Source organism: Mytilus trossulus, chromosome 1 (genome assembly GCF_036588685.1).
Source record: "Mytilus trossulus isolate FHL-02 chromosome 1, PNRI_Mtr1.1.1.hap1, whole genome shotgun sequence".
Taxonomy (NCBI): domain Eukaryota; kingdom Metazoa; phylum Mollusca; class Bivalvia; order Mytilida; family Mytilidae; genus Mytilus; species Mytilus trossulus.
In genome coordinates, this window is record NC_086373.1 from 13,687,042 (window position 1) to 13,816,757 (window position 129,716).

A 129,716-nucleotide genomic window follows, 5' to 3' on the forward strand; every position below is an offset into this window, starting at 1 on the left:
TATATAAATAAGGAGACTCCGAGAGTGGGATGATCAACCAGAGACCAAAGTGTCAGGACGTTTTGTGGAGTGAACATCTCTATGACAATGTAAGCTTTCTTGATATATAATGTTTTAAATTTTATTTTTTATGATAAACGACCTGACTTTGCAGCTGACAACTAAATAGTTATATTTCAAGAGCAGCTTGTCGACGACAAAACTAAAACAACAGATCATAGCCAAAACAAAAATGGCGTTAAGCCAAAACAACACTAAAATATACACATAAAACTAACGGTTGAACAACACAAAATCCCCCCAAAATTAGAGTAAACTCTGATGATTCGTAAGGTACGCAGTTCCAGCTCCACCAGTAACACAAATCGTTTTAATCATGGCAGTTAAACATTCAGTCACCACTGCCACTGTAAAAAAAGAAGATTTTTGGCTACGATAAGAAGAAACTATCTGGTCATCTGATTTTATTCTTCTATAGAGAAGATGTGGTATGATTGCCGATGAGACAACTCTGCACAAGAGACCAAATAACATAGAAATGTTAAAAGAACTATAGATTACCATACGGCTATATAAAGTATTTGTTCACACATGAGACAGTAGTTTCAGTTCATACGAATAAAAAAAAGTTGACTAAAAGAGGCAATTTTATTGCCATATGAATGTCGACTGTCTTTAGAAAAACACGCTACTGATTCCAAACATAACATGTATATGTTGTCATTAAAATTCATTTGGGAATACAATGATGTCAGTTATAGAAAACTTTGTGTTTAAGTGCCAGTCTTTGTAAGAATCAGGCAATTTAGGTAAAAATCAAAACATGATTAGAAAAAACCCACCAAGCTAATCATTCTATTTATTACTAACCATCATCCTGAGTAAAAAAATATTAGTCTTTCGTTTGTGTGTGTCTGGTAATATCAAATAACTCGGTTAGAATATTGGTTAGAATGATAGCAAATCACAGAGTTATCTCCCCTTATTTGTTAATTTCTAGTGCATTTCAACCAAATTGTATCTTCTATTACCAGAACAGAAAACAGAAATGAATGTTATTTTTGTGCATAACTACATATTATGAACTGAAATCAATGTCAAACTGGGTGGGTTTTTTTGTCATGTTTTCAACACTGCCTGATTCTTAGGCAGACTGGCACTTAATTATGAATTCATTTTTCATACTTGACGAATTCATTGATCAAGCTATTTATATATTGTGATTTGCATACAAAAATGATGTTGTTTTGGTGCTTTGTCTGCTGGGACAACACACATTTTATATGCAGGAAGTTCGAGTATTTCAGAAGTCATGTTTGGGTCTATGAAGACGTACGTACCATTGTGCTTATTGGTTAATCAAGATTTTCGGTTCTGATGTGTACACCTCACAGTCTATTACCTGATCGGAAAGGCTATCGATGTCTTTTTATTGGGCATACTTCTATTATTATGTTGTTTGTGTTTTATCTTTTGCTTTTGTACAATACGTGTTCATTTGCTACACGTAAAGCTGCTTATCAACGGCCTGATTAATGCGAAATGCAACAAATGAAAAACAAATATGATACTTAGTAAACAGTAACAAACCGCTACCATTGAATTACAACCAGGGTCCTGATTTAGGACAGATACTTAAAGAATCGACCGGGTTAAACATGTTCTCGATTGCCCTGCCCTCCGGAGGCCTTATCCGACCAGTGGGGTTATAGTACCGTGACCTTTAGAACAAAAAAAAACTAGGTGAAAATGGCTTGACTTATCAGATGCAAAGCAAAACAAACAACTAACAAATAACCCAAAGACTCAAAGGTATATACTATAGGATAAAAAAAAATCTGACACGAGTTCACGTGTGCCGCTGAAATCCAATCACTGCTTTAGTTTAAACATATTTATTTACAGTGGTCTGGGAAACAAGTTTTGCAACTTATATTGATCCCTTTCCACTTTGCGGGTGCGAGTGCTGCCTTGTAGCGGCATTAGCCTGCTCTTTTTCGAAATCTACAAGGGTGTCTTTTAACGTGTAAGAGATATGACTGCTTTAAGAAATAAGTAATGTTTTCCCAGAATAAAATATCAATCTGTACATATCTAATCAGGTTGAGAAAAGCACGATCGTGTGCAATGCTAGAATATTGGTATGTACATGGTGGGGGATAGGACCTTTATCGGGACTCCCGGATCGGGTGTTTTAATGCTCGGGATTTCGGGATTGATCCTTTCGGGATCCGGGAATTCTTTTTTTTTCGAATTCGGGATGTCGGGATTTTAATTTCTTAAATTCGGGACCTCGGGATTTCATGTTTTTAAACCCGGGATTTCGACATCAGGATCCTCCTACCCCTCTCATTGTTGACTTTTAGCAATATAAACTTTAAAGGTTATCTTATATTTCATTTAAATAAAAAAAAAATGAATAATTTACCAGTATTAAACAAACTTATTATGGAGATGTTCCGGAACAGATACAAATTTCGCCAGTGACAATTTTGTACGCCCGATCCACGACTCGTCCATAAAAGACTCATCAGTGACGCTAGAACACATTTTTTAAAGACAAAATAAATTGTTGAAAAGCATTGAGGACCCAATGAGTTTAGTGATCCGTGAATACAGCTACGCCATAACTAACATTCTATTCCGGGGTAGATAGATATAGGAAGATGTGGTGTGAGAAAAAGAAAAATTGTAAAAATGGAAAAATACGAAAATAAGTGACCTAAAACAACAACTTTGAACAAGAAATATTTGTTAATTTATGTTTTGACAAAAATTATTCACATAAATTTATTTTGCAAACATTAACCAGGCATGCGCCGGAAATTAAACATCAGTACGTTGATGGTTTTCTGTAACAAAAAGAAGACTGAGAGACAGAGTGCCAATGAGACAACTCTCCATCCAAATAACAATTTTAAAAAGTAAACCATTATAGGTCAATGTACGGCATTCAACACGGAGCCTTGGCTCACACTGAAAAACAAGCTATAAAGGGCCCCAAATTACAAGTGTAAAACCATTCAAACGGGGAAAACAACGGTCTAATCTATATAAAAAAAATGAGAAACGAGAAACACGTATAAATTACATAAACAAACGACAACTACTGTACATCAGATTCCTGACTTAGGATCGGTGCAAACATTTGCAGCGGGATTAAAAGTTTCTTTTGATGTAAAACGCTGTTTCTTTCCTATCATTTTTTTTAATTATATTTTCATTTTAAAAAAAATAAAAGGTCGGTTATACAAGAGCTCCATGTCTGGTGTACAGGTACATTGGCGGATCTAGGGGGTCAGGGGTTGGAACCCCCCTTTTTTGGCCGATCAATGCATTTGAATGAGAGTACATGTATATAGTTGAAACCCCCCTTTTTCAAATGGCTGGATCCGCCCTGAGTTATATGAATGATATTATATAAAAATACGGTTAATAAAGACGCGAAATCGAGATGACCGACCAATTTTTGTCGTTTTCTGATTTTTATCCCCAGGCCAGTGTCTGCTGTCATTTTTTGTAAGGTAAATCTAAGACACAACAATTTAAGATAGAACGAGTTCATTAATGTTTATATCAAATTTCAATACGACAATAAAGATCAATAAACAATAAATAATATTACACGGTGAGGTAATTCATAATTACCGCAAATATTTACTTTGGAAATATAATGAAATCCCTACACAAATTTGATAAAAATCGCCAGGTGTGTTTCAAGAAGCGTCTATTTACTCAGTGATACTATGTGAACAGAGATCTTACTGTAGTTATTAATACATTTCCTTTTTCTTTGAACTACTCAACCAAAACGTTACGAACTATTTTACTGTGGATGTAGCGCACTGTGTTTGTGAGAGGTAACACAACGTGCACCAAGTTAATGTCAACATTACCTCACCTGTATTTTGGTACAAACACAGGAAATTAATACTAGCTACTATGTCGACGTACCTAACAAATGTGATAATTTTCTTAACTTGTTTTATGTGTGTTGATTTACAACAAAGTGACTGTCCTCACAAATGTGTTTGTTTTAGATCTACCGTTAGATGCATGTTTGCCCAGCTGGATGCAGTTCCATCACAAATTCCTAAGGATACAACGGTGTTGTGAGTATTTAAACTTTTACAACTATTTTGTTTACTTTTAAACTATTCATAAATGAATATACCGAATTATTAAATGACTTTCCACCGTGTAAAGCAAATATACCTGTTCCATTAAGTTTGAAAATTAAGTTTCATATTAGTAATTTAGTTACAAAGTTGAAACAATGTAGAATATATGTGCAGATATACATTACCCCGTCATTAGATAAGAAAAAAAAATCAATTTAGTATTTGATACTAGTTGTTAGAACATTTGCTATGAAAGAGACCTGACTTTAGCAGATGTATCTCTGACATTATAAAGATAATAAACTGTTATAGCTGTTGATTTTAGATACTTAATCTTTTATTAATCTTAAATTGTTTACTTTTCCCCTTGCCAATTACTTGCGATGATGGGTTGGAAATTTAAAGTATGGGAACATTATCTTAATTTAATTTGAATGTTAAAGTTAAATACCATTTCCTAGATTACATTGTAGATATACAAAGTTTGATGAAAAGAAATTTTGTCCTAGACTGGAAAATTTAATCATTGTGGTTCATCTTTCAAATCAAGAGAAAGACAGAAGCTCAGCCATTTTTCAATGTGCCATGAATTTATAATAATTTTTAATAAAAGACACTTGTGTTATTTGACCAGTTTAATCTCTTGTATGACTGGACATCGTTTATCAAGGTGTTTTACAAACAGTAGGGGTTTTATTATTAGACACCTCCTTATCACCTTAGGCCCTTTCATCTTTACTTGATATAACTATGTTTAAGGTCAGAGTAAACTGATCATGAAGTGACTATGTGAATTTTGTTTCAAAATCTTTTTTAAACTTTTTTCATTCAACTTTTTGTTAGAATATTGATTTTGAAGTTTTTATAAGGTCAATTAAACAAAAGTACCTGCAGGTCAAGATGATTAATTGGTCAAGTACCTATAGCTAGTTTATTACACCTATTTTTACAACAAAGGTTATGATCCCTTTTAAGCACAAAGAAATTATTAAAAATCAAAGTGTATGCAGTCAAGTTAGGTGTTAACATTCTTTAGTACATGAACTTTCTTTGTTTGAAATTGGACAAAAATATGAAAGTGTGTATTGATTGAGGTTTGTACATAAAATGTTTATTAATGAGTTCAATGATCATGAATAGATACAGACATGCTATTATACAATCAAACATTCACAGCTATTTAAATATTAGTTATTTTGCACCTGAAGATTTTGAATAGATGTAAATACTTTGTTAGTGAGGTTACAGGAAACTTAACATTCTTCTTGAAACACTCCCACAATAACATTACAATATAATAATAAATATATAGTGAAATGTGTGGAATTGAAAAATATTCCATTTTCAGCTCACCTGGTCCAAAGGGTTATATAATGAGCTTCACATCTGTGACTGTCATAAACATAGTCCAAATATGTTTCCTCTTAAACCACAGGTTAAACTTTTAGAAAAGTTTGGTCTACATGTACATCATTTTAAGGGGTGAGAGTTTAAAGCAACACTTATAACCAATTAGTAAACATTGAAAAAAATATTTAGAAATTCTTAATTGAATAGAAATACACACATATTTTCATTGCAAGAAACAAAAATCTCCCAAACCTTTTAATACATGTGTATGAAAGTTATTGTGTTAAAACAATGCTTCAGACAAAAAATGTACAAAATCATCATGTACATTAAAGCTGAGCAAATGCTTGTTATTGTATCATCAAAAAGATATTTGTTTTTATAAATATATCAACACGATTGTAATGTGCATGACTGATAAATCTGATGCCAACTACCAAGTATTTCTGGCGCTTACCTCATTTAAGCAATTTGGAAACATGGTAAAATAGATTTTTTTAGCATTGTGGGAATTTAGTAACCACACTGGGATTTTGTGCTATTATTTGTGAATTTGTGTCGTAATTTTATTAGGGATTTTAGAACATATGTACTCATGACATCTCAAGTTTATTTTGATTGTTGATAAATAAGAATGATGATTTTTTTAGAAATTGTTAAGAGTTCTATTTCATTTCTATGGTTTTATGCTGAAAAAAAGATAACAGTTGGATGCAGCTTATTGCATGTATTGTCTGCATTTCAAACAATAAACAGGCAAATAATCATTTTATGGGGTCAGAATGAATGAAATAAAAATAAAAGTCAGGTCAAATTAAACTAGCTATTTCATATGGACGAGAATAGCAGGATATATGATCTTTGTCAGGTGTATAGGCAATTAAATTTAAAATGTTGCCATGCAAGCAATTTATCATTAGTAAAAAATATTCCAGTATTATACATTTTATGTTTTTTCTTTATTAATGCAATAAAACTCCTTACATGCACACAACTGATTCAATACAGACAAAAGAAATCACTATAGAGTATTACAAACATCTACCATATATACAAAGCGAAATTATTAAATCTTTTGTCCATTTATTAAATCTTTTGATGGACAATTATTTTGTAACTAGACAGTTCTTTTATATTATATCCCAAATGAACATCTAGGGTATATTCAGTACTACTACACAAATATCCCATGTTAGGGGAGGGTTGAAACCTTACAAACATGTTTTACTCTGCCATCTTCTTCATACATGTACGTGATGTGTCTGTCCCAAGTCCAATATTACCCTGTAACTTAGTCAGGTTGCTGTCTGTCATAATTGTATATATTTGTTTTTCATTTGTTGTTATTAGCATATATGTGTTGTTGGTTTTAATATTCTCTTTTGAATTGGTTCACATTTTGTCATGTATTTTATAGCTTTCTGCTATATACAGTGTGGGTTTTGCTTATTATGGAAGACTGTATTCATAATGGTGACTTATGTATAATTTGTTTACATTCGTGCCCGGCCCCTTTGGTTGCTGGTTGATACTTTTTGGTAGTTTAAATTTTAACTTAATTTCTATATGACTTGAAATCATTATATAACTCAAAGTCAATTTATTTATATTAAAAGTTCATGTGTCAAGGAGTTACAAAGTGTGCTCTAAAAAACTTATCTAATTATTTAAATATCAAAGCTACATTTTATCAAAACTACAAAAAATGTATACTTAAAAAGATAGGAGTTTTTATAAATAAATGAACAAAATTATGATGTGCATGACTTGTAAAACTTATACATAACTTCAGTTAGTATGACTGATTATATTAACTCATGAAAGGGCTCAAAGAAACTGTGATTCAGTTTATAACAGGGGAGATAATCTTGTAAAGATGTCAATTATTCAGGGGAAATAACTAGAGTTCACTGAACATATTTTGCATATCAGGTGAATTGTTTGTATGAAATATCAGGAAAAACAAACGATTCACACACATATTTGGCTCAGACTTTCACAGATTAGTCTTACACTTTTAATTACAAAGCGGCAACAATTTTACATTAGGATAAAAAAGGTTAGAGACATTTTAATCCAGCTAGACTATCTTTTTCTGGCAGATTTAGGGGTGATGTATATAGCAATGTCATTTTCCTATTAAAATGGCATACAAAAAAACTAAGAGGATTTAGGTGATGGCTATACAGGTGTATAATTAAACTTAAGGTCAGATATAACAGCACACAGCGAGGGCTCATACAATTTTTAAGCTGCTTTGAATCACTTTAAATATCAAATGCAGCATGAATACACCTTAAGCATGACATGCCGATACAGTTTTACAACCTGACAGGAGAAAAAAAGTTGACATATTATTAAGATTAGATTTCAATAATTTATGATGCTTAGAACTGAATATATACATTCATGATGTTTAATATTAAAAGTGGATTTCAATGATAAATAATGATGTTATTCATAGTTTCTGATTCATGACATAATGTAAACATTGTTTGTAAATATTTAAAGATGATCCTCCTTTCTCCTAAGGAACAAAGTGCACTTTTTTATAAAGTTGAGTAGTGATATAAGATGACACCCTGCATTCATAGACTTATTGCTTAGGTCGATGTCTATCAGATGAAGATTGTTATAGATAAAAAGACAAATAAACATGGCAATTCTTACTTGACTTGTGTGTCACCATATAAAAATATGCTACAAAAGGCATAGACTTATTGCTTAGGTCGATGTCTATCAGATGAAGATTGTTAAAAAAAGACAAATAAACATGGCTTACTTGACCTGTGTGTCACCATATAAAAATGTGCTGTAAAAGGCATAGAATTATTTTATCATGATAAAGATATGGCAATTAATTTACTGGTTTATGATCTTGACAAGAGTATGGCAATCATATTTGTTTTAAATTTTTCTCTCATAAATCTATGAATTTGCCTTTAAAGATGTACTTTCATTTTTTATTCACAGTTCAGTGAAATTCTTGTTGTCATTTCCTATTGCCTATGGCATTTACATATTTTAATTGATATATATATATATATATATAAAAGAGTCTATCTAAAAATGAGGGTACATTTTAAATGGCCTTCCAAATACCGTTTCGATCCCTAACATCACTGAAGAAACATTTATTGTTGAAATCCGGATCTGGTGTATAAAAAAAATATTGACACCGTATGTTTGTGGCATAACATCGTGGCCACAAGTTAATTGTTTTCTGTTTAGTATTAGATTTATTTTAAGATCCATTTTGTTACATCTTGTAATCAATTTTATTTGGCAATCACCAATGGCAGTCAGCAGGGTTACAGAACATCAGTTTTTTTACCTGTTAATCTTGCGTTTTGTTTAAATATACTTTTTCACTTTTTTGTTTTTTTGGAAAATGTTGTTTGTGCTGTATTTAGACCCTTCTACAACGAAATTTGTTTTACATGCACACATGTAAAAATTGCGGTTTTTATCCAAAGCAATCATAGGTGTTGAAGTAGTTTTCAATTTAGACTCTTATATATATGTATATATTACACACTTGCATGTTCACACTATATAAGACTTTATTAGCAGGGGTGTGCCCCTTTATGAATAAAAAGTGCTCGACAGAGCTATAAGCAAGAATAACTGAAAGTTACACTCCTTAAGTTTTTATAGTCCTCATTAGAAATTGATTGACCAATTGATATGTCTGTGTCTCAACTCATCCAAACTTCTGTTTGTTTTTACTATCATTGGGTTATAGACATTAGGGATACAGTTAACTTCAGATGAAATCTGGCCTGTGCAGTGTGCATTATGGGAGTTTTCTCATCTTGCTCTGGATATTCTCAGAAATAGTAATAATAATATAACATGCACTTTATTCACCATCAGGTAATGTGTTTGTCGCTCAATGATGAAATGGCAATATATTTTACCAAGGACCTTCTCAGTGAATGCCCTTTTTCCTTTATTGGGTTAATTTGTACATGCACATGCAGAATTGCAGATGGATGCAAAAAAGCACCACCAATATATCATTTGGTTGGTCAATATTGTCTTTTTATGTGGATAAGATTATTCACAGACATGCGATAGCTTTTGTCACTCAATGATAAAATGGCAATAGTTAACCTAGAACCCTCCAAAGTGAATGCCCTTCTTCCTCCAATGAGTTATTTTGTACATACACATGCAGAATTATCCCATCAAACTATCATTTGGTTGTTCAATACCGTAATTTTATGTAAGTAAACAACATTAGTTAAGAAAACAAACAATATTAGCGACAACACTTTTGTATCCTGCAGCATTGAACTGAAGTAGAAACCTTAAAACAGATCAAAAATCACTTTTCTTACATATAGGTAAACTTTATACTTGAAAAGCAGTAAAGGTATATAATTTTGATATAATGGGTTTATATGTAATGATAGAATGAGAGTAGGGGATGATTGCTTTACTTTGATGACATCATAATAGGCAACCATGTCCCCGTCTTTTGATGTTACGAAAAGTGACAATTAAATTACTAGCGATTGTAACAAGATTCTTCATGGTTACAAGTCAGTAATTATACTGTTCAAGATATATTGTTCACTTACGTTTTTTCATTGAAATAGTATTCTGTTACTTTTAATAGTCCAGTAGTCGGTGAAGAAAAGAAATTTTTAATATAAATTTAAATCAGCAAAAATTTGCATGTAGAAAATGTATACATTTTGCATCTGGGATGATAGTTTTATACATAAAATAACCCTTAAAACTACTAGTTTAATAGAAATTATTTTATTCTGCATTTTCTTTATGAAGGGAAAACATTAAGACTATTTGTAAACTTGACAAGTATAACCTCTGTGGTTTGAGGGAATGGCAATACTTCAAGAAGCATTTATATCATCTTCACTTTCCTTTGCTGAGAGACTTCACAACCCTTGTTTAAGGAATCATAAAGGACTGAACATTTTATCATAATAAACTCAGATGTAGGCTATAGATTGAAAGATCAACCACCCAATAACAAAAATACCAAAAATATATCAAGAAGGCAATATACAATGAACAGCATTAGACTGTAGTCATACCCGTAGCCACGGGGGGTTCGGAAGAACCCCTCCTTGAAAACTAATAAGCACTGTTAAAGTCGATGTTCTGTTCGAATTGTGACTGTTAAAGTCGAGTTTGTGAGTCAAACGAACCCCCCTTTGGAAATTCCTGGCTACGGGCCTGGTAGTGTACATGTTGTTTTTCAAGTATCTATTTATAAGGCACATTGTTGCAAAATATAAAATTCATTTGCACTGCTATAAAACTTTAAAAAACTCAGCAAGATTTCATAATGCTTGTTTTTCAACATTGCACCTGTATTTTTATTCTCATCAATCTCATTATACATGTACCTTCACAGTTTGTTATGAAATATTTACACACTGTTTAATAGACATGTGTTACAAATTTGTTTCTTACCACAATAGTTTTTCTAGTTTTAAGTTTGGTTTCAAATATTCTAAAAACAAATTATGTTTCTATTTAAAGCATCTAAAGCAATTGATTAAAGATGTTCCCTGAGTTTTTAAGATACTAGGGGGTGTTTAAACACCTTGACTACCCATGAGGGTCTCGCAAGGTCGGCTTAGATTACTTTTAAGATGCCAAATAAGTGTACCTTTTATTCCATGTTGAAAATACCAATGGAAGTCAACATTAAGATGAGGGTATAAGCTTAGTTGAGTATGAACATTTGAAATAGCTAATCATGACACTTATCAAGTTCTGGAATGAGATATAAATAATGTTAATACTGATGAATTTTATCTGTAAGCATTAGTTTGTCAGTTCTGATATCTTGTTTAAAATAAATTTACAAAAACTGAAGTATGTAATTTCACTACTTTTTTTGAATTTTCTATGTTTGTGATTTAAGAATCAGTTTATTTGGGCTGTAATATCAGTGACTTTTTCAATAACAGGATGTTTGTATTTTACTATGGTTACCAAACGTATTGCATCATGCATGTTGACATTTTCAATATTTCATATTAGGTTTTTGAATATTGACACTTTTGTTGACCAATTTTGGATTCATTTTATATGTGAGGTACTTATTTTTGCTGATTTTATAGTGTACCGTGAACCACAAATTTAAGAGTATTTAAATCTAATTAAACACAAAATATTCTGATGTATTGCATGCAGAATTTGACAAAATCACATTCAAATATTAAGGAAAGTGGTTTGATTGATTAAGCTAGCCTATGTGTTACATGAATGATAAATATAAACTGTATGTAAGCTTTTACTGGTTAAGCTAGCCTATAATGTATGAATGATTAGTATGACCATGACCTTAGATTTCCTTGATTAAGCTAGCCTATGTAATGCATAAATGATAAGTATGACCATGACCTTAGATTTCCTTGATTAAGCTAGCCTATGTTATGTATGAATGATAAGTATGACCATGACCTTAGATTTCCTTGATTAAGCTAGCCTATGTTATGTATGAATGATAAGTATGACCATGACCTTAGATTTCCTTGATTAAGCTAGCCTATGTAATGTATGAATGATAAGTATGACCATGACCTTAGATTTCCTTGATTAAGCTAGCCTATGTAATGTATGTATTATAAGTATTACCATGACCTTAGATTTCCTTGATTAAGCTAGCCTATTAATGTATGAATGATAAGTATGACCATGACCTTAGATTTCCTTGATTAAGCTAGCCTATGTAATGTATGTATTATAAGTATTACCATGACCTTAGATTTCCTTGATTAAGCTAGCCTATGTAATGTATGAATGATAAGTATTACCATGACCTTAGATTTCCTTGATTAAGCTAGCCTATGTAAAGTATGAATGATAAGTATGACCATGACCTTGGCTTTCACTTGTAAAGATAGCCTATGTATAACATGAATGATAAGTATGAACATGACCTTAACTTTCACTGGTAAAGCTAGCCTATGTAATGTATGAATGATAAGTATGACCATGACCTTGGCTTTCACTTGTAAAAATAGCCTATGTATAACATGAATGATAAATATAACCTTTATGTAAGCTTTTACTGGTTAAGCTAGCCTATGTAATGTATGAATAATAAGTATGACCATGACCTTAGATTTCCTTGATTAAGCTAGCCTATGTAATGTATGAATGATAAGTATGACCATGACCTTGGCTTTCACTTGTAAAGATAGCCTATGTATAACATGAATGATAAGTATGACCATGACCTTAACTTTCACTGGTAAAGCTAACCTATGTAATGTATGTATGACTGATTGTATTGACTTTATTGTGTTGTTGGTTTGCTTGGCATGTGTGTATAACTGCTTCTGTTTCTTTGCAGAGATCTAAGATTTAACAGTTTATCACAATTGAACAGAGGATCATTTATAGGATTACATAAAATAGATACTTTGTAAGTATAACTTTATATATATATATATATATATAGTAAGAGATATCTGATAAAGGTTCACAACCTTGCATTTATATAGCATGGATGACCAGATCATTCCCCTCAATGATACTCTGAGGTTGTAAGTTCAAACCCCGATAGACGTGCTCATTTTTAGCTCACCTGGCCCGAAGGGCCAAGTGAGCTTTTCTCATCACTTGGCGTCCGTCGTCCGTCGTCGTCGTCGTCGTCGTCCGTCATCGTTAACTTTTACAAAAATCTTCTCCTCTGAAACTACTGGGCCAAATCAAACCAAACTTGGCCACAATCATCATTGGGGTATCTAGTTTAAAAAATGTGTGGCGTGACCCGGTCAACCAACCAAGATGGCCGCCACGGCTAAAAATAGAACATAGGGGTAAAATGCAAAATGCAGTTTTTGGCTTATAACTCAAAAACGAAAGCATTTAGAGCAAATCTGACATGCGGTAAAAATGTTTATCAGGTCAAGATCTATCTGCCCTGAAATTTTCAGATGAATCGGTCAATTGGTTGTTGGGTTGCTGCCCCTGAATTGGTAATTTTGAAGAAATTTTGCTGTTTTTGGTTATTATCTTGAATATTATTATAGTTAGAGATAAACTGTAAACAGCAATAATGTTCAGCAAAGTAAGATCTACAAATAAGTCAACATGACCAAAATGGTCAGTTGACCCGTTTAGGAGTTATTGCCCTTTATAGTCAATTTTTAACCATTTTTCGTTAATTAAAGTAATCTTTTACAAAAATCTTCTCCTCTGAAACTACTTGGCCACAATCATCTTTGGGGTATCTAGTTTAAAAAATGTGTGGCGTGACCTGGTCAACCAACCAAGATGGCCGCCACGGCTAAATATAGAACAAAGGGGTAAAATGCAGTTTTTGGCTTATAACTCAAAAACCAAAGCATTTTGAGGAAATCTGACAAGGGATAAAAATGTTTATCAGGTCAAGATCTATCTGCCCTAAAATTTTCAGATGAATCGGTCAATCGGTTGTTGGGTTGCTGCCCTTGAATTGGTAATTTTGAGGAAATTTTGCTGTTTTTGGTTATTATCTTAAATATTATTATAGATAGAGATAACCTGTAAACAGCAATAATGTTCAGCAAAGTAAGATCTACAAATAAGTCAACATGATCAAAATGGTCAGTTGACCCGTTTAGGAGTTATTGCCCTTTATAGTCAATTTTTAACCATTTTTCGTTAATTAAAGTAATCTTTTACAAAAATCTTCTCCTCTGAAACTACTTGGCCAAATTAATCCAAACTTGGCCACAATCATCTTTGGGGTATCTAGTTTAAAAAATGTGTGGCGTGACCTGGTCAACCAACCAAGATGGCCGCCACCGCTAAAAATAGAACATAGGGGTAAAATGCAGTTTTTGGCTTATAACTCAAAAACCAAAGCATTTTGAGGAATCTGACATGGGATAAAAATGTTTATCAGGTCAAGATCTATCTGCCCTAAAATTTTCAGATGAATCGGTCAATTGGTTGTTGGGTTGCTGCCCTTGAATTGGTAATTTTGAGGAAATTTTGCTGTTTTTGGTTATTATCTTAAATATTATTATAGATAGAGATAACCTGTAAACAGCAATAATGTTCAGCAAAGTAAGATCTACAAATAAGTCAACATGACCAAAATGGTCAGTTGACCTGTTTAGGAGTTATTGCCCTTTATAGTCAATTTTTAACCATTTTTTGTTAATTAAAGTAATCTTTTACAAAAATCTTCTCCTCTGAAACTACTTGGCCAAATTAATCCAAACTTGGCCACAATCATCTTTGGGGTATCTAGTTTAAAAAATGTGTGGCGTGACCTGGTCAACCAACCAAGATGGCCGCCATCGCTAAAAATAGAACAAAGGGGTAAAATGCAGTTTTTGGCTTATAACTCAAAAACCAAAGCATTTTTAACCCGAATAATTCAGTCGTTATATTCCGCTGATCTACGAAGGCTACATTAACGCCTGAACGTCTTCCTCGTTCAAAACCGTCAACCGGAAAATTCACACCGCTTTGCAATATGGGAATTTCGATTTAAATTGGCAGCTAAGGAAGGAGGAGTTCCAGATGTTTATTGATGTTAAATGATGTTAACTGATGTTAATTGGTGTTAATTAATTATTATCGGATTTGTGTTAATTGAACACACGTGCTTGGTAAGACAATTACAAGACAGTTGCGCAGACTCATTATCCTGATCGCCGCCGATTGGCTCTCTCTCACAGAGAGCAGACGACGCGGCCAATGATCATAAAGAGTTCAAGCCCTCGTGTGGGAGAAAATCGGACACGGAAAGGGCTTGAATTATTCGAGTTAAAGCATTTTGAGGAAATCTGACATGGGATAAAAATGTTTATCAGGTCAAGAACTATCTGCCCTGAAATTTTCAGATGAATCGGTCAATCGGTTGTTGGGTTGCTGCACCTGAATTGGTAATTTTGAGGAAATTTTGCTGTTTTTGGTTATTATCTTGAATATTATTATAGATAGAGATAAATTGTAAACAGCAATAATGTTCAGCAAAGTAAGATCTACAAATAAGTCAACATGACCAAAATGGTCAGTTGACCCCTTTAGGAGTTATTGCCCTTTATAGTCAATCTTTAACCATTTTTCATAAATCTAAGTAGTCTTTTACAAAATCTCCACTGAAACTACTAGGCCACAATCATCTTTGGGGTATCTAGTTTGAAAAATGTGTCCGATGACCTGGCCATTCAACCAAGATGGCCGCCACAGCTAAAAATAGAACATAGGGGTAAAATGCAGTTTTTTGCTTATAACTATGAAACCAAAGCATCTAGAGCAAATCTGACAAGAAGTTAAATTGTTAATCAAGTCAATATCTATCTGCCCTGAATTTTTCAGATGAATTGGACAACTGGTTGTTGGGTTGCTGCCCTCCAATTGGTAATTTTTAAAGAAATTTTGCCGTTTTTGGTTATCTTGAATACTATTATAGATAGCGATAAACTGTAAACAGCAATAATGTTCAGCAAAGTAAGATCTACAAATAAGTCAACATGACCTAAATGGTCAATTGACCCCTTAAGGAGTTATTGCCCTTTATAGTCAATTTTTAACAATTTTTCGTTAATTAAAGTAATCTTTTACAAAAATCTTCTCCTCTGAAACTACTTGGCCACAATCATCTTTGGGGTATCTAGTTTAAAAAATGTGTGGCGTGACCTGGTCAACCAACCAAGATGGCCGCCACGGCTAAATATAGAACAAAGGGGTAAAATGCAGTTTTTGGCTTATAACTCAAAAACCAAAGCATTTTGAGGAAATCTGACAAGGGATAAAAATGTTTATCAGGTCAAGATCTATCTGCCCTAAAATTTTCAGATGAATCGGTCAATCGGTTGTTGGGTTGCTGCCCTTGAATTGGTAATTTTGAGGAAATTTTGCTGTTTTTGGTTATTATCTCAAATATTATTATAGATAGAGATAACCTGTAAACAGCAATAATGTTCAGCAAAGTAAGATCTACAAATAAGTCAACATGACCAAAATGGTCAGTTGACCCGTTTAGGAGTTATTGCCCTTTATAGTCAATTTTTAACCATTTTTTTTTAATTAAAGTAATCTTTTACAAAAATCTTCTCCTCTGAAACTACTTGGCCAAATTAATCCAAACTTGGCCACAATCATCTTTGGGGTATCTAGTTTAAAAAATGTGTGGCGTGACCTGGTCAACCAACCAAGATGGCCGCCACCGCTAAAAATAGAACATAGGGGTAAAATGCAGTTTTTGGCTTATAACTCAAAAACCAAAGCATTTTGAGGAAATCTGACATGGGATAAAAATGTTTATCAGGTCAAGATCTATCTGCACTAAAATTTTCAGATGAATCGGTCAATTGGTTGTTGGGTTGCTGCCCTTGCATTGGTAATTTTGAGGAAATTTTGCTGTTTTTGGTTATTATCTTAAATATTATTATAGATAGAGATAACCTGTAAACAGCAATAATGTTCAGCAAAGTAAGATCTACAAATAAGTCAACATGACCAAAATGGTCAGTTGACCCGTTTAGGAGTTATTGCCCTTTATAGTCAATTTTTAACCATTTTTCGTTAATTAAAGTAATCTTTTACAAAAATCTTCTCCTCTGAAACTACTTGGCCAAATTAATCCAAACTTGGCCACAATCATCTTTGGGGTATCTAGTTTAAAAAATGTGTGGCGTGACCTGGTCAACCAACCAAGATGGCCGCCACCGCTAAAAATAGAACATAGGGGTAAAATGCAGTTTTTGGCTTATAACTCAAAAACCAAAGCATTTTGAGGAAATCTGACATGGGATAAAAATGTTTATCAGGTCAAGAACTATCTGCCCTGAAATTTTCAGATGAATCGGTCAATCGGTTGTTGGGTTGCTGCACCTGAATTGGTAATTTTGAGGAAATTTTGCTGTTTTTGGTTATTATCTTGAATATTATTATAGATAGAGATAAATTGTAAACAGCAATAATGTTCAGCAAAGTAAGATCTACAAATAAGTCAACATGACCAAAATGGTCAGTTGACCCCTTTAGGAGTTATTGCCCTTTATAGTCAATCTTTAACCATTTTTCATAAATCTAAGTAGTCTTTTACAAAATCTCCACTGAAACTACTAGGCCACAATCATCTTTGGGGTATCTAGTTTGAAAAATGTGTCCGATGACCTGGCCATTCAACCAAGATGGCCGCCACGGCTAAAAATAGAACATAGGGGTAAAATGCAGTTTTTTGCTTATAACTATGAAACCAAAGCATCTAGAGCAAATCTGACAAGAAGTTAAATTGTTAATCAAGTCAATATCTATCTGCCCTGAATTTTTCAGATGAATTGGACAACTGGTTGTTGGGTTGCTGCCCTCCAATTGGTAATTTTTAAAGAAATTTTGCCGTTTTTGGTTATCTTGAATACTATTATAGATAGCGATAAACTGTAAACAGCAATAATGTTCAGCAAAGTAAGATCTACAAATAAGTCAACATGACCTAAATGGTCAATTGACCCCTTAAGGAGTTATTGCCCTTTATAGTCAATTTTTAACAATTTTCATTAATTTGGTAAATTTATGTAAATTTTTACCAAATATAGTTCTCTGTTACTAATGGGCAAAGTTCATGATAGATATAATTGTAAGAAGCAAAATCGTTCAGTAAAGTAAGAACTTCAAACACATCACCATCACCAAAATACAATTTTGTCATGAATCCATTTGTGTCCTTTATTTAATATGCACATAGACCAAGGTGAGCGACACAGGCTCTTTAGAGCCTCTAGTCTATCTTATTTCAATAGGATTTCCAGTTTTCTTGCCTAATATCTGGGCTTTCTCTTGGGACTCCAGCGTTCCGCCAGTAATAAATACCCTCAGTAAAACTGACTGCTACGAAACAGCCAGTAGTATTGAAAGTGGTGTTAAATCACACTCACAATAAACCAATCAACTAATCAACAATACCCATAATGCCCTTAGAATTTTAACCCCCTTTCCATAACAAAAAAAAATAAATACAAATAGGAGTAGATATATGATGATTTGGCCTTGGATAACCCAGATTTCAGACTTAGTTAAGAATTTATTTTATTTAGAATGGAAGGGACAAAAGTCTTTTAGTATTGACTTCAATTGAAATAACAATTAGAATAGTAAGTTTACTAAGAGAACAAATTACAGGGGAAACAACTGTGTAACTAGAAATCAAATTAAATGCTGAAATCTTGAAATAAAATACAAGAAGATATCTCTTATTAAAATAATTTCAGACTTTAAAAAGATAACTAGGAGTCTCTGACTATATCTGTAATTATTTTATTGCTACATAGCAAATCAAGATACATATCACATTGCAATCTAAAATTGAAATTAATTGAGTTATCTCCTCTTACCAATAAATGTCTCGATAAATATATAATAAATGATTATTATTAATACAAATGTCAGTTCTGTATTTGTAAAACAAAATTATAGCCAGTAGATAAAATAAGATAATATTCTTCATATAATTAAAAATCTTACTAATGTATGATCATATTTTCTCTTCTATAACTCTAAAAAGTACTTAAATATAATTTATCTTTTTCAAAATATTCAAATTTATTTTCGCCAACCTCAAAAATATATTTATTTTAAAATAGTTTTATTTTTTTTATTTTGTGCTAGTTTTTGTGCTAAATAACTCTCTGTACATCCTTCATGAAATGTATTTTGAACACCACATAAATAAAGGAGGAGAACATAGTTTTTTTGCTACATCATCAAAAGTTGTATTATTAGTCTAGTTACATAACCTTTGGTGATCTGTATATTGTTTGGCAGATACATACAGTTTTATGTGTAACAATGAATCAGGTAGTCTATATTCATTGTTAGACAATTAATACAATCACCAGACAAGCAGGTGCTTCCATCTGGCAGCCTCAAACGATTGTATGCTTCATGTGATATACCCATTATACATACATCTAAATTGTGGAATATTGTTTGATTGCTGTGCTTTTAAAGATGTACATGTATTTGAATGCCACATGCCATTTTATCATGTTATACAATGATTGCATCTTGTTTTTATACAGCACTTTTTGTTGTTTTATAATGATAATTATATAGAGTTTATTTGTTTTATATGTTCAACTGGTAATATAATGTAAAATTCAGCAAGATTGCCTTCAGAAATATCCTGTTAGACTTGAGTGAATGATATGATTGTGCTTATATTTATTTCATGACCTGGTCAAAGTCAGGGATATTTGTTCAAACACATTACGTGTATAACCAGGCCCGTAGCCAGGAATTTCCAAAGGGGGGTTCGTTTGACTCACAAACTCGACTTTAACAGTCACAATTCGAACAGAACATCGACTTTAACAGTGCTTATTTGTTTTAAAGGGGGGGTTCGTCCGAACCCCCCCTGGCTACGGGTATGATAACATAGAAAGGAGGGGATATCATCCTAAATTCCTGAGAAAATAAATGCCATATCTTGAATATCTATGAAAAGAATATGTTAGTTCACTTATAGCATAATATACTGGGTAATTTAATCCATAATTCCAAAATTCCAATCAAAATAGCTTTCCCTGAATTCCCACAAATGAAAGGGCTGAATCTTAAATTCCAATAAAAACATCCTTCCGATACTCATACAACAAAACAGCATGCTTAAGAGAACGTCTAGAGAAAATGCAGTGCTTTAAATTTTGAAAATCTTAGTGATCTTCAATGAAAGTAAGATTGTCCTAAGCATTCATTAGATATTTGCCACTGGACATTAAGATTGGTATCTAGTGTTACTTTTGTTTGTCTATCTACTACATGTATCTATATAAAACAAGTGTTATAGTACTGATGTTTCACAAATATATTCCTGGTATAAAATTCACATGATCTCTCCTCCTACACTCTACATTAAATCTAACAATAGAATTACATAGCAGGAATTTCCATTTAGTAGCAATTTATAGCATACTTAATTCTTCATGTCATGTCATGTACTGATGCAGTGAGGATTCCATAAGAGTGTCAGTTAACAGCAGTATCTGATAAACATGGTAAAAAAAATGAGAATGGGAATGGGGAATGTGTCAAAGACACAACAACCTGACCTAAGGGCAGAAAACAACTGATAGCCACCAATGGGTCTTCAACACACAGAGAAAAAACTGCACTTGAGGCTTGTTTCAGGTGACTCTTAACAAAATTTGTACTAGTTCAGTGAAAATGTTAACACACTGTTGGCAGTACAGCATTACTAAGGTTATTCCAGTCTTTTAAACCTACATTTAAGAAATGAGCGGGTGTTTAGTGATATATAAAAAAAATTGACAAGATTTTATTAAAAGACTAAAATCCACAAATTAAAAAACCCACAAACATGTAAATGTTGCTCAAACCACAAAAAATTGATACCTTTGAATTAAAGTACTTTCACAGTATTGAAGATGATCAGTCGATTTAATTTTTTTCATGACATTTCAGTAGACCATATCATACCATACATTTTTATTTGTATTCTTGTGTAAATACATATTTCTGTAAAGGCAGAGGAATTCTTTCGTATATGTATTAGGGAGAGAATGCACAGTTATTGAACATTGTTGAAATTTTTGTTTGATAGGACATGTATGAAATTAATTTCATAGTCCAAAAGTAAACGTTTTAAACAGATAAATAAGTAAATGATTACATCATATTTTGAAAACCTAGGACAAAAAATATTGACTTAGAAATCCAAGGTATGCCAAATATCTAAGAGCCTACTTATGAAAGTTTTATCAGAATGCTTGTCATATGTGGTAATAATTTTCATATGATTTGATAATGTGTTTACTATGAATGCATGGTTTACATTTGAATTAAATTACATCTGCTCTTAGTTTCGTTGTGTGATCAAGACTGTTGACAAATAGTTTTTGTCCCTAAAGACTTGTTATGTGTATGGGTGGGAATATTTGTGCAATTAATAATCTGCATGTTGTTAGTGTTAGGTCAATGACGTTTACTTGCGTAATAAATTCTTATCACTGGAGGTTTAATTTTTTATGAGTTTTCCAGATTTTCAGAGAATATTTCCATTCTCAGAATCAGGAAATATTTGAGTTTCCTGTATTACACATTGACATATAGCATCTTTTATTGTGTGCTTGATAGTCCTTCATTAAAATGAATTTTTCAGTTTTTTAAAGTTCTCTTTCACCATATTTCTTTTCAATATAGTTTACAGTTCTTCTATGAGGATTAGAGGGAACTGAAGACTATCACTGAACTAGTATATATATTTGTTTAAGGGACAGCTAAAGGACGACTCTCAGCCAGGGTGCAAGAACTTCTTGCTGCATTGAAGACCTGTTGTGACCTTCTGCTGTTGTCTGCTCTATGGTTCAAGAATTTCTTGCTGCATTGAAGACCTGTTGGTGACCTTCTGCTGTTGTCTGCTCTATGGTCGAGTTGTTGTCTCTTTGACACATTCCCCATTTCCATTCTCAATTTTAATTTTGACAACCTAGTTTTTTCTTTCATCAGTTTCAATCTCTCAAGCAAGAAAAATCTTTAATGTACAAGTTCTTATGGAAAAGATGAAGAAACCCTTTATATTTCATATCATATTTGTCATTTTTATTGCTACAACTTGCATATTTACCCCCTAAAAAATTGGCTATGCATTTATAGTCAAATATATTATACTCAAAAGGGAAAAAAGAGCTGTATCTCTGTCAACAAAGATTGTTACAGTGTTCTTTTTATATTTCTTCCAATCTTTGTCTCAATAACCAGTTTTGACAGATTATTTCTGTTTAATAGACATATGTCTGTCATGGACTGTTTAATGATTTTCAAGATTTTATTTTGCTTGATGCCTTTTCTCCTATTTGTTTTTTTTGTTTTGAATTTTTATCTTGCAGCTTGATAAGTAATATACCTTTGATCATGTCAAAACATGCATCACATGGATGAGCAATCTTTTTTCCGTTTCTTTTTTTTGACATTGCAGAGCTGTCTTGCTTCGGAATTCGGAAGTAGCAATCCTCTGAAAGATATTTACTACAGAGATTGTTTACAAGATTGTCTGGTATAACGTATGAATCAGATGTTTTGGTGATTTATTCCCTACTAAAACATCGCTGATGTAATAATGTGTTAATCACTGAATGAAGATAGTACAAGGAGATAAATATTTTGATAGTTTGTTAACCCTCCGAGGATCATCTTTTTACATTAATTATTATACAATCATTTCTCATGTGTAAAACTGAGAAATGTATATTTTATTTATATTAGTTATTTTATTACAATTTATGTGAAAATTATGTTTCTACATATTTCATTCTATTATTATATTCTTAAATACCATAAGCAAAGAATTCACCCAACAATATAAGCTCACTTAAACATTCTATATGATGTAATGTTTGTTTTATGCCTTTAGCTGTTAATAATGCAGTAATATTTTGTTGTGATGCAAAAAATGTACTTTTGATTGTAGATGTGTTGCTTTATTGATTCAAGACTTGTAATATATATAGTCAAAATTTGATTTAATCTGCTTATTCAGTAACCTTTGGGGTATCACAATAACTTTGGTCAAACAGTTTATCAAATGCAGTTTGAATTCTTCTCCAACAAATGGATCAACTGGTAAAATATTTGAACAAGTAGCTTCAATGAAAGGTTGTTAGTATGATATGTCAGTGCAGTGATATTAAAAGTAACTCTAGTTCATTATTATCTTTGTCATGAAGTTCAAATAAAAGGATGACTTGACTTACTATTACAAGAGGTTTTTAACCAGTGACTCATTTTATAGTAAGTCATTATTTTATTTTTGTATGAAGCACATTTTCCTAATTGATCAGTTTGCCAGAGAAGAATTCAAACTGCAATTTGATAAACTGTTTGTGCAATTATTATTGTGACACCCCAAAGCCTACATAAAAAGCACAGTAACAAAATTTATTTGACCACAAGACCAGGCCTCACAGTCATAAAACTTTAGAGCATGATTTTTGTACTCAGACTCGAAAATCAACCAATCAAATTGCTGGATTTCATGTTTTTGAGCTTGATTTTTGTGCTCAGAGCACTGAGCAAAGTTTTATGCCTTCGAGGCCTGGGCCTTTAATTTTACTTATCAACATTGAAGCTTAAAGCCAGAAGAGACATATCATATAAGTAAGTAAGTAAGTAATTTTTATTGGTTTAAAATCCAAAATTACAGGATTTTTACCAAGACAATACAAATTTGTTATACACATCAATACAAACATATATATATATGATACCAAATTTATAAACATTATATGCGGAGGTGGTACCACAAAGTTATTTAGTTCTTAATAGAGCATTTCTAGAAATGTACATGTCGCTTATATATATATCGAGGGATCACTAATCTGTCATCTTCAGTTGGTATCAATATCATGCTTTACATTAACCTGCAACTAGAAAATCATGTTTTAGAATCAACCAATATTGTACAAATTCCTCTACAATTACCTCAAGTTGTGCACCTGCTATTTTGATTTTGATTTTATGTATTTTAAAGAGTTATAGAGATTGCTCACTCATTTCTACAATCAGAATTGATAGAAACATAACTGCTAGAATCTTCAAAATGTTTTTGATTCATATACTCTGATACTCTTAAAAGCAAGAAGAATTCACCAAGACCACTATTTCTTATTGAGATTTTTACACCATATTAGTTACACATAGTAACTGCCATTGATTAATGGTCAGTATGACAGGCAAAGCATGCAAAACAGGAGGTGCTTGCGTAACCTTCAAAGCGACAAAAATCATCACTCATTTTTATCAAAGTTTAAGTTGTTCAAGCACTATTTAAAGTGATGCTTCTTTGTGTATTACTTTTTTATGGGTCTGTAGTATGAATAAAATGATGTGTTTTAAATTCTAATGAGACAGCAATATTATATTAAATGCAATTTATCCTTTAAAAGACATTTTGTATAGGTCAACAAAAGGTCTTAAACATAAACATATTTTGAAACACTCTTATTCAAATTACACATGCTGTAAATAGATTTGACTAAGACTTCCAAACAGCAATAAAAACAAATCTCTTTCTCATTTCAATTTTCTTACATTTGACTATATAAAAAAGAAGATGTGCTATGATTGCCAATGAGACAACTATCCACAAAAGACCAAAATGACACAAACATTAACAATTATAGGTCACTGTACGGCCTTCAACAATGAGCAAAGCCCATACCACATAGTCAGCTATAAAAGGCCCCTATAAGACAATGTAAAACAACTCAAACGAGAATACTAACAGCCTTATTTATGTAAAAAAAATGAATGAAAAACAAATATGGAACAAACGACAACCACTGAATTACAGTTTTTAAGAAAAAGAGCATAATTTAAAAAAGGATATTGATGTAGACACCCCTTGACAAGGTGTTTGATTTGAGACAAATTAACTTCAATACAAAGTTGCTATTTTTTTTCAGTGTTAAAATATTGCTATCGGGTATGTGTTTTGTTCTCTGTGAAGGTTGTAGAGTGATCAATAGATGTTTACTTTTACATCATTTGGTCTCTGTAGCAGATTCTTTCCATTTGCAATCATACCAGATCTTATTATTTTCACACTAAGATATTGATGTAGACACCCCTTGACAAGGTGTTTGATTTGAGACAAATTAACTTCAATACAAAGTTGCTATTTTTTTCAATATGTTCAATCTAGCTATCCTATCCAGGATGTTTCGGCTAAAATTTCTTTGAATTGAAGGCTTCATTTGCCAAAGGTTTTGTTCAAGCGTAGGTTAATAAATTAATAAGAAAACGTCATTCTGAAATAACTTACATAAAATTATCTCAAAACCAAATTATATTAAAAGCCAAATACGTTTAACTATCTTGCAAAAAAAACCATGAAAGCACATTAGGACCAAAATTATTTTATTACCAACTTTGAATGACAGTTGCAATCTACTAATAGAAATTATTTTTTTAAGAAAAAGAGCATAATTTAAAAAAGGACAATAGATATTTAAAATATAATATTTTAATCGTGGCACTTCAAAGGTACAATGGAACCTATGATATTAAGCAAAATAATAAGTGGCAATATTACTTTTCATGTTCATGGCCAACAATATCAAGTTTAAATCCCCATATGGATCAGAACAAAGTGGTGTCCGAATCTTTTGATTGTCTTGAAGGATATTAATGATATTTGATGTTTATCATTATGATTATTGTTGTAATGTCTCTTGAATAAGATTGGAATATTTTCTCACTAAGTCAAGGTCAAAATTGAGTTATTTGATCATTTAAAGACTCAGAACTTTTAAATGGCATGGAATATTAATGGTACACATGTACTTGATATTACTGTTGAACCCCATCGCAGAGTACAAAATGTATGTCACAAAGGATATTAATGGTACTTGATATTATTGAGGCAACCACAAGATAGTGTTGCAAATTAAGGTTTAAATGTCAGTCTACAAGGTCAAGGGTAAATACTTTGTACATGAAGATGAATTCAAGGAGTACTTTAGGAGTATACTTTTGTAAGATTTGTTTACAGTTCCTTTGATTTTTTAAAACTGAAATGTCCACTTTTGGGATATTGATATTCCTTCCTGCTTATGAAGGTCTGTAATATTAAAAAAAAAAAAAAAAAAGAGATGAAAGAAGGGGTATTACAACAACTAGAACACATCTATTTTCACATTCTGCAACGGCCAACCAATTTGTGACAGTGTCTTAAAAATTTCAAAGGGATGAGTTCAACCTCACCACTAGGAACTATTGATTGAATAGATTCCTTGTAAGAAAATTTGGAACTTGAATTTAAGAGTATCAAATAAAACATTGTTTATATAACTTGTTTTCTTTAAAACTGGCAAATGTATTATTAGTATAAATTGAATTTGAAAGTGTTGTTAAAGTTTATTGCTGAAATTGCAATAAATGAAACAGGAAATTAATTTTGATGTTCAGGAAGTACTGTAGAAGAGAAAGCATATATCTTTTACAATGAATCTCCCCACTCATCAACATTCTATGTAAGATTAATATCAACAAATGTATTGGCTTTAAGTAGAAAACAATTTACAGTAATTGAAATAATGAGGGCATCTGGTTATGTTACTGTGTGATAAATAGGTAGTTCTTATCATATCTTACACAAGATAGAGTCTTAATGCCACTATAGACTGGCTGATAGTGCCACATTACACTTCAACACATGTTAAAGAGAACAATTCTTTTCTCAAATTGAAAACGAAAAACTTTGAAAACAATAAAATGCCATAGAATAATAGGTATTCAAATAAAATGGTGCTTTAAACAGTTGTATGGTTGAAATCATGTCAAGAATGAAATAGCTTTTCAACTACAAATGCTATTACAGATTACCAAATTATAACTGCTATTATGACTGCTTATTAAGGACTACCTAATGTTTCCTAATTGGTGTCAAGATACCACCCAAAAACATAATCAACAGTAGACAAATATGAAATGTTTCAATCATCAGAAACTTATTGTTTATGATTTCTTGAGTTCCTTATTGACTGATATCGGGTTCATCAAGGAAGATTTTACCACCTTCAGATATTATCCATCAGTAAGATTATGTAGTGTTTTGGTAATAAGCCATCTGCAGGAATCATGTAAGTTCATAAACGCAACAGAAATAGCCATTGTTGTTTTTTGTTGTTTTAAAAGTAGTACCTCTACCACATATTTAGAAGGAGATCCCCACTCGTTCACTTCGCCTTTAGTTATTGTTTTATAAGTAGTAACTAGATCTCCCCCTCTCATTAGAGACCCCCACTGATTAACTTTCCTCAATGCTTACTATTATTGGTTCTAATGGAGGTCTGGACAAATTTGAAATGTCGATTGTTACAGCTTTAATATATACTTAGAAGATACAAGCTTATCAATTTGGTATGAACTTTGTTCTTGCATCCAACTCTTTTCAAACTTGACCATTGAGAATTCTTGTGAAACTATTTGATATAAAGGGTCTAGGTCACAAATTTTGAGATTCATCTTTAAGACACAGTATATCTTTATGTATAGCATTATATAATCTCAGGGGCCTGACCAGCCATTTTTAAATGGGGGTCTTACCCACACCCCCCTTGGGATCCGCCACTGAATCTCCATCAAATATGATCAAATGTCAAGTTAAACATTATTTAAATCAAAGATGAAAGATCAGGGTTATGTATTGAAAGAAGAACAGATTGAATGCAATGGTATGGCTCTACTTTGTGGTGCCCTTAACCTTGTTTAGATTTATAGATACACTTGATGTAGATGATGATGAGTTAATAAAATCTAAATTACAAAACTTTTTTTTACTGAAACAAAGATTATTGGTACCCATATTGTCATTGAATGCACTAAGTAGATATTTAAAGCCATCTATATATTGATTTGAAAGATTCCTACTGAGGAAGATACATTCTCATTTTTAGATTAATATTAAAAAATTATTTTGAAGAATTATCTAGAACATTTGATAGTTATATGAACAAAAAAAATCAAATGTTATGTGGCCTAAGCTTTCATAATTATGTAAATATTGCCTGCTTTTAAATGGTACGTATTACTGGTATATTGTATTTTTAAAAAAGCATAACTTTAAGAACAGAGTCATAATGCGTCCTTTCAAAAGACTGTGTTTAACAAGACACTTCACAGTATTATTAGTTTCCAATATGCTGTGTCATTAGTACATGTATTTAAAGAAAAGCAAAACTTTAATTTTACCCATAGGTTATTGTATTGAAAAAAGAATTATATTTGCTTTATATTTTCAGATTATTAAATAACAATAAGCTAAGAAGACTGACAAATGGTGTATTTGAAGGTCTTACAAATTTACGTTTTTTGTAAGTATAATAATTTCACTGGTATAAAAAATAAACCTAAACAAACACACATTATTTGTCAAGAAATAAGAAGAAAATCTCATATTAAGTTCAGTTTTGTTACTGAACATGCAAATATGATTTTCCTTTTAGATACAAACTGACTTTTGAAGTTAAATAGATATAAGAAGATATTTAGTGCCAATGAGACAGACAACCCTCCATCCAAGTCACAATTTGTAAATGGGAACCATTATAGGTCAAAGTACAGTCTTCAACATAGATCCTTGGCACACACTGAACAGCAAGCTATAAAGGGCCCCAAAATGACTAGTGTAAAACCAATCAAACAGGAAAACTAACAGTCTAACAGTATAAAAAAACAACAAAGAAGAAACATGTATGAACCACATCAACAAACAACAACCACTGAAAATCAAGTTCTATGTTGATTTGTTATTTGAGTCAATCACAAATCATCCAGCAAACAAAAAAAGTGATATATTATTGCAGTGCAATTTTAAATTCTGAAGACATTTCTGATAAAAAAGGGGGAAAACCTACATGGATATGCTTCTGTATACAAATATGAAGATGTAGTATATAATAACCAATTAGACAACGCTCCCCCAGAGGGGAAATGACATCATTGTATTTATTTTTTTTAGGTTTTTGATCATTTAACCAATCTCATAATATTACATTCATTAGCTTAAATTATGTGAGAATAATATGTTTAACTTATATTTATTATAAAAGCAAGTTTCTTATTTTATATGCTTTGTTGTAGATATTTATATCAGAATGAATTAGAAGAAATTGAAAGAGATGTTTTTGCAGATACTCAAAATTTAGAACAGTTGTAAGTATATAACTTTTATCAAGTTTATGTACCACATTTAGAAAATTAAGGACAACAAAATAACATGGTAAAACTTTTTTGAGAAAAAAATGTGAAATTCCTAAATTAAAAGTTGAGACATGTTGCTGCTTCTCAGCAAGACACGTATCTGTTGAGCAGTAATAAATACACTATCTGCTCCAGTCTCAGTGGGGAAATATTTGATCTTGTATTAAATGTAAATGTTCCCAATATGGTATGCATTATATGCTGTTACCAACGATAAACATACATTGATAGATGATTTTAAGAGCTAATCAGGGGCAGATCCAGGATTTCTATTTAGGGGGGTGCAATATTTATAAATTTTTGGAGGTTTTTTTTGGTAAAAATATTTAAATATTTTTCTAAAGGGGTGAAATGTAGATATCTCGACGTATAATGTGGTAAAATTAGTAAAAAAGTTAAAGTTTTAAGCTGAAACCGCCATAGTCCGCACATGACAACATTCTACAGATAGACCGGTGGACAGACGGACGTGAAGCGAGACGAGACAGATCACAATTGCTCACCTGACCAAAATATTTTTCAAACGAAAATTTCTACTTTTACCAGCAATTTTTAATTGTCCTTTCATACTATCTGTTTTTCACTTTTTTGACTATCGGAGGTCGTGTCACAAACATCTGACATCAGAATAAGATGCATTTATATTTATTTTCTTGGGATCTCAAGCATACAGTAATGCGGTACATAATTCGGATAACATTTAGGTTGCAAGTGAGAAATAAGTATAGACACAGAGATACAAATTAATACACTAATCTTTCGCTTGAAACAGTTTTTCATTACAGATAGTATAGAAGAATCTCACCTGCCGACTGTTTTCTTGACCGTGGCATGATGAAATTGTGAAAGTGTGTAAGGGATGTTTTGGAACTTCGATTATCAAACAAATTGAATATAAAAACCGCAAATACAATGTAACATTTGTTTTTGCTTTGACTGCTTAAAACCTATTATATTTGTCATCAAACTCAGCTCCGCGTTTGACACCTTCCTTTGAAATTATTTATAGAACTTTTAATAATAAAGCGTAGATAGTCAGTTGATTAGTAATCACGTTGATTCTGTTAAACTAACTGTTTTATATACTCATGATACTTTGAATGTTAAAAAGTTTGTCTGAATGGTCTTTTCTGATTCTTAAATATGTTGAAGTCAACCCATGCTTTGCAAATTTTAGGGGGGGCGCACGCCCGCCACGCCCCTGCCTAAATCCGCCCCTGCTAATCTCCTATTGCTTGTAGACTTTGTTTGACTTGCTTGCTTTTGTTGTACATGTATTAAGATTGGCTCAAGCATTGCAATTTATAAGATTAAATTTGCAAACATCATAAACCTATAATTAAGAATGGAGATAGGGAATGTGTCACAGAGACAACTAACAGACCAAAGAACAGAAAACAGCCAATGGCCACAATGGGTCTTCGACACGATAAAGAAATAATGCACCTGGAGGCTGGCTACAGCCGGTCCTTAAACACAAATGTGTACTAGTTCAATGATAATGGACATTACACTAAATTCTGAAACATGTTACTGATAGAACTTAAATTGAAAAAAACATACAAGGCTTACAAAGGCTAGAGGCTGCTGACTTGTAGCAGGCTAGCTGCTGAACAGTAGCTCATGGGTCCTGATGTTATGTTTTGACTATTTGCAGACAATAGTAAAAAAAATCACACAAGGACCTATGAGCTACAGTTCTGTTGCTAGGAGCAGGCTCAAAAATGCAGTGGGGTCAACAAGCATTAGGAAATTAACTATAAGAAAGTTATGTAGTATGGACATTTCAGATTGCTGGAAAAAAATAATGTAAACGTGCTTAAAATTTATAAATTATCAAAGTTAATCAAAAACTCATGCAAATATATCTGTTGGTTCAATATTATTTTACAGAAGAAATTTAATTTTTGGTAGAGTTGACATGTACTGTTATTCCACTTTTTTATCTGAATATTCTGCTTGAATGATTATTTTTTCTGTGTTACACAAGAACAGACTTTTGTGTTTTCATGATATATTTCTAGCATATGTAATACAAAGCTCATTTAAATCTTTTGCAGATTTTTACATAGTAATAAAATCAAACATTTACCAGATGGATTATTTTCACAGACAAATAATCTACAAAGATTGTAAGTATTTTTACACTTCTCTGTTAGAAAAATATTGATGTTGATTAATTTAAAATACAATGACTTTTAGATTATCAAATCTGTTTGGTGCCATAGGTATGCTTCTGCAGTCAATTGTAAATTTCAAGCATTTTTTTTATTTTGTACCTTTGAATGGAATAAAATTTTGACCTGTGTAAGACTCTTTTGGACACTGTGCTATTTTTATGCCCCATATATTGTCATTATTTTCTTTGGTCTGTGCACCCATCCGTTTCTGACCGTTTATTGTCCGTCATTTGCTTCAGGTTAAAGTTTTTGGTCATGGTAGTTTTTGATGAAGTGCATGACGTCCAATAAACTATTAAAACTTAGTACACATGTTCCCTATGAGATGATCTTTCTTATTTTAATGCCAAATTAGAGTTTTGACCCCATTTTCAAGATCAACTGAACATAGAAAATGATAGTGCGGATGGGGCATCCATGTACTGTGGACACATTCTTGTTTATTACTATTTAAAAAAAATCACATATTTATAAATACCAGAACTCAAAATGGAGACTTCATTTGTATGGCCAGTACTTTCCAATCAAATAAATTGCATCACAAGTCTAGCTTTCTAATTAACCAATATCTACAAATGTTTTAGAAATATTGCTGCAGCTGTGATTTTTTCTGAGATATCAAATTATGTGTCAATACACTAATTTGTCAGTTACAATATTATACTATGTTCACATATGAATGGATAAACAAGCACTTGTTGACATCCAAGGGTCATATCATGCCTTGACTGGTGACACCCTTTTTCAACTTAATGACATAACCTTTAAATAGCAAATGGAAATTGGGAATTGTGTCAAAGAGGCAACAACCCTATCAAAGAGTTAAAAAAAAACCGCCACAAATTGGTCTTCAACACAGTGAGAATTCCCACACATGGCAGGTGGGCCTCAGCTGTCCCCTGAATTAAAATGTGTACTTGTTTAAAGAAAAGTTGACATCTAAAAAGAAAGCAAAATTCAGGCTGGCTTATGATTTAAGAATAGGTTCACTGTAAGCTACATGCCGGGGTAGTTCCTTTAAGAATTAAAGTTGAGTTTATGTCCATATTGGAAAAATCCAGCATGTTTTTATTCATAGTTTGTATTATTCTATCCAATCCTCTTTATAAAGTACATGTAGTTGTTTTGTATTTATATCATGGCCATCATTACATTATTGTACATTAAGATGTTTATCTGGGAATCTAGAAGTGCATTCACAACAATTTAATAACAATAGTTGTAAGTTTTTATATTTTGTGTATAATTTCCCATAGTTATTATTATTTCTTCTGTATTTCAGACGACTGGACGATAACCCAGTTGATTGTGGATGTAAAATGCATTGGTTATACCAATTGTTACACGACAGAAATAGAAACGTTCAAGGTGCCGTAACATGTAAAGGACCCCCAACCTTTGCAGGGAGAGCACTAAATACTCTGGATGAAAATGATTTTCAGTGTGGTACATATCAGTTATATTTTTAATGGATGTCTCTAGAAACATTCATTTATTGGCAAAACATACATTTAATTTCACACAGCAGTTACAGCGGAATCCATTGAGTGTGTAGCCGAAGATAATATCTTTGGTTAGCTTGCTTGTTAGCTGAACCGTGAAGTCATTGTTAGGTTAGGTAAACTATCCTACTTTAAGAATAGACTAGTACAATAGAAAACTAATTGATCTGTCTGTTGGACCATGCTTCTTCGAAAGGAGGATAGTATACCTGACCTTATAATGACTTTACAGTTAAGCTAACAAGAAAACTTACTAAAGATATTACCTTTCGCTACACACTCAATAGGAGCTGCTGTAAAAAAATATGACAGGGTGAATTAATTGTGGGTACTAACATTCTATATATAATGGACATTAAATTTCAATATGTGTACATACAAGAAAGGACATTGTTGTAAAAATTACATGAAAACCAAAAGTTACTACAGCAATTATGATAACCTGCAAGGAACACTATTACTCAAATTTAAATGAAATAACACTTTTATGATATAGTACCAAATATTTCAGTGGCATTGATGATACTTTGTACAATACCTGCAGCTCTATTGCCTGCTGCAAGGATAAAATGTACAGTTCACAATCTTTTTTTTAGAATTCATCTGATTGCATTCAAAAACATTTACCTTCAAATATACTCTAAGAAGTTGCCTAAATTGTTATATAGGTAGAACTTTTATTTGAAACATAAAGAAACATGGTTTTCAACTATGTTTATTTATTTTTTTAGATGAGCGGACATTAATAATAGAAGACAACCGTAGCAGCAATAGTAAGTCTTTGATATTTATCTTTGGATATTTTCAAGTACCTTAATTATACAAAACACTTGTAAGGCAAGACAACTTGGTATTCAATAGTCATGATAAATCAACAAGGACTTAGTTTTATGTGTGGCAATTTTTGTCATGGTTTTATTTTGACATTAAAATATGGATAAACCATTAATCAAATATGCATTCATCTGCAATATGAACACATTGAAGGGTAACCAGCAGACATCAACTTTAAAATTAATAAATTCAGCCATTCAGCAAAAAAGGAAATTACATATAGCATCTTGTGTTCATTCCATAATGTTTCTATTCTCAATATCTTAAAATATATAACAAGCGGTCAAAGTCAAATATGTTCTTCAAAATTGATAAAGGTTGGTTTTGTGTTTTTCTTTCATATCATTCAATGAGCAAATTGTAAAAAGCAAGCAATTTGATATTTAAAACAAGTGGAAACATTGCTTATCAACTAGAAAAATATGAGTAATGCATAAGAAACATGTTTAATCATATTAAATTCCCTCCAAAAGATAACTCTTGTTAAGCAGGTGATTATCGCAATATGATAAATTGATTGAATGTTTAAAATGATTATATCTTATCACTATTTTAAAATATACTATTCCTTCTTTTAACCTTGAAATTATTTTGCTTATTTGAAAAGATTATTAAACTTTTAAAGTATAACTTTTTATACTGAAACATTGACTTATTCTTGAAAATATGTATGAAAAAATCCAAAGAATTTGTGTCAAACATTTGCAGGTGAGATGCTTTTATAGTTATTAGAAATCTACCAGTTCAGATAAACACTAAGGTCAATTTCTAATTGCACTCTGGTCTTTTGTGAAACTGACAAATTACACTTGGTTTATAGATTTGTTATATTAAGTCATTTGTAAGTTTGTCAGTTATAAACTGTAGATTTTCCTTCAGGTACTCCTTTTTCTGAATCACTTAAAAAATGAGTGTCACATTATATTGTACAATTATGTTGAAAGTGCAGTTAATTTTCTAAAACTAATATTAAGTCATTTTTTGCAGCACGACCTCAAATAATAACAGAGCCATCAGCTGTGAATGTCACGTTTGGTAACACAGCTTATTTCGTATGCCGAGCTGAAGGTACCCCAAGACCAGAGATTACCTGGCTACATAATGAGTAGGTAAAAGTCTTATATCAATTTGTTTTAAATAATCTGAGAATTTGATTTCTAAACATCTGATTGTGTTAAAGGAAGTAACAATGTCTGCATTTTAAAAACCTTTTTTTTTCTTCGAAAATCTATGAAGAAAGCTAAAGGTTCTAAACATGAATTCAAAAATCATTTTTGGGAAACTTATAATTAGGGAACTATAGCAGTTGTAGCAAAATGTTCCTTAATCCAAGCATATCTTGGATGTGCAGGATGAAGGTCATTCTTAGAATATGAGCCTGAGGCTCGAAAGTAATGAATTAGCTTAACTTCTCTTTGAGGGGTGAAGCTTACATATAATATCTCTGTTTAAAGAAACAAACTATACCTGACCAGACCATAACTGGCCAGTGACCTTGACCCTAGTATATGAGCACCTGTTCCATAATAACTTGTCATAATTTAAAGCAAGTTTGTGTCGACCAAATATAAAACCCAGTGGAAAAGGGTGGGTCTGACTGATAATCCCTAGGGTGGGAATTAATTTCTTTCGAGCCTCAGGCTCATATTCTAAGAATGACCTTCATCCTGCACATCCAAGATATGCTTGGATGAAGGAACATTCTTATTCATATTTCGCCTTCGGTCTCAAGTAATGAATTAGCTTGTTTAAAGTGTAGACACAAACTAAAAACAATTTTTATATAAATGCCAACATTTAATAAAGGATTAAAATCACAAGATCATTCAGTAACTACAACTGAAGAAAAGTGTTTTAGTACTGATATTATTTACTTTCCTGTTATAGAACTTGAAAAAGTTTTACCATATGTCCAGACAAAACTGTTGCCATAATGTCCTTAATAGAACATCCTGAAGCTAAATGCACTTAAGAAGAGGTTCCTCTAAATGAGTTAACCTTAAAACCTCGGATTTAGATGAATTCTCTCACCTATTATGTACACAAAACATGATAAATCATTGTCTTAACAACACAAAGTTTTGGTTTATCAAAACCTTTGATCACCTCATTAGGTAAACTAACTAACAGATCTAGTATTTTTCAAAAACTCATGTATATGAAAAAATAAAGTGCCATGTCTCTGAATGAAAGACATAGAATGTAAATCTACAGCTGATAAAGATAGTACTTTAAGGCAGATGTAGTCAAGGCAAATAAAGACACAAGTATAAAAGACAGTCTTCAATGTTAAATACTCCAATGAATATTAAGAACCTAAAAAAGATAGCACTAAATTCATCTCCCAAGTGAAAGAGTATCTAACTCTTCAATTGCAGATTCAGGTTTAAGCAACCTTACACAAATACATGTAGTAAACAAACAAATTAGGTAACATCTTTTTCTTAAAGGATAAAGTCTGTTTCAACATAGAACAAGGAAAATTCACATTAAACATGCTGAATATGAAAAGCTTGTGTTTTACAAAAATTTCAATAATCAATAACATCCTTTTTAGATGGTGATAAGGAATTGATCACACCAAATAATGAAATTTCTCAAAAAATATTGATAATGCTTGATTATAGATGCAAGGTCTCCAAGATGAAGTGTAAATATATTTTACAAATGATTCTGAAATCTCCTGTTTATATTAAAGTGATTTCTGAGTATAATACACACGTTTTTACCCTACTGCACAATCAACCCTTCAGGTGTTGGTTCACTTTAATTTTTTACAATATACAGTTAAATTAAGTCTCTTCCTGACGGAAAGACATTATCTTCAGTATACAACATTGTTACTAATTTTTATGCTTAGCAGTTTAACTGGCAAATAAATTAAAATGGTCTTAGCAAAGAAAACCAACTCTGAGCAAGCCAAAAAGGATAACCAAAAGAGCCTTCTGAACTTTATCACTAATAATTTTCTTTATAATTATCCCCAACAATGAAAAAGATGGGAAAATATAAGGTCTTAATTCTGATCATGAAAAATACAAACATCTCTAAAAGGAGCTTGTTGGTCTAAAGACAATGAAGTATTTATCTACAGATTTGAAAATGAAAATGTAATAACAACAAAACAAATACATCTTCTTTCAATTGCCATCCTTTTGAATCTGTAAATTGTTTAGACATATGATAAGCATCAACATTTTCTTACCAGGAATATAAAGAGCTGTGATAAAAATGTTCTTTCTTGAACACCAAGCCCAAATAATGAAATATTTGTAGTAAGTATGTTAAGTGACAAAGAGGTTATACATTTGTACCTCCTATTGCATAATAAAAGCTACTGAAATAGTATTTTCTGATTGTATAACTCTCTGTGACTAAAACTTTTTCTCCAAAAAAAAAATATAGCCAACAATACTATGAAATCTATATTAAATGAGTGCATACTCTTAAAGAAGCTCCAATAAATTCTACCAACAGAAACATTTTCTTCAAATTTGGATCCCAAATCCTTCTTTTGTCAGAGGAATCTGGTTCAATCCAAAAACTTATTTGGATGGGTCTATAAATCAAATTTTTAATTTCTGATTTTAAATTGTTAAAAAAATTCACCTATCATGCCTATTGATGATAATAAACACTGTAACAACTATACAGTGTTTCAACATTATTTCTCGCCATGTTTCTGCAATGTAACATTCCCACAGATACTGCATTAAAAGCATTCGTCACAAGACCAATATATGATGTAAATCATCTAAAATACAGTTACACAATTCTATTTAAGAAGAATTTCCCAAGGGAGATAATTTTACCATTTCTCATCTGTCAGAAAAAACTTAAATAGCTCAGTATCAATAATGAGACAAAGGAAAACAATGTGCTTCCAAGGAATGAGTACCAACTTCTCAATTTATTCCGAAGCACAGCTTATCAAGCATTTGCACCACTTCTTCTGTATTCACAATACAATCATCTAAACTCTGATCCATAATAAAAGAATCATCAATGTATAAACTATAGCATGTATATACTTCAAGTGACATTATTTCATAAACACATAAGACAGGTTTTAAAACCTTAGTAAAAACTCTTGATGCAGAGGCCAATCCAAAACAAAAAACATAAATATCATATCAATGTCTTTTCCACATGAATCAGGAAATTGTGATATAATCATAAATGATACTTAAATATGCATCTGTGAGATCTATAGATGTTAGCTCTCTCTCTCTATATATTTAGATAATTATTCTAAAAAGAATTACATCTAAACAAAAGATAAATGGTCCTGCTCCAAATGCTGATTAGCCACAAACTAAGTTTGTTTGAATTTTTCAAATAGATACAGGCCTTGAAGACCAATCTTTCTTAGGAACTAAGAAAATATAGGAAATAAACTGATTTTCCATTGATCGATCAACCTCTTAAATAGCTCCCTTAGCTATCAATTTTTGGACTTATGAAAATAATTCATCCTTATGAAAGGTGAAATGTATTTAATTCAAAAATGATAAACCTTGTGGTACATCATTAAAAATAATTTTATAACCATTTCTTAATATATCTAATATCAATAGATCATTAGAAACATTTACCAAATCATAATATTTAAGTTATCTACTGTATATAAAGCAACTGGTTGAGAAAAGTGACCTCTTCGAAATTCTCTGTTCCCTTTTTGGAAACATCTCCCTCTCAATGAAGGGAATTGCCTATTAGTATAGTACACTCGTTGACCAACAGAGCATCTGCAGTTAAAAAACTGATATTGCCTTTCCCATAACAGCTGGGAGTAAATTAATTGCTAGTCCTGGAACCTCTTCCAAAGAATCTATAATTTGCTTTAGAATCTTTGTATAAACACAAGTTTGCTTTTTGCAATCATAACTAGAAATGTGATAAAGCAACTATCACAACAGAATTACAAAAAAGTTTTATCATCTAAATATTTCTGAGCATCTCCTATGGGTTTAACCAGAAACCCATGGTCAAACAAACAAATAGAATTTTACCATAAAATCCTTGTATTATCAAGATCCAATGGCTCATTCTTACAACAAGAAATAGCCAACTCAACAATAGGGGTGATGATCAACCCCTTAAGAAAGCATCTCTGGGTTTCCTGCATCTTTGAAACCACAGAGTGGGCCTGTCTAGGCAGTGCCATTTCGATTTTTTATTTATCCTAGACACACTAGGATTGTCACAGTTCTCAGTGTGATAGTATTATTTCCTCTATGAACTTTATATTTTCCTGATTTTATCAAAATCATGATTAAACTGTTCAACAAACAGGATGAGATAATGGACCATTAATCTCACTAAAAGAAGCCTTAAAGGCTTCTGAAAACCTTAATGCAGGATCAAAAGACGTATCAAATTCAACTCCGGCTGGACTATCATCAGCCATGGCACAAACTCCAAAAAGAGGTACATACACCGTATCATTTCAGTAGATCAGATCAAAAATTAGAACTAAATCTTCATAAAAGTAAGCCTCTAATGGCAAAATTCAAATAAAGCAGCAGGTTTCTCTACAAACTCTGCTAGAGTTGAAGGCAGTGAAACTGTCTCAAACCTCATGATTCATACAGGTTCTTTACTTCATTAATAATAATGAGTAAATGTATCAATATACATTTGTACATGCCTATCTTAAATCTCAACAGCACTTTCGTGAGAAACATTCACAAATCAAGTAGATTTTGAAGTTATACAAGTAGCACTAGATTTTAAAACTTACTTTTTACAGGTTCTGTTGCTTTGTCAATTATTTCCAATTGCCATGCCATTATGACCTATTATAAAACTACTAGGTTTTATAACTGTTTAAGAAGAGGATTTATTCAAAATACCTCTTGATTTCCTATTAAATTTATCATCTTTAATTTCTAAAACATTCCAGAGGTGATGAAAATCATAACCATCACCCTAGTAAGTGTAAACATCATTCTAAACAACTTGCAAATACAATACATTTGCATAAACAAATTCAGCCATTGTAATACAAAAATGTGTACCTGTGCAGGTAAAACACGTGTAAATTGTGAAGAGTACTCACAACCTTCAGGTGAATAGAAATACTTTTAGATATCTACCTGTTTAACAAACAGGAGTATGAATTTTAAGTAACACATGTGCCGTACATCGTACTAATGCAAAAACTTAATGAATATATAAAATTGTCATACATCGTAGACAATAAAATATTTAATTAATTTCAATGAACACTTGTCATACATCGTAGACAAGAAATTTTTAAATTCATTTCCATCAACACTTGTCATACATCGTAGACAATTGAGGAATTATTATTTGTAAATAACAAAATAACATTAGAACTTGTCGTACTTCGTAGACAAGTTTATGTAACTTTAATAACTTTCTCCCAAATTTAAGATAAAAATAAAATAACTAAAAAGAACTCACGTGAAGTGTCCACTTCACCCTCAAGAAAAATAATGACAAGTTATTATGGAACAGGTGCTTATATACTAGGGTCAAGGTCACTGGCCAGTTATGGTCTGGTCAGGTATAGTTTGTTTCTTTAAACAGAGATATTATATGTAAGCTTCACCCCTCAAAGAGAAGTTAAGCTAATTCATTACTTGAGACCGAAGGCGAAATATGAATAAGAATAACTATGTGTAAATATATTGAAATATCAAAAGATTTCAGTTTGCAAAATCTGACCTCTTGGTTTAGGGGTGTGCAAAATGAAAACAAGTTAAACTTAACAACTTTTAATTCTGTTTTATATTGACATGCTTTTTAAAGTTACATAGTTTTAAATCTGGAGAAAAGTTAATAATAATCTATTCGATCAGAAAGTAAATATATTTATTTGATTTTTTTTTTTTTCATTTTGAAACCTCATGCTTATATTTTAGATACCAATTAGACTTCAGTGACCCACGGATTAATCAATTAGAAGATGGAACACTCATGATATACAACACCAAGAAATCAGACAGGGGAGACTATCAATGTATGGCTAGAAACCCATCAGGAGAAGTCAAAGCTAAAAAGGTCCAGTTAAGATATTCTGAGGCTGAAGGTATGGCTTACATAGTGATTAGGCTAATTACTAACAAAAAAGGAGATTATTCAAAAGCATTGTATTTTGGGTGGTTGCTGTTGTCGTCAGTTGTCTATAAAATCAAGCTATTATCTGTTTATCCCTTGAATATTAAAAATCTTAACACTCATAAAAAGAAAAGACTACGAACCTACCATCAGGTTTCATGTCAGCATATACTTTACATTAGGCAGCAGGTTCAGATTAATAGCTCATCAACTGGGTCAAGTATGAAATTGTCCTTGAATTTTTAACAGACTACAAATAAGAGCTTAGGCAAATGTGTTTTCCAACATCATGTGAACATGCCTTACTATGTAATTCATTTTAAAATAAAAGTTTTTTTTTAAATCCCTCTCTTACAGTTTACGACATACCTAAAGCAGGGTTATCATTAGTTATCAATAGCTCACAGTTTTACTGGTTAATTATTCAGTATTAATTTTGAAAATTTTCTGATTGGTTTAAACCACAAAATTTATACTCAACAAATAAGTCTTCCGTTGATTCGTTTTATAACATTATAATGTTGCTTTAAAAAAACAGGCATTTGTCTAAAATCCATGAAAATTGGCCTTCTCAAAATATTAACTTTTACATAAAGATACAGTATAGTATTTAAAATGCCAGTATTAGTTTTGATTTTATTATTTTTTTTCTCCCTTATTTAGTTGCACCACGGTTCATTGCTACTCCCCAGGATGTAACAACATCAGTGGGTAATTCAGTACAATTAACCTGCCAAGCTACAGGTCACCCTGAACCACAGATACAATGGACCAAGAATGGTAACCAGTTATCTCCCTCTAATAGAATCAGTGTCATGTCCAATGGAGACCTACACGTAAATAATGTACACACAGAGGACCAAGGATTATACAGATGTACTGGTGTCAGTAGTGCAGGCTCTATAGGAGCTGCTGCTAGGATTGCAGTACATCGTAAGTTAACAATTTTTATTTTTACAAACCCTTACATAATAGATTGTACAGTATCATTCATCTATTTGTGAATAAATGTATATCAGAGACATTTGATTTGAATAAAAAAAAAGTCTTTAAGGTGGTATGTAACACTACAGGGAGATAACTCTGTAAAGTCAGCTAAACGTTTTAATTACGTTGGGTTGTAAAAGGAATATTAAGCTCCTCAGTGATCAAAATTGGACTTTGTCAAATTGCTATATAACCAGTGTAATTTTTCTAAGTAAACGGTTGGTTAAAATTTTTAAAAAATTTAAAACTTTTGTTAAAATGTCAAAGTAAATACTTTGACAAAATTTTATAAAAATAAAACGAGCCAAATTAATTTTAGTGAAAGTGTTGGGTACCACCTTAACACACAGTAAAAGGTATGTTTAAACTTGTCTACCTTGGTTCTAAGTAGATTATGAGAGATTTTGTTGAATGTTGGTAAAAAAAAAGGTTGATACACATTTAAAACAGATTTCTCATCTGCTTACCATCAATTCTCAAACTTGATAGCTAGTTGACCAATACTTTTTGCAAATTCAAATCAAAAAGGTATTTGGATGTACACCAACCAAGCAAAGTACAGTAAGTATGTCGAGGTCAATTCATTAATTTTGTGATTATTCAATTTTCAGAGCCACCAAAATTCCTAACAGAACCATCTGACGTACAAGTAACTGGAGGAAGCACAGCCACATTTAGATGTGAAGTTTCAGGAACTCCAACTCCACGTATCCTTTGGATTCAAGGAGGTTTGTCAAACATATGGATTGATAGATCTGCACTTTTTAATCTGAAAATTACAGAATCTAAGGGTACAGTTTATATAATGGATTCTAATGAAAAGATGATTTCATGTTACTGGTCAAACAGGTGTTCAGTCACACTTTTAAGAACTGCCCAATGATTTGATTGGCTCTCTGACTATTGTCACTGTTTCAATATATAGGTTCAGTAAAAGAGGGGTAAAAGATACCAAACTCATAGATCGAAAATAAATTGACAACGCCATGGCTAAAAATGAAAAAAGACAAACAGACAAATAACAGTACACAAGACACACCATAGAAAACTAAAGACTTAGCAACACGAACCCCACCAAAAACTGGGTGTGATCTCAGGTTCTTGGAAAGGGTAAGCATTTCCACAGGTACCACTCTTTGACTTAGGTCAGTAGTAACCCAAATAAATAGAATTTAAGAAAACATAAGCAAAAAGGTATAATATAGACTTATTTTTAGGCTTAACTTTTAATTTTTCAAAGGAAATACGAAATAACAAAAATTCATTTTTCAAAAAAAGAAAATTTTGACTAGGGTCAAAGAGCTTATAATATTTAACACTTATTGATTTTTTCCTCCAGTTGGTAGCCCTTTACCTCGAGAAGAAAGATTTGACGTACAGAATGATGGTCGTTTACTACAGATCAGATATGTTGAAGAGAAAGATAAAGGACTGTATACCTGCAGAGCCATTAATGATGTAGCTACTGTAGAGGTTTCAGCAGAACTAACCATACTTCAACAGTGTAAGTTCATCTGTAAAATTAATAAGCAGTAGTTCCCTCATTGTTTCAGTAGCAACCTTTTTAAGTTGAAAAGATAAAGTAATAAGTATGCAGTAAATTTTTTAAAGTTTGACTTAAACAAAGAGACAATAATTGGTTGATTGCGGTTTAATGCATTGTAAGTACACATGAGCTATGTGGCAGTGAGAACAAATATTGTCAAAATAGTGCAATTAGAATTGAGGATAAAATCTCCATCACATAGTACTGAATTAATTTTATAAAAAATTAAAAAAATTAAAAATATATATTTATCAACATGATTTCAGTATGAATTAATTGTCTGTATGAGTAAAATTATCAGACTGCATTAGAACTGAATACCATTGTACTAGCTGTTTTCATACCTTAAGATTTATTTTACTCCATTTAGCTATGATTTTACTATGTTTTCTGTTACAGCCACTCCAATAGCAGCCAGTAGAGAATCCACAGTGGACACTTATGCTGGAGCAGATATAATCCTCCACTGTACATCTGATGGAGAACCTACTCCACAGTTCCGGTGGATAAAAGATGGGACGTTTATACAGAACTCCCACAAGTTCTCCTTACAAGGGAATCGTATGATAATAAGGAATGTTTTACAGAGTGATCAAGGCAGTTATGAATGTTATGCTGAGAACACAGTTGGATTTGCTAGAAATACAGTGGCACTCAGAGTGTTTGGTAGGTTTTCTAGTGAACAATTTCAGTATTTGTATCGTTTATTTACTTAATTTTTTTACTTTTTATATGTCTAATAAAAAGAATGGTTTTGCCAAGCCGTTTTAAAAGATTATTCCCTACAATTATTATACCCCCTCTCAACAAAGCTAGGTGTATTTTATAATTATCATGTTTGTTTGTCTGTCACCCTTTTCAAATGTGATTTTTTGATATTAGCTTTTAAAAGTATCTCTTGGCCAAATAATTAGAATGTTTATAAAATGTCACAGACCCTTATGTCCATTAACCTTATTTTGTTGATTTTTAGGTGAGGAGAAAACTTACCCAGGAAATAGGTTTGTTGACCAGGCAATAGAGCAAGCCACACAAAGAGTGGACACAGCTATTAATCAAACTAGAGCTCAGTATTTTAACAAAGACAAAAAGCACTCAGTACAAGATATGTTGGCAATTTTCAGATATCCATCTGCTGATGCCTTGGGAATTGCTAGAGCAGAAGAAATTTTTGAACAGACCCTACAAATTATTCATGACCAAGTGAAAGAAGGACATCAGTATGACTTAAAAGATACTGGTAAGGATTATTCTAATGCATCATCGTTTGCAACATTCATTTTGATTGGATAACATCACCAATTATCATGGCATCAATTTATGATTTACAATTGATTCTAGGAAAATGATCGCACAGACGATGTATGACAATTTTTTTTAAATCTGTGATTTGACATTGTTTTCTATCAGTTTCAATAGAATGGAGTAACTTTTTTGTATTTTAAGCTCCGACGGTATCAATTGGTGATTTGATGGTCAGAAATTAAGTTTACTGGCAACACATTACAGTTATCTCCTAACTATTCAATAAGCAAAGTATATATTAGTCCAAAAGTTATTTGATCAAATTAGATATTATTTGAACTAGATCTGATTATCCTTGCAAAGCACATTAGCTCACTCCAGTTTTTGATGGGTTTTGTGTTGGTCAGTCTTAAGTTTTCTTAGTTGCGGTATCGTAGCTCTTAGGTTCTTATGTTATTTTTTGACTATTTGCGGACTGCAAATAGTCAAAAAATAACATAAGGACCTAAGAGCTACGATACCGCAGCTAAAGTTTTCTATGCATTGTTTTGGATTGTTTGTCTGTTTTTTCCATATTGCATTATCAGTTGATTTTCAACTTTTAATATGAGTTTTGATTGTCCCTTTGGTATCTTTCACCTCGTCTATACAACTTATAAATTAAAATCAGAAAAGAACGGTTTTCCAGATCTATATATATTTTGTTCAAAATAGATTTATTTGAGGGGCATAAAGAGGGGGGTTTCTGCTAGGAAGAATGCAAAATAAAATTGCCATTTCACGATGAACGAACAATAAAAAATTTCCTGCACATTGATCTTTTTACAGATTTCACAAAACACTGTGAATAACAAACCTTTTTCACAGCTGCACATGAAATAAAATGGTAAAATACTTTGCATGAAAATAATCCTTTACCACCCTCTTTATTGAAAGTGATGGAGCAAATAAATACAAATTTTGAACTTATATTGATTATATATTTGTTACAGCTGCAGAATCCTATACAGACATTATTTCCCCTGGCCATCTGATGCTGATAGCCAACATGTCTGGATGTTTGTCTGTACCGCGGGATATTCTTAACTGTAACAACATGTGTTATCACCGCAAATATCGTACATTAGATGGAACATGTAATAATTTACAGAACCCAACCTGGGGATCTTCTGTGACTGGATTTAAAAGATTGTTACCGCCCATTTATGAAAATGGATTCAATACACCTGTAGGTACGTGCACACTTATGTATATTTCCATTCTCAATTTTAGATTTTACACTTACGTGAAAATTTATATTTCATCAAGGTATGTCCTTAAATACTATCTGTTTATATTGGATTCTCTTACGGATTGGTTTTTGTTAAAACTTGTATGGATATTTGTCTATCAACTGTAAAATTAAACTATTAGTTTTTCATGTTCTAAAACCCAAATTGGGGTCTGGGGCAGAAATGTAGATTCATGTTTAAATAATACTTTTTCAATAAGTAAGTTTTACACATAAACATAGTATTGTGAGAGTTATATGAACAGAAATTTAATGTCCTACGGATCTTTTTATTTGATACATGGTAATAGGTACATTTGCATTCTATAAGAAGTTTATAAGTGTTTTTCTTTACTTTTATTGGTTATAATTCCTAAGTTAAGAAACTTTATCTTGTAGACTAAATATTTAATAAAAAAAAATATGTCGATTTTCTTATTCAGGTTGGACACAATCAAAGCTGTACAATGGGATACATTTACCAAGCCCTCGTCTTGTGTCGTCACTACTAATGTCGACTGATCATGTGACAGAAGATGAGAAATATACACACATGTTAATGCAGTGGGGTCAGTTTGCTGACCATGACATGGACTTAACTCCTCAGTCCATCAGTTATGCACAGTTTAGTGATGGTCGTAGGTGTAATGAGACATGTGATAAATCCTACCCTTGTTATCCCATCCCTGTTCCAAGAAGTGATAACAGAATAACCTCCCATGCCTGTTTGGGATTTACAAGAAGTAGTGCCTTGTGTAATTCTGGTTCTACATCTATTTTTTATAAGACTTTTGCTCCTAGAGAACAATTGAATGTGATCACAGCATTTATTGATGGAAGCAGTGTTTATGGTAGCAGTGACTTTGAAGCACAGAGATTACGTGAATCAACCGGATTAATGAGAGTTGGAGTTCTCTCAACTGGTGGGAAGCGATTACTTCCCTTTGATAATTCTGGTTTCTTACACCACCTTGATTGTCAGGTGGAGCCAAACAAGAAAAGGGTTCCTTGTTTTAGAGCTGGTGATCCTCGTGCTAATGAACAAATTGCTTTAACAGCAATGCATACTTTATTCATGCGATACCATAATCATCTAGTTTCAAGATTTTCCTTACTGAATCCACACTGGGACGGCAACATGTTATATCATGAAACTAGAAAAGTAATGGGTGCTATAATGCAGCATATCACATACCATCAATGGTTGCCAAAGATAATAGGTGAAAGTGGAATGAAGAAATTAGGACTTTACAGACTTTATGACCCAAATGTTAATCCATCAATTGCCAATGAATTTGCCACAGCTGCATTTAGATTTGGACATTCTTTGATTCAACCAATCATTTTAAGGCTGAACGAAAGTTTCCAGCCAATCCCTGAAGGCAATTTACCATTACACCAAGCCTTCTTTTCACCACATAGAATAATTGAAGAAGGTGGAATCGATCCAATTTTACGGGGACTTGTTGCATTCTCCGCTAAAAAGAGAATGCCAGATGAGATGATGAATTCTGAGTTGACGGAAAAGTTATTCTCACTGGCTAATGTAGTTGGCCAGGATTTAGCCTCACTGAATATACAGAGGGGTAGAGATCATGCCCTTCCATTTTATAATGAGTATAGAAAACTATGTGGATTACCAGAAGCTAATGTATTTAGTGATTTACGAAATGAAATATCACCAAGAGTTTTATCAAAACTTCAGGATCTATACAATCATCCAGGTAAGGAATTTATTCTCGTTAAAGTATACATGATAGATCATTGATAAAAAAATCAGTTGTCAAAAAGTTATTACAAAAAAATAATCCGATAACGTTACATTAATTATGTGTAAGGAAACTTATTCTGAATCAGATTCAGCTGTATTGTTAACATTGTTCTAAATGACTGCTAAATGAGTTTAAAAAATCAAAAGTTTCCATATAAAGGCAATTTTCTTCAAAACAAAGTATAAACTGATTATTACTTTTGTTGAATATATATAATAAAATTAAGTTTATAAACAGCAGAAATGAGGCTTCATATAATTCCTCCATACTTTATATTTTAGGAAATATTGATTTATTTGTTGGTGGAATGGCAGAAACTCCATTAGAAGGAGCTAAAGTTGGACCAACTTTTATGTGTATTATTGTGGATCAGTTCAAAAGACTTAGAGATGGGGATAGGTATAATTTAATATCAGTTTTCTTTTTTATGACATCTGCATAGTCGACCAAACTTGAACAGTGCATAAAATGTTTTCATATTTTGCCATTTATGATAAATTTTTGGATTTTCCCAGAAGATCCTATTTAACCATCATTATTGTGCATACTAACTTTTAAAAGAACAAAGTGAAAAATATACAAAAAAATCTTCAAAAACTTTAGATGAATTCAAGAGTTACAAATTGTGCATGTTGTTAGTAAGTCTTGTAATTTTTTGTAGTGGTAAGCAACTATTCTTTTACCATGTTCTGTACAAGTATGTCACAGTATTTCTTTTGTCAATGTAGATTTTGGTATGAGAATCCTGGTGTGTTCACTGTAGATCAGTTAAGTGCCATAAAACAGATGACATTATCTAGTGTAATGTGTGATGGTGGTGACAACATCAACAAAGTACAGAAAGACGTGTTTCTCCGAGTCCATGACAAGTCAGAATACCTAAGCTGTGACAAAATACCCAAACTTAATGTCAATATGTGGTCAGACTGCTGTGCAGGTTTGATAATTTCTATTTTTTTTTGTCATTGTCTCATTCTTCTGTGATGCTTATTTTTTAATAGAGTATTTTTAAGCATTATTTATCAGATAAAATATATCAATGTGTTAATTATAAAAAAAAAGAAGATATTGATTTTTTTTTTGACAAACTCTCAACCAGAGACCAATAAAAGATGTAGACAGCCCTCTCACATACATATAAAAAAGAAGAAAATATTGTGTGATTGATACAGTAAGAACTCATTGTTCAATGATGTTTTTTTTATGCCAATTGACCTTTGTTCAACTGGTGTATCGCATTCCAAAAAATGAATTCAAAAGATTGGTGTTTAGATGTGAATAAAAGGAGGTGTGTAGTATTAGTCAATAAGACAGCAACCCAATTACACAAACAATAAAAATCTCTATAGTGTGATATGAAAAATATCTTTTAAGGTTGTACCTAATTCTACAGGGAGATAACTCAGTAAAATCAGCAAAATATTTAATCAAATTGTATTGTTAAGGAAATATTAAGCTTCTCGAAGATCAAAATTAGTGTTAAACAAACTGCTATATATCCAATGAAATTTTCAGAGTAAGTGATTGCTTCACGTTTTTTGGAAATTTTATATTTTTGTCAAATAAAATGTTATGCCAAAATTTTATAAAAATTAAATGAACAACATTAATTTTAGTCAAAGTGTTTGGTACCACCTTAGAGAGAAATTGATTACAGATCATTTCCATGGATTGAACTTTCTAAATCAAGAATAATACCACCTCCAAATTTACCAGTGACATTACCATATTATTATACCCCACGCAACAAATTGTGGAGGGTATAATGTTTTTGACCCGTCCGTCCGTCAGTCCGTCCTTCTGTCAGTCCGTCCGTCTGTCAGTCCGTCCGTCCGTCCGTTAGTCCTGTTTCTTGTCATCGCAACTCCTCTCAAACCACTCAACAGAATTTCATGAAACCTTTTCAGATAATAAGGGCATACTATGTAGTTGTGCATATCGACGGGAAATTGCGATTCAATTTTTTTTCTAGGAGTTGCGCCCCTTTGAACTTATTTACTTTAGTGTACTACTGCAACAGTTTGTCATCGCAACTCCTCTCAAACCACAAAACAGAATTTCACAAAACATTCAGTTAATAAGGACATACTATGAAGTTGTGCATATCGACGGGAAATTGCGATTCAATTTTTTTTCTAGGAGTTACGCCCCTTTGAACTTATTTACTTTAACGTGCTACTGCAACAGTTTGTCATCGCAACTCCTCTCAAACCACACAACAGAATTTCACGAAACCTTTTCAGTAAATAAGGACATACTATGTAGTTGTGCATATCGACGGGAAATTGCGATTTAATTTTTTTTCTAGGAGTTACTCCCCTTTGAACTTATTTACTTTAGTGTACTACTGCAACAGTTTGTCATTGCAACTCCTCTCAAACCACTCAACAGAATTTCATGAAACCTTTTCAGATAATAAGGACATACTATGTAGTTGTGCATATTGACGGGAAATTTTGATTCAATTTTTTTTTCTAGGAGTTGCGCCCCTTTGAACTTATTTACTTTAGTGTACTACTGCAACAGTTTGTCATCGCAACTCCTCTCAAACCACAAAACAGAATGTCACAAAACCTTTTCAGTTAATAAGGACATACTATGTAGTTGTGCATATCGACGGGAAATTTTGATTCAATTTTTTTTCTAGGAGTTACGCCCCTTTGAACTTATTTGCTTCAATGTACTTCTGCAACAGTTTGTCATCTCAACTCCTCTGAAACCACACAACAGAATTTCATGAAATTTTGTAGATAATAAGGACATAATATGCATGTAGATGTGCATATTGACAGGAAATTATTATTCAATATTTTTTCTTATACTATTTTTTTCCTTACACTTATTTGATTTCTCTAATGACAATGTGGGGACGTTGGGTATGTGAGCGTGCTCACTAAGGTTCTTTAATTTAAAAAGTTTTTATTACATATATAATATTTGATTTGAACAGATTGTAGTAAAGCCGGTGATTTCCAGTCCATAACAAGTCAGTACTCCCGTAGCAGACAATCTCGACAATTCTCATTCAGAAATGATTTTACACAACTACAAAATGATGGACCAAGACAACCAGTTAGACATGAGTTTGATAGAACTGTCTATGATGATCAAATTAAAGTGTTTAACAACCATATCCACCAGTTTGAGACTAGAATTGATAATATGGAGACCACAATAAGTGATCTGACAGATTCTATGACATTCATGGAGAAAAAGGTATGTGCATGTACTAGTGCTGTCAGATAAAAGGGGGATACATGTAGTTGGAAAGGCCACTATATCTTTTTCACAATATTTTCATTTCCAATAAATAGCAAAAAACTGTAATATATTTGTGAGCAGATTGAAGGTCACAACATGTCTTGTTATACTGGGTTTATCATAGGTTATTATTAAATTTGTGTTTGTGGACTTTATTAAAGCTGACCTTTTTTGCGCTAATTGACCTTCTGGTAAAAGAATTTGCAAAACATACACTTTTGGTGTGAGACATCAAATATTTCCTGTTGGAATGTAGAGAAAAATGAATGTTTTTAACCTCTCTATTAGTGGGAAACTCATGGTTGGGGTATTGAACTTTAACAGTTAGTATGATAACTTAATATTTACAAATGAAATAAATGTAGGTAAATACATTTATATGAATTGTATGCCAAACTGTAATAGCTATAACTTAAGATTGAATGGTATCATAGAAATAAAAATGTCTTTCCTATTACAGATGAAAAAGATGCATAGACAGATGAAACATCAGAAGAAATTTTGTAAAGATGAAACTGGAAGAAAGAGGAGAGACCAAGATACCTGGAAAGTTGATGATTGTAAAACATGTTTATGCAAGGTAAATATAGTCTGTGTGTTACATTATTACAGATATGAATTTACTGTATATTCTATAGTCTATACTATACTTCTCAAAAACAAAGTCATAAGTCCTGTTCCAATAATCATTATACTGTTAATTCAGAAATTATTGCAATTTGTGAAGAATAGACAAAAAAGCCAGTTAATTAATGTGATTCCAGGAAATTCTGCATACAGATAATCAGATAACAGAATGCAGGTTCTTATTATTGCAATTTTCATCCAATTGGGTTATTTGAATAAGTTTAACCATGCAATAGTTTCTGATTTTTTTTGCTCCATTTATGGTCAGTATGTTTTCTGGTCTGTGAATCCGTATGTTCACTCGTGCATCTGTCCTGCTTCAATTTAAAGTTTTCGGTCAAGGTAGTTTTTGATGAAGTTGAAGTACAATCAACTTGAAACTTAGTACACATGTTCCCTATGATATGATATTTCTAATTTTATTGCCAAATTAGTTTTTACCCCATTTTCACGGTCCACTGAACATAGAAAATGATAGTGCGGATGGGGCATCTTGTACTATGGACACATTCTTGTTTTTTTTTCTTTGATCTTTACAATTTTCGCCAAATCTCACGCATTAGCTGCATTAAACATAATGCAATACTAAAATTTGTAATCTGTCAGTGAAGTGAAGATGTTTATTGGGGATTTGCTATAAAAAAAAAAAGAATTGCATATTTCAAAAGCATATTAAAGCTGAGAGTTTATACAAGAACTGATATGTTGGTAAAAAGTCTATAGCTTAGAAATCGGCTATTGGTACTTTACGGAACGGAACGGAACGGAACGGAACGGAACAGAATTTCATTTAAGGTATCCAAAGGGGGCATTTATCAAAATTTCGAAAAATCTTTAAAACAAAACAAACTTTAAAATTTCTGTGTTTTACGGTTTTCCATATACAAATAACACAAATGTATACTTAATCTCATCTTCACAGGTGAAATGTGCAATAATGTATAACATCGGGAACTATTCTGTAAATGAATATGTCGGATTGTCCTGATAAATTATCATGAAATTAACGCATTTGCAAGTCATGCATTATGATATCTAGACTGACCTCACGTCGTCCTTTCCCACGATGATTAGAAACATTGGTTCTGATTTTAACTTTTTAAATTTATTATTCCGTTCCGTTCCGTTCCGCAAAGTACCAATTGCTCTGAGGAATTGGTATTTAACGGAATCGAACGGAAACAGACATCTTTAATGTAATTAAAGCAGTATGATAAAAAAATTGTCTGACACCTCTTTTTGCATAAGTGGTATGTGTTTTAGATAGCATTTTCGACTTGATCAATAAAAAAAATTTTAACACAAAGGCAGGTTACACAAAAAGTCTTTCTCCTTCCATCGGTAATTATATTTAAAAAAAGAGGCCTACAACAGCCCGTTCCGACGATGATTAGAGACAGTGATCAAGTTGAATCTGATTTAAACTTTTTAATTTATTATTCCGTTCCGTTCCGTTCCGTTCCGCAAAGTACCAATTGCTCTGAGGAATTGGTATTTAACGGAATCGAACGGAAACAGACATTTATAAAGTAATAAAAGCAGTATGATGGAAAAAAAAATGTGTCTGACACCCCTTTTTGCACGAGAAATAAGTGTTTTAGATAGCATTCCCGACCAGATAAATAATTAAGAATTTAACACAAAGACCGGATAGACAAAAAGTCTTATTTCTTCCATTGGTAATTATATTTTTTAAAAGAGGCCTTCCACCTTTCGTTCCGACGAGGATTAGAAACAGTGATCAAGTTGAATATGATTTAAACTTTTTAATTTATTATTCCGTTCCGTTCCGTTCCGCAAAGTACCAATTGCTCTGAGGAATTGGTATTTAACGGAATCGAACGGAACCAGACATTTATAATGTAATAAAAGCAGTATGATAAAAAAAAATGTGTCTGACACCCCTTTTTGCAGAAGAAATAAGTGTTTTAGATAGCATTCCCGACCAGATAAATAATTAAGAATTTAAAACAAAGGCAGCTTAGACAAAAACAAAAAATCTTACGCCTTCCATTGGTTATTATATTTTTTAAAAGAGGCCTTCCACCTCTCGTGCCGACGAGAATTAGAAACAGTAATCAAGTTGAATCTGATTTAAACTTTTTAATTTATTATTCCGTTCCGTTCCGTTCCGCAAAGTACCAATTGCTCTGAGGAATTGGTATTTAACGGAATCGAACGGAACCAGACATTTATAATGTAATAAAAGCAGTATGATGAAAAAAATGTGTCTGACACCCCTTTTTGCAGAAGAAATAAGTGTTTTAGATAGCATTCCCGACCAGATAAATAATTAAGAATTTAAAACAAAGGCAGCTTAGACAAAAAAAAATCTTACTCCTTCCATTGGTAATTATATTTTTCAAAAGAGGCCTTCCACCTCTCGTGCCGACGAGGATTAGAAACAGTAATCAAGTTGAATCTGATTTAAACTTTTTAATTTATTATTCCGTTCCGTTCCGTTCCGCAAAGTACCAATTGCTCTGAGGAATTGGTATTTAACGGAATCGAACGGAACCAGACATTTATAATGTAATAAAAGCAGTATGATAAAAAAATTGTCTGACACCTCTTTTTGCATGAGTGGTATGTGTTTTAGATAGCATTTTCGACTTGATCAATAATAAAAAATTTAACACAAAGGCAGGTTACACAAAAAGTCTTTCTCCTTCCATCGGTAATTATATTTTTTTAAAGAGGCCTTCCACCTCTCGTTCCGACGATGATTAGAAACAGTAATCAAGTTGAATCTGATTTAAACTTTTTAATTTATTATTCCGTTCCGTTCCGTTCCGCAAAGTACCAATTGCTCTGAGGAATTGGTATTTAACGAAATCGAACGGAAACAGACATCTATAATGTAATAAAAGCAGTATGATAAAAAAATTGTCTGACACCTCTTTTTGCATGAGTGGTATGTGTTTTAGATAGCATTTTCGACTTGATCAATAATAAAAAATTTAACACAAAGGCAGGTTACACAAAAAGTCTTTCTCCTTCCATCGGTAATTATATTTTAAAAAAGAGGCCTTCAACAGCCCGTTCCGACGATGATTAGAGACAGTGATCAAGTTGAATCTGATTTAAACTTTTTAATTTATTATTCCGTTCCGTTCCGTTCCGCAAAGTACCAATTGCTCTGAGGAATTGGTATTTAACGGAATCGAACGGAAACCGACATCTATAATGTAATAAAAGCAGTATGATAAAAACAAGTCAGACCCTTCTTTTTTGAATGAGTGGTAAGTGTTTTAGATAGCATTTCGACTTGATCAATATTTAAATAAACAGCTGCGCCATGAGCGCATGATACGCCCGTCGTCTTGTGAAAAAACATAAATCTTTTTTGAATAACACAGGGTTGTACAGGATGTCATGCTTAGTATATCCTGACTCCTTCCTTATTCCCGCTCAATAGGAAGATTCATCATTGTACAAGATGTATTTGGAAACCCGACGCAACATTAGCCTGTTAAGTTTTAAGCAACATGTGAAAAAAAATCTCTTTTTTTACAAAAACTCAATAACTCGAAAATATAAAAATGAATCATCACCAAAAAGTATACAGATCTTTAGATTAATATAAAGAAGTGTGTAAAGTTTTAAGCAATAATCATAAATCGTTTTTGAGATATGGTGCGACATGTAAACCCCCCCTTTTTTTTTTTACAAAATACTCAATAACTCAAAAATGAAATTTTGAATCATCACCAAAACGTATACAGATCTTAAGATTAATATAACAAAGACATGTGTAAAGTTTTAAGCAATAATCATAAATCGTTTTTTTGATATGGTGCGACATGTAAACCCCCCTTTTTTTTTTTACAAAATACTCAATAACTCAAAAATGAAATTTTGAATCATCACCAAAACGTATACAGATCTTAAGATTAATATAACAAAGACATGTGTAAAGTTTTAAGTAATAATCATAAATCGTTTTTGAGATATGGTGCGACATGTGAAAAAAACACACCCCTGTTTTAGTTACAAAGTGCCGTAACTCAAAAAGTTGTAATCTTATTTTCACAAAAAAAACTCCCCCTTTTTTACAAAATACTCAATAACTCAAAAATTAAATTTTGAATCATCACCAAAAAGTATACAGATATTAAGATTAATATAACTAAGAAGTATTTAAAGTTTAAAGCCATAATCAAGAATCGTTTTTGAGATACGGTGCGACATGTGAAAAACACACACCCCTGTTTTAGTTACAAAGTGCCGTAACTCAAAAAGTTGTAATCTTATTTTCACAAAAGAGTATACAGATCATTTGACCATCATAAGAAACAACTATGTTAAGTTTCATGAAATTTGGATAAGTCGTTCTCAAGTTACGGTGCGACATGTTTACACCGGACAGACGGACAGACGGGCGGACGGACGGACACTGGACATTTGTATACCATAATACGTCCCGTCAAAATTGACGGACGTATAAAAAATAACACAAAGACAGGTTAGACAAAAGGTCTTTCTTCTTCCATTGGTAATTATAAATTAAAAAAGGGGCCTTCCGAAGATGATTAGAAACAGTGATCAAAACTTGACAGACAAAAGATTGACGTGCGAGTTTAACACAATGTTATGTGATGCCTGAAACACTTCTCAAGCAACGTGGGTCCTATTTGGCACCACAAATAGCAGAGATCTACAAAAAGCTTGGCTGTGACAAAGAGACGTCTGCAGTACTCAAACTTTATTTATAGAACGAACAACATAAAAACAAGTACACAATCCCGAACCTAATAACCGTTACACTATCCCCCCTTTTCTTTATAAACAGACAGTTCTCAATAAGAATATCTCTTATTTTTTGGCACAAATGTTTTTGTCAATCTTTGAAACGTAAGGGTTGGTTTATTTTGCGTCCATATCGACTGATTTTAGGTGGGTGCTTTACTTTTGTCATCTGATGATTCCCAGGTAAGTCTGGAGCCTGTGTCCTCGACTCACTGGAATCTGAACTGTCATCCATCTTGGGTGAAATCTTTGGATTTAAGGCATCATTGAGAGACCCTATCTTCTTGGTTACGTTTGCATGGGTTTTACTACCACTTGAGACTGGACTCAGTGTCCCCGAATCACGTGATATAATCTCCTTCTGTTCTGATTCATCATCTTGTTTGGTTGAATTCTTGCCCGAATCTAAACTTTGTATCGTCTGTTCTAATGAACATATGATATAGTCTTCAAATAGTGAATTCTCTTTCTTTGAACTATCAGATTTATCGTCGTTAGCCGCATCATAAGCATCTGAAATTTCGACAACAAATTCTTGCGATAGCTTAATATTCTTGTTCTCAAACCCACCTGAGTCTGGAGCCTGTGTCCTCGGCTCATGTGGCACATTTGAACCAATCGCACTTACCTCGTCCATGTCTGAAACATTATCTTTTTCAAGATTATCCTGTAGGCGAGTTTCCACTAAAACCGACCCAGTGTTGTTATTGTCTTGTAAGGAAGCTGGGTCTAAAACATCAACAATACTTTCTTTTAGACTTTCAACTCCTCCATATACATCTGTCTCGTCCATGGGCTTTAAAGTATCTAAAGTGGGTTACATTTCAGCCGTCACTCTTGATATTTGGCAATCATTTTCTGTTCGATACCGTCCTGGTATCAGCTCATTATTTATCAGCAGATCACCTTATTTGGCCATTATGATACCATCTACTTCTTTCAGTAAGTCTATTCCAATCAAAATATCATCTCTTATGGGGGCAATGCATACTTTCCAAATTATCTCCTTTTTACCCAGTTGAAGCTTTGCAACAATATTTATGTCAGCCTCCATTTCTTTCCCATTTTCTGCATTCAATAAGCAAGCTTTTATACCGGTAGTACCGCTCAAACCAATACAATTTGCAAAGGATCTTGAAAGTACCGTTACATCTGCTCCTGTATCAACAATAGCATCGACCTTATTGCCATTGACTTGAATTGGAATGAGTAAATCTTGTCCTCTGCCAATTTGATAATATATCTCCTTTCACAATCAGCACCAGTATCTTGTCTTCTCATAGGGCTGGGGGATCGTGATCTTTTTGGACAATCACGTTTGAAATGGCTTTTATCGCCACAAAAATAACATCCCGTTGACTGTGCTGTCAAGGTAGCTGGTTTTGAATCATGCAGCATGGCCCTTTCTAAAAGATCTCTTAGTGCTTTGATTTCATTCTGTAATGTTTGATTATCTGGTTTCCGAAATGAATTTACCAACTGTCTAACGCTGTCCATCCCTTCATATTGGTCAGTACTCTTTTCCTCTTCATCTTTCCACGTAACGCGTCTGGTCCTTTGTTTTGTATTATAATCAACATCCCTGCCCAACGTAGCATGATAATTGTGTTGCTGTTGTACAACAATATCTAGTGCTGAAGATACAGTCTTAGGTTGGTGGTTTAAAGCTTCATATGCTATTTTGGCGTTCTTGTGGCCCTTCAAAAAGTGTTCCGCTGCAAGTTCCTCTTGTAACTCGATACTACTTGTTGGGTATGCTCTTGAGACTAATCGTCTTACTTCTTCAGCAAACTCTTCATTCTTTTCATTGTGTTGTCTTAAATCAGATAGTTTTTTTCGTGCAGTGGATGGGGGCTCTTTTCGGTTGAACCTGTTTTCCATGTGACGCGAATTGGATTCAAAAGTATCTCTTTCCTGTCGAGGAATTGCGGTCATAAATTTACTCGCCTGTCCTCGCAGGCATTCAATGAACCTATCTAAATTTTCCTCCTCTTTCCATTCGTTTCTCCTAGCTTCCCTGTTGAATGGGATAATAAACCCCTCATAATCATCCTTACCGTCGAATGTTGGAAGTTTTTGGTGGGGAACGTCACTATTTGGTACTTTTTGTCTTGTCTGCTGTGTATTGTTACTACTGTGCATAGCTTCAATATCACTAGAAAACGAAGGTTGTATGTTTCTTATCAAATCTTGTCTATTATTTGTGTTCATAGAACTCGACCTAGACTCCCATCTTTCTATAGTGCTTAACAACGGTTTAAAAGGGGGGAGTGTTGTGGTATCCCTTGGTGTTGATGACAATGGTGTGTGTGAATTAGCATTTAGTCTGGGACTGTTCCCGCGACCAAACTGCAAACTCCCGTTCTGTCTGTCATCATCTAAATTCTGTGTTGTTGTATCCCTTTGTGTTGATGACAATGGTGTGTGTGAATTTGCATTTGGTCTGGGACTGTTCCCGCGACCAAACTGCAAACTTCCGGTCTGTATGTCATCATCTGTATTCTGGGACGATGGCCTGGGACTGTTCCCTCGACCGAACTGCAAATATCCTATTGGTTGATTATCTAAACTAAATGAAGGTGGTCTGGGACTGTTCCCACGACCGAACTGTAAAACCGATTTCGGCTTGCTATCTTGACCGAACAGAGATTGTCTGTGACTGTTCTCTTGGCCAACCTGAAAACTGTCAACTGGTTTGTTTTCACCTAACTTAGGGTCTAGGTGTTCATTATTTCCATCATATAATCCATATTTTGGACAAATAGAAGACCCAGAAAAATCGTCAACTTGTGTAACCGGAAGTATTAGTTCCTGTGCTCTTAATGTCGGATTTCGATGTCTCCCGGTTCTGCAAAAACGTATTGTTCAATTCTTCTATACTTCTACTTTGTTGGTAGAGTAGCTGCATTGTATTGGCAGAAACCTCATCATGTTTTCTAAACATATGTTATGGTGTCAGCCAAGGTTCCCATGCCGTTCCCCATTCTTTCTAACACGTTAAGCATTTTTATGCCCAACTGATCACCATTTGGCGGGGAATCTTCGCTGACTTTTCGATCAGAACCCGTCTCTACTACTGTATCGTCATTCATGTTTATTATTAAATTGCAATTTATAAAAGATTGTTATTTTCAATCCTGTGGATCGACGTGTACTGAAAATGATTCCCTATCTAACCAATACTATCGGCATATGTCAAGTGGTAATCTTCTAAACCACTTTTGTGCCCATATTCTTTTAGGATGAAGCCCGTCTCTTAGCAGGTGAAAATTAATATTTTGTCTGTTGTGTGATTACGAGTGGAATAGACCTGAGATAGTTGTGTAGAACAGTTTCACTCATAAGTCCTTTATTTTCTAAATTCGATCTGTAATACTTAAAAAACACGTATTACATGAAACAGTCTAAAAATATGCAAATTATTATGATACAAAATGCAAATCTTGACTAAAATAAAATAAAAATTAAAAAATAAAAATGTTTTTGTATGTCCGGTAATTTGGTGACGACGTCGGAGCCACCGGAATTATTTTTTTTCAAATGCAAATTTTCGTCAGCTAAATTTTTTGTAAAATTAAAACAATTTTCAGTATTTAAAGTATAAAAATCATACGATCTCACCGGAATAATTATGTTTGGGTTGTGATTGACGGGGATCCGCTTCTGGATCGCCCATCGTCGACTCACGTGGTTTTCAAAACTGGCAACTTTCCGATGAATTTCCAAACTTCTCAGTCGAATAAATTCACAATAGTCGACACTTCTGACACCAGTGTGATGCCTGAAACATTTCTCAAGCAACGTGGCTCCTATTTGGCACCACAAATAGCAGAGATCTACAAAAAGCTTGGCTGTGACAAAAAGACGTCTGCAGTACTCAAACTTTATTTATAGAACGAACAACATAAAAACAAGTACACAATCCCGAACCCAATAACCGTTACAGTAATTAAAAAATTGACACTGTCATAGTTTAAGTACACTTGTATTTCTACATCAAAAGCTTATGTCATTCGCACTGTATATTGTCAAAGTTGCGGACTTCTAATTTAATAAAAGGTTGATTTTGATATTTTCATTTGTAACCACTGTAATGACGCCGGGTATAATTGACGAGAGCTTTGTTTTTATTCAAGACATTTTTTTTTATTTTTTTTTTAACTTAAATACACATGCATGATATTCATTAGCACAATTTAAAACTTACATTCAAATGAATTCCAAGATGATCAACATTACTTTAGACATACAAATGTAGCAACTCATTCCGAAATTTAATAATTAACGACAACATTTTTTTGCCCATTTCATCATTTTTTTTCCCGAAAATTTTAAAATATAATAAGGAATGGATGGATTTTGGGTAACCTGCATTTGTGTTAAATTATTTATTAATGATCAGGTCGAGAATGCTATATAAAACAGTTACCACTCATTCAAAAAAAGAAGTGTCAGCCTTTTTTTTATCATACTGATTTTATTACATTTGTAGATGTCTGTTTCCGTTCGATTCCGTTAAATACCAATTCCTCAGAGCAATTGGTACTTTGCGGAACGGAACGGAACGGAATAATAAATTAAAAAGTTTAAATCAGATTCAACTTGATTAAGTTTTCTAATTCTCGTCGGCACGAGAGGTGGAAGGCCTCTTTTAAAAAATATAATAACCAATGGAAGGCGTAAGATTTTTTGTGTAACCTGCCTTTGTGTTAAATTCTTAATTATTTATCAGGTCGGGAATGCTATCTAAAACACTTATTTCTCGTGCAAAAAGGGGTGTCAGACACATTTTTTTTTCCATCATACTGCTTTTATTACTTTATAAATGTCTGTTTCCGTTCGATTCCGTTAAATACCAATTCCTCAGAGCAATTGGTACTTTGCGGAACGGAACGGAACGGAACGGAATAATAAATTAAAAAGTTTAAATCAGATTCAACTTGATCACTGTCTCTAATCATCGTCGGAACGGGCTGTTGTAGGCCTCTTTTTTAAAATATAATTACCGATGGAAGGAGAAAGACTTTTTGTGTAACCTGCCTTTGTGTTAAAAATTTTTTTATTGATCAAGTCGAAAATGCTATCTAAAACACATACCACTTATGCAAAAAGAGGTGTCAGACAATTTTTTTTTATCATACTGCTTTAATTACATTAAAGATGTCTGTTTCCGTTCGATTCCGTTAAATACCAATTCCTCAGAGCAATTGGTACTTTGCGGAACGGAACGGAACGGAATAATAAATTTAAAAAGTTAAAATCAAAACCAATGTTTCTAATCATCGTGGGAAAGGACGACGTGAGGTCAGTCTAGATATCATAATGCATGACTTGCAAATGCGTTAATTTCATGATAATTTATCAGGACAATCCGACATATTCATTTACAGAATAGTTCCCGATGTTATACATTATTGCACATTTCACCTGTGAAGATGAGATTAAGTATACATTTGTGTTATTTGTATATGGAAAACCGTAAAACACAGAAATTTTAAAGTTTGTTTTGTTTTAAAGATTTTTCGAAATTTTGATAAATGCCCCCTTTGGATACCTTAAATGAAATTCTGTTCCGTTCCGTTCCGTTCCGTTCGGTTCCGTTCCGTTCCGTAAAGTACCAATAGCCTAGAAATCCTCAAATAAAAATTATGATATCTTTTGGTTCATGTGTTTAATTTGGATAAGTCTTTTATTTGACCTTCTGCTATTTGTCTTTTCAGAAAGGAACAATTGAATGTGAAAAAGAGGTTTGTGAGATGACCCATAACTGTGAAAGACCCACTCAAGTTCCTGGAGAGTGTTGTCCTAGATGCTGACCTTTGACCTTTTAACTGTTTCATTGAAGACAAATGGCTACGCCATGTAAAGAATGTATATCTCACTGCCATAATGTGATATTTTTATGTAAGGTCTGACTTTGCGAGATCTCATCCTTTTTATTTTAAAAGAGTTTTTTATAACATTATCATGAAATGATATCAGGCATTTAAATGTTAGGGTAGATGGGGTTTTTGTTATATAGGTTTTTGCCTATATATATGATATTTTTGAGGACATTTAAAAAAACTAGTAGACTGTCAATTGTTGATTGAAGAATACAATAGTGCATTGATCTAATACTGATTTAAAAGAGAAAAGAATGAAAATAACAAGACTCTGGTTTGCTCTGGTCACTCCAGTTGACCAATGTTATTGTGATGTAAGAATGATTGTTTTGTATACAGCAGTGATCCTAATTATTGTCAGATATTACATGTACATACCGGTAGTAAGTTTTTGGTAAGAGTAAAAATGTGCTTCATAAATAAGCAAATACAGTTTTCCTATATACAAAGGTGATAAGGACGTCACCCCCTATCAATAAAGTATTGAAGTTGACCCCCACGAATAGAGTTGACTTTAGCACAGTAGGTTTGACTGTACTTGAACAATGATGGACAGTCTAAAATCCTCATATTCCTGCCACAATGCATGAAATTGTAAATCTTATGTTACACTTTAAATTGTGAAACCTCATTGGCATGACAATATCAAAATTTGTGATGTCGTCTTCCATTTTGATAAAATATAAATCTCTCTCAGGTTTATTTTTTTCTTACGATTTTCTATATCATATTGATTCAGATTTTGCTACTTCAAGATTTTGGGGACTTGGTGAGTCACATTTATAAAAAACAAAACATTTTAATTAAAGTAAATTTTCTATGTTTTTTTATAACAGCTTTTGCTCTTTGATATATTCCCCATTTCTATTCTCATTTTTCAACTTAATATTTGAATTTTTTTGATACAAACAAAAATGCTTATCTTTTTTCACAATGAGAATACTATTCAAAGATATAGCCAATATATTGCATGTACTCGTTTACAAGTATTTGATTGTATGAGTTAGTTTTTGGTGAAAGAAAAAACATATGTAAAAGAGAAATGAAGTTTTCTGTAAAAGGTAGTGTAGATTTGTATCGACACTAATACCATGGTGCTATTTTATATATATAATGACAAGCCATAGAGGGTAACCATTGTCATAAATATCTCATTTAAATATATACAGCTCATAATGCTTTTTAGATTATTTACATTATATTGTTTTTTTACATCTGCCAGTGCTTTTATATGTAATTATTATTTTTGCACTTGATTTAATATTTGTTTTTTATTTAAAAATAAAAAAGCATTTTTATGGTAGTTTTATTTTATCGTAGTTAGCAACTATTTTGTTCATTTTGTATCATTACGCACATCAAAAATGCATTATATGTATTATGACTTGTTTTTGTAAGAACATTCATATCATTGTTAAAAAAATCTTCATACTGTCATAATTCTTACTTCTAAAATGAATAACTTTAATTATACAATGTACTTACTAATAATAGGAATCAGGCAATGCAAGCTTCACTAGGTTAAAAAGCTTCAAGGTGCTCTAGTTCTTCATGTTAAATTCATATAAATTATGAAATTTCTTGTTAAACATAACATAAATAATTAGAAAATATGCATCAAGAGTTATGTTCCCTTACTCTATCTTGAAAAGTTTTCGTTTGATACCATATCATTAATTGCAGTATATCTGCAAAACTATTTTCAACAAAATTGACAGTCATTTCCCCTTATACTTAACATACACATTATTTAAAAGTAACATGCAAGTTTAAATAAAATTTTAAATAGGTGTCCATGTATGATGTATTTTTATAGCACATGTCGAAACAAATATCTGCCAGTCAACTTTAAATGATTTGCTTTTAGTATTTGTTTTGGGTTTACTTGTAAGTGAATATGTTTAAGACATTTTTTTTTAATCTCAGGGTTTTACAATCTTATAACTTTATTTTGAAGTGAAGATTCTTGCACATGTTTGGTACTGATTTCTGAAGTGAAGATTCTTGCACATGTTTGGTACTGATTTCTGAAGTGAAGATTCTTGCACATGTTTGGTACTGATTTCTGAGGTGAAGATTCTTGCACATGTACTGATTTCTGAAGTGAAGATTCTTGTACATGTTTGGTACTGATTTCTGAAGTGAAGATTCTTGCACATGTTTGGTACTGATTTCTGAAGTGAAGATTCTTGCACATGTTTGGTACTGATTTTAAGTACTTTCACCTGTGTAATTGTTAAATCAATGTACTATAAATCTGACACAATAAAAATCTTTGAGGCAAGGTTTGTTGCCTACTATTATTTTTTAAATTTTATGCACAGCTATCAGGGTAACAGAGAATGAAGCTTTTTTGGTTCTTACAAAAAAATATATATCATGTAAAGAAATCCCAACACAGTTGATATTAACATTTTTGAAATAAAACTGAAAAGTTCATTCAATAATTTGACTTTGTTTTTCATTTTGTGAAGTTACAAACATGTTTTTGAGCTTCTTCAAAGTATACATGAGGGACGTTATAATAATGATAAATTCTGTCCATCTTACTCATAGTTATAGTTTCCACTGAAGGTCAGGGTATACTTGGTTTTCCTCTATGCTTCCCAACTTAATTCTTTGCCTTTCTGCTCAAGCGCTATGAATCTGTGGTTCCTGAATCTTTGTCATGTTTTCATGAGTTTCATGTGAGCATGTTAGAAATTGTGCAATATACCTTCATATCCAATGCTCAACATGTCTGCCTAATATTTTAAGCCAGGGTGTCAGTAGAGAGTGAAAGCTCACAGTATATCTTGTGTTTAACTTAAAGAAGATATAGAGCATACATCAATGAGATAAGCCATGGTGTAGTGGATAGAGCATTGGACAACAAACACAAGGGTTCCTGGTTATCCCCATTCTAGGGAAAAAATTTCAGAAACTTAATTTTCGTCTTTCTCCCGTAACCATTTGCGAGTATGGTCTTAAAAAACGATGCTAGCCCTTTGGAAGGGGACAATAAATGACTGGTCTGTGTTAACAGAGAGCAATATCTCCACGTAAAGGACACCAATTTCGATTTTAAAAAAGAGCATGCTAACGCAGCTTTAAGGCAGCACTCGTACCCTCAAAGTAGAAAGGGATTAATACAAATCGAAATAACTTGTTTCCCTATCCACTTTAAATAAACATGTTTTATCTAAAACAACCCAACAACATAAAAAAGACAAAAAAATCAACCTACAGACTTCAACATCAGTTGAATGACAATACAATATATCTATCACTAGAAAGAATGATTGCAGTAACCAAAAGCCAGCTAGAAGTAGGGTTGAGAAATTGAGATCTCAATGAATGTTTAACCATGCCACATTTTGAACCTGTCCCAAGTCATGAACCTCTGGCCTATGTTAGTCTTGTATGATTTTTAATTTTAGACCATTTACATATTTGGTGTTTAGTATGGCGCCCATATTCACTAAACTAGTACAAATTTTTGTTTGGGGGCCTGCAGTATTTATCGCTGTGTTGAAGAATTGTTGATGGCCTTCAGCTGTTTTGTTCAGGTTGTCTCTTTGCCACATTCCTTATTTCCATTCTCAATTTTATGTAGATGCTTTTCTATAATTAATATCAGTGATACTGTATAGTTTGATATGATCTTGTGTTATGCCCAACATACACAACATAAAGTATCTCCTCAGACTACACTGTTCATCCAAAAAACATAACACACCATGTTTGAACAATAAAAAGAAAGATTTGAAGGACAATTCCTAAGTTTATTAACTTTATAAATGGTATTACTTTGAGAACAATACTTTTACCTTTGTTGATGAGGTGCTAAAGAGACAAGAGTGACAGTCAAACTCATAGATCGAAAAATAAATTGACAACACCATGGCTAAATGTTTGAAGGGAAGACCTAAATTCAATGAGAAGAAACTTACATTCGTTTGTTTTATAATGGTAGTCCATTGGTGGCTGTTGTTGAGTATCATAATAACTGTAGAATTGTAAACCTGGTACATTTAAAGAATAACACAAAATACATAAAATATAACTTGCTTTATTGTGAAAATTTGTCTTCAGTTGTGTCAAAACCTCATTTGATATTTTTGTCAAATCTCTGACATTTTGACAAAGGTTTAGAAAACAAGGTAGAAAAATCCCTTAAAATGATAAAAACTATAGGCTCTAAAGAGCCAATGTCACTCACCTCGATATAGACAAAAAAAATACCCAATGATGGTTTGGTTGTAATTTGCCATTAAGTTTCAGAAGAAAAGATTTTTGTAAAAGTTAAAAGGATGAAAGATACAAAGTGACAACAAAAGCTCACACTAACCCTTTTGGCCAGATGAGCTTAAAAGTGAATAAACAGAAGAAAAAAAACATTCTTGTTCTGTTGTTTAACTTCTATAAAACTGTATATAAAGTGCATGAACACATCTTTTGATGCAAAAAATACAAAACAAAAAACATGATTATTATCATTATAGATATGCATAAAGAAAATTATACATACAAACAAGACAACTATCTAAAGTGTAAAAAAAACATAAACAATATTCTGTTTAACTTCTTATGCAAACAAAAATATACATGTATAATCTAACTTACACCAGTTATATACAAGATGGTATAGATGTATAAAAAAATTAAACAACTATTGAAAGTAAAGTTTAATTGAAGAAATAATTAAATGTTGCATGGTCCTGAATTATACAGGCACCGAGTAAAAAAGAATTGAATCAATATCTGTATCAATATTTATATTCGTGTCAAATTAAAGATTAAGGTACTCGTATTCAAACTAATGTTTTAAATGAAGCACCAAAAGTCATTATGCAGTCTGCCATGCCAAAGAATGGGCCAAAGGTTCTTTATATTCATATTGAATGGATACTAATACTACAAGTTAACATAAAGGAACTAGTATTTAGACTTATGTGTTAAATGAAGGACCATGGCTTCATTATTTAGACTGCCCTATAAAATTTAGCACCAAAAAAATAGTTATTCCAGACTGACCTTTCATATAAAGCATCATATGTACATAAAAAGTAAAAAACTGACACTATCAACTAATGCTTTGTGAAATGAAAATTTATTGAGAGAAAGCAATTTTCTTTTAAGGGTTAAAAATACATGTATAACAATGTAATATTATGCAAATGTTTCACCTAAACAATTGTGTATATATGTACATTTCAAAGTGGTCAAAGTGAGATACCATCTTTAAAAAAAATGATTACGTAGCAACCTTGACCTTAAATCTATTAACATAAAAATCAATAGAATTTTCCCAATATCCTATCAACTATCTGTTAAAGTTTCATTCCTATGAAACAAGAGAAATTAAGGGTACTTTCAGAAATTTCTTTCAAATTTTAGTAACAGTAACCTTGACCTTGAGTTTAAACCTATTAACCCCCAAAAAATAGGCCTGATGTTCAGCTTGAATTTCAATGAGATTCATAATACAGATCTAAACAAAAAAACTATAACTTGATGAGTCTGTAAATCTTGTAATATCTTTTACAAACTGTACAGCTTTCTGAGTTGTTTTTATTTTAGAACAGCACTTTCTTCATATATATTCATTGTTTTTTACCATTAAATCCACAGTATTTCTGTCTAATTATTCAATGATGTAACAATATAAATGCTGTCACAGAAAGGTTGGTAATATAATTTTCCAAAAGTTCTCTATTCTTATTTAGACTCACAAATGTTTATTGTTAATTACACATGAATATAAATATAAAATTTGTGCATAAAAATGTCAGACGCAGCAGTATAAGTGCCATAAAACTTGAAAGAACCCCACACATTGTCTGCCATAAGGGTAAATTGGAGCCACCCTACTGAATCTACTCCTTCAAAATCTTATAAAATCAACATATTTCAAAAAATCAAAAAAATAATCTTGCATAAAAATTGTAATAACAATGAAAAGTAATGATCAGAATAATATAAATCTGTAGATTTATGTACATAGTTCTTGTGTTGGTTTTATAATAAGCAGGTAACCTGCAATACTGGATTATTAAAATTGATGCCACAAAATGTCCTGTCAATTTTGAAATCATTGCATATTCTAAATTTTCAAATAGCTGAGACAAACAATGAAACATAAGCTCTCAGTATGGATTACTGATTCTATCAATCTTATATTCATTTTTAACACTAAGTTAATAATTCCCACAAACATATCTGATTATCAAAACCACCGGACTTGACAGTTATATGATGAGCTAATACAGAAATGGTGCTGCACGGGAAAATCACTGCTTTTAATATTATTTTTTCATTGTCCATTTATGTCATCTGAAAGTCAAATATCTATTTTGGTCCAATCAAATATTTCAAAACAAAAATTATAAAAAATAGATAAAAATGCCAGTTAAAGTAACAAGAATTATAAAAATAGAAAAAGGGTAGTTTTATTGCAGCAAGTCTTATTGTATTGCACTCTTACAAAATTAAAAAATTAAAAACTTATTTTTTCAGAATTAACATTCTTATCACAGGTATACACATATAGTACAAAAGATAATGCTGATATGAGATATTGATTATGTGTATTTACAATCATTCTAAATACAAGATTACCAAATAAAAAAACATAGTGCACTATATACAGTATTTTATATGTACAAGTAAAAACATAGTGAACTATGTTAAGTGGTTGTATGTACATGTTAATATAGAGTATTATATGTTGAGTATATTTATGTACAACTTTTGATCATTATGAACTTATAAACACACAAGGTTAGTAATTCCCTTTTCCTCCTCAAGTTTTAACATCTTTTCTATAACATGGTAGAATATATTGATATTATTTAATATACCATACGATCTTATTCAGTTTGATAAATTATCATGATGACATACAATGTCTTAATTTTGTTTAGTGATGTTTTGTGAAGTTTTGAATGCCATATATGATGCTGCAAACTTTTTCTCCACATAACTCATCCCTTTGAGACTATCATAACAACAATACCAGATTTAAAATTCAATGATTACTGGGATAAAATTATCATTGATTTAGACTTTTAAAATTGAATGACATCTTTGTAAAAAAGAATAAATTTTTGTAACAGATATCAGCTTGCATGACAATTTTGTTGATATTTACAATGAAAATAAATCTCATAGATACAAGTCTTGAAAGTATGCAATCTACTCTACTTGTTGGTCAAAAGAAAGAGAAAGGAACAAAGCCTTTTCTTGATCATGCCATAAAAAGTCTTGCTTGTTTCTAGTGAAAAGAAACTTCCAAACTAATATGACAAATAATAAATCTGATGACTCATTTGATCACTTCCTGCTACAGTTTCAATATTTTGGTCACATCTATAAAAGAAGTGTTGGAGATTACCGATTTTCAATTGCTAATAAACAGATTCATCATGTTAAGGAGGGATATTTGCGAAAAATACTAGTCGAGAGAATGTTAAATTTCGCCAGCTGTAAGGCGAGGGAAATTCATTCTCAAGACTGTTTATTTTTCGCAAAATACCCCTCAATAACATGCTATATCTGGTTAATTACACCGAATGTTAATGTTCAAAAACACATTGATGATCGTGACGTTACAAGCGTCCAGTCGAATAGAGTATTTTTTGGCAAATGCCACGGCAGAGAGGGTAAAAAATGCATATTCGTTTTGCAAATACCCCGGTGGCGTTGAAAAATGGACAATATTCATTTTATAACAGTAAATAGGTGAAAAATACACTGGCTTTCAACCAATCAAAATCCAGATTCTTACATAATGTGTAATTACAATATCAAATCCCTGCAAGTTTTTCCAAAACTATTCTGCCTGTAGAGCTGACACCTTTGATCATTAAGCCTAAAGTTGACACTTTTAATCATTAAAGCTTTATTTTACATTCTGGCAAAGAAACCATTGAAAATACTGAAAAAAATTCTTTACATAATGGTTGTGCATTTCTTTTCTTTTTTCTTCTTCTAATAATTCAATCTTTGAATAAACATAGTGAAAGAAAAAACTTATATTATAAAAACAGCAGCATTTTCAGAGTTATATTTCATACACATTCTGTATTTTGAGTACTTTTGATCATAGCTGCCTCCTCAGATGTTTTGATTGCTGTCTTAACTGTGTCTTTTTGATGTGTAGTTAGTGAAGAATCTTGTTGACTGTCTTTTGCAGTAGATTGCTTGCTTGATGTTTCTGTAGTGTTTGATGATGTTATTTCAGATGAGTTTTCTCCGTCCTGCTGAACATAACTCTTCACTGACGAATCATCCTCTGTAATATAAAAAAAAATACAACACAACTCTAATTATCCATCAAGCTGGACTTGTACCCCCAACCCCAACAATGTAATAATGAATAAGCTAGTGACCTAAATACTACAAATCAATGAAGTTTATAACATAAACTTGAACTTTTATATTTGATGCACATGCACATGCACATATGTATAACAGATCAACCACAATAGCCTACCAACATACACATATGTATATCAAGATCAATCACTGTACTTGCAATGCCAAGGTCTGGATTGATCGGATGTCATCAATGGACCACAATAGCCTACCAACATGCACATATGTATATCAAGATCAACCACTGTACTGATTGGATGTCATCAATGGACCACAATAGCCTACCAACATGCACATATGTATATCAAGATCAACCACATTGAATAGCCTACCAACATGCACATATGTATATCAAGATCAACCACAATAGCCTACCAACATGCACATATGTATATCAAGATCAATCACTGTACTTGCAATGCCAAGGTCTATATTGATTGGATGTCATCAATGGACCACAATAGCCTACCAACATGCACATATGTATATCAAGATCAACCACTGTACTGATTGGATGTCATCAATGGACCACAATAGCCTACCAACATGCACATATGTATATCAAGATCAACCACTGTACTGATTGGATGTCATCAATGGACCACAATAGCCTACCAACATGCACATATGTATATCAAGATCAACCACAATAGCCTACCAACATGCACATATGTATATCAAGATCAACCACAATAGCCTACCAACATGCACATATGTATATCAAGATCAACCACAATAGCCTACCAACATGCACATATGTATATCAAGATCAACCACAATAGCCTACCAACATGCACATATGTATATCAAGATCAACCACAATAGCCTACCAACATGCACATATGTATATCAAGATCAACCACAATAGCCTACCAACATGCACATATGTATATCAAGATCAACCACAATAGCCTACCAACATGCACCTATGTATATCAAGATCAACCACAATAGTCTACCAACCTGCACCTATGTATATCAAGATCAACCACTGTACTGATTGGATGTCATCAATGGACCACAATAGTCTACCAACATGCACATATGTATATCAAGATCAACCACAATAGCCTACCAACATGCACATATGTATATCAAGATCAACCACTGTACTAAGATTAACCATGGAGGAGATGTTGTAATGACAAGGTTCCTTCTGCTAAGGTTTCTAATTTCAAAGGGGTATTATTTAACATTTAACAAATACAAAAAAAAACTTAATAGAACAGAAAATTCCTACTGACATGCACTTCTTGTAGAAAAGATGAAAACCATGTTGTTAAATTGTTCATTGTATTCTTTATCTTACCTTCTTGCCCTCGATAGCCATCATCATCCTCTTCACTGTTCAATAACATCCTACCACTGGAGTATGACTCATAGGAGCAACCTGAGGACTGAGGGGTATCCTCACTGCTGTTTATATCTGAGAAGGATTCACAGATAGATTGAGAGCTTCCATCTTTACCAGAGCCTTTTTGTAGAAAGTGGTCTTCATTCTGTGACCCTACTGAGCTATAACCGGCATTACTGTAGACTGCAGAATATTGGCTGTCTTTTTCACTAATACTATTAGCATGTGTAGACTTGAATGTGGATTTAGAATCTGTCTCATGTCCACTGTCTTTATTATGCTCCTTAAATAGAATATGTACTGATATATGATTACATAACATGTACCTTGACCTATAATGATTTACTTTTACAAATCATGACTTGGATGGAGAGTTGTCTCATTGGCACTCATACCATATCTTCCTAAGTTCCTATATCTATCGTTCATCAAAATCCATACTTTTGATTGGTTGACAATAATCATGGGGCATTCCAATACTTTATACAAAATGAGCTTTGGTTTACACTTTTACACATCAATAAAATTATACAAAGGCACATTCAATTCAAATTTCCATTGATAAACACACATTTCAAAAAGATTTATGGCTAGTTGTATCCAGATACCTTAAATGTAACTGTAATAACTGAACCATGCTATTTTACATTGACAAATTATATGTTGTATTTTGTCAATACTAATAGTAATATACTTAGAAAGGGTACTCCGTTTTAAAACTGTTTACACTATTAGACTTGAAAGCAGAGAAGCAATTATAGTCACAAGGGAGGATGAAACCAATAAATTTTCGTTCCTTTCATGTGTTTGAGCTTTTGATTTGCCATTTGATGAGGGACTTTACCTTTTGAACTTTCATTGCAGTTCAGTATTATTGTTATTTCACTTTTGACAAACTGCAATGTTAGCCATTTTACATACAAAGATCTGGATTAACTATGAAACAGGAAAGTTTACGATGAACAAACTAACTCCTTTGCCTGTTCTAGGTTAAACACCACATTTATGTTTGTCTTTTGTTATTTATAGGACTTGGTGTTGATGGGTGCTCTTTGATATTCTCTGACTTATTTGTCCAATATTTTTCTAGACAACCCATGATTTATAGGGCAACAAATTTTATTGACACCTGTGGGTGTTGACTTCTTGATGTCTTTTTAAGGGATGCTCATTCTGACATTGATGTGTTAGCCACATTTCTTTTTATCCCTCAAAATAACAATACATTTATTATAAATGAAGCTAGTGATTTTTCACCATCATAGCCTAAATCTAGTTCAGGTGTCTTGCAAATGATGACTGCTGTACCCCTACTTTTTAAATATTTTTACCTGTTATTTATGTTTGGTTTATTCACACATCGTTCTCAATATAATGGAATTTTATGCAACTGTAGTAAAAGTCAGAGGTTTAGCTAGCTATAAATCAAGGTCTAATCCACCACGGTCTACACAGAAATGTATTTACCAAGTCAGGAATATCACAGTTGATATCCATTCATTTGATGTGTTTGGTCATTTTATTTTGCCATTTGCTTAGAAACTTTCCGTTTATTTTTTTTTCTCCAAATTTGGTATTTTTGCTATTTTACTTTTTGCATGATAATAAAGTCAATTTACATGCCATATTTTACTCACCATGTAATGTATTTTGACCTTAGGTAACACTATCTCAGGTGATTTGAAAATCTCCTTAATTTTTCCACAACAATTCATCCTACAAAACAACATGAATCAGGTTTCATTATGGTATTTGGATAAAGATACATAGAAATATTCTTTAAAAAGCACAAAAATGTCAGTATTCACCACAGAAACTAACAAAACCTTTAAATAGACTATTTTAAGAAGGGATATAGTTACGATACTGTTGTCAAGCCATTAAAGATTGCATATATTGGCGTTAATATTGATTCACTTATAGGGTCTTTGCAACGGAACTAAACACATTTATTCCAAAAACATTTGTTGGCATGACACAGGTTATGTTCTTCTCATATATGTTATGATGGTATGATACTAAACCCCTAACGGGAAGGATTGTGCCTGATATTCATATGATGAAATCATAATCTTTCAATCAGTTTAATTGAAGTCTGGAGCTGGCATGTCAGTTAACTGCTAGTAGTTTGTTGTTATTTATGTATAATTGTCATTTTGTTTATTTTCTTTGGTTTCATCTTCTGACATCAGACTCGGACTTCTCTTGAATTGAATTTTAAATGTACGTATTGTTATGCGTTTACTTTTCTACATTGACTAGAGGTATAGGGGGAGGGTTGAGATCTCATAAACATGTTTAACCCGGCCGCATTTTTGCGCCTGTCCCAAGTCAGAAGCCTCTGGTCTTTGTTAGTCTTGTATTATTTTAATTTTAGTTTCTTGTGTACAATTTGGAAATTAGTATGGCGTTCATTACCACTGAACTAGTATATATTTGTTTAGGGGCCAGCTGAAGGACGCCCCTGGGTGCGAGAGTTTCTCGTTATTGTTATTTATGTATTATTGTCATTTTGTTTATTTTCTTTGGTTACATCTTCTGACATCAGACTCGGACTTCTCTTGAACTGAATTTTAATGTGCGTATTGTTATGCTTTTACTTTTCTACACTGGTAAGAGGTATAGGGGGAGGGTTGAGATCTCACAAACATGTTTAACCCCGCCGCATTTTTGCGCCTGTCCCAAGTCAGGAGCCTCTGGCCTTTGTTAGTCTTGTATTTTTTAAATTTTAGTTTCTTGTGTACAATTTGGAAATTAGTATGGCGTTCATTGTCACTGAACTAGTATATATTTGTTTAGGGGCCAGCTGAAGGACGCCTCTGGGTGCGGGAATTTCTCGCTACATTGAAGACCTGTTGGTGACCTTCTGCTGTTGTGTTTTTTTATTTTGGTCGGGTTGTTGTCTCTTTGACACATTCCCCATTTCCATTCTCAATTTTATTTGTATACAGAGATTGGCAAAACCATGAAATCAAATATCCATGAATATGAAAGTTTTCGGAAATCCATGAAAATTGATACCCATGAAAATAAACGAATCCACAGTAGTTTCCTCAAGGGTACTGAAAGCCATTCTATATACATGTACAAGTTAAGTTTACATATTTTGTCCAATGCAGTTATGTTTTATTGCTATACCTCCTAAGTTTAAAACTCACCTAACAAGACAAACTACTAAAGTGATGAAAATAACCACAAATGTAACCACACCAATTACGATACCTGCTATTTCTGATTGTGATAAGTCTAAAATAAATACAATATTTATACATCATATTATATGGTACTGAAAACATTTTTTTTTATTAAATATTTACATGCTCACCAATAATCACAAGTGAGTGAGTTATTCCGTATTAATTATAACCCAATTCAATGCTGTTGACTAATGACAAGAACAGGGTATTTCATTTATTTGAATGGCATTCCATAACCTAAGTTTTGGCAAACAATAAGTAGAACACTTAAATAACTGAAAAACATGTCACGTTACATAGAATAGCTGGAGGAAGCTTGTGTCATATATCCAGAAGCTTATGAGCTGTTGTTTTTTGGACAAATAGTGGAATTTTGCTATGGGTAGAGTGATGCAAAGACAGAATTAAACTAGTTTTCCCCTCCTTTGGCAGCAGGAATATACAAATTTGCTTCATTTAAGGCAATGTTTGACAGCAAAAACCATTTTTTTTTATTTGTGAAGAAATAACATTTTTGTCTGTAATGAAAGTTTGAATGGTAAATTTCGAATGTAACCAGAATAAATTATCAACTCTAAAAAATAGTTTTGTTCAAACAGTACTTTGCTTCACTTTCTTTGAGACAATCAAACTTTTATTTTCCCTAATACACATGTATAACAACACCTAATACAGCATTGAACTAAACAACATGATGGCAATGTTAACACCACTGGTTCCACTATTAAGAACCTTTCTAAAGCTCCTAACTTACCCTGCTGATTAATCTTTAGCCGGCCTAACAGTTAAGTGTAAATTGTTTTAGAGCAGATTTTAGTCAGTATGTAGCTAACAGTAATATCTTTGGTTAGCTTGCTTGTTAGCTGAACCGTGAAGTCATTGTTAGGTTAGGTAAACTACCCTCCTTTAATAGTAGACTAGCCCAACAAATAACCAATATATCTCTCTGTAGGACTAAGCTACTTTAAAAGGAGGGTAGTATACCTTACCTAACAATGACTTCACGGTTCAGCTAACAAGCAAGCTAACCAAAGATATTACCATTAGCTACATACTGACTGAAATCGGCTGTAGTTGTGCAATTTTTTGTTTGTTTGTTTTGTTTGTCTTTCTTTAAGTTATAGTATTTAATTTCCTCATTGGTATATTCTTCCTTTAAAGTGTGGTAGGCAGACAAAAACAAATTTCACAAAAAAAGTTCTCCTCACATGAACAAACAGGAATGTGTCCACAGTACACGGATCCGATGCCCCACTCGCACTATCATTTTCTATGTTTAGTGGATCGTGAAATTGGAATAAATTCTCTAATTTGGCATTAAAATTAGAATGATGTTATCAAAGGGAACATGTACACTAAGTTTCAAGTTGATTGGACTTCTACTTTATCAAAAACTACCTTGACCAAAAACTTTAACCTGAAATTTGCACTATCATTTTATATGTTCAGTGAACCGTAAAATTGGGGTCAAAACTCTAATTTGGCATTTCAATAAGAAAGATCATATCATAGGGCACAAGTATACTAAGTTTCAAGTTGATTGGACTTCAACTTCATCAAAAACTACCTTGATCAAAAACTTTAACCAGAAGCGGGACAGACGGACGGATTCACAGACGGACGGACGAACGAAGGCACAGACCAGAAAACATAATGCCCCTCTACTATCGTAGGTGGTGCCTAAAAATTTTTTATTGTAAAACTGATTGATTGGTGTTAAACAGTCTTCAACACTATTGAGTATTTTAAGGCATTCATTTTTTGTTTTGGTTGGGAAAGCTGGGGTGTTGAGAAGAAAAAAGAATGCTCTCAATTAAGATAAGAGTCAATGACACCTGCCAACTGCTGATTATAGTGATACACTGCTGATACACTAGTTGAACTATTAGTTGAACTACTTAAGACTACTTGACCACTGAAGCTTCAAGATCAATTGATAAAAACATTAAAGAAAAAATATAGAAAACAAATATTTTCAAACAATTTCCTATGTCCCTTGGTCACAATTTATAAACAATAGCTCAATTTGAACAAAACTGAAACTAAATGTGTAGCTATTCATATGTCTATACGCCATATATCTTATCAACAGGGGCCTTGGTGTCTTAGTGGTCTAAGTAGTCCTACTACTGTAATCACTAGCCAGTCAGCACTGAGGTTATTTGTTTGAATCCCACCTGTTTGTGTGTCCTCCACTCCAAACTAAGAGTGACTATCTATGTTCACAAGCTATTGTGCATGCAAGGATATGATAGCAACAATATTTCTCCTCTTGGGATGGGTGACAGAAATATTAAAAAATAATTAAACTGGTCATGAAAGAATGCAAGAACAAACTGTTTTCAATAATATAAACTATAAAATTTTCTTCATTTATTTATTATTTTATTGATTGGAATTCAGAGCGATATTTATGAAAAAGCAAAGCGATAAAAAAAATCACAATATATACAAAGATTGTCATTCAAAACAATTGTCCAAGCACAGCATAATCATCAAGTTACATAAAAAATGTCACACTATTAACTGTCTAATAAAAAGTTCACAGAAGAAGCAAACACAGAAGGCTTTAATATACAGGGAATTCCATAAGATGTCACCCCAGATCTTTTGAGTGTGCAAGGAAGAACATTTAAAGTTGTCCTGTAACAGTAAAATTTATTATAATATAAATGCAGAAATCAGAATAATTAAGTTTATTTAATTCACATTACAGCTAATGCTAACAAGTTAAAAGTTTGGTTTGCTGGCTTTCTTTGTTGGTATTAATGCTTGCTGAGCATTTTCAATAAGATAAAACATATGAAAACAATGAAAAAGTTAAACTTGTATACATAATATTTAAATTTGATTGGACATTATCAAATTTACCTATATACAAGTTTAACTCGTCCTACTGATATTGTTGGCTGATGTTAATCTAATTGCAATGCTTGAGCAAACACTAATACAAACAAAGCAAATCAGCCAACCAAACCTTTAACCTCCTAGCATTAGAATAACAGCTGTAATAATACATCAGATATTTGATTTTTTTGTCAGAAAGAAGAAAAAAATTCACATGCAAATTTTAAATTACTTTAAATTTTACTATATATAGTACTGAAGAATGTGACATTACTTTTAGTTAAAATTTGCTTAAATTTTGTAAAATGAAAGTGATCAGGGTAACATCTAGACAGGCAATAAAGAAGAACTATTAATACTAAAAGAAAGGAGACCTTGAGGGTGGAATATATACCAAAATTGCTTCTGAGCCAAGATCTTCCATCTGGTATTATTTTGCTACATTGACCTGTTATCTTTTAAATCAGTAGTAGTCATATTTTATTACTATTATAGATTTCATTACCGGTTCTTATTTATAGCTAGGTGTTAAACACCAATTTCAGCCCTGTTGTGCTTTTGCATGGCTTTCAGTTTCTATTCATAGAAAAAGCCAGATTGCCAAAAGGAACCACCAACCTTCCATGGTAAAAATGACAATCCTTTTCAATTAAGATTGGAGTAGACAACACATGTCACTGGTGGGATTTGACCTCTCAACTTAAATGTTGACAGGCTATAGGAGTTTGACTACTAAGGCAGTAAGGCTTGTCTGACACTGAGGCCCCCAGTTCATAAACTTTACTGATAAGTTGAGAGAAATATGGGAATCACATGTATGCTTTTAGTAAAATTAACTTAATACTGCTGATTAAAACTATGACTACTTACAGTTAGCCTTTGGTATGATGATGGTTGATGTATTAGAATATCCTGCCTTTCCCAATGCTTTTATGGTAATAGTTATTGGTTGGTCACAAGGAATATCCATTGAATGCTGCTGGTTGTCTGAACTGGTACTATTCACTTGATAGTCTTTCAATAGAACATCATTAGGACTAGAGGCTGATATGTAATAACCAATAAAAGGACCATTCCTATACTCTTCATCTATAGCCTAAAAAATCAAATATATTTTATATACACTCAGTAATATAATGTTCTATAGTATATAATACGGTGTAAATAAATAATCAGTTCAAAGTCAAAATGAGTTTCCTTGGTGGCAGCTATATTTCATTTCAGATATCAACAGGATTGCTAGTGAGGTCTTTTAGTTAGGTGGTTTCTGAGAAGAAGATCCTAAGATATGAAGCTAGTGACAACTGTGAGTGAACTCACTAAACTATACTTAGTATTATCATGATTATTATACTGAGAAGTAAATTTAATTATCTCCCCTTAACCATGTTGGACAGGGATCATATTCCTTAAAGAAAAATCCTAATGTTTTACAACAATGTAAAGTTTCATTAATATCTGGCTAAAATAAAGAATCTACCTACCTTCCAAAGAAGTGTTATCCTGCGGGCATTATTGATGCAATCTTCATCAATCAATTGATAGCCCTTGTTCACGAATTCAGGTGCTCCGGATGGTTCTAAAATAATACAGATATCATAGTAATTTAAAGACTTGTCTCACTAACCTGTATATTTTTTCATTATTCCTCTTGTTTTCACATAATTTCCATAATTCATACTTGAAATCTTCATGATATACTCGCTCATTTTAAACAATATTTGTTTTCATTTTTGTGCTAGGGTGATTAAAGTTATGATATGTAATATGTAACTGGCACCCTGCCTGCTCCTCTGTTATACTACTACCATAAGCTAGTTGGGAGTTTGTCCAACCAATGGTCAGCATTGAATAGTTAAAAAGTATGAATAAATATTATAATTACTGGAATAAAGTACTCAGGGAAAAAACTTAAAGTGAGCCCAGTCGCCCATGGCTCCTAGATTTTGAGCTGGGCCCCTAAACTTGCAGATAAAGTTAAGTTGAACATATAGAAAATAATTATGAAATATCTGGTCTGGGCTCCCAGTTTGAAATTCCCAAGTTTAGTCCCTGGACTACTGTACATTTATAAATTATTGCAAGCTCTTTAATTATGCGAATGATGCCACTGAGTAAGTATCGCAATAATAAGAACTTGCATTCTTATATCTAATAGATGTATTTTTATTCAGCATTTCCAGAAATTGTTACAAAGAATCTCATATTTCTGTAGATTCTTCAAAAATTTGTAAGGGTTGCACGGAAACCATTGTCTCAACTTATTTTGCTCTAAATCACAGACTCAACACAAAAATGAGAAAAAAATCATTAAAATTATTCCTCTTGATGCTATCTTTTGATTGTAAGAAGCTTTTCTGTACAAGTTTGGTAAAAATCCAGGATAGTTTATGAATCTTATAAATTTTTTAAAAACTTTAACTGCAGACTGTATGTTATGTTCACTGGAAGAAAAACTAAGTCCATTTATAAGTAAAATTTCCTTTTAGATACTTTTGATCATAAACAAGCTTCTGTCCAAGTTTGGTACAAATTAAAAATTAAATAAGAAAGTCATAAAAATTTTAAAAACTTTAACCACAGAGTGAATGTGTTGTTTCCTGGCAGAAAATCTACGTCCATTTAAAAGTAAAAGATGGAAAAAATGAATTATTTGTTTTACAAAATTTACTTCTGGATACTATCTTATGTTTATAAACAAGCTTCTGTTCAAGTTTGGTACAAACCCAGGATAGTTTAAGAAAATGGCTAACATTTTAAAAATTTTAACCACAGTGAGAACGTAATATTTCCCCGCAGAAAATCTAAGTCCATTTATAAGTAAAATACAGAAAAATGGAATTTTTTTTTTACAAAATTTACCTCTTGATTCTATCTTATGAACATAAACAAACTTCGGTCCAAGTCTGGTAGAAATCCAGTATAGTTTGAGAAAGTTATCAAAATTTCAAAAACTTTAACCACAGAGTGAATATTTGTGGCGCTGCCGCCGACAGAATGTAGGATTACTTAGTCACACTTTTTCGACTAAAGTCAAAGGCTTGACATAAATTGCAATAATAATTGGACAACTTTGAATTGGTAGTAGTACGAATGTACTTCTGTTTTCAAATGGTTTTGGTTAAAAAGTCCTAGTGTAATATACTAGATACTTTTTGTAGGAATTCACTAACAGTTGGTTTCTAAATCATTATCCCCCATTCGCCAAAAAATGTTTCAAATGAGTGGAGGATGCTGCTATGAATTTTATACACATTATCTTAAAATGTATCTTATAATCTATATCTGTATTGACTGAGATATAAACAAGATCACTTGGATAGCCTTACATCTTTCCCTGGTCTTGTTTCAATGGAGAAGTTGTATCTACTTACTTTCTATATCTGTATTGACTGAGATATAAACAAGATCACTTGGATAGCCTACATCTTTCCCTGGTCTTGTTTCAATGGAGAAGTTGTATCTACTTACTATCTATATCTGTATTGACTGAGATATAAACAAGATCACTTAGATAGCCTACATCTTTCCCTGGTCTTGTTTCAATGGAGAAGTTGTATCTACTTACTATCTATATCTGTATTGACTGAGATATAAACAAGATCACTTGGATAGCCTACATCTTTCCCTGGTCTTGTTTCAATGGAGAAGTTGTATCTACTTACTATCTATATCTGTAATGGCTGAGATATAAACAAGATCACTTGGATAGCCTACATCTTTCCCTGGTCTTGTTTCAATGGAGAAGTTGTATCTACTTACTATCTATATCTGTATTGGCTGAGATATAAACAAGATCACTTGGATAGCCTACATCTTTCCCTGGTCTTGTTTCAATGGAGAAGTTATATCTACTTACTATCTATATCTGTATTGACTGAGATATAAACAAGATCACTTGGATAGCCTTACATCTTTCCCTGGTCTTGTTTCAATGGAGAAGTTGTATCTACTTACTTTCTATATCTGTATTGACTGAGATATAAACAAGATCACTTGGATAGCCTACATCTTTCCCTGGTCTTGTTTCAATGGAGAAGTTGTATCTACTTACTATCTATATCTGTATTGACTGAGATATAAACAAGATCACTTAGATAGCCTACATCTTTCCCTGGTCTTGTTTCAATGGAGAAGTTGTATCTACTTACTATCTATATCTGTATTGACTGAGATATAAACAAGATCACTTGGATAGCCTACATCTTTCCCTGGTCTTGTTTCAATGGAGAAGTTGTATCTACTTACTATCTATATCTGTAATGGCTGAGATATAAACAAGATCACTTGGATAGCCTACATCTTTCCCTGGTCTTGTTTCAATGGAGAAGTTGTATCTACTTACTATCTATATCTGTATTGGCTGAGATATAAACAAGATCACTTGGATAGCCTACATCTTTCCCTGGTCTAGTTTCAATGGAGAAGTTGTATCTACTTACTATCTATATCTGTATTGACTGAGATATAAACAAGATCACTTGGATAGCCTACATCTTTCCCTGGTCTTGTTTCAATGGAGAAGTTGTATCTACTTACTATCTATATCTGTATTGGCTGAGATATAAACAAGATCACTTGGATAGCCTACATCTTTCCCTGGTCTTGTTTCAATGGAGAAGTTGTATCTACTTACTATCTATATCTGTATTGGCTGAGATATAAACAAGATCACTTGGATAGCCTACATCTTTCCCTGATCTTGTTTCAATGGAGAAGTTGTATCTACTTACTATCTATATCTGTATTGGCTGAGATATAAACAAGATCACTTGGATAGCCTACATCTTTCCCTGGTCTTGTTTCAATGGAGAAGTTATATCTACTTACTATCTATATCTGTATTGGCTGAGATATAAACAAGATCACTTGGATAGCCTACATCTTTCCCTGGTCTTGTTTCAATGGAGAAGTTGTATCTACTTACTATCTATATCTGTATTGGCTGAGATATAAACAAGATCACTTGGATAGCCTACATCTTTCCCTGATCTTGTTTCAATGGAGAAGTTGTATCTACTTACTATCTATATCTGTATTGGCTGAGATATAAACAAGATCACTTGGATAGCCTACATCTTTCCCTGGTCTTGTTTCAATGGAGAAGTTATATCTACTTACTATCTATATCTGTATTGGCTGAGATATAAACAAGATCACTTGGATAGTCACATCTTTCCCTGGTCTTGTTTCAATGGAGAAGTTGTATATACTTGCTATCTATATCTGTATTGACTGAGATATCAACAAGATCACTTGGATAGCCTACATCTTTCCCTGGTCTTGTTTCAATGGAGAAGTTGTATCTACTTACTATCTATATCTGTATTGACTGAGATATAAACAAGATCACTTGGATAGCCTACATCTTTCCCTGGTCTTGTTTCAATGGAGAAGTTGTATCTACTTGCTATCTATATCTGTATTGGCTGAGATATAAACAAGATCACTTGGATAGCCTACATCTTTGTCTGGTCTTGTTTCAATGGAGAAGTTATATCTACTTACTATCTATATCTGTATTGACTGAGATATAAACAAGATCACTTGGATAGCCTACATCTTTCCCTGGTCTAGTTTCAATGGAGAAGTTGTATATACTTGCTATCTATATCTGTATTGACTGAGATATAAACAAGATCACTTGGATAGCCTACATCTTTCCCTGGTCTTGTTTCAATGGAGAAGTTGTATCTACTTACTATCTATATCTGTATTGGCTGAGATATAAACAAGATCACTTGGATAGCCTACATCTTTCCCTGGTCTTGTTTCAATGGAGCAGTTGTATCTACTTACTATCTATATCTGTATTGACTGAGATATAAACAAGATCACTTGGATAGCCTACATCTTTCCCTGGTCTTGTTTCAATGGAGAAGTTGTATCTACTTACTATCTATATCTGTATTGACTGAGATATAAACAAGATCACTTGGATAGACTACATTTTTCCCTGGTCTTGTTTCAATGGAGAAGTTGTATCTACTTACTATCTATATCTGTATTGACTGAGATATAAACAAGATCACTTGGATAGCCTTACATCTTTCCCTGGTCTTGTTTCAATGCAGAAGTTGTATCTACTTACTATCTATATCTGTATTGACTGAGATATAAACAAGATCACTTGGATAGCCTACATCTTTCCCTGGTCTTGTTTCAATGGAGAAGTTGTATCTACCGTACTTACTATCTATATCTGTATTGACTGAGATATAAACAAGATCACTTGGATAGCCTACATCTTTCCCTGGTCTTGTTTCAATGGAGAAGTTGTATCTACTTACTATCTATATCTGTATTGGCTGAGATATAAACAAGATCACTTGGATAGCCTACATCTTTCCCTGGTCTAGTTTCAATGGAGAAGTTGTATCTACTTACTATCTATATCTGTATTGGCTGAGACATAAACAAGATCACTTGGATAGCCTACATCTTTCCCTGGTCTTGTTTCAATGGAGAAGTTGTATCTACTTACTATCTATATCTGTATTGGCTGAGATATAAACAATATCACTTGGATAGCCTACATTTTTCCATGGTCTTGTTTCAATGGAGAAGTTGTATCTACTTACTATCTATATCTGTAATGGCTGAGATATAAACAAGATCACTTGGATAGCCTACATCTTTCCCTGGTCTTGTTTCAATGGAGAAGTTGTATCTACTTACTATCTATATCTGTATTGGCTGAGATATAAACAAGATCACTTGGATAGCCTACATCTTTCCCTGGTCTTGTTTCAATGGAGAAGTTGTATCTACTTACTATCTATATCTGTATTGGCTGAGATATAAACAAGATCACTTGGATAGCCTACATCTTTCCCTGGTCTTGTTTCAATGGAGAAGTTGTATCTACTTACTATCTATATCTGTATTGGCTGAGATATAAACAAGATCACTTGGATAGCCTACATCTTTCCCTGATCTTGTTTCAATGGAGAAGTTGTATCTACTTACTATCTATATCTGTATTGGCTGAGATATAAACAAGATCAATTGGATAGCCTACATCTTTCCCTGGTCTTGTTTCAATGGAGAAGTTATATCTACTTACTATCTATATCTGTATTGGCTGAGATATAAACAAGATCACTTGGATAGTCACATCTTTCCCTGGTCTTGTTTCAATGGAGAAGTTGTATATACTTGCTATCTATATCTGTATTGACTGAGATATAAACAAGATCACTTGGATAGCCTACATCTTTCCCTGGTCTTGTTTCAATGGAGAAGTTGTATCTACTTACTATCTATATCTGTATTGACTGAGATATAAACAAGATCACTTGGATAGCCTACATCTTTCCCTGGTCTTGTTTCAATGGAGAAGTTGTATCTACTTGCTATCTATATCTGTATTGGCTGAGATATAAACAAGATCACTTGGATAGCCTACATCTTTGTCTGGTCTTGTTTCAATGGAGAAGTTATATCTACTTACTATCTATATCTGTATTGACTGAGATATAAACAAGATCACTTGGATAGCCTACATCTTTCCCTGGTCTAGTTTCAATGGAGAAGTTGTATATACTTGCTATCTATATCTGTATTGACTGAGATATAAACAAGATCACTTGGATAGCCTACATCTTTCCCTGGTCTTGTTTCAATGGAGAAGTTGTATCTACTTACTATCTATATCTGTATTGGCTGAGATATAAACAAGATCACTTGGATAGCCTACATCTTTCCCTGGTCTTGTTTCAATGGAAAAGTTGTATCTACTTACTATCTATATCTGTATTGACTGAGATATAAACAAGATCACTTGGATAGCCTACATCTTTCCCTGGTCTTGTTTCAATGGAGAAGTTGTATCTACTTACTATCTATATCTGTATTGACTGAGATATAAACAAGATCACTTGGATAGACTACATTTTTCCCTGGTCTTGTTTCAATGGAGAAGTTGTATCTACTTACTATCTATATCTGTATTGACTGAGATATAAACAAGATCACTTGGATAGCCTTACATCTTTCCCTGGTCTTGTTTCAATGGAGAAGTTGTATCTACTTACTATCTATATCTGTATTGACTGAGATATAAACAAGATCACTTGGATAGCCTACATCTTTCCCTGGTCTTGTTTCAATGGAGAAGTTGTATCTACCGTACTTACTATCTATATCTGTATTGACTGAGATATAAACAAGATCACTTGGATAGCCTACATCTTTCCCTGGTCTTGTTTCAATGGAGAAGTTGTATCTACTTACTATCTATATCTGTATTGGCTGAGATATAAACAAGATCACTTGGATAGCCTACATCTTTCCCTGGTCTAGTTTCAATGAAGAAGTTGTATCTACTTACTATCTATATCTGTATTGGCTGAGATATAAACAAGATCACTTGGATAGCCTACATCTTTCCCTGGTCTAGTTTCAATGAAGAAGTTGTATCTACTTACTATCTATATCTGTATTGGCTGAGATATAAACAAGATCACTTGGATAGCCTTACATCTTTCCCTGGTCTTGTTTCAATGGAGAAGTTGTATCTACTTACTATCTATATCTGTATTGACTGAGATATAAACAAGATCACTTGGATAGCCTACATCTTTCCCTGGTCTAGTTTCAATGGAGAAGTTGTATCTACTTACTATCTATATCTGTATTGGCTGAGATATAAACAAGATCACTTGGATAGCCTACATCTTTCCCTGGTCTTGTTTCAATGGAAAAGTTGTATCTACTTACTATCTATATCTGTATTGACTGAGATATAAACAAGATCACTTGGATAGCCTACATCTTTCCCTGGTCTTGTTTCAATGGAGAAGTTGTATCTACTTACTATATATATCTGTATTGACTGAGATATAAACAAGATCACTTGGATAGCCTACATCTTTCCCTGGTCTTGTTTCAATGGAGAAGTTGTATCTACTTACTATCTATATCTGTATTGACTGAGATATAAACAAGATCACTTGGATAGCCTACATCTTTCCCTGGTCTTGTTTCAATGGAGAAGTTGTATCTACTTACTATCTATATCTGTATTGGCTGAGATATAAACAAGATCACTTGGATAGCCTACATCTTTCCCTGATCTTGTTTCAATGGAGAAGTTGTATCTACTTACTATCTATATCTGTATTGACTGAGATATAAACAAGATCACTTGGATAGCCTACATCTTTCCCTGATCTTGTTTCAATGGAGAAGTTGTATCTACTTACTATCTATATCTGTATTGACTGAGATATAAACAAGATCACTTGGATAGCCTACATCTTTCCCTGGTCTTGTTTCAATGGAGAAGTTGTATCTACTTACTATCTATATCTGTATTGGCTGAGATATAAACAAGATCACTTGGATAGCCTACATCTTTCCCTGGTCTTGTTTCAATGGAGAAGTTGTATCTACTTACTATCTATATCTGTATTGACTGAGATATAAACAAGATCACTTGGATAGCCTACATCTTTCCCTGGTCTTGTTTCAATGGAGAAGTTGTATCTACTTACTATCTATATCTGTATTGGCTGAGATATAAACAAGATCACTTGGATAGCCTACATCTTTCCCTGGTCTTGTTTCAATGGAGAAGTTGTATCTACTTACTATCTATATCTGTATTGGCTGAGATATAAACAAGATCACTTGGATAGCCTACATCTTTCCCTGGTCTTGTTTCAATGGAGAAGTTGTATCTACTTACTATCTATATCTGTATTGGCTGAGATATAAACAAGATCACTTGGATAGCCTACATCTTTCCCTGGTCTTGTTTCAATGGAGAAGTTGTATCTACTTACTATCTATATCTGTATTGGCTGAGATATAAACAAGATCACTTGGATAGCCTACATCTTTCCCTGGTCTTGTTTCAATGGAGAAGTTGTATCTACTTACTATCTATATCTGTATTGGCTGAGATATAAACAAGATCACTTGGATAGCCTACATCTTTCCCTGGTCTTGTTTCAATGGAGAAGTTGTATCTACTTACTATCTATATCTGTATTGGCTGAGATATAAACAAGATCACTTGGATAGCCTACATCTTTCCCTGGTCTAGTTTCAATGGAGAAGTTGTATCTACTTACTATCTATATCTGTAATCGCTGAGATATAAACAAGATCACTTGGATAGCCTACATCTTTCCCTGGTCTTGTTTCAATGGAGAAGTTGTATCTACTTACTATCTATATCTGTATTGGCTGAGATATAAACAAGATCACTTGGATAGCCTACATCTTTCCCTGATCTTGTTTCAATGGAGAAGTTGTATCTACTTACTATCTATATCTGTATTGACTGAGATATAAACAAGATCACTTGGATAGCCTACATCTTTCCCTGGTCTTGTTTCAATGGAGAAGTTGTATCTACTTACTATCTATATCTGTATTGACTGAGATATAAACAAGATCACTTGGATAGCCTACATCTTTCCCTGGTCTAGTTTCAATGGAGAAGTTGTATCTACTTACTATCTATATCTGTATTGACTGAGATATAAACAAGATCACTTGGATAGCCTACATCTTTCCCTGGTCTTGTTTCAATGGAGAAGTTGTATCTACTTACTATCTATATCTGTATTGGCTGAGATATAAACAAGATCACTTGGATAGCCTACATCTTTCCCTGGTCTTGTTTCAATGGAGAAGTTGTATCTACTTACTATCTATATCTGTAATGGCTGAGATATAAACAAGATCACTTGGATAGCCTACATCTTTGTCTGGTCTTGTTTCAATGGAGAAGTTATATCTACTTACTATCTATATCTGTATTGGCTGAGATATAAACAAGATCACTTGGATAGCCTACATCTTTCCCTGATCTTGTTTCAATGGAGAAGTTGTATCTACTTACTATCTATATCTGTATTGGCTGAGATATAAACAAGATCACTTGGATAGCCTACATCTTTCCCTGGTCTTGTTTCAATGCAGAAGTTGTATCTACTTACTATCTATATCTGTATTGGCTGAGATATAAACAAGATCACTTAGATAGCCTACATCTTTCCCTGGTCTTGTTTCAATGGAGAAGTTGTATCTACTTACTATCTATATCTGTATTGACTGAGATATAAACAAGATCACTTGGATAGCCTACATCTTTCCCTGGTCTTGTTTCAATGGAGAAGTTGTATCTACTTACTATCTATATCTGTATTGACTGAGATATAAACAAGATCACTTGGATAGCCTACATCTTTCCCTGGTCTTGTTTCAATGGAGAAGTTGTATCTACTTACTATCTATATCTGTATTGACTGAGATATAAACAAGATCACTTGGATAGCCTACATCTTTCCCTGGTCTTGTTTCAATGGAAAAGTTGTATCTACTTACTATCTATATCTGTATTGACTGAGATATAAACAAGATCACTTGGATAGCCTACATCTTTCCCTGATCTTGTTTCAATGGAGAAGTTGTATCTACTTACTATCTATATCTGTATTGACTGAGATATAAACAAGATCACTTGGATAGCCTACATCTTTCCCTGGTCTTGTTTCAATGGAGAAGTTGTATCTACTTACTATCTATATCTGTATTGACTGAGATATAAACAAGATCACTTGGATAGCCTACATCTTTCCCTGGTCTTGTTTCAATGCAGAAGTTGTATCTACTTACTATCTATATCTGTATTGACTGAGATATAAACAAGATCACTTGGATAGTCACATCTTTCCCTGGTCTTGTTTCAATGGAGAAGTTATATCTACTTACTATCTATATCTGTATTGACTGAGATATAAACAAGATCACTTGGATAGCCTACATCTTTCCCTGGTCTTGTTTCAATGAAGAAGTTGTATCTACTTACTATCTATATCTGTATTGGCTGAGATATAAACAAGATCACTTGGATAGCCTACATCTTTCCCTGGTCTTGTTTCAATGGAAAAGTTGTATCTACTTACTATCTATATCTGTATTGACTGAGATATAAACAAGATCACTTGGATAGCCTACATCTTTCCCTGATCTTGTTTCAATGGAGAAGTTGTATCTACTTACTATCTATATCTGTATTGACTGAGATATAAACAAGATCACTTGGATAGCCTACATCTTTCCCTGGTCTTGTTTCAATGGAGAAGTTGTATCTACTTACTATCTATATCTGTATTGGCTGAGATATAAACAAGATCACTTGGATAGCCTACATCTTTCCCTGGTCTTGTTTCAATGGAGAAGTTGTATCTACTTACTATCTATATCTGTATTGACTGAGATATAAACAAGATCACTTGGATAGCCTACATCTTTCCCTGGTCTTGTTTCAATGGAGAAGTTGTATCTACTTACTATCTATATCTGTATTGACTGAGATATAAACAAGATCACTTGGATAGCCTACATCTTTCCCTGGTCTTGTTTCAATGGAGAAGTTGTCTCTACTTACTATCTATATCTGTATTGGCTGAGATATAAACAAGATCACTTGGATAGCCTACATCTTTCCCTGGTCTTGTTTCAATGGAAAAGTTGTATCTACTTACTATCTATATCTGTATTGACTGAGATATAAACAAGATCACTTGGATAGCCTACATCTTTCCCTGGTCTTGTTTCAATGGAGAAGTTGTCTCTACTTACTATCTATATCTGTATTGGCTGAGATATAAACAAGATCACTTGGATAGCCTACATCTTTCCCTGGTCTTGTTTCAATGGAGAAGTTGTATCTACTTACTATCTATATCTGTATTGACTGAGATATAAACAAGATCACTTGGATAGCCTAAATCTTTCCCTGGTCTTGTTTCAATGGAGAAGTTGTATCTACTTACTATCTATATCTGTATTGACTGAGATATAAACAAGATCACTTGGATAGCCTACATCTTTCACTGGTCTTGTTTCAATGGAGAAGTTGTATCTACTTACTATCTATATCTGTATTGGCTGAGATATAAACAAGATCACTTGGATAGCCTACATCTTTCCCTGGTCTTGTTTCAATGGAGAAGTTGTATCTACTTACTATCTATATCTGTATTGACTGAGATATAAACAAGATCACTTGGATAGCCTACATCTTTCCCTGGTCTTGTTTCAATGGAGAAGTTGTATCTACTTACTATCTATATCTGTAATGGCTGAGATATAAACAAGATCACTTGGATAGCCTACATCTTTCCCTGGTCTTGTTTCAATGGAGAAGTTGTATCTACTTACTATCTATATCTGTAATCGCTGAGATATAAACAAGATCACTTGGATAGCCTACATCTTTCCCTGGTCTTGTTTCAATGGAGAAGTTGTATCTACTTACTATCTATATCTGTATTGACTGAGATATAAACAAGATCACTTGGATAGCCTACATCTTTCCCTGGTCTTGTTTCAATGGAGAAGTTGTATCTACTTACTATCTATATCTGTATTGACTGAGATATAAACAAGATCACTTGGATAGCCTAAATCTTTCCCTGGTCTTGTTTCAATGGAGAAGTTGTCTCTACTTACGATCTATATCTGTATTGACTGAGATATAAACAAGATCACTTGGATAGCCTACACCTTTCCCTGGTCTTGTTTCAATGGAGAAGTTGTATCTACTTACTATCTATATCTGTATTGGCTGAGATATAAACAAGATCACTTGGATAGCCTACATCTTTCACTGGTCTTGTTTCAATGGAGAAGTTGTATCTACTTACTATCTATATCTGTATTGGCTGAGATATAAACAAGATCACTTGGATAGCCTACATCTTTCCCTGGTCTTGTTTCAATGGAGAAGTTGTATCTACTTACTATCTATATCTGTATTGACTGAGATATAAACAAGATCACTTGGATAGCCTACATCTTTCCCTGGTCTTGTTTCAATGGAGAAGTTGTATCTACTTACTATCTATATCTGTAATGGCTGAGATATAAACAAGATCACTTGGATAGCCTACATCTTTCCCTGGTCTTGTTTCAATGGAGAAGTTGTATCTACTTACTATCTATATCTGTATTGGCTGAGATATAAACAAGATCACTTGGATAGCCTACATCTTTCCCTGGTCTTGTTTCAATGGAGAAGTTGTATCTACTTACTATCTATATCTGTATTGGCTGAGATATAAACAAGATCACTTGGATAGCCTACATCTTTCCCTGGTCTTGTTTCAATGGAGAAGTTGTATCTACTTACTATCTATATCTGTAATGGCTGAGATATAAACAAGATCACTTGGATAGCCTACATCTTTCCCTGGTCTTGTTTCAATGGAGAAATTATATCTCTTGTAAGGCTTCAACTCACATACTGTTATATTTGTAGCCGGTGTTTCTTCCACCTATAAATCATACAAATAAAGAAAGAATTGTCTTAGATTGTTGTTCCTTCAAATACTACAGTATAATTCTAGAAAATTGGTCATTATGTACCCTATTTTGATTTCTGTTACAGATATTTGAAAAAATTATAACTGCTGAGACAAAAATTGCAAATGAGAGAGAAGCATGAAAAATAAATGGAGAATGTGTTTGTGGGACACAGATATGCCACTGCTGCATATCACATTAAGTTATAAAGGGACATAAATGAAGAATGGTAAAAGTGGCGCTACCAAGATTTGTACTTGATCTGAGTTTTGTGGTATTAAGTATTGTGTTCAGAAAAATTGGTTCAAGCAAACGAACAATTCAGCATTTTTTTCTATTTGTAAAGGAGCATAATTCTAGAACAGTTAAAGTGATGACACCAAAAGTAAAACTTGATTTGTGTTTTGTGGTATAAAGCATTGTGTATAAGTTTCATAACATTTGATTTGTGTTGAGTGGTATAAAGCATTGTGTACAAGTTTTTCAACATTTGGTTGAGGCGAAATAAAGTTAGAGATAGGAAACCAACTTTGGGAAGTAAGTACAGAGGTAAAACTTTATGCGCCCTCAGATTTGGCGGGGGCATAAAAATCATCAAGATTGACAGAAAGTAATGATAAAAAATGGCTTCATCTAGATCTTAATGACTCATAAACATATACATCTTAAAACAATTCCCTTTTTTGTGTTCTTTCTTAAATTATTGCTGATTATCATTTGGTTTATTCACACAAGAGTATATGTCAGTAGAAAAGCAAAATCTGAAACCAAGTTCATATAAATAGAAAAGAAGGGAAATTTGCTTCAGCTGGAGTACATGAATCAATTTTATAATAAAGAAAAAAACATAAAAAGAAAACCAGTTCTTGAGGTTTTAACAAAGGGAAAATAAAAACACTGTAAAAATACACTACTAAACAGTATACTTAATGGCTATTATTTATTTTGAATTATTGAACCTAAAATTATTTTTGGACTCTTCACATTGAAAAACATGTGAAGTCAAAAATTATTGCCATTCATTATAAATAAATTTCTATAAAAAAAAAGACTTGAAGAACTTTTATATTATTTATATTGACAATAACAACATAAACACATGTTGGCATATGAATACACAACATCAGAGTGGGTGTGTAGCTGTAAAAATTGACAACATTGAAAATACAAGTCATACTTTCAACCAATCAGACCACAGTAAAACACCAAATTTATTTATATATTGCTGATGAATTCACCTGTGCTTCATCCCAGTTAGAATCATTTGTAGTAGCTCTAACAGTGAATAGTTTACTTCTGTCCCGCTTCAGATGATCCCAGTTCAGTGAAATACAGGTGCTTGTTACTGAAGACACTGTTACATTGTGTACTTTATCAGGTCTCACTGAAAATCACAATTAAAATCACAATAAAATCACAATTAAAATGGTTAGTATCTGATATTCCCGGTTTTAAACATATATACTGAATGTTTTATTTGTGCTACACCTTCTTCCATATACTGAACCATTTATAATGAATGAACAAAATTAGCGCCCCAAAAAATGTGGGTTTGAAATTAAACTGTTAACATAATTGACCTATTGTGATAAATGCAAAAGAATAAATGCTTAAAAAAACTTATTTTGCACAAAAAATGGTTTTATAATTATTACTATTTAATGTTTTAAGATAATGACTCATGCAAAGCTTTTTTAATAATAAGCAGGCATTTATAAATACATTGCATGTTTCACATTTGATTATATGAAGCATGAAACACAACTAACAAAAGCATCTTTTTTGTGGTCCCTGCTGCAGCAAACATTTAATTCTTTCCATGAGCAATACAACTCAAAAACATTGGTTCTTTAATTTTTTTTCATTAAAATTCAGCGAGAACTGTAGGCATAATGCAATTTTTTCACCATGGATAAGTAATTGTTGATTATTTTGGAATATTTAATTTGTCCTACATGTAGTTTCAGAAATTGCTGATATAAACCTTTAAATAAATGTTTGTAAACATGACATGCAATGTAGGCTTGAAAACACTTACAATGCAAGATTCCATAAAGCTCTTAACTTGATTAAAAGTGATTTTGAAATTATAAGAAACCTTGCTGATAAATACTTGATTGATAAACAAATAATTAGAAAAAAGGGTGCTTGGGAGTGGTAAAAAGACCAGTTGAGGGAATAAACACATGTGAGTGCTTAAAAGGCCATTTAAGGAATGGATGCATGAGAGTGCTGAAATGATCAATTGAAGGAATGGACAGATGAGAGTGCTAAGAAACCCAGTTTGAGGAATGGGTGCAAACCCTGATATTTTCTACATCTGTATACCCAAGCTCCACTTTATGTGTGTGTGGGGAGGGGGAGGGGAGGAGGGATAGAAATATTCATACTTTTAAAACAAACCTTATTGACCAGTTTCTGTTAACGGATTATAAACTGAGCAATTGAATTCAAGTATTTCCATGTTCTATGAAAAAAATGAAGTAGGGATGGATCTATAATTATCAAATTGGACATTGACCGTTTTGTTTTAGATTTGAAACCACGTGTTTAACCAGTTCAAATTAATGTAAGAGATGAAGGTTATGCACTTAAATCAAACTGTTTCACCTGACCTATTTCAGGTTTAATAATTTCTTATATAGCACTTGATAAATTATAAATTAAACTACTCAGTTGCAAGAAATCTGGTAAATAAGTTGATGAATGTGTCCCAAGAACACAAGTGCCCCCTCCGCACTATCATTTTCTATGTTCAGTGGACCTTTAAATTTGGGAAAAAACTCTAATTTGGCATTTAAATTAGAAAGATCATATCATAGGAAACATGTGTACTAAGTTTAAAGTTCTAGTTTTGACTTCAAATTCATCAAAAACTACCTCAACCATAAACTTTAACCTGCAGCGGGACAGACAGACAGACAGACAGACAGACAGACAGACAGACAGACAGACAGACAGACAGACCAGACAGACAGACAGACAGACAGACAGACAGACAGACAGACAGACAGACAGACAGACAGACAGACAGACAGACAGACAGACAGACAGACAGACAGACAGACAGACAGACAGACAGACAGACAGACAGACAGACAGACAGACAGACAGACAGACAGACAGACAGACAGACAGACAGACAGACAGACAGACAGACAGACAGACAGACAGACAGACAGACAAACAAACAGACACACAAAAGACCAACAAACAGATGCAGAGACCAGAAAACAGAATGCTCCTCTACTATTGTAGGTGGCTATTGTAGGTGGGGCATAAAAAAGGCATTTCAAATGCTCCAATTATGACTCAAACTTATTAAATCAAATCAAACGATGTTTACCAGTGTACAAATAGGGATGTCTACATGATGTATAAAATCTACCTACATTTTTACTGAAATAAAAACTTCAATCTGATAATGTGCATTCATTTTGACAATGTGCAAAAAAAATAAGTGCATGCAAAACATACAAATTAGAAATACTATTCTAAAGCTGTGATAATGCTTCATAAAACATCAATGCTTAAGAACAAAGCAAGCTTCAAATATTTCTTTCCAACATAATTGTGATTATGTTGCTAGACAAAACTAGAGGCTCTAAAGAGCCTGTCTGGCTCACCTTGGACTATGTGAATATTTAACAAAGGACACAGATGGATTCATGACGAAAATGGTTTTTGGTGATGGTGATGTGTTTGTAGATCTCACTTTACTGAATATTCTTGCTGCTTACAATTATCTCTATCTATAATAAACTTGACCCAGTAGTTACAGTGTCAGTGGAAAAAGTTAGTAAAAATTTACAAATTTTATGAAAATTGTTAAAAATTTACTATAAAGGGCAATAGCTCCATAAGGGGTCAACTGACCATTTTGGTCATGTTGACTTATTTGTGAATCTTACTTTGCTGAACATTTTTGCTGTGTACAGTTTATCTCTATCTATAATTATATTCAAGATAATAACCAAAAACAGCAAAATTTCCTTAAAATTACCAATTCAGGGGCAGCAACCTAACAACAGGTTGTCCGATTTATCTGAGAAGATAGATCTGAACGATTAACAATTTTACTCCATGTCAGATTTGCTCTAAATTCTTTGGATTTTGAGATATAACCAAAAATCAAAGAGCTGATAGCTCTGAAGTGGAAGAAGGTGAATAAAAAGTAACTTGAATTACCATAAAAGCAGCCCCACTTACCCAGGCTGCTTTGTTCCATTATTGTTAAAATGTATTTTTTTCTTCAAACAAGAAAAGGTCATAAGTACATGGATTTCCCATCCGTACAATCATTTTCTATGTTCAGTTGACTATGAAAATTAGGTAAAATCTTTAATTTGGCAGTAAAATTAAGAAGATCATATCAAGAGGAACACATGTGTACTAAGTTTCAAGTTGATTGGATTTCAACTTCATCAAAAACTACCTCGACCATAAACTTTATAACCAGAAGCAGGACAGACGGACAGACTAGAAAACATATTGCCCATAAATGGAGCATAAAAATAGTAAGACTTGTTACATACCCGCCAACTTTTGAAAGTTCCCATATGGGTTTTTAAAGGTTACCATTTTTAGCGACGTATTTTGCAAGATCTGGATTGTCTAGAAAAAGTGTCATATTTGTATAATGAACTTACATGCCTTTTCCTTAAGTCTGTTTGCATGATTCTACTTATATATTAAATCGGTAGAAAAAATATACATGAAGCTAGGAGACCAGGGTTTATTTTCCAGATTAAGAATATTAGATGCTTGTTGAAATTTCCAATTTTGAATAATGCACAAAGATGGACCTTTAACAGGTTGGGAACAACACTCCAAATGAGGGTAACCTAACTGGAAGATCATCACAACCCACTGTAAAAAAATGAGCACAAAAAAAGTCATTTATATTCATATTATTTGATGAAACTTTTCCCCAAGAACTATGCATCTATTAAGTACTGAATGGTCAAAACATCATGTTTTTTATCGACATAAATTTTGTCGTAAATGTGACCAAATGATGTAGAAATTGTGTTTTTTCTTCAAATTTCCATCAAATTGTAATGTTTATAGTTCCCTTATTGACTCTCTATTTGAATAAAATAAAATAATAAGAAGAATCTGTTTCTTGTTTTGTTTTGTTTTTGACAAATGATTGTTCACTGCTTGCAAATAAATCATTATATTTATATATCTTATCTGTATATATTTTTGTTCATGTCTCCATCTCCTTATCATTTGTAAATGTTTAGACAAATAAGAAAGAAATAAGCTCCACATGTATATTTGCAACATCGTAAATTAATTAAAAAAATAACACACACTAACACTAGTACTGCATGGATTTTAAGCATTATGAAGGTCATATTTGTAGAAAGCTTAAAAAGACTTAAAAACAATGTAAAATATCTTGCTATTTCTTAGCTTACACAATAAAATCTAATATATACTATCATTTACAAATTTAAATTTCAAGATTTTACTAGGAATTATTCTATATATCTGACTACTAGACCTTTTATTAGTCTTTTTTTTTTTTTTATCTTTAAACCTTTTATTAGTCTAGTTGTACATATTGTATGTTAACATCTAATCCATAAGAAACAAATTTATCATATAAACTTCAATGTAATCCTTGAAAGGAGGTCTAGATTGCTAAAATAATTTATAAATTTTATTTTTTTTATTTGTCCAAAATCATTTAAATTCATTTAATCAACATCATTTTATGATTATTTAATTAAAATATTAATCATTTATAGTCTTTTTACAATTTACACTTTTAAAAGCAAAATAACTGAAAACAGGCTAAAACAAAGGGAAGTAACAAAAAAGTATTTCAATATTCCCAATACACATCGTTTTGATAACACAACGGCAGTTAGCCGGAGGTAAACATTGTGATTACCAGTATGCTTGACACCCAAGCTGTCAAGTGAAGCCATATAATTATACATCTTCTTTGATGTTCAGGTAAAATTTAACACAGGTGTCAATTACACCCGTACAGAAGTAAGAAATGATCAAATATGGCGTCTGAAAATTTTCATTCATGAAATATTTCATACACGGGAGTTTTTTCTCCTAAACGGGAGGACGGGAGGAGACCCCTGAAAACGGGAGTTTTGTAACTTCAAGGGCGAACTTGTAAACAGGGCGAGTTGTCCCAATACCAAATTCACGCATGCGTAATACAAATATCTACAGTTAAAACATCCTGTTACAAGTAAACAAATAACGTTCATGTGGATGAGATGAAATCTAATAATTTACATAAATAAAAGATTCATATTTACGATAGTGATTGTTTTACAATCATGATTTACAAATTAAATGATTCAGATGCCTAATCATGAGTAAAAATCGGTGTAAGGAATCTAAGTTGTTTTGAAATTGTAATACACGAAATGAATGCGGAATACAGAGACTCAATGCCAAGGGTCGGCCCCTTAAGTCTTCTGACAGAAGACTTGACGTCTTCTTCCACTAAAAACTGCATTTTACTCCTATGTTCTATTTTAAGCCATGGTGGCCTTCTTGGTTGGTTGGCCAGGTTACCACACAATTTTTTTAAAACTTAATACCCAATGATGATTGTGGTCAAGTTTGGTTTAATTTGGCCTAGTAGTTTCAGAGAGGAAGATTTTAGTAAAAGTTAATGTCAACGGTCGACAGATGCCAGACGCCTGGACGCCAGATACAAAGTGATCAGATAAGCTCACTTGGCCCTTTGGGCTAGGTGAGCTAAAAAGGACAAGTTAACATATTGGAATTTAAAAACCTGTCAATGGTATTTTTCAGCTTTGTTGTATTGGTGGATTGCTATATTATTGACATATACACACCATCCCCAATCATACATAAGCAAAACTCTCAAGTTAAACTTTGAATGAGTCTATCAAAGATAGTTGATTCTTTAGTGTGTGTACATTTACAAAATTAATCACTGAAAGATAACAATAACAAAGTTTAATTATTTAAATCAAATCAAAATGAAATTTTATTGCTCAATTCAGACACTCTTTCATATTTCAGAAAGACTAGTTATAAACATGATAAAGTTCTCATATTTAAATTTAGGGATCACAAATTAAAGAGAATTTTATTTCTAATTTGGTCTGTATTCAATTTGAAGTAAATTTCCAGCTATCATTTGATCTCTGACATCCTTTTATTCAAGAGAATTATTTTATGTATCAGGATTAAAACACTTCAAACACTTAGTAATAAATTAAAGTCAAGTGACTTTGTAATTGGATTGTTTTTAAATAAGTCTTCCTAATTCTTCTGTACTAAACAAAACACACAAATGTCATGTGAGAAGAAGTTTGGATATATGTGATCTCTCCCATTTCTAATCCAGTATTGGGTATCAGAAATACTTCATAGTGTCTTTCGACCAATGACTTATAAATAATGGGCCTAATTTCCTTTCTAATTATAATTAAGCGCACAATTGGCCTGCTTTCCTTTCTTAATTATAATTAGGCACTTGTTAATGTTTTATTTAAAAAAAACAAAAAAACTTTTTGTCCAAAGGTAGGACACAATGGTCTCTTTCACTATTATATGTCATAGTTCATTGAACTCGGAAATCAGTGTAGAATTGTAATAAGACATATTATTCTTAAAGTTCACCTACAATGAGAATCAATCTTCATTGAATCTATTGATCTAATGAGTTAAGACCTTTTCAACTGTTACACCACTGTCCCAGGTTAGGGGGAGGGCTTGGAACGAGTATTTTTTTTAACCTACCCACATGTTAGGGGGAGGGCTTGGAACGAGTATGTTTTTTAACCTACCCACATGTTAGGGGTAGGGCTTGGAACGAGTATTTTTTTTAACCTCCCCACATTGTGTATGTATGTTCCTGTCCCAGGTCAAGAGCCTGTAATTCAGTGGTTGTACATTTTTCCTGTATGTCACTTTGTTTTTTTTTTAGCTTTTTTTGTACAGAAGTCAGGCTTTTAGTTTTCTTGTTAGGACTGTTTTAAATTTGTCTTTTCATGGCCTTTATTGTGATATGGTTTACATTCATTGTTGAAGGCCTTATAGTAATCAATAGTTGTTTTAACTTCTATGTCATTTGGTCTCTGGTGGCCAGTTGTCTCATTGGCAATCATACAACATCTTGATTTGAAAACAACTTCATAGTAAACTAACAGAACTACAAACTTTGACCTGGTACAGGATAGACTCATAGACCAGAATATATATAAAGGTTTCTCTAATTCTATGGAAAATTATCCCTTTTCGAACCCATTGTATAAAAAAATTTAATCAACGTGTGGTTGCTGGTGATCTCAAAAGATCATTGGATGATTTTAAGGGTCATGACCTTTTTAGCTGACTGGATGAATCAAAATATGATAACAGGTGTTAATGAAATTGACAACTTCGTGCAATGTGAAAGGCACTCGAAGGGGGATTTTCAGTTAACAAAAAAAGAAAATGTCTTTTAATCATTAGAGAAACAGATTCTTACATAGTTACTCGTGGATTATCGGAATTATCCAATCTCGATAGTTAAATTATAAATTTTAAAGTCCTAGCCGAGGCGGCTCGGACTTTAAAATTGATAATTTAACTATCTTGATTGGATAAATCCGATAATCCACTGGTATCAATGTAAGAATCTATATGTCTACAACTGTAGACAGGACATACAAAGTGTACCTCATGTAATATCTTGTTGATTTTTAGAAGCAATGACCTCTTAACTACAAAATTGTGAGGATTCTTCCCTTTTTATATCTTCAATGTATAAAAGTTTCATTTTAAATCAACATAAGAAACTTAAGTTACTATCAAGATTAAAAACATTGTCAAAAGTTTCCTCATGTAAAAATAGTGACAGTGGACAAATGAACAGAACTCTGCCCCTTCCACAGTTTTCAAACTGTACAAGTTGCCTATCAGTTAATCACTGGGAACTCCAGTTACCTTCCTGACCCAACCATGTCTGTTACAGGGTTGGACAAATGTATGAATAAACAGACAAGGTGAGGTATATGTCATGGACCTCTTTTATGGGGAGAATACAAATTGCATATGACATGTCCTGATCCAATAATAGGTGAGAGTGTATCACTGAAAATGGCTAATACATTTTGTACTGTAAACCAATTAATTTTGGCAAGCACTATATATTCCTGTAAAGCTTTGACCTTTTCTATAAAATTACGATTTTTTTCTCTAAAAATACATCAAGAAAATGTTAAAACATGAACTTTAATCGCTGCGAAGGGAGCAAAACTAAAAAAAAAGTATCTTCAAAATTAAGTTAGTTTACAGTATACCATTGATAAGTAGCACACTACAGTCTAATCAAGGATTGATCTTATCCACTATACGTTTTGTTACAGTAAAGACTCCTAACAGATCAGGAAGGAAATCTGCATGGCTCTAGATATACAGATTGTACATGTACATATTCATTTTTTCTGTATAAGTATTTTTGTTATAAGTATTCTATAAAACTCTAGCATTGAAAATCAAAATGTCTTGGGAAACACCGGTCTACATTGGCTTAAGTTTGTCTGAATTTTAAGCTACATTACATAAGTGGTTTATTGTTGCTAGTTTCACCAAAGAAAAGTTTCATCAAGGAAAACTAAAAACAAACAAAATTTCCTTTCATGAATATTCAAAGATGAATAGAACCATGGAGACTAAAAACACAAATATGAAATCTCACTAACAGGCTAAAGATTTGAAATCATAAAAAGTAAAAACATGTTTCTAATTTACTATGCAAGAGAAGCAGCAATAAATACTATCCTACATATCATGCTGGCTATAAATATGCAAAAAATATAAGAACAAGCTGATATAAACACATGCTGCGATAAATTTTTACCATTTTCTTTTTGAATGATGATTAAATTTTCGGTTTGCTTGGAAACAGGAACTTCGGTACAACATGTATTTGTAACATTAACAGTGAAGTTAAGAAAACTTCTGTCAAAGGTTACATGGTCAGTATGGTTCCATTTGTGGTTACAAATTAAATTATTATTTTGATCTCTATCACAAGCAGATTTGTATTGTCCAGTAATATCGCCACTCTTCCTATAAGAAAAATAAAGTATACCAGTGTCCTCATATGTACCTGTGTGTAGAAATACTATTTCTATCAATAAATTCATCATAGATTTATCATGTAAGCCAGATGCATGTCAAAGACTCAATAACACTCAAATAAAAAAAAAATCAATCACTAAATTTTGTTTGGTTAGGGGGGGTAATAGTTTTAACTTGATGTTTTGGCGTATCACAAGCTAAAACGTCAAGACTGCATGACTACCATGAAATACTATAATTAGACTTGATATTTAGGTGTATCGCAAGCCAAAGATCAAGACTGCATGACAACCATGAATTATTATTTCATGACTTGATATTCAGGTGTACCATAAGCCTGAGATCAAGACTGCATGACTACTAGGAAGTACTATTTCAAGACTTGATATTTAGGTGTATCATAAGCCAAATATCAAGATCACATGACTACCATGACATACTATTCCAAGACTTGGTATTTTGGTGTATCATAAGCCAAAGATCAAGACTAAATGATTACCATGTACTTCTTAAATTATCAAAACACCCTTTATCCAATGCTAAAGCCCAAATATGGTTATACAATTAGGTCACATGATTACTGTATAATGTGGAAAAGTTTACCCTAACATGTAAAGAAAGTTTACTGTAACATGAACATTAGCTAAATATAGATAACTGTAACCATGGAAAATCCCACAAAAAGGATAATTGAACCTTTTTAGATATCAACAAGATACATAGTTATCCACTGGATATAAACTTTGATCCGCCGGTTAAATCTCAACTCCTGTTAACTCAACTGCCAGTTGAATCTGAACTGGTGGTTAACTCGAACGCCGGTTAACTCAACTGCCGGTTACCATATCTATATAAATAGGGTGCAAACATTAATGAAGGTCCTTTTTGGACCGAAACCGGTCAGGCTATAAAACATCACCAGGCGCTGTTAATTATGTGTATTGGTATATATATACTATATTTTAATGCTTTTTCATTTTTATATTTACTCTATAATTTCAACCAGATAAATTGTTCATACTTATGATAAATAAAATATTAGAAATTTATCTATTAAAACATAACTATATAAATGCCCAGGTTGAACAAATTGTATAGATGTACCCAAATAAGTCAAAATCACAACATAGACAGCAAACCCAAAATAAAAACATTGAATGACAATGAAATTTTAATCTCAGCATTTCAAAAAACCCAAATCAATGTTTAATGTTTTCATTTTTGATTTAATGAATTATCTCAAAACTATGTTGTATAATCATTATATAAAAACTTTCTTTTCAAATTAGATCTTTTTTTATTTTTATACTATTTATTTATCCAAATGAAACATTCTATTTTTGAAAATAAGAGTGCACACACTGAAATGTCTGGCCTTCTTTACTAATCATTGATATTGTTTTGATAGTCCTAGATATAAAGCTTTATTAAAAATGTCACATAAACTTAACATAAACCAAGAAAACTAAACATTAACCTTTGAACCATGAAAATAAGGTCATGGTCAGATGAACCGTGCCAATCAGGCATGTACAGCTAACAATTCTTCCATACAGCAAATATAGTTGGCCTACTGCTTATAGTTCAAGAAAAACAGACCAAAACACAAAAAGTTAGCACTGAGTATTGAACCGTGAAAATGAGGTCAAGGTCAAATAAAACCTGTGCGACTGACATAAAGATTTTAAAATATTTCCATACACCAAATATAGTTGACCTATTGCATATAGTAAAAAAAAGATCAAAACTCAAAAACTTAACTTTGACCACTGAGCCATGAATATGAGGTCAAGGTCAGATGACACCTGCCAGCTAGACATGTACACCTTATAATCATTCAATACACCAAATATAGTAGACCTATTGCATTCAGTATAAGAAAAACAAACCAAAACTCAAAAACTTAACTATAACCACTGAACCATGAAAATGAGGTCAAGGTCAGATGACACCTGCCAGTTGGACATGTTCACCTTACAGTGTTTCCATACAATGGATATACTAGACCTATTGCTTATAGTATCTGAGATATGGACCTGACCACCAAAACTAAGCCTTGTTCAATGATCCATGAAATGAGGTCGAGGTCAAGTGAAAACTGTCTGTCGGCAAAAGGACCTTGCAAGGTACGCACATAATAAATATAGTTATCTTATTACTTATGATAAGAGAGAATTTAACATTACAAAAACTTTAAACTTTCTTTTTTTTCAAGTAGTCACTGAACCATAAAAATGAGGTCAAGGACATTGGACATGTGACTGACTGAAACTTTATAACATGAGGCCTCTAAATACAAAGTATGGAGCATCAAGGTCTTCCACCTTCTAAAATATCAAGCTTTTAAGAAGTTAGCTAATACAGCCGCCGTAGCCACTGTAACTTTATAACATATAGCCACCACCCCCAGATCACTATCCCTATGTCGAGCTTTCTGCAGCTAAAGTCGCAAGCTTGACAAAAATGAAATATGGTTTGTGGCACATTTAGGAAAATTGTTTGGTGTAAATGAAATACCATTTGGTACAAAAGCAAAGCATCGTAACAATGGACATATGTAAAAGATTATTTATTATGATAAAAGGAAATGCTGAAAACAAATAAGGCTATAAAAGTTTTTAAAATACAAGATTTAATCTTATTTTAAAAAACGATTAAAAAGGTTGATTTTTAATGACCATGACTACCCATGAGGTTGTTGCACTGTCTGCATTTTGGAAAACAATTAAATAATACTAACATCATACAAATATCTAAAAGTAACAGTATATGCAATATATATGACTCATAATTTTTTTCCTGTGAAATCATAGAAGTGCAACTAGTTCAGCATGTCAAAAAAATATTCCAGTTCTGTATAGCTCATATATAGTAGTGCTAAGTATCAACCAGAGCTCCAGATAAGCTGCGTATTTGTGTGATCACGCAATACAAATAATAAAAAAAAACCAATGCAATTGCCCATTGCAGGGTTCAATAACCCAATGAACTCAAAGGACAACCCAATTATATGCCAAAACCGTGAGTTCTCAACCCTTTTATTGGCTACCGTTTGCATAATTTACCCTTATCTGTTTACAGTCGTCGCGTAAATCTTTTTTTATAATATTTATAATTGGAAATTTCGTTTCGTTCTAAAAATAGATCCCTGCATCAAGTATCTGAAATGGTTCCCTGTTGGAGTTTTTCGTTGCTCAATAGGTACATGTGTTTTTGAAAACATTTCGATCTTCTCGGCGTTTATCCAATTAGCGTGTGTCATGTAGTCATATTTTTTCACATTGCTCGGGATTTATCATAGCATACATTGAATCAAAACGAAAGTGAATGTCCGGTAAAAATATTGAATAGAAGCATGTTTTCTGCTTCTTTTGAAAAGCTGAGGGAAAGTTATGATGATTTTCTCCATAAATTCATTCTTATGTATTCATTTTTTCATCACTTTTATATACAGACTATTTTTGGGCAAACAACAATTATTGTCATAATAGCATTGTTATATAACTGAAAAATTTAGTACAAATTAAGGTACAAAATGTGTGCAGTCTTAAGAAAAAAGACCCTTGATATACTTACAGGAGCAGGGAAACTGAAATAGTTTTTGTGTTGTTATATTTAACTCCAAGGTTCCAGGTACATATCATTCCTTCGTCCCAGTTATATATGATACAACTAAAATTCTTAATAGGAGATGGAAGGTCTGAAAATACAACAGAATGAGTAAAAACAACTAATCTCTTAGTATTGTGCTTATTGCCCTATGTGCCAAAAGGCATAATAAGGACTCAGTAAGTGAATATTGTGCTTATTGACATGTATAAGAGCAAATTAAAATGTTCTTTTTCAATTGATTTAAGTAGGTTTTAGCGTGCAGATAGTTTTTTTCAATTGAATTGTTGCATATTTTTTTGGTTAAGGTTTTTTAAAGCTGACAAAATGGTATAGATTTTTCTCATAGTTGAATCCCTATAATCAAAATTGAAAATGGAAATGGGGAATGTGTCAAAGGGACAACAATAAGACCATAGAAAAAACAACAGCAGAAGGTCATCAACAGGTCTTCAATGTAGTGAGAAATTCCCACACCCGGATTTGCTTACATGCATCTCATTTAAACTTTAATGGATAGTAGTCTCACTGGGAATCATGCCACATGTTCTTATATTATATCAAAGCAGGACTCTTCCTGACAGATAAAAGTTTCCAGTTCTATCAGGTTGTATGCAGACTTTTTGCAAATCAACAAAGTCGCATATCCATGAAAAGGCAATGATTTTGGAATCCATGAAAATTGCAATTTGTACTCATGAAAAAAAATCATTTTAATTACTATAAAAAACACAAAATCCTGAGGTCCCAAATTCAAATTCTGAAATTCAAAAACAGAATTCCCAGATCCTGAAAGGGTCAATCCCGAAATTCCTCAGCTTAAAACAACAGATCCTGGAGTCCCGATAAAGGTCCTATTTCCCCTCATATAAACAATATAGCTATCAATTTACTTACAATCAACTGTAACATATGTGTAGACTACTATTTTTGCATTGTCACCTCTTCTGTACATGCAGGCAAAATAGATATTTCCAACATGTTCCATGGAATTCATATGTTTTGACAGTCTTACTGAAGAGGTATCAATAACCGTCATTTCAGTATTTGATACTTCATACTTATCATAAGTAACATATAATTCTGATGAATTCAAGCTTTTGTCCTTTAAAGTGCACGTCATATTCAAAATTTCGTCTTTGAAAATAAAAACATTACAAATATCCCAATCTGAAAAAAAATAATGTGAAAAATTAAACATAAATGTACATTTTTATGTACATGAATGTACATGAAAGTTCTGATGATTATATTCAAATTGGATCTTGTGATTTTGTAAGGTAAGAACAGCCAGAAGCATAATTACCACTCTGCCTTTGTGTCTAAAAACATTAAGTTCAACGTTAATACATGTAAGTAGTCCAGCAAATTTGAATGAAGACCCAAATTAAACTAGATTTTTTGGTGTAAAAGACTTTTTGCATACATACATTTGTACTATAAGTATTGTACTTTATTAGAGGTTTAAGGTTGCACTTTGTTAATACAGTTGTTTCACAAGCCACCCTCATTAGGGGAGATACATGATATTTATAGATATTTTGTTTTGTTCACATATTAGCTACCAGATATAATCTCTGTTTCATCTTATTATAGACATATCATGAGAATGTTACCAGTGTTGATACACATGGAAGCTACAATATTGAATTCTTAGGAAGACCCAAAGTGAAGTGAGGAGTAGTACAGATTTAAGTATAAGTTTAAAGTCTTTAGAATTTCAGGGCATGTATTAAAGGTTGATCTTTGAATAAAATAGTAGTGCATATTCCATATTAACTTTCTTTTCTAGGAAATCATTTTTTGGTGTTTAACACTTATTTTAACACAATGGCTATTTGGTGGCTGCCAAATCTCATTGGAAGAGGAAGCTGGAGTGCTAGGAGGGAACATAGGAAAAAATCATTCGCCGGCCACATGCAGGGTTCAAATTCACAACCTATAAGTGTTCACAGGCTAGTGATACAGAAGTTACTCGCCGGCCACATGCAGGGTTCAAACTCACAACCTATAAGTGTTCACAGGCTAGTGATACAGAAGTTACTCGCCGGCCACATGCAGGGTTCAAATTCACAACCTATAAGTGTTCACAGGCTAGTGATACAGAAGTTACTCGCCGGCCACATGCAGGGTTCAAACTCACAACCTATAAGTGTTCACAGGCTAGTGATACAGAAGTTCAACTACTAATAAAATTGAGAATGGAAATGGGGAATGTGCCAAAAAGACAACAACCTGCGACCAAAGAAAAAACAACAGCCCAAGGCCACCAATGGGTCTCCAACAGAGCAAGAAACTCTCGCAACCAGAGGCATACTTCTGCTGGCCCCTAAATTAAATGTATACTAGTTCATTGATAATGGACGTCATACTCAACTCCGAAATATACACAAGAAACTAAAATTTTAAATCTAACAAAGGCCAGAGGCTCCTGACTTGGGACAGACACAACAATGAGGTGGGTTTAAAACTTAGACAACTCAGTATTAACTGAAAGAAAGATGACGGTATGGTTCACTCAAATGGTGAAATAGCTCTTCTCTTGAATAAACTTTGGAAAGCTACAGAAGAGTAGCAGGTTATTGTAATTTTATTTTTAAAGACTTAATGCATAATGTCTTAATGATTAAAAGATATATTACCAGCATCACAAGAACATATGTTCATCGAACAGTAAAACGGTGTACAATCATCACAATTGTCATACTTGATCTGGTTGGTCATGTGTAACATTAACAGCACCAATATTAAGGACTTCATCCTGATGCCTCTTGATTGTTCTACAAAATATAAGAAGTCATGCAAATTATTATAACTAAATAATTAATCCCACCCAAGTTGATATCAATTCAAATTATATATGCTCAAATTGTATAATGGTGCAAGAATATGACATTTGATTCCCTTTTCTGTTCTGGTGATTCAAAATATAACTTGGTTAAAATGCAATAGAAATTAACAATTAATGGGAGCTAACTCTGTTATTTGCTATCATTCTAACCAAATGTTATCTAGCTAAAGATTTCTTGAATGACCAGAAAAGCGGAAATAAGAAAACTTGACATTAAAGACCTACTATTTCTATCTCACAATGAAGGTGAATTCACATAAGGGAGGTTAGGTAAGTGGGTTTTTTTGTCCGTCATGTAGTGGATTTTTTTTAAATTGCCCAATTCATACAATAACTGGTACTTCAGAGAAATACGTTTTATTTACTCATAGCAAGTTGATCTTATCTATCATTGTATCTGAACTTATTGCATTTAAATGAATTTCAGATACATGTAGTTTTTCTTTCTTTAAATTGTATATAATTGGTCTTTTTGTAAACAACTTAGAGATTAGGAAAGCTACATGTAGTTTATATAGTTTCAAAAACCTACAACACGGGCAATTCCTCCTGAAGAGCAAAAGTGAAAATTGTCAATTTGAAATTGATCTCTATTTTATCATTATAAACAACATATTGAAATGTGAAAAGTATTGGGCTGTGTTACATGTAGGTGAATGGTTATAAAGTTATGAATATGAATGCCTGGAGAGAGCTGGAGACCCCTGCTGAACAACCATAGGTCTTACCCTAAATTGTATCTGAAAACACTGTTAAAAATCATATGTTGGTTTATAAGACTTGGTCCAGTATCCTTATATATGATGCAGATCATGACTATTGAATTATTTAAGTTTTGTTCAGGGGCAATCATTTATTGCTGAAAGAGGGGACCAGGCAAATTTGATGTATGTTTACAACTTACATCACTTTAAGGTGGCTAGATTATTTATTTTCTTCTTAATAAGAGATCAGGCAAGCTAGTTTTAAGTCACGTTTAATAAAACTACAACAAGGGTACTTACTCCTGAACGACAAAAGTGAAAATTGACAACTTGAAATTGAATCTCTATTTTGGAGTTTTATTCTTGAAATTTTAACTTATTAATAAAAACACTTGTGTCATGTTTTGAAATAACTAATACATCACATGAAACTGATAAAATGCTCCATCAAAATGTCAAAATATTTGTCCACTTAATTCCATTTCCTATGACAGGAAATTTAAACTCAGTTAAAGAGTTTGCAGCTTTTGTACATATCCTTATCTCATGGGTTTTTGTCTAATAAAGGAATGACTTGTGACCTCACACTTTCCATTGAAAAAACATCAGTCAGAGGTACTACATTTGTACTTGTACAAGTTAATTTTATTTACTTGAAGAAGTAAAAAAAAATATACACATATAAGTTAATAATGTTTGAATAATCTCCCCTTCATTTTCTGCAAATTTTTTTTCTCACAATCCCACAAAAATCTGCAAGTTTTGAGATGTAAAATCATGCCTTTAATGATTTTTTCCAGGTTAGCTCAATTTTTTTTTATCAAAGTTCGATGTTTCATCTCATCAATTCAACAAAGAAACTGATTGAGCAAAGATCTTGTATAAGTGTAATGTACAGTCCAAGTCCAAAAATATATGCAATTTTAGAAAAATTGCATGTTTACATCATGCAAATTTGGCCAATACACATCCATACCCCTAAGGCAAGTCAAGAGATGTTACGAAAAGTGTAAATATTAATTTTTTGCACCTGGCCTAATCACTCTTTCCTTATTAAAATCAGTTGAAATAAAACATCCAAAAGTTTATTTCAGCTCTCTTCTTTCATTTCCACCCCAAAAAAGCTAAGAAATGAATGAGAAAGGGAACGAAAAAAAAATAAAGAAAAAATACACTATAATTAAAGGGATCTATATTCATGAACAAAGAAAAGCGGGGTCATTAATTGTGGTCTTGGGCCTTTTAGTAAATAAAATTCACTTGTATAAGTATCCTACAAATTTACTTATATGTGTATAGTTTTTTTTTATTTCTTCAAGTAAATAAAAATTACTTGAATAAGTAATACCCCTCATGACTGAACATGCAAAGTACACACTAAAAAATGTCCTATCATTTCAGCTAAAATCGATATAAAAAATTATTACCAAGTAACTGTATAAGCGATTTTTATAATATCTTTACCAAAAGATCAAGAAATGTCTGAAGTTTTATTGTTCATTTGGTCATAATTTTCGTGAGTTTCATTTTCATCATTTGATTGGTTAAACTAAAATTTTTATGATTTTAATTTGGTTAGAATAATAGCAAACTTTTCAAGACATTTTTCTTTGTGATCATCTTGTCAAAAAAATAAAATGAGCATGAATAATATGATAAACAAATAAACAATAAAACTTTAGACATTTCTACGTCTTTTGGTATCTATTTGAAAAAGATGGCTCATACAGTCATGACAGTTACTTGGTAATAATATTTTGAAAAATATCGATTTTAGTTGAAATGATAGGACATTTTTTGACTGGGAACTCCTTTTGTTCAATGACTGTACAAATTCATATGGTGAACGAAAACATACGATCTGACCATACAGAAGCTTTATATTAATTTACTAAATGATATGAGCAAATCAGCACTAGTACGGATAAATCGCCATGTACAATACTGATGACATTCCACTGTCGATATAAATACAGCTAACCTTGAGTTTATAAAAAGGCCAATACAGAAACAGCCTGTTATTAAATAACACTATACATAATATGTACAATACACATTATTTACACATATCCTCGTGTATTGTATTTTCGACCTACTAACATATTTTTCCGAATTTCCCTGTTATATGTTTAAACATAGACATACCTAATATTTTGAGAGTCGCTAGTATACTTGTGCATAAAATAATTGTATCGGAAATATATTTCGATCTTTAATTTTTTTTTTCATTTGAGTTCATTAGATCGATGGCACCTTTGATGACAAAAACAAGCGTCTTGTGTTTTTGACCTATTTAAAACACGGGTTAAAGTCAGAAACGACGTCGTACAAATCCGGAATTGGTTATAAATTTGATACTAAAGTTAATATCAAAGTGTTAGAGGCGATCAAACTTATGACCTAAAGAATTATATGGTTAAATATACAACTATAAGATATAAAATATTATTTTGGTGTCTTTTTTGGACAATTTTTACACATTTCAGAATGAGGCACTTTGAAGCCTTGTATGGTCTTGTATACATTCATGTTTTTGTTAAATACTTTGGTTAATCCACTGGTGAAGTGAGGTTGGTGAGTATTGTCTGTAATTTCCACTGACACCGTTTTTTCTGTAAATAAAATTTAACTGATATTTTATTTTTTTGGTAAAAAACTGTAAGGAGCATGCATATTTCCGTATTCAAATTAACTTTAAGTATTACAACTAACCACCTGACAGTCATGCGACTTAATGACCTTGAAGTTAACTTTGCACGCAAAAAGACCTCTGCCATAAGTTTAGAAAATTCGTTTATTTTAGACCGATTCTTTTGGAAGGTAAAACTAGCATTAGTGAAAAGGGTACAAAAATGTGATATCCAATAATAAACGTAAATACTTAATATATCCTACCGTAGTCTAAGATCGTTCATCTTGTCAGTTCGTTAGGTATTTGTGTTTGAACTTAACACACGGGGAAACTCCGCATTGATGTCACTACGGTACTTCTGGCGTAGAAAAACAGTGCAAAATACGTTTTTTCTGCACTTTTGAATAAAAAAACATTTCTAAAGGTAAGTTTTCATTGTTGTTCTCAATTATTGCCAAAAAATGCCAATTTTCTAATGCCCGTTTCAATCCCAACTTCCGAATATTTAAAAACATTCTAGAACTTCACAAAATCCCATTTCCGGCCTCCATTGCTTTGAGTACATTCCATTCAGCGTCATCAATCTTGTGGCAGGCAATATAGGTCAAGCAAAACATATTTTTAGAAATTTAGAAATGACATGCTCCTTACCTCTTTCTCGATTTTCCCGCGAAAAAAGCTCAACCAAAATGAAAGGAAAACTATATGAAAAAACGATGCCCATGCCATAATTTTGAACAGGCATATAGAGTTGGTTAATAAGAAACCATTTACATTTATTTTTCATAGAATTTTCTTTTTATTCATTATTAAAAGATCGATATTCTGACCATCATGACTGTATGTAAATATTCATACAAAATTCCCTTGATGTCAAAAGGGATGGCAAAAAAAGAGTTTTCCTGTTGAATAAAACCCAGAACTATTGCAAACTATTTTGAAGCAATATCCCAGAAAGAAATAACGTAATTGCTGTAGACTGAAAAATCCCCTAATTGAGAGTAGAGCAATTTGATTGGATATAACGAACTGACATCACGTGATTTTGACGCCATTGGAATTTTAATGTAAACAAACAAGGTCAGAAGGTTCCGTATGGGACATCATTGTACATTTAGTTACTGACAAACAATTACGAGTTATCAAGCTTGCCAATGCATGGTTATAAAAAATTAAAGCTAAGTCTACAGAAAAAAAAAGAAAAAAAAAGCCTTAGTATAACGACTTATCATTACACCTGGATAATAACTTTATTTGAAAAATCTTCACCACACGTGGTATCATTTGCTATTGTTACTAAGTATAGCAGCCGAATATGACGTCATGCGGCCATGCGCAGCATACAGGAAGTGAAAGTAGAATTAGGTCGAAAACATCAGACGGTCGAAAACACAATACAAGACGATGTAAAGCAGGATATATAAGTATGCACAGTTTTAGAGTTTTTTAAATTTGAACAAGATTTTATCCAAATTTCATAGTGAGTTTACGGCGACTGTTGTTCTACATTATCGTCACCGTGATTTGATCGCTGTTTATTCTTTTGTTGACATGTCATGGTTGAGCATGGTGACTTTGTTGTTGTTTTGATTCCATCGACATCGTTGTCAACTTTATTATCATGTTTCATTTTTGACAATGACAAGTTAGAAACCCTTTAAAATTGATCCGTCGGTTACACTCTGTTAGTTACCCACTTTCTCTTTCCTTTATAAAATCTTTAGACCATAATTTTAAGGCATAATAAATCTTTCCCTATTGTAGACTGGTTCTTTCTTTCTGACAAAATATAGATAACAATACCAACCAGTAAAAGGACAGGGAACCAGTCTACTTGTGGCAGTGCTCCATTGGTAATGTAAGAGGGGACCGAAGTATCCAATAGTAATCAATAGTCTTACGTGGTTTCGATTCGGCTTAATCCGACGTTTATATCATCTTTATATCGGTTTAAAAAACTAGATTCCCTATAGTAAATACAATGTGATTTCAAAATGAAACCTACGTATTATGACAATAAACTGCCACATCATCATGGACAACTTGAAAAAGATGAACTATCAGCTCCCATACACTACATCAAACAAGACATCATATGCATTCATGACTAGAGGTTAGAATTTATGCTCAAAGGAATAAAACCAGGAAAGCCAATGAAGAAAGATGCAATAGAATAATTCGAAGTCTTCCCAAATAACTACAGAAATGAAACAGTAGAGGCACCCGTTTTTGGGGCGGGGTATTCTTTGGAATACATGAAGATCTCATCAGTCAACTGAATTCATAATTGAACCTGCCAGACTGCGAAATTTAATTTAAAAATAGAAAAGACCTTTTCATCGCATTGATTTACATGTCTCATAGAAATATGAAATTTTTTATCCACTCTCGACGTTTAAATTTTAAGTAAAACGCTCGGCGATAGCAGTTTGTAATCCAATGAGTACTAAATATGCGATCGACATGTATAATATACTCATGTGAAGCAGAATTCATAAAGATTCTACTAAAAATAAAAATAAAAACCAACAGATCCGGCAAAGTTTTTTAATTTCTTTTCGAGATATGTATTAGGGCTCTTCACGGTTAGTTCGGCCATATTGGATAGGAGGCAGGTTTTTAGGAAAGAGGAGGAAATATAGTATAAAAGTGTGGGAAATCATATGCATGTTTCTAAGTAACTGCTCTGTATAAATGATGTGTTCCCGTATTTTCCACACTATTTGTTCCTCCATTATGAAAATCTGCCCCTATCCAATATGGCCTATCCTGGTCCCCGTGACTACGTTCCAGGTATTAGCTATTAGCATACTCTCTCACGAGTATTGGTATAAGATAAGATAAGATAAGATAATTTTATTAACCAATCATGGTGCCCAAAATTTAAGCTATACAATCAAATGAATGAATTACAAAATAAAGCACAGAAAATGATTAGAATGATTAAAGTACATTTAGATAACAAAAAACAAAAACAACACATGAATACACATTTACACTAATTAACTTGATATAAACCAAGTTATTGACAAAACATAGTTGTTATGGGTGCCACTGTGACCTGGAGAAATAACATAATTCTTTATAGTACTAGGTCTATGGGAGACAACTCCTGATCAATTTTATTTCCTATAATTATATATCAATCTATATTTTTCTTCTATTTATTTATTGATTTTTTTAAAACAACAATATTTTCTATAATTTTCTTTCGTTCTTCAAAAAGGGAGTGCAATAAATTAGATAAGTTTGAAGTTACAAACAAATCTTCAGATGAAAGAATCCAAGGGAAGCACTAATGACAGGACGATTGCCCGGATAGTGACAGGACGGTTGACAGGACGACATATAAATAGTCATAACTTTTTTGTTATCCGATAGATTTGTTTAATATTTGTAAACCTGAAAGATATTAAACTATATTTTATGAAAATTAAAAAAAAAAAGAGAGAAAATAATTATTTTTGAGCAAAAAAAGTTGACCGGACGGTATTCACACTCGCCAATATACGCTATATATATATATTCAACTGGTCGACGACAAATGTTAATATCTCTTTTGTTTTACAATATTTGTCCATGAAACTCAGGAATCTGTGAGATTTATAAATATATTATACGAAAATATAAACTTGATTGCCAAAAAACGGATTTTTCTCAAAAAAAAGTTGACCGGACGGTATTCACCCTCGCCGATATACGCTATATATATATTGAAATGGTCGACGACAAGTGTTAATATCTCTTTTGTTTTACAATATTTGTCCATGGAACTCAGGAATCTGTGAGATTTATAAATTAATTATACGAAAATATAAACTTGATTGCAAAAAAACGGGTTTTTCTCAAAAAAAAGTTGACCGGACGGTATTCACCCTCGCCTATATACGCTATATATATGTTGAAATGGTCGGCGACAAGTGTTAATATCTCTTTTGTTTTACAATATTTGTCCATGAAACTCAGGAACCTGTGAGATTGAATAATATATTACACGAAAATATAAACTTTAAAGTAAAAAAGAAAAAAAATCTGCAAAAAAAGTTGACCGGACGGTATTCACCCTGACCGATATACGCTATATATTGAAATGGTCGACGACAAGTGTTGATATCTCTTTTGTTTTACAATATTTTATCATGAAATTCAGGAATCTGTGAGAATAAAAAATATTGGATACGACAATATAAACTTTATAGTAAATAAAAATGTTTTTCTTAAAAAAAAAGTTGACCGGACGGAACAATCATTCGCCGTTATATGCCTTAAATATAATAAGTTGGTAGACACAAGTGTTTACATCTCTTTTATTTTATCAAATTTATGAAATCTGAGAGATCAATTAGTACTTTAAAATATGAAAATATAAACTTTATATCAAATATGTTAAATGTTGTTCTTCAAAAAAAAAGTTGATCTGACGGAATTAACATTCGCCGATATTATTATTTAGATATATTGAACTGATCAACACAAGTTTTAATATCTCTTCATTTTTATGATATATCTGTCCATGAAATGAATAAATTTGTGAGATTAATAAATATTTTATAAGAAAAATAAACTTTAAAGTAAAAACAATGAGCTCAACATGTTTATGTGAGCGAGTTCACCAATGTATATTAGAAGTAATATTAGAAGTAATGATTTTTAATCAAATTAATCTAATTTTGACACTTGTTGTAATCACCAATCAAGCCAAATAACACGTAAAATATATTTATTCATCTCCAATGTTGATAAATTTCAGGGACAGATATGGTAAAAAAAAATAATATTAACACTTGTGTCAATCAATTTAATATTATTAAGGCATATATCGGCGAATGTTAGTTCCGTCCGGTCAACTATTTTTTTAAGAAAAATATTTTTTTATCATAAAGTTTATATTTTCATAGCATATATTTATTTATCTCGCAAATATCTGTTTTATGAAAAAATATTGTTTATAAAAAAAAATATTTACCTTTTTTTGTCGCTCAGTTCAATATAATCAACGCGTACATCGTCGAAAGTGAATACCGTCCGGTCAACTTTTTTTGCAGATTTTTTTTCTTTTTTACTTTAAAGTTTATATTTTCGTGTAATATATTTATAAATCTCACAGATTCCTGAGTTTCATGGACAAATATTGTAAAACAAAATAGATATTAAAACTTGTCGTCGACCGTTTCAATATATATATAGCGTATATCGGCGAGGGTGAATACCGTCCGGTCAATTTTTTTTGGAGAAAAACCCGTTTTTTTGCAATCAAGTTTATATTTTCGTATAATATATTTATAAATCTCACAGATTCCTGAGTTTCATGGACAAATATTGTAAAACAAAAGAGATATTAACATTTGTCGTCGACCAGTTGAATATATATATAGCGTATATTGGCGAGTGTGAATACCGTCCGGTCAACTTTTTTTGCTCAAAAATAATTATTTTTTCTCTTTTTATTTTATTTTCATAAAATATAGTTTAATATCTTTCAGGTTTACAAATATTAAACAAATCTATCGGATAACAAAAAAGTTATGACTATTTATATGTCGTCCGGTCAACCGTCCTGTCACTATCCGGGCAATCATCCTGTCATTAGTGCAACCCAGAATCCAAACAAATTTCATTTCATCAGATAATCTTGAAAAATTTTTGAATTTGGAATTTAAATTAGATAGATGTTGAGATCGAGTATCTTTTAGAACAGGACATTTTAAAAGAAAATGTAGTTCGTCTTCAACTGCGTTCTTACATAGCTTACACTTTCTGTCTTCAGCTTTAATCCCAAAATACCTCCCTCTTTCGATTTCAAGATCATGACAGCTAGTTCTAAATTTTGTGATTATTTGCCTGTCTTTTTTTGAATTCATTTTTAAATATGGTTCAAACATAAAAATATTTTTAAATTTTCTGTAAGTTCTTAATTTATTGCCAGATTGTAAATTAGTACACTTCTCAGAATTGCTTTCTAAACTAGCTAACCAGCTTTCTTTAAATTTAATAGTTAAAGATGTTTTTACCTTTTTTAGAATATGGTTTTGTTTAAAGTTTGACTGGTTAACAAATAGATATTCTAAGTCTAGAAATTTAAATATATGTTTAATACTTCCTATCCAAGATTCCTGGTTATGTTTGTCCATAGAATGAGACAGATTTATGGCTTCCCTTAGAATAATATTTGAAGGTTCAATATCTTTCATAAGATGGATCCAATATTTTATCATATTCATTATTACATAATATAGTGTAGGGAGTGAACCTAGTTCTCCTCTACATGCCATATTTGATGTTTTTATGTTAACTCCAAGTGAAAATTTACAAAGCTTAGTATGAATTTTCTCTAGTACAAGATAATCAAGTTTCTTTTGATATAAAGTTATCCAAATGTATTTGTTTCTTTGTGGTATATGTGTAACATACTTAATATTGCGATCGGGAACCAGTCTAAATATGGCCGGGCTAACCGTGGAGAGCCATATTGATCCGCGTGTGCATGTTCACAGTATGCGAACTTCATTAACAGGGGTATGCTTTATATACAAATACTGTTCTAACATATTTATGAACCACAGGACGAAAATAAACGGGAAATGTTTGTTCTGGGAAAAATCATTAATTCCATTTACATTTGATTAACATACAAAACAGAGGGACGAAAGATACCAGACGGTAACAGTCGGCAAACTCATAAATCGAAAATAAACTGACAACGCCATGAACCTAAAAATGAAAAAGTCAAACAGACAAACAAACGTACACATGGCACAACATAGAAAACTAAAGAATAAGTAACACGTACGAACCCCACCAAACACTGGGGGTGATCTCAAGTACTCCGGAAGACCACGATAAGCAGACCCTGCTCCACATTTCACGGCACCCGTCGTGTTGCTCATGATAACAAATCCGGTAAATAGTCTTATTCGGTAGGTCCCATTCATGAAAGGGATGGGGATTGTAGTTACGACGTAAGGAACATATCCGATGTCAATTCAGTATTCCATAACAGTCAACCAACTCGTCACGTCATCAGTGATGTCCGTAAAATTTACAAAGGGATGATTTCAACTTCACCATTTGGAACTCTTAGTTTAATAGCTTCCTTGTGAGCAATCTAGAAAATCATGATAGGAAATACAAGTATGGGAATATCGTATCAATTGGGAGATGTATATCCCGTATGCAGGTGCTGCTGGAATGTTGCTACTTAGAAATGGAAAGTTCACAATTGGAAAGCTGAAATCATCTCTTTTGACGTAAAGTTTTGTTTTCAACTGACCCTCATTGTAGACGGTTGTATCCGTTATCTCTAGTTCGATTGGATAAATGCATTCAATATAGTCACCAAATTTTGAATTATTTTGTGAGAGAACATCATCTTTATAGCGGAAAGTAAAGTTAAAGGATATTGCTAACTTCTTATTGAAATACAAACACAGAAATGCAATTTGTTTGGTGCAACTTTTATAAAAACAATCATACAAATAAAAGCAATACACATTCAACACATTTTTTACAATCAAGTAAAGTTAAAATCACAAGACACTTGAAATAAAAGAAAATAATTTATAAATAACACATATCTGAGAAGGTGGTAAAGCAGATAATCATTGTCACCCCGAGATAAACAGTTTTAACCGAGGCGAAGCCAAGGTTGATAATGTCTTTTCGAGGGGTAACAATCTGTTTTTCATCCTTTGAGTTATAACAATGTTTATTTACTTTATTATAGTTAATGTTCTCGGTTATTGCTGTTTGTAACATAAATTAGATTTTTTCCTTTGATGTTTTTATGAAATAATTTGCTTAAAAAGTGTGGTGAGGGAAAACCATGGTATATTATATGCAAATTAATGAATTAATGTTGTACCATACTTTGCTAATTAAATATGCAACTCAACTAGAATTCAAAGGGAAAAGGCGGAGCTTCAGCCATGGTATAACATATTCATGTTCATGTTAATCCATGGCTGAAGCTCCACCTTTTTTTTTAAATGTATCCGCCTCTTAAATATTTAGGAAACTGTTAAACGTACTAAAAGGTCAAGATCTTCATTTGTTTTCATTTCATAACAAAAAGCAATAAATTATGTGTGCCCAAATCTTAAGAAACCTTTTTCAAACTATATAGGATTGTTAAGAATTCCCCTAATTTTGGAAACAATTACTAAATGTTTCTTCTTTAAGTTGTGAAAAAAATGAATTGTGAAACTATCATTTCCTTTGCGATGAACCTGGTTTGCGATGATCCGATTAAATTTCGATTTTAAAAAGGGGGTACCTATAGAAAAGGGAATAAATATCGGCTACAAATATCTGTGAAAAAACATGATTTTTTTGCGATCAATTAGGGCTGAGACTACTATAACACAGAGATTGGTCACTTCCTGTACTGACCAGTCAAATCGTGATTATTTTTGTGTCATCGATAACATCTGAGTCACGTGATTTGAGGAGTTCGACAAGATGGAAAAATCCGCCATCTTTGACTGCTGAAGAAAAATAATTATTTAGCGAATGTGTATGTTTAAAGAGGTTTATATTTCGGTAAGTGTGAATATAACATTGAAATAATCATTAGTGTTTGCTTATAATCACTTTAAATAGAAAAACAGTGCAGTTATATACTTGAATTTACTGACGAAATCGGAAGGTAATCTCCTTTTTTTACCAGTGTATGGGACTGGGTCTATGAGAAATTCGATCATCACTTATAGTTCAGATGAACAATCTGTTTCCCTGATATTTAAGTACAAGCCTTGGTTATAATCCTTTGTAGCTATGTAAAATTTGTAATTTTACGAATTACCGTTTTTTTGTGATCGTGACATTTCCGATTCATAATTAAGAATCACGCGTGACAAGTTCGAGTGACAAGGTGAATAAACAACATGAGGTCTGATAACGAATGAAAGGTTCATTTATACTGTTAGTTTAAGAAATTCAGACTTATATTTGGATCTGTTAAGAAATAAAAGCAGTCTTTTAAAAGCAGGGGGAGGGTTGGGTTCCTGCTATAAACATGTTTAACCCAGCCACATTATTTAAAATGCTGAAATGGAGGGTCACTATGAAAACTGTTAAAATATAGAAAAATAAAGGTTGACAGGAAGGTAAAACGTACATAAATGAAGAGATTGATGCCCTATTTATAAAATTCCAAGGTCCTCAGTCGGCTCCAGAAGCGATGAAGCAGCGCATCTATTTTGGGTGGGAAAATATCCACTTTTTGATATGGGACGAGCTCTGACGTCCTACGGCCCCAGCTTGTCTTGCACAACAGCAGTCGACGTCAGAGTAATCTCGGACTAATTAATTATGTATGTGTCTGTCCTAGCTAAGTCAGGAGCCTGTAATTTAGTGGTTGTAGTTTGTTTATGTGTTACACATTTGTTTTTCGTTCCTTTTTTTTTTAACATAAATAAGGCCGTTAGTTTTCTCGTTTGAATTGTTTTACATTGTCTTATCGGGGCCTTTTTTAGCTGAAAATGAGGTATGGGCTTTGCTCATTGTTGAAAGCCGTACTGTGACATATAGTTGTTAATTTCTGTGTCATTTTGGTCTTTCGTGGACAGTTGTCTCATTGGCAATCATACCACATCTTCTTTTTAAATTATGAGATCTTATAATGATAAAGGTTCTATACATTTTCATTGATAATATATTCTTTATTGTAGGATTATCCCAGAAAGAAATCATGCATTGAATTTGGAAGAACGTTGTGTTATAGTAGTCTCAGATTAGGGGAACGTACATTATCTACGCTCCCTGGATCCGCTACTGTTTAAGTACAGTGTTTTATCATTAAAATTGTGTTTTAATAAATTATAATCTAATAATCGAATTAATAAAATAACGGAAAAAGCTGTTTGTACGAAAACTAGAAATGTATAAATATGCATTTTTCAATCAGATGAAAATTCTGTGAAATATGATTAATTTGTATGATACTTGAAAACAAAACAAAAAAACAATTCTTACCGTCATTATAATAATTATTTAATCCTTGTCCGACGCTGGAATCCGATATTTTTGTTTACCTCAGTCTGATGACATTATGAAGTTACTTGCGCAAACAACCATACACGGGGCTCAACACTAAATAAAAATCGGGAAAATCTGACATTTTCTTTCCTTTTTGCAAATTCAGGGGTTCTATTACATGAAATACACAGAATATCATACACGAGGCGCAAAAGTGACTTGCGCGAGCTTCCATTTCATTGGATAAAACTGTAACGTGATCAATTTCCAATATTAGTTGAAGGTCTTGAAGCTGTCAATCATTTTATTTATATTACAAATTTTATATACCATGTGTCTTACTCATTAACATATTTAAAAAACTCATCCTTCGGATTCGTTTGTTTAAATATGTTAACTCGTAATAACCATGGTATATATAGTACTTGTTACATTGCAAATCAAAAGTAATAAACTATGTACATGACCAGCATCCCTATTTAGTAAAGCGGGTAAATAATCAAGCATCTCCGTGAAGGATAATAGAGTATTTTCATGGGATAGAGTGCATGTTTCCCCTCGTATTAAGGAATATTCATGGTTTACCGCCATCTTGGATTGTACAATCGCAGTACAAACTTGATTGGTCTAGTTAGTTGCCCAAATCTGCAAATTTTGAGACAGATTTGCAAATCTATTGGTTAGATATTTTATCTATATAAAGAAAACTGGGAGATTTATTGTATTATTAAAACTACATTTAAGAATTGAATGCGTCTTTTTGTAAAGGAGTAAGTTCGGAAAGAACCATATTTGGCCCCAATTATAAAGTTCATAGTTAAAAGACAAAAAATGTTTAAAGTTGCCTTAAAAACATGTTAGAAAGTTAAACAGAACTGTTTTTGTCAAAGTTTCGTTCTAACACGTTGCTTTTTACATCCAAAAAGGTCAAAATAAGAGATTTTGGTGAAATTTTACAAAATCAGCAAGATTTCAACCAAACAAAGGACTAGGAAACATAGAGCGCAGGCGTCGACAAGCTTTAGATTGAAATAAGACATGTGAAATGTCTTCACAAACATTATTTTAAAAGATCTGTGTTGTCGACGTATGCGCTCTATGTTTCCTTTCCAATAATTTATTGAAATTTAAACATTTTCATTGATTGTTTCGTGAAAAATCCAGAGACATATATACACATATATATATATATATGTCTCTGGAAAAATCAATATGAGTACAACTTGTGACGTCAAAATGAAACGCAGAAACGTAAAACTTTCAACAAAATGGTTGATATCCTAGCTAGTCAATGTATCATGGTATTAGCTATAATTTATCAACATATTGGTCGATAAATCCGAATTTGAAATTTACGCTAAAAAGGGGGCCATTTTAGGACCTTATCGAACATACTCCTTTATTGGGGTGTATAAAAAGAATGTAGGACAGAAAGTCACAGGACAAAAAGTCACAGACAAAAAGTCACGGACAAAAAGTCACAGGACAAAAAGTCACAATTCAGTTTTTAGAGTATTTTTCTTTAAACAAGAAAAAATAGTTTTAAAAACAAAGTTTTTGTTTTCTTCTTGAACTCTTATATATAAAGCAACTTTGTAATTAAAATTTATTCAATAAATATCAATGATGAACAAATAATTGTTCTGAAAACAAAATGTCAAAGTGACTTTGTACTTAAATGGCTTCATGGTGCCAAGAAATGTCCCCTTTGCATGATTAAAATTTGATAACTTTTCATTTAACAAAGCTTATGAACAATGTCCTACACTGAAAAATAAATAGATGTAATAAAAAGAAAATATTTCAAGATCTTTCTCTTATATATTCAAACAATTGTCAAAAAAATAATTGTGACTTTTTGTCCTGTGACTTTTCGTCCTATCAAATTTGTAACTTTATGTCCTGTGACTTTTTGTCCTGTGACTTTCTGTCCGTTTACCTATAAAAAGCGTTGACCGAAGTACTCATGGTCAACGCTTTTACACCCCTATAAAGTTACAAAAAGAAGCATTCAATACTTCTTATTACATTTTTGATCCAGGATCATGAAAATACGATTTTTATCAAGTTTTATTCACCTGTGCACTTTATTGTGGGACCTCGTGTCATCATGAATGATAAATGATAAAATGACAAGTGAGAGGTTTAGCTAGCTATAAAACCAGGTTCAATCCACCATTTTCTACATTAGAAAATGCCTGTACCAAGTCAGGAATATGATAGTTGTTATCTATTCGTTTGATGTGTTTGGACTTTTAATTTTGCCTTTTGATTTTGGATTTTCCTTTTTGAATTTTCCTCGGAGTTCAGTATTTTTGTGTTTTAACTTTTTATAGTCTAATGCAATTGCTTACGGAATAACATGTGATGTGCAGTTAGCCAATCAGAATAACGCATTATAACGAAACATACATCTAATGTAATTATAAACAAATATCAAAATTTGTGTTTTTAGAATCATTTTTTTAAACTGATTTTGGTCACAATTTGTTATTGATTTGGGGATGTACATACCTGCCAACTTTTCAAAATGCCCATGGGAGTTATGCGTGCAAGATGGCTGTCATAAGTCATAAACAACCTTCAAGGGGGCCTTCAAATACATTTTAATGTTGTTTCTTGGCTTCTGCATACTTCTATAAGCATAATGTCATTGTAAAATTAATTGTTTTGTTTAAATTGTGGACAAAATTGCTCTTTCAAAATTTCGATTTGGAAGACTCCGTGGAGGAAATCCCCCGCAAATAGTGACAGTTGGCAGGTATGGATGTACGCGGGGCGGCCGGATGGTCGGGTGGGCTGCAGCCAAATGTTCTCCGTGTATTTACGAATTAACCGTTCTACCAAAGCTTTTATAATTTTAATATGTTGCTTCTGACAACAAAATGGAGGCCAAGTTCAATAACGACGATATTGACTTTTACCGTTCCGGAGTTATGGTTCTTAAAAGATTGAAAAATTGCGTTTCTAGTCATGTCCGTGCATTTTCTCATGAACTGTTCAACCAGATCTTTTAAAATTTCGATATGTTGTTCCTGATGACAAAAAGGAGGTCAAGTTCAATAATGACGATTTTGACTTTTACCGTTTAGGAGTTATGGTTTTTAAAAGATTGAAAAATTGCGTTTCTAGTCGTGTCCGTGCATTTTCTCATGAACTGTTCAACCAGATCTTTTAAAATTTTGATATGTTGTTCCTGAAGACAAAATGGAGGTCAAGTTCAATAATGACGATTTTGACTTTTACCGTTTAGGAGTTATGGTTCTTGAAAAAATTGAAAAATGGCGTTTCTAGTCGTGTCCGTGCATTTTCTCATGAACTATTCGACCAAAGCTTTTAAAATTTTGAAATGTTTTTCCTGGTGACAAAATGAAGATCAAGTTCAATAATGACGATTTTGACTTTTACCGTTTAGGAGTTATGGTTTTTGAAAGATTGAAAAAATAGTGTTTCCAGAAAAATAGGGATATTGAAAAATGCCAGGACACAAATAAATGTTTCTTAAGCCGGTTTTCTGTCGCTCTGACAGCCTGTTGTTTTCAAATAAGCAAATTAAGGTAAAACAAAAACAAAAATGTACTGGACTGATAAAGAAAGTTTTAATTTTTACTTGTAGCAAGAAAACAAGTTCGGTGACACCATTTTTTCTTTTTATTTTCTTAACACATGTTATAAAACCTATATCTTCCCACAATTTATTTCAAAATTCCATCTCATCGATTTCTTGTTATGCACACAAATGTTTTTTTTCATGAACAATCAAACCAAATTTAGGCAAAACAAAACAAAAACAGTTCTTTCGTTTCATTTATTTTGGAGTGTTCGATGAGTCTGTGTTTATTTTAATCAAGGTCACGATTGGTAAACTTCGGCACCAAATTCTAAAAGAGGGCAAGTTATTGATCAGCAATCGAACGAAATGTTTTTCGGTTTGTCGATTAGTTGCAATAAATGTTAAAACACACGTTAATATAGGTATGCATTTAATAGTTCAATCATTTCCTTTAACTTAATAAGGAATTTGTGTAATGTGATTTGGAATATCCACAAATTGTTCAGCATTAAAAACCACAACACAACAATACAACTCATAAAACAACACTTCACTTAAAAGGATGAAATTGTAAAAAAATCAAAACATATTGATACACGAAACAACATCAGAAAGGTAAATATTTTTCTATTAAATAGAAAGACATTTTGGAGAAACTACATTTTTACCGAAATCTTAATCTACTTCAGATGTATTTTAGCAAGTTTATTCACAGAAAATAATCATACTGAAATATCTGCGCAATGTCATATAAAAAGTAAAATAGCAATAATACAGAAATCCTAGGAAAATTCAAAACGAAAAGTTGTTTTTAAAATGGCAACATTAAAAGCACAAACACACCGGTAAACACTAACATATTCCTCATTTGGTACATACATTTTTTTACGCAGAAAAAAGTGGATTAAACCTCTCAAATTGTATAACAGTCGCATTTGATATGACACCATATATACATTATTTGAATATCAAATTTATTCGTTCATAGTGTGTTAATTTACGTTTCTTGATTGAGTTAAGTCTGCCAATTGATAGTTTACCGTGTGTTTTTCTATGTTGTGCTGTTATGCTATTGTTTCAGAAAAAGGGAGAAGGTTTGGATCCATTAGAACGTTTAATCCCGCTGCAAATGTTTGCACCTGTCCTAAGTCAGGAATCTGATGTACAGTAGTTGTGGTTCGTTTATGTAATTTATACGTGTTTTCGTTTTTTTTTTATATATACATGTATTAGACCGTTGGTTTTCCCGTTTGAATGATTTTACACTAGTAATTTTGGGGTCCTTTATAGCTTGTTGTTCGGTGTGAGCCAAGGCTCCGTGTTGAAGGCCGTACATTGACCTATAATGGGTTTTTTAAAATTGTTATTTGCATGGAGAGTTGTCTCATTGGCACTAACACCACATCTTCCTATATCTATTGCATTAATATACCGTACTATCTGAAAACTTATGTTGTCTTTGAGAGGCAGAGTTTATCTCTGGATCTGGATACTTTTTCAATGGAAGGACCTTCGATGATAATAAGAAAAGTCAAGTACCTTATTTATTGAATATTATCAATACACCAAACAAAACTACATGTAGCAAATGTTGTATGTTAAGTCTTATCTTATTGGCATCCAAAAAGTTTCAACATCATTCATAACCCCAAGTATTGTGGTGAGTGTTGTTGATTCTTTTTATCTTGTCATACTTTTTGTGCAGTCTATTTAATTATTTTGAATTATCGGTAAACACATTTAGATATTATTTTAAAGTATGAAGGGTTCAAGCTCCCAACATGTAGAATTTTGATTTTTAGTGGGTATTGTATTATTCTTTTTTTTTAGGTTGTTAAATTGATGTATAAAATACTTATTTCAGTATGATTATTTTGTACTTCTTTGTTACATTTGCTTGTTTTCATAGTGATTAAGATGATTACACAATGTTGACTGCTGTACCCCTATTTTTAACTTTTTTACCTATTGTGTCTGTTTATTTTGTTCACGCATCGTTCACGCATCGGTCACACATCTTTGTCATTATGTTTGAGTTTGATGCGACTGTTAAGTGAGATGTTAAGCTAGCTATAAGACCATGTTCAATCCCCATTTTCTACATATAAGAAGTAAGGAATATGACAGTTGTTATCAATTCGTTTGATGCGTTTGAGCTTTTGATTTTGGCATTTGATTAGGAACTTTCCCTTTTGAATTTTACTCAGAGTTCAGTCTTTTTGTGATTTTACTTTTCTACCAACCAGACAACCGCATTTTAGAGCAAGTCCAAACAAATCCTTACCTGTGTCTTAATATATCTAATGACCTAAATTGGACCAATAACATAGGGAAAATAACAAGCAAGATAAGCTGTACATTAGGTTTCATGAGAAGAAACTTACGCTAGTACCCCCAAAGAGTGCAAAAAATCGAGCCTACTTAATCAGCCATGGTTTGATCTGTACTAGATTACGTTGTTGTCATTTGGGACCCATTCGCCATCAGAATAATATAAAAGATAGAAAGCATACAGAAAACAGGTGCACGTTTCATTCTGCACGACTGCAAATCCAGAGAAACAGGGCGCGTTACAAGAAAAAAGAAAGAAACGCCAAGTCAAGGAAAGACGTTCAATTATACGATCTCGATCGAACATTGTAGAAAGACAAGAAACCAGAAATCGCAGATCATTCAAATCGATTGAATGCAAAACAGACATTAGAAAGAATGTGTTTTTCTTCCATAAACTATAGTGCAGTAGAACCATCTTGAAGAGAATTCCAAGAGACAGTCAAGGGATTCACGATTGCCCTCCAATGGTTGGACTAACCAACCAGCTCTCCTTTCAGTGCGCAAACATTATCCGCGATCGAATCCCGCACTGTGTGACGTACAGATAATTCTTATATCATTTGCATAAGGAAATATGTTTATATGATTGGTCGAGAGTGCCAGTCCGGTAGATGCTCTTGGCCATAACATATATTTTTGAATGTCTATTTTTGCAGAGACATTGTTGATGATTTATTCACTTGCAAGTGAAGATTTGGACCTCATTGAATCCGTATTCATATGAACTTTAGTATATGCATTGTTGACTATTCATTCACTTTTGTACTTATTTCTATTTGGATATACGTTTTAGTATGTTATAAATTTAATATGAGAATTTGAGTTAAATCAGTGAACATGAATTTGACAGCAAATGGTCATTGGAATATTTTGAAAAACTCTTATTATAAATAATACAAAATCAAGTATAACGCAGAGTATATGAAATGCATAGTATGTTCAGATTAACATGATGACTCTGACAATCTTTGTTTGCAACTTGAAAATTTTGATTCCTTAAATACAAAGCGAGTGATTAATATTCGATAATGTTTTGAATGCGTTCTACAGTCTTTGGTTTTGTGTTTTGTGTTTTGTAAACTGTTGCACGTCTTTTGGTAATTTATAGTTTTTTTCAAGTTGTAATGGCATATTGTCAGTTTATTTTCGACTTGAGAGTTTGAAAGTCCCTTTAGTATTTTTCACCTCTCGATAATTCGCCGTTTCAGAATCTAATGCATTCTGGGTAATATATTGTAGTATTCGTAGGGTTAGTTTTAGGTCATCAGACAGACCATCGAGAGATGTCCGAAGAACTACCCAGAAAGCATCCTCTTCCGGTTGAAACTACTAATGGCTACAGACGATTAGGCAGCAACCATTTGATTTTCTGGGGGGGGGGGGGGCTATGGTTTTTTTTGGAAAAAAAAGTTCGTTTTCAGTTTTTGGAGAGAAAAAATAATTTGTTTTTGATTCTGTGAAAAAAAATTAGTTTGTTTCACCCTCAGCTGCCACTATATGTAATGCTAAAATTGAAAGAAATAAATGTTTTGCGACTTGTTGCGAAAAAAATTTGTCCAGAAAAAAAAACCATAGCCCCCCCCCCCCCCAGAAAATCAAATGGTTGCTGCCTTATTCATACTAGGAAGAGCAATCGGCCGTTCCTGACTGCAGGAACGACCATCGAAGGTATATATTGATCTTAGTATATATTCGGGATCACAACAATATTCAGAAGCGTACATCAAAACGTTGTGATTGGTCAAAAACCGCGTTCTAAACAAT

The 129,716-nt window shown here is 32.5% G+C and overlaps 2 protein-coding genes across 4 annotated transcripts; one reads left to right on the forward strand and one right to left on the reverse strand.

Moving 5' to 3' along the window:
• Positions 1-3,804: 3,804 nt before the first annotated feature.
• Positions 3,805-64,577, forward strand: LOC134715826 (peroxidasin-like). 3 transcript variants are annotated; one of them, XM_063578316.1, is made up of 21 exons: positions 3,805-4,112; positions 12,814-12,885; positions 28,226-28,297; positions 29,067-29,138; positions 31,247-31,318; positions 32,649-32,812; positions 33,600-33,641; positions 34,690-34,807; positions 40,593-40,759; positions 41,452-41,721; positions 42,387-42,503; positions 43,115-43,279; positions 43,721-43,987; positions 44,295-44,561; positions 45,559-45,798; positions 46,280-47,560; positions 47,890-48,007; positions 48,337-48,545; positions 50,559-50,824; positions 51,330-51,449; positions 61,966-64,577. In XM_063578316.1, the coding sequence occupies exons 1-21, from the start codon at positions 3,943-3,945 to the stop codon at positions 62,059-62,061; spliced, it is 4,365 nt and encodes a 1,454-aa protein (XP_063434386.1). In that variant the 5' UTR covers positions 3,805-3,942; the 3' UTR covers positions 62,062-64,577. The 3 variants fall into 3 exon arrangements, with proteins under 3 accessions (XP_063434386.1, XP_063434395.1, XP_063434404.1); XM_063578325.1 differs by lacking the exon at positions 12,814-12,885; XM_063578334.1 differs by lacking the exons at positions 3,805-4,112; positions 12,814-12,885; positions 28,226-28,297; positions 29,067-29,138; positions 31,247-31,318 and having other exon boundaries at positions 32,651-32,812; positions 34,690-34,811.
• Positions 64,578-66,165: 1,588 nt separating this feature from the next.
• LOC134718657 (uncharacterized) lies at positions 66,166-107,068 on the reverse strand. The gene is made up of 14 exons (XM_063581713.1): positions 106,801-107,068; positions 105,871-105,994; positions 102,071-102,282; positions 93,450-93,595; positions 92,039-92,183; positions 85,923-86,042; positions 83,978-84,097; positions 81,552-81,647; positions 79,371-79,465; positions 78,757-78,982; positions 75,001-75,088; positions 73,480-73,558; positions 71,798-72,125; positions 66,166-70,405 (listed from the first exon to the last, which is right to left on the reverse strand). Exons 1-14 carry the CDS (start codon positions 107,024-107,026, stop codon positions 70,182-70,184), a joined length of 2,229 nt encoding a protein of 742 aa, XP_063437783.1. The 5' UTR covers positions 107,027-107,068; the 3' UTR covers positions 66,166-70,181.
• Between the last annotated feature and the right edge of the window lie 22,648 nt (positions 107,069-129,716).

Excerpts from the sequence above, each read along its gene's own strand:
- LOC134715826 (XM_063578316.1), top strand. The coding sequence starts at position 3,943 with ATGTCGACGTACCTAACAAATGTGATAATTTTCTTAACTTGTTTTATG. Across the intron at positions 33,642-34,689 it reads AGACAACCGTAGCAGCAATA|CACGACCTCAAATAATAACA; the intron begins GTAAGTCTTTGA and ends CATTTTTTGCAG. Across the intron at positions 42,504-43,114 it reads TATCCTTTGGATTCAAGGAG|TTGGTAGCCCTTTACCTCGA; the intron begins GTTTGTCAAACA and ends TTTTTCCTCCAG.
- LOC134718657 (XM_063581713.1), bottom strand. The coding sequence starts at position 107,026 with ATGACGTGCACTTTAAAGGACAAAAGCTTGAATTCATCAGAATTATAT. Across the intron at positions 92,184-93,449 it reads CTAACTGGGATGAAGCACAG|GTGGAAGAAACACCGGCTAC; the intron begins GTGAATTCATCA and ends TATGATTTATAG. Across the intron at positions 78,983-79,370 it reads GGATAACACTTCTTTGGAAG|GCTATAGATGAAGAGTATAG; the intron begins GTAGGTAGATTC and ends TTGATTTTTTAG.